This window comes from Pyxicephalus adspersus, chromosome 11 (assembly GCF_032062135.1).
Source record: "Pyxicephalus adspersus chromosome 11, UCB_Pads_2.0, whole genome shotgun sequence".
NCBI classification, from domain to species: Eukaryota; Metazoa; Chordata; class Amphibia; order Anura; family Pyxicephalidae; genus Pyxicephalus; species Pyxicephalus adspersus.
In genome coordinates this window covers 14,769,349-14,913,527 of record NC_092868.1, presented here as the reverse complement: position 1 = coordinate 14,913,527, position 144,179 = coordinate 14,769,349, and the positions used below count along the sequence as shown (strand labels likewise).

The 144,179-nt window shown below is 37.5% G+C and overlaps 4 protein-coding genes across 10 annotated transcripts in view; all 4 read right to left on the bottom strand.

Annotated features, from left to right (window-relative positions):
- Positions 1 to 15,998, bottom strand: part of KCNA7 (potassium voltage-gated channel subfamily A member 7) — a 34,797-nt gene extending 18,799 nt beyond the window's left edge. Inside the window, exon 1 of the mRNA XM_072426495.1 lies at positions 14,669 to 15,998. Within this exon, the coding sequence (XP_072282596.1) occupies positions 14,669 to 15,256 (588 nt within the window). The 5' untranslated portion in view covers positions 15,257 to 15,998. The remainder of the gene's footprint in view (positions 1 to 14,668) is intronic.
- A 10,873-nt stretch (positions 15,999 to 26,871) lies between these two features.
- On the bottom strand, positions 26,872 to 31,357 carry LOC140340567 (lysoplasmalogenase TMEM86A-like). Its single transcript, XM_072425853.1, has 3 exons — positions 30,554 to 31,357; positions 28,095 to 28,353; positions 26,872 to 27,694 (listed from the first exon to the last, which is right to left on the bottom strand). Exons 1-3 carry the CDS (start codon positions 30,602 to 30,604, stop codon positions 27,267 to 27,269), a joined length of 738 nt encoding a protein of 245 aa, XP_072281954.1. The 5' UTR covers positions 30,605 to 31,357; the 3' UTR covers positions 26,872 to 27,266.
- A 16,059-nt stretch (positions 31,358 to 47,416) lies between these two features.
- PPP6R1 (protein phosphatase 6 regulatory subunit 1) lies at positions 47,417 to 93,403 on the bottom strand. 4 transcript variants are annotated; one of them, XM_072426648.1, is made up of 26 exons: positions 93,157 to 93,402; positions 78,566 to 78,602; positions 73,409 to 73,641; positions 72,418 to 72,604; positions 71,635 to 71,772; positions 69,259 to 69,324; positions 68,157 to 68,269; positions 67,489 to 67,602; positions 65,733 to 65,898; positions 65,297 to 65,449; positions 64,475 to 64,609; positions 63,700 to 63,764; positions 63,442 to 63,557; positions 62,689 to 62,774; positions 61,119 to 61,208; positions 60,945 to 61,042; positions 59,487 to 59,510; positions 58,734 to 58,791; positions 57,447 to 57,592; positions 56,625 to 56,743; positions 55,426 to 55,585; positions 54,770 to 54,867; positions 54,347 to 54,545; positions 52,294 to 52,416; positions 48,636 to 48,734; positions 47,417 to 48,253 (listed from the first exon to the last, which is right to left on the bottom strand). In XM_072426648.1, the coding sequence occupies exons 3-26, from the start codon at positions 73,633 to 73,635 to the stop codon at positions 48,250 to 48,252; spliced, it is 2,784 nt and encodes a 927-aa protein (XP_072282749.1). In that variant the 5' UTR covers positions 73,636 to 73,641; positions 78,566 to 78,602; positions 93,157 to 93,402; the 3' UTR covers positions 47,417 to 48,249. The 4 variants fall into 4 exon arrangements, with proteins under 4 accessions (XP_072282749.1, XP_072282748.1, XP_072282751.1 ...); XM_072426647.1 differs by lacking the exon at positions 78,566 to 78,602; XM_072426650.1 differs by lacking the exons at positions 48,636 to 48,734; positions 78,566 to 78,602 and having other exon boundaries at positions 93,157 to 93,403.
- A 3,108-nt stretch (positions 93,404 to 96,511) lies between these two features.
- HSPBP1 (HSPA (Hsp70) binding protein 1) lies at positions 96,512 to 121,462 on the bottom strand. 4 transcript variants are annotated; one of them, XM_072425436.1, is made up of 9 exons: positions 121,317 to 121,462; positions 120,216 to 120,358; positions 118,489 to 118,626; positions 106,544 to 106,727; positions 105,020 to 105,244; positions 103,976 to 104,131; positions 103,139 to 103,235; positions 101,977 to 102,088; positions 96,512 to 96,818 (listed from the first exon to the last, which is right to left on the bottom strand). In XM_072425436.1, the coding sequence occupies exons 3-9, from the start codon at positions 118,612 to 118,614 to the stop codon at positions 96,741 to 96,743; spliced, it is 978 nt and encodes a 325-aa protein (XP_072281537.1). In that variant the 5' UTR covers positions 118,615 to 118,626; positions 120,216 to 120,358; positions 121,317 to 121,462; the 3' UTR covers positions 96,512 to 96,740. The 4 variants fall into 4 exon arrangements, with proteins under 4 accessions (XP_072281537.1, XP_072281536.1, XP_072281535.1 ...); XM_072425435.1 differs by having other exon boundaries at positions 120,228 to 120,358; XM_072425434.1 differs by lacking the exon at positions 120,216 to 120,358.
- Between the last annotated feature and the right edge of the window lie 22,717 nt (positions 121,463 to 144,179).

The following is a 144,179-nucleotide window of genomic DNA, read 5'->3' as shown; positions in this document are numbered from 1 at the left end:
TACCCTAAAACAAATTTAAACAGCGAAGGAGAATGGAAATTTTATTTGCAACTAAAAAAGTTACTAAACAAGCTGATCAAGTGGGAATAATTACTCAGTATTCGGAACAACATAATATATTGAGAAATTTCTGTGGCAAATTCTGGCCAATCCTCACCTCAAACCCAACTCTTAAAAAATATATCTTTACACATCTGCAAATAACTATTACAAAGTTGCCTTCGTTGAAGGATGAATTAGCAAATAGTCACTACAAAACCAAAAAAGATAGAAAAACTTTAGAGGAAGAAGGAGGTACTTCTCCCTGTGGATCATGTGGACAATGTCCTTGGATTCACAGAAAAGATGATAGGATAAAGATACCAATGGAATTGAATCCTAACTTCAGACGAATAGTGAATTGTAGAACGAAAGGTATAATTTATCTTGCATTCTGTAGCTGTGGCCGTTTTTATGTGGGGAAGATGAAAAGGGAATTTAAAAAAAGAATCTATGAGCATATATATGCCATTAGAAATAGAAAGATTATTACCCCACTGAGGCTCCCCATGGGAACGTGCCATAGCTTTAATACTGATGAATTAGGATTCTTGGCTCTAGAACAGGTACCGGAGGACCCCAGAGGAGGAAATTGGGATCAATGTATCCTACAGAAGGAGACAAAATGGACTGAATGCAACACATTTTCCAGGACTTAATGTCCTAAGTTTCCAACCCTTCCTCTAGGCCTAATGAGTTTTGGGGTTTTAGTTTTTTTTTTTTCCAGTGAAAAAACAATCTATAAAGCTAATAATGATAAGAGTACGTTAAAATATGCAATCATGAGATGTATATAAACATTGATGTACGTCCAAACGTGAATATATGTAACTTGTAAATGTTACCCGCTGTTTTAACCTTGTTTTTTTGTAAACCTACTGTAAGGTACTTACCCCGCCGACGATCCTGTGTTGTTCTCACCTGGGGCGACCCCAGGGATCGCAGGCAATGTGAGGGAAGCCGCTGCAGCAGTCAGGGCAGCCGGGGCAAGCGCCGCTCCACTCACAGCGTGCTTCCCCTCCCCTGGCAGAGGAAACTACTGTTGGGCCGAACCGCATCCCCAGCATCCCTGCAGACGTGCACAGTACTACGCGCGCCCTCAGCACTCCTGTGGGTGTGCGCAGTACAGCACAGCCAAGGGATCCTTCTGTAAGAGGCGGCAACGCTACTATGCCCGCCTCTTTTACTCCCTGGGGGCGAGGCAGCCGACTGCCTTGCCACAGGGTGGGGCATGTATTGTTTGAATTCCCTGCGGCCAATCTGGGATTAATTATTCAGCATGTTCGTCTTATCCCTTGGCGCCCGGTTGCACATTGTGATTGGGCACTCTGCCCATTTAATGAGACTCATCAGCACCCTTGCCCATTTTGCCTCTGTGTTACAGTGTGCTTTGGTGCATTCTTATATCGGTTTACCGTGTTAACCTCTGTTGTCTTCCCTCGTGTCTTTTTATCGGCTCGGACTTGTTACCAACAGCGACCCTGTCCAATTACTGACTTTGCATGAACTCTGCCTGCCCTGACTTTGGATTGTCCCTGACTACGTCTCCTGCCTCATCCTTCTGTACCTCCCTTTATCGGACTGACCTTTTGTGTTTGACCTCGGCCTGTACCTGGATTATGCAATAAAGCTACTTGAAAGGATTCCTGGAATCGATTGTGATTTGTGTGCCCAGACGCATTACACCTACAACACCAAAGGTCTGTTTATGAAGCATTGAATCTGACATTTAAAGAAACAAACACTTTCAATATCAGTAATTGATTCTCCACTAGGGAAAGTTTTTGCAATTGTCAGATTCAGCACTTTATAAATAGACCCCTAGAAGGATTCTCTTTTTTCTTTCATGTGCATTGCAGCCGTCTGACAGCTGGGCCGCGCCAGCTTGGAGACCAGCAATGGTCCACGGCTCTGTCCAGTGCACCAGCACCAGCCAGAGCCATGGACCATGTTCCCCGTAGGGAAAGCAGGCTCTCGATGGGAGAGTGACATGGGAGAATGACATCACTCTGGGGGCAGTTTCTTCCCATTTGAGTTTGGGGACCACTGACCTAAACAAACTGGTTTAACATGGCATAAGCCTATTCACAGTACACACGTCACAGTCCTTGTACCCACAAAACACTCCTTTAGTATAGTACTACAAGTAAGAGTTTCACTGACACTCATAAATATATGGGGTCATCTTTAAAAAATAATACAGAATACTGACAGAGAGCTCTGTCTCAACAGAACACTGTCAGAGTGTATCTATAAGAAAGACCTAAAAATAGTTGGAAACTATGTAGCGACCAGCAATTGTTAAGGCAGTCAGGTGTATGTTATATATAGCAGTATGGGATATACAACACAATGCAGTGGTCAGCAGTATCGGCCCGATTTATTAAAGCTCTCTATTACTGGAGAAGATAGACTACAATGCATGAACCTGGGTGTTCCAGCAAAACTTGAAAACATGTTTTTTAAACGTATTTACTATTAGTTGACAAATATAAAAGTTCTGGACCAGATCCATTCCAGGTTTGCTGTAACACCCAGGTTCTCAGCTTTCTACATTCTCCAGTCTTTCCTGATTTTATTCATGCCCTATGTGTCATAGTACCTCTTATATAGCTAGATGTTGGAAGAAAGTAACTGGCCAGCTTTAGTGGGAAAGAAAACTGTCTCAATGGGGGAAAAAAGGGGTGCAATGATAGGGGTGCATTGGTGGAGATGGGGGTGGTATTGCTTGTTACTGGAGGAAATTGGTGTCAGTAGGGAACATTGGTGTTGTGTGGGGGGCACTGGAATTATTGAGGGACATTGGTGTAATTGGTGTTATGCAAGAAATAATGGTGTTGAGTAGATTCCCCACTTGCCCAAACTGTGATTTCTGGAAACTACCAGATCTATAGTGTTTATGTTGGGCAACAAATAACTCCACCCAACAGAGCTACAAAGGGGCTAAATTTGGGTGCTAGTTCCAAAACTGTTTTATTTGTATTTGTTGCATTCTGATTAGAATGTTTCAATTTAGCAGTTAGAGTGTGCATAAAAATCTTTTAGGAGACCTTTGGATTGCTATGTCTGTAATGCTTTACTGTTGCACCTGACCAAGTTGTGTTTTTGTGACACTCACTCCAGATCTATGTTGCTTATGTGGGACAGGTGATCAATTTTCTCCACAAAGCAACACACTACCCAAAGCCAGGTGCTGGAATGAACATTCCAACACCCATCAGGACATAGCTCTGATCCATGCACATGAGATTGTGTTGAAAATCCAGGAGAGTTCCACAAAATATGGAACTGTTGGGAAGAATGCGTTAAAGCTACTTTATGTAAAAACTTTTTTTTTTTTTAAATGCAACACCTTTTTAAAAAAAAGTGCAGCACCTCCCCTTTGGAGCCCAGAGCCTTCCAGGATACTTGTCACACCACCCCGGAGGTTCATTGCTGCTCCTTCTGCACAGAAGGAGACATTTCTTGATTATTATCGGCAATATTTTTCCCCATCTACTTCACCTGATTCTGTGCCTGTGCAGTGCAAGATTGAGTGGTGTACAAAGAAAAAAACAGGAGGAAGGGTGAAGAAGATGGCAGCACCCGGCAAAGAGAGATACCCAATTGAAATAACCTCACAATAGATCAATGGATCTGCGGGATTAAAGGTAAGTGTGAACTTTTGATTTTGACTTTAGTTCTGCTTTAAACAGGTGGCCATTTATTAAAATAAAGCAGCATGTTCCAGTAAAGTGGGTGATATATTTGTACCTGGAGTACTAAATGATAAAAATCAGTGTATCTAATTATTCAAGGTTGCACATAGCGATATGGAATATAATTTTGTGTTTTAATTTAGCTTGATTCTGTTTTATTTATCACACATTGATATTATGTGTGCTGTTAGTTTTATTTTTTTGTATTTTAAATATGGACATATTTAAGGTTTTTATGTACACTAAATCATTACATAGTAGTGCCGTGTTACTATAGAAATTACAGATGCACTTTTAAACACAAAATAAAATTATCAAAGATTTATTATGTGTGTATGTGTGCTGTGCTCTAGTGTGTTGAAAAAAAAGGAAGTTAATCATTTGTTGGATTTCCATCTGATTTACATTCATATTAGATTCAACAAATCCTTTTGAAAAGGGGGCTTAGAAGTTTAGCTTTAAAAAACAAAACACTACAGGAGAAATGTTTTTTATAATTCTATTTAACTGTTATTTACTTTTATAGGTTCCTGAGATGTACAAAAAGAGGTATCATGATGCTACAACCAACCCTGGCAACTTCCACTACATACATACTACATACATGACAAGAGATATGCTGGTCCTATGTAAATAGCTGTACAGGAGTCCTGATTTCTCTCAAAACCAAAAAAAAGTGTTAAGAAAAAAAAAAGAATGGTATATTTTTTCTAGGACACAACTATGTTTTGAAAGTTTTTATTTTTTTACATAGATATGTTATCGGGTTTATTTTGATGCTAATCTACTCTTGCTTGGTAAAAAATGTGTTTTCAAAATTTTACATATAGCAAACTTTTTACTTAAACTCCCCATTGATCCTGATTTTTCCCTCAACGCATTTTTGGTGATAATTATATGTTCAGGGGCACTTTTTTAATGGGTGTTCTCTCCCCCCCAATGTTTTCTCAACAATTTTGGTGACAATACTATAATATTTTGTTCTGCGGCTTTGCAAGAAACTGAACTTTGAACCTTTCATCAAAAAGGATGTTGGAATTAGTACACAAATTTCTGCAATTTAGGTAAAAATACTTTTGCACTGAATCCTTGCAACACAATTTATATTATTTATCTAATGCACCAAAATTTTATTCTGCATTAGCTATAACAAGTTATTACTTGTACTTTGAGTGTAAAACTTCATGGATGACTAAAGTCTGAAAATTATTGTTGCTATATTATTCACTGCTATGAAATTATATGAAATATCCCTACTTTTAGATCTCAACAAAACTACTATGCTATTATTCAGACTTGAAAACAATATCATGAGAGGAGGAGCTGAAAACTTTACCACTGAATAAATCTTTCAATGACCAGACAGTTTTCGTACAAATGAATTCCGTCTATTACTAGTGAAATCCTTCAGGGCTGGAACAGGCCCCATATCTTCTGTAGCCCAATTTCAGATCCTATGTACTCTTATGAGGTATCTCATTTAGCCTTAAGAGCCAACCTGAGAGCTGTGTGAAATGTGATCAGCGCTCAAATTAGATTTTGTGTTGCACCAGGCCTCAAGTATAAACACAGAACTTTGTAACTCTGCACCGGCGTAGGGCTATTCAACCACGCCAGATCAATGGAAGGTCATTTCAGATATGCACACAAAAGGTGAGGAAAACAATATGAAAACATCATTACATGTTGCCATCTGAATCCTAATTGCTTTGGATATTTGTACTATGACCCAGAAACAGTCACTGGGAACAGTTCTTGGTATTTTGTTAATAAGACTTTGGCTTCATTGATTGCAGAAAAGACCTCAGTTATGTTCTAAGCAGTCTTGGCTTACAACACTATTGGATAGTCTTCTATAAAAAGATTGCAGATACTTTACAAATTGTACCTATGCCCACAACTTAGGTGAATTATGCACACATTCTAAATCCAATATTAGACGTGCAAAACCCTCTGGCGTCCAGGAAACCCAGTGTTCTCGGAACATTTAAACCAAAGTCTACTACTGGGCAGTATTTCCCTTATCATTCAGGAAAAATGAATTACCTATGGCCTGCAGAGAGGTGTTTTCTAAAGCTACGTACACACTTCCAATTATTATCGTTGGAAAACGAACGATCCTGCACGATATCTACGAACGATTGTATAGCACCGATCCTGCACATAGAGATATTGACACGATCGTTCGTAGATATTGTACACACAATAGATACGATCGTTTGAGCAATAGAGGAACTATGTGCACGACAGGAAAGTGAACGAACGTTCGTTCATTACGCATGCTTAGACCATGGACGATCAACGAACGATCGTACACACGAACGATGTTCAACGATCGTCGTCCAATCCGATCCGCCGGTCCGGTCGTTCGTTTCCAACGACTTTCCTCGTTCGTCGGCGTCGTTGGTTACTTTTTTTACGAACGATTTTTGCCCAATCGATCGTTCGTCGTTCGTTTTGAACGATAAAAGCTGGAAGTGTGTACGCACCTTTAGAAAGGGACTTTGCACAGAATAACTGACAAGAGGCTGCAGTCCTGCCTAAAAGTGCTCCAGAGGTAAATGATAGCATTTGTACTTTTGCATAGTATCAGTGATTCCTTGATGGTATTGGCAGTTCAAAAAAATGGGCCTGATTTAATAAAGCTCTCAAAGGCTAGAGAGGATACAATTTCATTAATAAAGCTGAGTGATCCAGCAAACCTGGAATGGATTTCTTAAAAGTTATTTGCTAACAAATTTTGTTGAATCCTGGACTGGATCCATTCCAGGTTTTTTGCTTTTAAGTTTGATCTGGAGGGTGAATCCTGGTAGAATACTGAATAAATGGGGACTTAACTAAGGCAGACCCATAAAGCAGTATTAAGGAATTTACCATTATTTTTACAGTAAAAGATTATTGTAAATGTATAGTCACAAATACCTTTCACAAGAAACCTTTTTTTGGTAACGAGACTTAGTAGTCAGATCTCAAGTATTATTCAATACTGCCGACATCCCAGTAAGACAAAGACATATAGCCAACTACATAGTTGGGACTTTTAAGGCAGTTCACATACACTATGGGTATGTTTTAAAATGACAATTTTTATTGTACTACCAAATAGAAAACACATATCTAAGGAAACATATATGAAAAAAGGTCCAGATTCACATCACCTACAATAATATGGTAGGTGTGTATCTTAGACCCAAAGTCAAAACATTTTCAACAAGACAAAGGTTCAGACTTATGATATTGTTACAGATCTTTTGACAATCCAACGTGTATGCGAAACGCATCAGATTGTCAAAAGATCTTTAACAATATCATGTCTGAACCTTTGTCTTGTTGCAAATGTTTTAACTTTGGGTCTATGATACACACCTACCATTTATACCACCTACCTTTTTTATACATGTTTACTTAGACATGTGTTTTATATTTGGTAGTACAATAAAAATTGTTGTTTTAAACCCTACATATAGTGTATGTGAACTGCTTTAAAAGTCTGCTATGTAGTTGATTATATGTCTTTTTTACAAGAAACACTTGTGAGGACACACATGTAAAAGAATGACAAGAATGCTTTATTTGATGCAACAGCATGTTCACAAGGCCCCGTGTTTAAAAAACAGAAGAAAATGCAAACCAGCAGGACCCTTGATTTTCAGCTCCCACAGCAGTCTTTAAGGACTTTTTCTAAAATAGAACCTGGCTGGGTTCTTATCCACTATGGAGTGGTCTTAATGTTGCACTTAATCAAGTATAATAAATAAAGCTTCAACAAGTGGCCTTTATATTTAAAAAAATAACTCGGACTGCTAATAAAGCTAAATAAACAGTCAAGTAATGACCTATCATTGGGCCAAAAATATGGGACGCATACAGAATGTAAACTTGCTTATTGTAAAATGAATAATGTAATGTAGCATGCAGAAAAATGCCAAAATAAACCACATTATGAAATGTTCATTTTTACACATCCATACTGCAGGCTAACGATTTTTACAGTTTAAAAATGAATGGGAATTCTGTTCTGCTGGCATACAAGGATTCTTTTCTTCATAAATATTCTGTACTTGTACTGTGTCCACATTTAATGTTTATTATTTTTAGGAATGTGAAGTACAGTCATGCCTGTTTTTTACACTGATAAATTGCCATAGGAATGCCCCAAAAGACCTTGTTGAAAGGGCTACAGTAAATATATAGAATAACTGCAGAGTGAGGGCTCATTCAGTTTTACTGCATGGTCATGCATTTCATGCAAAATATCATGATCTACAATGTTACTAGTTTATATCTACTAGCACTGCTGAATCTCAGTGCAAATAGAAATGTAGCATTTTTTGGGGGTCGTGTTATACGCCCAGTATTGTACTGTTCCTCCTGCCTGTCAGATCTCGCTATTGTGCGAGAACTGAGAGGCAGATGGAACAGTACAGTACTAGTTCTAATGAATGAATGGGCGCGTTCCTTTAATGAATGGACGTGTTCTAGTGGAGAGCCAATCCAGGCTCTCCACTGGAGAGCCAATCCAGGCTCACGTCCTCCTGTGCAGGCTTGCGTTGCTGCACAGGAGGACTCACGCAAGCTGCACAGGACGCCGGACGTGAAGGAGGACTCGCGGGGACGCCGGACGTGAAGCATACTGCAGGTAAGTGCTGGTACCCGGCGTATAAGACGACCCCCGACTTTGGCACAGATTTTTCGGGGTTAAAAAGTCGTCTTATACGGCGGAAAATACGGTATATATATATATATATATATTTATTTATATATAAGCAGTAATTAGAATTTCGTCTTGTTTCTTTATATATTACACACCAAGGTGAATTTAATCTCTGCATGACTTATTTCATGCATCTGTTAAATGTTTACATCGTAGAATGTTCTCACTATTACCATGTATTGCTTAATGGAATGTTTGGAATGTTTTTCCACGTATTTACTTTATTTGCCCTGATGGTGCTTAACAATTTCTAAAGCGTCCTTCTAACCAAATATAATATATTACATTTTAGAATGCCAAAGACACTACCCTTATGTTACCCTTTTTAAGTAATATTGTAGCCTGAGTGTCTTTCATGTTATGTTCAGGAGCTCAAGAAATATCATTTTTTTAATAGTTTATAGTATTTATTATTAGAAGTGTAGAAGATGTTCAGAAGTATTCATTTTGGGTAAAAAAAAATGTACAGCTGTTGCCTTTCTCCCTTCATCTTTCAATTAAATAAATAGTGGTGTCTGTACATTGCTGCTTTGTTTCTTCTGTTATGGTGACTGAAAATGGTCACTTTCCAATGACTACAAAAGCATATATACACACATTTTTAGTCTTAGCAATGTATGTTCCTACTGTTGGTCAGTAGATCAGATACTGCAACTTATAATCTAAACAGGGATGTCAAACTGTGGCCCGGGGGGTCAAATCTGGCCCCAACATCCTTTTTTTGGCCCCCAAAGGAATCCTAAAAAATAACTGCAGCTGGCCCGCCTCAGAAGACTACAAATAGAGAAAGAGGCATATGATTTTTTCTTAAATAAATTAAAAAAAAATTTATGCCACTTTCTCTATTATAAGCTTGTTCCAGATTGAATGTGAAGCAAAACCTCTTTGTTTCCATATGAAAAGGGTTTATATTTAATGGGAAGGAAAAAATTCCTTAATTATTTTAATACATTTAGAGGTTGGCCCGTTTTTAATTTTAGCCCTCTGTGTATTTGAGTTTGACACCCCTGAACTAAAGCATGGAAACTCACTGTAATGCAGGCTACTTCAAATATGGTGATGCTGTGGTGTGCTCACTGCTTCCTCACAACAGCAAAGTGTTCAGAGGTTGAGATACTACATGCACCATCCCTCCTGTGGTCACCCTTATGGAATGAATGTGAATGGTACTAAAGCTGCATACACACTTCCAATTTTTATCGTTGGAAATGAACGACGAACGAACGACGAACGATCGATTGGGCAAAAATCGTTTGTAAAAAAAGTAACCAACGACGCCGACGAACGAGGATAGTCGTTGGAAATGAAGACCGGACCGGCGGATCAGATTGGACGACGATCGTTGACCATCTATCGTGTGTACGGTCGATCAGTGATCGTCCATGGTCTGAGCATGCGCGGTGAACGAACGTTCGCTCACTTCCTGTGGTGCACGTCACTTCCTGTATCGTTCAAACGATCGCATCTAGTGCTATACGATCGTTCGCAGATATCGTGCAGGATCGTTCGTCGTTCGTTTACCAACGATAATAATTGGAAGTGTGTACGTAGCTTTAGAGCTTCAGTGCTGCCAACTGTCACCTGCTTTGAAATATTAAAACACTGGTTCATTAGGAGTATGGCAGAGTGACTGCCAAGGTACCAACTATCGGGAGGCATCTGGGAACTGCTGTTCCCGCCATCTTTCTGAACAAGTCCTAGGTGTTTACATGTACAGTGCAGATTTAAAATAAATTATGAAATAATATAAAATGTAATAAAATGTTAGTTTATTATTGACAAAAATATGTTTTTTTTTATTTTATTTTTTATAATGAATTAATTTATAATTCAAATAACTACATTTTCCTAATAAAGTTATGACATCATGGCCCTGTTTTATTATCATGATCTCTTGACACAGAAGGGGACTGCACACTTTCTATCAATGCTTTCCAGCTTTCTTTTTGAAATGGCAGGTGGTATATTTTAGCTATAGACCTATAAACCTAATATTCTAATTACCCAAACAAACTAATGCAGGGGGATTTTCCCTCTGGGAAGATATTCCCACTGGCATTTTCTCCCTCTACTCCTGTACTTTAGGAGCAATCACCCAACAGTCATGAAGAAAGGACATTACTGGGACATGACACAGTGCTTTTGTGCCTCTCTTAGTATAGCCCACAGGACAGGACTGCTGTTGTCCTAAAGGATTATGGAGCATGTACCTGATCCCCGGCCTGTACTACAAGTTATTTCTTGAGCACAGTTTCCAAAGTGAATTTACACCTTATTTCTACTTCTTTCACTGCTTATACTCATCTTCCCTTACCTCGTCTGCATCCTCTTTTCCCTACCAAAGCTAAAAGGCCTTGTGTAAGCCTTAAATTGGTTGAAAGTACAAAGTATTTCAGTTTTTCAGCTCCAGCAGGTGAGCAGAGTAGCACAGGAAGGTATAAGTATAAGCAATGAAAAAAAAGATCAAATCCCCTGTTTTTATTAGAGTTTAGACCGCAAAGAAGAGAGGTAAAAAGTAGAGAAGGTAAAACTCATAGCTTTTTATGCTATACAGCGTGAATTGTGAGCTGCTAAATTGTGGGAAAAACTATGACACATGCTCTACAGCAGGGGTCCCCAACCCGAGGTCTGTGGCCCATCCAACAGCTGGATCCCGCTTGGGCTAACCGTGTCCCCTGTAAGTATCGCAGGCTAACCGTGTCCCCTGTAAGTATCGCAGGCTCAGGGCGGTGAATGGATTGTGTCTCTGGAATGGGCGCGTTCTGGCATCATGATGTCACTCGGGGGAAAGTTTTTTCTCCTTTGAGCGACACACGGCTCCCCACGCATGCACGGTCCGGAGTCTGTAAGTTTAGTGATCCGGTCATAAAATGTTGGGGACCACTGCTCTACAGGACAACTCAAATATTTGTTATACTTGATGAGGTGTCGGGACCCTGTCCATTATTTTGCACAGGGTACAGAAAAGTTTAACTACAACCTTGTACTTTTTTGTTTGAAAGACCTATCACTTGAATTGTCACTTCTTCATGCAAACATTCATTATGCTATGTACGATGCTGGATACCCTGTACAGGCTCCAGTTACTGAAGGCTCCCAACTTGTCACAGCTTCACCTTAGCCAGCATTTCTTTTTTTGACACTGAAGTTGAAGAGATAATCCACAAATCTGAAACCCTTCACATTCTGGTAAGTCAATGCTAATGGTATAAAGTATAAACACATTGAAACTAGTTTATTGATTTATTTATTTTTGATAAAATTAAATCTCTTCTTTCAACAATAACTCATGCATTTCTGTAAATTTGCATTGTAAATAGATATAAAGAATGATTTCTTATTTTTCTGTTTCTTTCTGTCTTGGGAGAAAAAAAGTGCAAATCCTCTATGGCTTTCTATAATGTTCATTTGGTTTTATGCTACACCTGCTGGTGTCTCCATAGCAATACATAATATCCAAACTCCAAGATGGCTGCACATGAACCAGTCTGTCATTCTCCACGTGTTTGCACTGGAAAAGGGGTGAGACCTTGACTAATAAATTGTAATTGTAGTAACAAACAACCAAAATCATTGCCAATCTAATATATGAAAATATTGACTAGGCATTATCCTCTAAAATATAAATGTCACTAAATGATATTACTTGTTGTATAATGTGTTTCTTGGAGAATAACCAAATACTTTACTTACCATAAATGCTGGTTTAGAACGGACCAGCCTGGCTCTTCCCTAGCTGTCATAGCAAACATCCATCACCTCCATTTTCTTTAGCCCACCTAGTGCTCCCATGGTTTATAAGGGTATATAACTAGTTTTTGTGGATATTGCTTATAAACTAAGGGGTCTACTCTACCTATGTAGTAGTGAATCTGACATTCACTGAGTATTAGCTGGTGAAGAATCTTCCAGGTCAGTGTGTTTCAATAAAAACTGATTCTCCACCAGAGAGTGGTTCCATGAATGTCAGATTCACTGCTTTATAAATAGACCCCTTAGAGTCTAAGTATGGCAACGATAAAACTCCTTGCTGCTGCTGAGTTAGAATCCTTGTTTTGTTTCATCTTTGGTTGCTATGGGCAATGATTTAATTTTTTTAGATTAAAAATTAAAACATATTTTTTAAAACTCTGTAGCTCCTTGATCTATACAGCACTATTGTTTTTGTATTGTCCTAAACTGTTATTCTACCGGTATATGAGTATCTAATACTGTATCAGAATACTTTGTAAATATACAGAAAGATGGAGTCTAATGTGTGCATCTAACAGTATTGTTGACACAATACTGTTACTGTTAAGGGGAACACATAATATGTAATTTACAGAAACTAACTTAATAGCTGCTTGAGTTGTGGAGTAAAGTGCACAATCTATATATTCTTTTGCATGTTACATCTGATATGTCCAAAACAGATAAGCACTCCCATATTGATAGATTTCAAAATAATTCCATAATGAGACATAACTAGACAGCAGTCTACACACATTATTTTGAACAGAATGATGTGTGGACCTAAACAGGGCTTTATCACATGTATTAGCTTCCAAACACGTCATTCTGTTTAAAAGCATATGTTTACGCTTCTGTGTAGTGCTTTTATTAATATTATAGACCAAACAGACTGGGTTTTGTTAATATTTGAGTTTTTTGGACCTGCCAGTCCTATATACATTGATGCATTCTGTAAACCTGCATCTCCTCCTGTTAGAAATCCAAACATGAACCAAAAAGTGAGTTTTGGGTCAAAACAGAAATGTTTGACCGAAAATTTTCCAGTAAAGATGTAGCAAAAAGACTTTTTGAAAGAGCTTTTGATTGGTTTAAATAGTTTACCAGGCTAGTAAATGAAATATAGATTTGTTGCTGCAAAGTTTATTAGGAAATATCGCTATGAATATTGGTTCGGCAATAAAAGCTATGATTTTAAACTCGTGCTGCAGATGTTAGGCATCTATGAACTAAATGTGCTGCTACCCAAAGACTTTAAACAAAGTCCTTGCATAATTTTGTGATGAATTACATAAACGTAAACACAAATTGTAGCTCTGGCATGTTTCAGAAGCTCTGGGTAAAGAGAAGAACTTATAATTAAAAAAAAAGGTCCAAAATTAGGAACTACAGTAAAAATGAATCTACTTATTAAGGACAGTCAGTTCAGAATTTAAGGATGGAACAAGGGGGATTGAAATGTACCTTGGTATAAGGTCTGCTTATGTGCTGTCACCTGCACCCCACAAATAAATTCGGCTAAGTAAATAAGGAAGAATTTGCATTTTCATGCAAGGTCTGCTTTAGGGGGTAAAAGTAACTAAACAGTAATCACAAAATATTAAAATAAGGACAACATACCGTCCTAAAATTGAATATATACAGTATACACATCATCACTGTCCTTCCTACATAGCTCAAAAGAAAATGAGGATTCCTTGCGTTTCAAAGAGATAGGCTGCCCTTTCTTTACAGATTAGTGAATCTCTGACCTAGAACATGTAGACAGCATAAAGTTTCAAAGTCTTCAGACTTTGCTGGTCACATGCTTGTTCCAGGCCAATAACAATCAAAAACATGCTAAGTTTGGAATGAAAGCTCTGAAGCATACCTCTTAAAAGCCAAGTCTACAATGACAGCTCCCATATTTCTGCCTTTAGGGTTCACATTTACAATTTGTGAGTAGAGACAGGTAAATCATACTTCTATGTCTCAGTTGTCAACCTTGAATTCTGAATTGTTGTAAATAAAAAATGTCCATCTATAGTTATTATAGTAAAGCCAACATTGTCTTGTCAAAATTAAATACATTATTATATTGCCAATTTCCTATACACTCAAAATGTAGGTGGTTTCTTCCTTTAAAGATTTCTAATACTTTTACATCCCAGTGATCAATTGTACATTGAGAATGATGGTTCATAGCACAGACTTATCCTAATATGTATCATTAATCCAACCTGCATCACACAGTTTTTCACTTTTTAGTGAAAACTATGAAAAAAATAGGATTAGTAAATAATATACACATAAAAGAATCCCTGTTTTATCATAGAAGCAGAGTCACGTCCCAAAAAGAGCAATACAAAATACATTTTTGAACAAGAGAGTTCCAAAGGGGGACTTTTAAGGGCTAAATCAATATTTTTAAAATCAATAATTGTATTATAACCAAACAAAAAAAAACAATGAATTTAGTGGTAGAGAAACAAAACATAATACTTACTGGTAAAGACAGATCCCTTTCATCCCGGAATTCAGGTAGTGTTTCCAAGCAAAAAATGACTATGGAGATGAGGATGACCATAACAGAGATAATGGCAATAATTCGAGCTGCAGATGAACTGTCTGGGTGTTCAAACAGGAGCCAAACTTGCTTCATGAATTCACATTCCGGAAGAAGTCTTACCTCTTCTTTGGGAAAGCCCTCATCTTCCCTAAATTTACTGATCACTTCGTCTCCAAGCTGGTAAAACATGAGCTCCTCCATAAAGACATCTAGGGGTACATTTGCAGGTCGACGCAATCGACCTCCTGACTGGTAAAAATAAAGTATTGAGTCAAAACAAGGGCGATTCCGGTCAAAGAAGTATTCATTCCTTAAGGGATCAAAGAATCGCATTCTTCGCCTTGGGTCTCCCAACAGGGTATCAGGAAACCGACTCAGTGTCCTTATCTGGGTCTCAAACCTCAATCCCGAAACATTAATCACAACCCGCTCACAGCAGTCTTTTTGGCGACAGAGCTCATACTTCTTTTCCTCATGGACCATCATGAGGTTGGAGCTCCCAATTACTTCCTCCCCGTGCTCCATGACTGAGATCAAACAACAGTCCTCAGAATAGTCTCAAACACAACAATATATCCATAGCCCCCTAAGTCCTGGCTTTCTACAGTCTTCTTCCGTCAGAGTTTTCACATTCTTTTGTGCAGAATTACTTTTTTCCCTTTTCTTCAAATGGCGGTGACTGAAAAATTTCCCTCTCCTTAGCAACGAAGAATTAGTTTACATGTTTGATTGACCTTGTCTTAAAGTTTATCTTTCCAACTTTATAAAGTTTTCTTATGAAGTTCCAGTGGAGATTTCTTTTTGCAATGAGCTTACACACCAGCCTTCTCTCCCAAGTCTTTTCTCTGTTTTGTGATTCTGCCTACCCTGCTTAAGGGATTAACGTTATGTCACATTCTCTCTCTTTCTCTCTCTATGTCTGTATACTTCTTTCCAGACCTTCATACTAATAGCAGCACTTCAATCTGTGCTGTAAACACACTCGCTGAGCTCAAGGTATCGAGTTCTCTCAACTGGATAAGCTAACAGTTCCATGCAAAATAAAAATACACATCTGAGACTCCTCCTTTCCAACTCCCCTTCCCTGCTAATGTCCAGGAACCCACTGAAGGCTGTAGGTCAGGCCGGCCCCGAAAAGCATCACTGTGCAGCCACTAAAAATAATATCTTGCTAGTTAGTCTGCTTACAGCAGACTAGTTATTAGACATCAAATGCTTTTAGTAATCCCATGCTGCCAATATATTTTAAAATTATTTCCAGGGACATGTCTCTGGTGAAGTAATAAACCGAACATATTATCTAGGAAGGTCATAGTGCAATACAAACCCTCTATATGCAGTATTTGTGCATCTGTGATCAAGAGTACCTGAAGTTAAAACTTTTTTGGATAAAGTGGGGAGGGGTGAGAACCTCATGATTTTAAGTCTTAATATAAAGATTCGCTATGTTTGTCCTGAACATAAAGAGAGTGGTGTGTGTTGTTAGCAAAAAAGAAGAGTAAATCTTTTATTTTTTTTTTACCTTGGGACATGTTTCCTCTGACTTCTTGTCATGACAGGAAGTGAGGGGAAATCTCAACAATTGAACAGACAGAAAAAACTAAATCTGACAAATGTATTACCCATTCCATACTAAAAAAAGGTTTTTCTTTGGGTACTTTATTAGGCTCAGTTAACTAAACTTACTAAAAAAAAATTCAAAAAATGTAAAGCAAGAATACAAGGATGTACAGCAAATTGATATTTAGTCCCTGGTATATGCCAAGTAGTTTTACCACCTTATGGTTTTTAGTGTTTCTCTAGGCTTGGCTTTCTGGGTCTCTGCACCCGATGCAGCTATGGAGGCCTGCTCTTTTCAGAAGCTTACTATAACACAATGTGCTACTTAAACAACAACTGTGCCTAATTTTCTTTCTGTAAACCAGCCTTTCTCAAACTTTCTAACATGTGGGAAGCCTTGAAATAACTTCAGGGAACTCTTACTATAGTTACTATAATCACAGCTCTCAATCTATTAGCATGGTAGTCAATAGAAAGAATGTTTCAATACATTGTTGTAATACATCGTTGATCAATGGGAAGAATGCAACCTATACAGACAGCCAAACATAATATTGATGTCATTTGAATTGACCTGAGAGGCACAAATTGCTTATCCCTACCAACCTTTGCTGGAACCACAAAACTCTGATTGAAACACTACAGTAAAATGAAATAAGAATGTTGATTTCAACACCCAGTAGTGCCTTTTGTACATTACATATATCCTCCAATTTGTAAAGCAGGTCAGATACACCTATACATTTTACCACATATCAATGCATATCAACATAGGTAAGTCATTGTTTAAATGCTAGTTTATATCTGTGCAATGTTCACATTCATTGACCATTTGCATTGATTAGTAAATGTCTTTTATAGGGCCTATTAGTGACAATGGCACTGATGTAATCACAATATTATTGCCAGTAAATGCTTATAAAACATGTGAATCCAGCATAAAACCTGGGATGTTCTGATATTAAAACACTGACTCCATCTCAGAAGAAATTAAAAATGACCACAGGACACATATTGGTTAATGCCCACATCAGCTATATTGGGAAAATAAGGCTCAAACCTCAGAATGTACAAATTTTTGGAGCTTGTTTCTTTATTGCTTGCCTGTAATTTAAAGAATCTTACTAGCAAAATCATTTGCAGAACTGTAGGATAAAAGGATACAGGGAGATCTTGAGGGGTGTAAGCACACTTTTTGTAGTTCTATAAAGTTTAATTAATTTAAAATTTCCTTTGTGTGGTAATAATTTAAATGAAAAGAAGCTTTGCATATCAAGCAGGCTGCATGCTGTCTCCAACAGTTCATTTGGGATATGTTTTTATTAACAAAGTCAACAAACTTTACTTGTGAGCAAAGTTAACACTTCTGATCTGCATGTATGTTTCAGATCAGTAACCACAATGTGCTAAAGATACTACATCAGCATGACAGCCAGGAAACTAACCTTTTCCAATGGAGATGGTAATATGGCAGCAGACATATTTCTTCAGTACAGGTTGGAAGCTTTTTTCCGAAACTGAAAAGATATTCCTAAAATATAAAATTTACCATTTAGAGTAATTAAACAATTGTGAAAATCGTGGCCAATTTTAAAGTAAAAGAGTTTGATAAGTACCTTGGGTTAAAAATATTCAGAAACTTCACAAGTAAAAAAAGTTTGGAAATGATTGATCTAAATGTTATCATTTATGTTGCAACTTCCTGGGTTAAAAAGCTACTGATTCTATTCTGAAATACTAACAGCAGATGAATATTGAACTACTGAAAAATTGCATAAGCATAACTAACAAATACTAATGGGCAAAAATTTTGACACGGCGGTCTAGCATTGATAACCTGCAATAAAATGCAGTTATTGGCAAGATCCCAAGTAGGAAACTTTGAGTAGATTTAAAAAATGTTAAACAGTAAGACCTAAGAGTACCAAATAAAATGAAAAAAAAATACTACCTACATTTTAATGGATTAGTAATTACACACAACATAATATTGTTATAACAAAGCATTGAAATATAATATTTTTATTACAAAAATATATCCATATGAAAAAATATTATAGGGTAAACCTGTCACAAACAAGAATAATAAGTGTATCAGAAAAAATCATTAATAGATTTATAGAAACAAAAAATTTTAACTTTAAAAATCTAAACTTTTTATGTAAAAGCTGATCTTAGCACCACCCCTCATATCTAATAAGCCTTATATTGGTCTTTATTGTAGTCTCACAAACTAATAAAGAAGTTCAGTAACTTGGATAAGGCAAGGCCAAGCTTGACCCGCAAATGAAACGGTTTTATTTCCATAAATATAATTTACACTTGTCTTGTTCCACAATATGTCTCATTTATCCAGCACATTGTATATCAAGTAGTAGTTAGTTGCATTTCAATGTACTTGTTCCATCTTCCTAAAAAGATGTTTCCAAACTGGGGTATTTCCCCGCACTGGTAGAACTAATAAGGCAGTTTGGAAAGTTGTGAAATGTCCTCCATATTACAGGAACAAGTCCAGATGAATGCCACTAACTACTACTTCATGTTTCAAAACTAATTTTCATAGATGGTAACTCCCTCCTATGCTTTTTTTCTATCATATCCTCAATTTAAATTGCTCAGGTTTCTTAGCAGTAAATGTTCCTAATTAATTTAGTAGAGTACAGTACAATACAGTAAATAATGAACACAGCACTGTACACTACAAGGATATCAGAGGATGCAGTGTCTGGATGCTTTCCTATAGGTCATAGACATCTAAAGAGACCTTTAGAAAGTCAATCCACCCACATCTAATGTTTCAGTTTAGCCATAACTCGGGCTGGTGAGTTAATCACTTAATGACTTCTTAAGTCTTCATATCAACCTTTCATCATTGTTACAGGTTCCATCAGAGAACACTCCCCAAGCATAATTAGAGTCCTGCCACTATGTGTTTAATTTGAAGGGTGGCATATCTGAAGGGTGATATGGTCAGAGACAAATGCCCTGTGATCAAGGGGTGAGGTGGCCAGGGAAGGATGCTCTGTGTTGGGATTAAGATGTTCTGCACTGGGATGGTGGAGTAGATGGGAGGGAATATGATGTGATTGGGAAGGAGGGAAAAGGGGTGTTCAAGCATAAATGCCATGCACGGGCTAGTTTCTATGTTACATAGCTCTTGGGGCTTTCAGAGGATCCCTCCACCATTCTATATTAATCTAGAGTGTAGTGATCACAAGTATGTCATATACATCTCAGGAGTACATAATTCAAAAAGTGCAGAGCTCAATTGTGTGTAATGCACAGAGCACAGGGTTTTGGGATGCCTATCACCCAGAGCTCAAGAATAAATAATGTACACGCAGGATTCAAAGATAAATAATATACATAGTACAGGTGTCAGGGGAAATTCTTATGCATTCCACACTGGACGTTTGTGGGCAGCATGATTTTGAGTGTTAAAGAGAATACTTCTTGTTGCATTTTAAATTTTTACAGCTTGTATACACTTTAAATCTGGGGATATCAAGGTGTGATTCATCAAGAGGAGAGGAAAGCTTTAAAACACACTATGTGGCATTGAACAAAATTTTATATGTGGAGGTTAAAAAGTTTAAAAGCTTGTAAATCAAGTTCACTATTATAAAATTTGGAAAACACAATTCACCCACAAAGTGGGTGACATGCCCCAATGAGTATTCAATCATAACAGAGTGGTATTTCTTTATTGGATGTCATAATAAAACAGCAAATATTCTAAATATCTGTACTCGAAACATAATAGTAGAAAGTGTTACAAAGTGCTTACAAATAAAGATTTATGAGTTATTTATCTTTTCGATTTATTTTGGGAATCCACATTTTGCCAGAATTGTAAATAGAAAAGAGTTTCAGGTACAAGGTCTCCTTTCAATGTCTGAGAATGATACGACTGCCATTATTAGCATCCCACTTGGTGAAGCCGGCATGTCTGATGGTGCATAAAATTAGATGAAAATGACATGATTATGATGCACTGATTGCCAGAGTTTACAAGTGTTGCAAGTAGGCTAAGCACAGAATTAGTGGACCAAAGTGGCATGTTCTAAAATATGATGCGTAACATTCTGATACACAGCTTTTCCTTCTAAGGGCACGGCATAGAAAACAAATATTCCAGTTATACATAGACACTGTTGAGTTGATTTGCCTTGTTCCTTACAACACCAATTACTGCAGTTGATATAGTTTATTCGGACTTTGCTAAAGCATTTGACACAATACCCCACAGACGGTTAATAGGAAGTTAGGGTTTATATGTTTAGAAAATTAAATCTGTAAATGGATAGAACTGGCTTAAAGACCGCATGCAGAGAGTTGTAATTAATGATTCATACTCTGAATGGTCTAAGGTTATTAGTGGTGTACCCCAGGGTTCAGTGTTGGGACGTTTACTGTTTAACATCTTTATAAACGATATAGAGTTTGGGATTAAAAGTACCGTTTTCTGTGTTTGCAGATGACACTAAACTATGTAATAGAATTATGTCCATACAGGATGTCTATAATCTACAAGACCTGGATGTACTGTTTGATTGGGCAGCCAAGTGGCAAATGACATTTAATATACATAAATGTAAAGTTAAGCACTTGGGGGCTAACATGCATGCTTCATACTGTCTAGGGGGAAAACATTTGGGGGAGCCAGAAATGGAAAAGGATCTGGGGATTCTGGTAGATCATAGACTTAACAACAGCATGCAATGCCAAGCTGCAATATCTAAAGCTAGCAAAGTACTTTCTTGTATTATTGGAGGAATAGACTGCAGAGATGGAGACATAATCCTGCCCCTGTACAAAGCATTGGTCAGACCACATCTGGAATATGCAGTCCAGTTTTGGGCTCCAGTTCACAAAAAGGACATTGTTTAATTGGAGAGAGTGCAGAGAAGGGCAACTAAACTAATAAAAGGAATGGAGGAGCTCAGCTATGAGGAGAGATTAGCTGAACTGAATCTATTCTCCCTTGAGAAGAGACGTTTAAGGGGGGATATGATCACTCTGTATAAATATATAAATGGTCCATATAGGGAACTCTCTTCCCCATTATTCACTTTGAGATCATTACAAAGAACAAGAGGGCAGTCTTTGCTTCTGGAGCAAAACAGCTTTAAACTGAGGATAAGGAAGGGATTCTTCACTGTAAGGTCTGTGAAAATGTGGAATCGGCTCCCTCAGGAAGTAGTTTCAGGAACTACTATAGATTGCTTTAAGAAAAAGCTGGATGATTTCCTAGCAGCACAGAATATAACTTGGTATTAAAATTTTAAAGTAATAACAACTGAGAGTATTGATCCAGGGAGCATCTGATTGCCTCATGGGATCAGGAAGGAATTCTTTTCCCTGTTGGAGCAAATTGAACCAGGGTTTATAAGGGTTTTTTTGACTTTCTCTGGATCAGCTACCTCTGTAGGGTTTTATCTGGAATATGTTTATTTACCTTGAGGTTGAACTTGATGGACATGTCTTTGGTCAACCTATGTTACTACAAATTCTGCTTCGCTTTAGCTTCATACTGCCCCCCACAATAACTTCAGCTGTAGTGTCCCCTGCAGAAACTTTATCATATGTCCCCACTGTCCTCCAATCTAGACAACTGTTTGTCTCTCACAGGAGTATTATGTTGCTTAAAATTTTGGCCTGCAATGGCACATAGCTGGTCATCATTTCTGGCATGCATTATAACCTACAACTTCCTCCCACTGTGGTATCCTATTGGTTGCTGGTTGGCTCCCCTACAAGGCTCCAGGATGTTGTAATTATGCTGCAGCACTGGCAAATGTAAACTCTATTAGGATTTTAAATCCTGTCAATTGTAATAAATCTGAACTGTAGGGTTTTCTAAAGTCTTCCATAGTTGTACAGTGTTCTATTCCGTACCAAAATCTCTTACTGTTTCCACTGCACATTGGAAGCTGAGCAAGTCACATAGAGCTTGCTCATTGCCTCAGTAAAAGGCATCAGACATCATCTAGCCCCTTCTCCTTAGCCCTGGCCCACCCTTTTTTTTATTTCAGTTCAGTTTTTTTCTTTTTTTCAGAAAGCTATGTACAACACTCTGTCAGTCCCTCCTACCTGCCTGTGTTACATAAAAATCACACTTAGAAGCACAGGACCATGTCCAATCCTTGATCCTGGCTCTGGTCTATATAGAGGGCCTGGGCCCACCTACCTCTCATGATTGATGAAGGACCCTATGTGCACAGGGGCTTGTTTGCCATTGTGACCATTCCAGTCCCTGGTTCCTACCTACCTAAAGCTCCATCCATTTTGCCCACACCTATGTCGACCCCTTCAGAACTTAGATCAACTACCCTCTACACCTATCTCTTAAACCTCTTCAAACTTCAGATAAGCCCCTCTTTCCTCCTTCATGTTTTCTCAAAACCTCCTTTTCCTCCCAGATCTTTGCATTGAGTGTCAAGGAGCACAATGAGGCAGTCGTTCATAGACTGCTAATCTGCCATGGAAGGTACCACATGACCAGATATAGGATGTGGGGATAGACGTCCTCACTTTCCTGTAATGGGGTCATGATGGTCTGAGATTAGAGATCTGCGATGCAAGAAAATAAAGAAGTACTGCAGAAACTAAATACTAAAAACAGGAGAAAATGATAAAATAATAGCACAAACCCAAAATATATATTTTACTTTTAAAAAAAGTGGCAATGAAGAAAGGATAAAAAGTCTATATATATAAAATCGGATGTATGTATATATGTATGTATGTATGTATGTTCACCCATCACTTTTCAGACATTTCAATCATACATATGACTGAGACTCATGTGAGTGCACCAGTCATCTTTGTACAGCGCTGTGCTATATGGCAGAGCTATATTTTGTATGTATGTATGTGTGTATGTAATCACAAGGAAATGAATGGAGACATTTTAACCAAACTTGCTATGTTCCACCATCACTCGGAAACGCATAGAGACATTTCAACCAAACTTGCTAGACATATGACTCAGACTCACGTGAGTTCACCGCTGATCTTTGTACAGCACTGTGGTATATGTCAGAGGTATATTTGCATGTATATATGTATGTGTGTATGTATTGCTCAGTGACAGTGTGCCTTTTGCTTACATACTTTTTTTTGGACTCTTTTACATATTTTTGGCCTGTAATAATGTCTTCGAGAAAACATAGGGCAATACGACAGGAATAGAAGACTTGCCACGCTGCTCAAGAGAGCTACTACATCTAGAGCTTCAGAGACAGTACAACAGCGTGAGACCTGGCTACAAGATAACAGAGATAGAGCTACTACATCTAGAGCTTCAGAGACAGTACAACAGCGTGAGACCCGGCTACAGGATAACAGAGATAGAGCTACTACATCTAGAGCTTCAGAGACAGTACAACAGCGTGAGACCCGGCTACAGGATAACAGAGATAGAGCTACTACATCTAGAGCTTCAGAGACAGTACAACAGCGTGAGACCCGACATCAAGAAATGAGAGAACGATCTACTACATCTAGATCTTCAGAGACAGTACAACGGTGTGAGACCTGAGTACACAAAATCAGAGAAAGAACCATATGATCACGGACTGCACAACGTTTTAGCTTAGCATTGGAAGGATTCTACTATGATCCACATAAAGACTGCTCGAGGCATGGGAGTGCTACTATCGGAAAAATGGAAATGGTTTGTAGTTACTGTCAAGCCAAGAAGTTTAAACTTGAGTCTCCCGGTATTTGCCGCAAAAAAGGTAAAGTCAAACTCTGCTACCTGGAAACACCACCACAAGAACTTTGGAATTACAAATCACCAAATACCTCAGAGTATTTGCTAAAATACCTTAATACCATCAGAAAATACAACTCATGTTTCCAAATGACATCATTCAGCGCCACATCAGTTGTTCAACAGCTCGGATTTCCATCCACATTCAGGGTGCAAGGGCAAATTTACCATAAAGCGGGATTGTTACTTCCGCTGCCAGATCAACCACCAAAACTATATTTTATTGAAAACAAACTAATAGAAACTGACCAGAGGTGCACCTACATCTGAGGAACAAAATTTCAGATTGTCTTAAAGTTACAAAGGATGTTTCATGAGCACAATATTCTTAATAAAACATTTAAAACAGCATTGGAACATATGCCATTAATTTAGGTTAATTTAATTGAATTGTCTTTTAATTTAATTGTATATTGTACTTGCATTTTTAAAACATGCAAAAAAAACATTTTTTATTTAACACTATAGGTTTATCTGATTCCTTTTCCCGTATATTATAAGATTGCAATAAATAAATACCCGGATAATCAGCTAGTATATATATATATATATATATATATATATATATATATATATATATATACATATGTGCATGAAAAAATATAATATAATATGCTGTATATAGAAGTGAAATACTGGCAGTTGGTGCCCTCTAGTGCTTGAAATTAGAATTATTAATAACAATTACAGAAAAAGACTGTTTTGTCCAGTCCAGGGTCATTTACAATTAGATCCCACTCTAAACAACTCTAAATAAAAGCCTCCAAGGTGACATCTAGCCCTATATTTTATCAAAAGGCTTAAAGGTTAGAGGGTATTTATAGGTTTATAACTTTTTTCTTATACTGTTTCCTTTTTCTGGCCACTATCATCACTGATCATCTGTGGCTTTTTGCAAGAGTATTATGGAGTAAGGGGGAACAGGGATGGTGAGAGGCGTTAGAATACTTTTCAGTTCAGAAAACATGGGAGGTGATTTAAAATACTGCATAGTATATAAAATGGGGAGTGTAGACATTAGTAATTCTACATAAAAAGCAGACAGCACACTATCTTCAGTAGTGCATAATAGCAATAATTATTGTCCCACTTACATTTCTGACTTGGTAAAAAAATACTCCTACTGCCGCTCTCCCTGCTCCTCCAATGACCTACTAATGACTTCCTCACTCATAACCTCATCGCACGCACGGATACAAGACTTTTCTAGAGCTGCCCCAACTCTCTGGAATGGTCTTCCTCATCCTATTTGGCTTGCTCCTACTTTCTGCTCATTTAAAAGAGCGCTCAAAACCCATTTTTTCAAACTTGCCTACCCATCTTCTAAACATTTTTTATATTCATATTATCTACTAGAACACCTGTTCGGACATATTTCTGTAAGTTACAGGTCTACAATTTAAAAAAAAAATTCATGAAAAACAGTGGATCACTTTTGGTACAGAAATCTAGACCTCAGTGTAACGCTTAGGTGGTTAATGTAGTGTAGGGGATAAAACAATTTGTGTGTTTAATGAATAAAAGAACAAAAACAACAAATTTCTTCCTACCAAAGAATTATGGAAATCCATGAGAATACTGAGAATCAATATAATATCCAATAATGGTGTAGATTGCTTTTATTAAAAATAAGTACAAATAAAACTGAAACAACTCCAAAAAAAATCAAACTCATGCTGGGAAAGCAGTGAATTTTTCCTTCACAGTGACCTTTTCATTTGATGGAATTTGGCATCATATAGTTAGGTCCTGGGTATATGATTAGATTCCTGAGCATCCTGCACCTGAGATTTGACATTTACGGTATAGATTTTAGAAACCAGTTTGAACCTTTTTTACATCTAACAGTCCATCTAAACTGGTGAATGGACCTGGATTTAGAACATTGAGCATTGATATATGCACAGAAAATTTGTATTTGGCACTGATTGAAGTTTGTGATATACATTGCAATATTGGGACATTTGTCATTATTTTTAATAATTTTTCATAGTGTTGCTTGTATCAATGTTAGAAATTATCCCAGAAGTATGCTGTTTTTGTAGCACAGGATCACATATCATTTTATATTATATGTAAGAATGATAAGAACAGTGAGACATGACCTGAGAGACACTGACAAAAATCTCAGAAATGTGCACAAGTGTGCATGGACCACTTGAATGTGAATGTGATAATTCCAGAAAAACAAGCAAAAAGACTGGGGAGAACAGGGTGAGGAAAAAGCAAAAGGAAAATATAAAAGCAGGGGAAGAACAAGAAGTTATATAGTCAATGGTAAAGGAGAAAGAGGGGAGGGAATAATTGATGTTGGGGGTCACAATTACTACAACAAAATTTACAAAGAGAAAACCAAGATAGTCAAGAGCGATGGAGTGAGTATAGTATCCAGGGGTTCCATACCTTCAAAGTTTTGGTGGTTATCAGTAAGACATGCCAGAGTCAGTTTGCTGCCAACAGTATACATTACTGTACTTTGCATTCACAAAGCCTTCTCATCCAGCAACTTCATGTCACAACAGAGCTTTTTTGTTTTGTTTTTAAGGTAAAAATATGGAATTCATGGTTAAAATAGTGCAAGCATATATAAGATTTCCAGCTACTGAGCAGGGATGCAGCTGGACCTGGGAAGCTCTTTGACTTCTGAACTGGATCACTGCATGGCTAACAGGCAAAAGGCTTTCCGCACCTCTTTCTAAGTACAGTATGTCAATAGGCTTTTAAATTTTGCATAGGGACAAGCCAACCAACCTATTTCTTCAGTGTAGTTGTTTCAAAGAAGCCAATGACTGCATTAACGACATTGATAACAAATGCACATTTTATTACCTTCCAATACAGTATCAGATGGACTTGGGTTTTAGACAAAGTAAAAAATCATGTAAAAGGTTATTTTTGCAGTGTTTGTTTGGTATATTTTAGTACATTTTCAAGGGGAGCAAATAAAAAGATAAATATAGATATATATTTAAAAAGGCAATGCCATTTTCAAAGTGCAATAACTCATAGTAACCAGCCATGTTTTCAGCAGACAGAACAATAAAAATGATATCCTACTGATTACCGTGGGTTAATGTATTTCTCACAATTCTCTGTGCCTTATTAGAACACCTAATAGTAAGGTTATCTCCTTCAATAAAACCTTCATGAGGAAAGAAGTTTATTTCAAGTGTTTCTACTAATCCAGGAGTGTTTCTATTATCTGGACTTCCACATAAAATCATCTTGAGGTTGTCCAGTTATTGAAAGGGAGATTAAAAACTGGGCTCCATAGTATGTTGACATGATAATGGCCCTTGCATTGGATAACGGGAAACAGAATTTGTCAACTGCAAGGACACAATCAGAAATCATGAAGGAAATTGAACCCAATGCAGCAGACATATTTGCCCAGGAAAAGCTATGGGATGCCAACTTCAACCTGGACAGAGCCCGCCATGCCATGGTACTGATTAACATTGAGTAGCCGGCCACCATATAAATAAAAGGTCCACTTAAATAAGGGAAGGTCAGAGAGTAAAAGGTGGCACAAAAGAGTGCAAGAATTATAAAGACACGAATGTTTAGAGGATGGAAGCCGAAGGCAATTGTGTACATAATATGTGCCAGTCCAAACATCACCATACCTGAAAAGGAACAAAACATGTTAATCATGTTGGCATTGAAAAATACTTTCAGATATTTACATCTACAATCACATTGCTACCAATAGGAATTATACTAAAATAAAGAATATAGGACATTTAATATAATTGGGATAAATATTTACTGCAGGGTAAAGTATATCTGTCATATATTTGTAATACAAAGCAGTTTATGTAGTTTTATTGCAACTCAAAGAAGACTTCCATAAAAAATACAAACCTCAAATATCTGTACGGAAACAAACTTTTCTTAGTTTGGAATAGTGTATTTTATGTTATCTAGGTTCCCATTTAGGATACAGAAATAGACACAGGCAGAAAAAATGCTTTTCTTGGCATAACTCAGACTATTCTCAGAATGACCATGCTTAGTAGATCTTACCGAGTTGAAAATATTCTGGCCAGACCAGGCAGACATCTCCAGCTGCTGAGAAAGCTAATCCCAATAAGATCTTCTTCGCATAAGAACTGAACTTTCCTGAGCCAATGGAATACACAACAACGAAAAACTTCAGACAGATGATTGGTAGGCACTTAATTACTGCATTGTAGAGGCTTGGCTCTGAGATGGGAATCCACAGCACAAAATAATTGCATACAGTCACTAGGAAGGGAAGAAGTTTTGAAATAGTACTTCTTACCTATTTAGGGAACAAACAAAAAAATTAGCATAAAAATCTTTACATAACCTACATTAGGACAAAATGATAAAGAAATGTTATATATGTATGATTTACCTAATTTGGATGCCATGGGCCGGGTTTAGCTCTCCAAGGCTGGCTACACTTTCTTCAGTGAAGCTCGGTGATCCAGCAAAGCTGTAATAGATCTGGTCCAGGGATTGAAAACATTTGCTAAAAAATTGCAAATGGCTTAAGAAATCAATTACGGGTTTGCTGGTTCACCCAGCTTCACTGATGAGTGTATCTTCTCCAGCCTTTTATATCAGCCATTGTTTCATATCCAAATCCCCTTTTCCCTTTTTCTTCCTCGGTTGTCCCTCATTTTGGGTGGATATATACATCTCTATAAAAATGTAATATTTATGTGTTTTTTTGCGCTAAAGCTTTCAGCATCATTCCATTTCTTATTTTAAGAAGCAAATTTAATAATATTATCTAAAAAGGCACTGCACTTTTTTAAATAAAAAAAAATTGGGGTCTCTATTTGACTTCTATGAAAACATTTGTGTTTTGTATGGGGAACTATCTTAGAGATGGAGATGACTTCATGGTTTTACTATGGAGCCCTATCACACATGACTATTTTTGACCAGAAGCTGTAGACAAATATTTACATATTCCTAACAAACAGTAAAATGGGTTTTAAATAGGCCGTCACTGACCTTTGTAGCTGCAAGCATAATAGGGGAATTCAAGTTTCAGCCAAAAATCTATTTTTTCAGTACAATTGGCTGCATGCATAATTATATAAAGTTTCATTGCAATTTCAACTGAAATATTGGTATGTTTTAAGAGAAAATAGGTTACAAATAAACAAAAAAATATATTCTGTAATTTGTTACAAATATGAATATGTCACAGACTAGAACTGTATATATGTTTTTTTGTATATATGTACATAAAGTGTGCTTTTTAAAGAAAATGGTCATATACCCTTAAAATTCTGTTGCACTGCATTGGCAGTGTATTTATAAATAACAGCCTGCCTTAATGCAACGTGGACATTAGGGTCCTGGGGCCTTAATGCTTGTGGAATTACCTTCAAGACCAGGATGGGTATGTTTTACCTTGCTCTGATTTGAAAACATAGGGCTGCAAATCACATAAGGTTTATAGAGTTTTCGGTGTTCCAGTAATGTTTTATATTTGTCATTACTTGGGTGACTTTATTTATTAAAAATTTGGATACCTATAGTAGCGAAACTCAAATCTTGACCTTAATATCTAGATGTTACACTGCCATATGTGGGACCTATTAATCTACTGTATATCATTACACTCTGAGCCTGATAGCAGAACGCTGGCAGGTCTGGTGGTATGCTGGACATTCTTGTCCTTTTCTATCCTTCTTCATACACAGAGAAGATGTGTGAGGTCAAAAAACATTTCTGCTTTGAAGTTTATACAGTGTGTTATATTTGATACAGTGCATTTTATACTGTGCATTACTATTGATAAGATATTCTGCCTAAAGTGGCTGGTGACTGTACATGTATGGAGACTTTGCCAGATACTGACCATACATTCATGTCACGACCAACATTTTTACATAGGTAATAGAAGTTTACTGGCTATTTAAATATCACAGAACAAACAATATTTTTAGGAAAAGAAAATTCTGCAAACATGTACAAATATATATATAAAATATGTATATGATGAATTTGTAGGTTTTGAGCTATTGCTTTTAAATACAATATAAATTTATACAGTAATATCAATCTCTGCACTGCTTTGTAATGCTTTAGAACTAATAACCCAGCTTAATGTTTAAAAGATGTGTACCTATTTATTACCGATATGTCCTATTATGTCATTTGTGGCTCTTAAATACCACAAAATATTTTATTAAAATTCGGGGCACATTGAATGCTTTGCTGGTGTATTGCTAAACTGCAGAAAAATTAGCAAAAGCTTACTATCAAGAAAAATAAAATAAAAAAATATTTCCTTTTAAGTATAGTGAATACTCCCAAACCTTTTACTGGTATAAAAGTACAAAACAAGCAGTAAACGGATGATTTTCTCAGCCTGTACTTTAGTTTTAACATGGTTATAAATGTGTAGCTACATTTCAAAGACACATCAAGGTGATCCAGTGATTTGTGGGTCACTGTTTAACAGTTTTCATCCCAGCTTTCACCATTTCAAAACTTACATTAGTCAGAGAGCTTTTCTTATATCTTGAGGGTGTCTCTAGGATATCCATGTTTCCTTAATTTTATAAGACAATCACAAAAAAAGCTTGATTGATGTCTCTTCTTCTCTTGGATTGAAGATGAATTAATTCAGTGTGCAATACACATTGTGAGTTTGTTACACTTTAACCTGTAATCTGGTAGCCTGGACTTTTAACTTAGACAAAGTGTATCCTTACTGATAGCGGGGTGTCTATGCATCATTCATCCGGGCAAAGGGCAACAGTAATGAGAAATTCAGTTTGAATGTTGTATGGATTGAATTGCATTATAAATTGGTATAATTGGTATTACTTAATACTTGTATTAGTGACTAAAGAGAAATGCAGGATTTAAGATATATACAAAGTAACCTATATAGATAAAATACTACAGTTAGTGATTTTTTTTGTATTTTATCCTTTTCTATTGTTTTAGTGTATTGATTAGTGTGTTTCTGTTTTTCGAGTTTTACACTGGTTTGTTTGCTTGAGAAAAGTGCAGAGAGACTAATAAAAAGGTTGATTTTTTAATGAACTTTAAGGCTACCTATTGTCCACAGTCTAACACTTACGCTGCGTACACACTGCCAATTTTTGTCGTTGGAAAGGATCTTTCACGATCCTTTCCAACGACAAGGGAGTGCACGATGCATGAACGGTGCTGTACATACAGCACCGTTCATGCTCTATGGAGAGGGGAGGGGGAGAGCGACGGAGCAGCACCCTGCTGCGCGCTCTCCCCTTCACTTTCATTACGATCGGCTGTTGTCCATCGTCCGTGGATCCGGCAGGTCGGTCGTCCGGACGATGGACAACACCGACTGTACACACGGCAGATTTTCGCCCGATAATTGGCCGATGCCGATTATCGGGCGATAAAAATCTGACGTGTGTACGTAGCTTTAGGCTGGGTACACACGTCCAATGGCTGACGCCCGGTAATCGGCTCGGGGACAATATCGGACGAAAATCTGGCGTGTGTACAGCGCCCGTCATCCAACCTTCAAACGACCGTTCTGGCGGATCCACGGACGATGGACGATCCTAATGAAAGGGAAGGGAGAGAGTGCACAGCAGGATGCCGCTCTGTCAATCTCCCCCTCTGCTCTCCATGGAGCAGAATGGTGCTGTATGTACAGAACTCGTTCATGCATTGTGCAGTCCTTAGTCGTTAGAAAGGATCATGAAAGACAATCAAGGATCATCCAACGACAATAATTGCATGTGTATGTAACTTAAGGCCTAAAATTGCTGTTGCAAAACTGGCTCAAGTCTAATATAGTTGAGGGCTGCAGTTGTATTTTACTGTGCAGATATTGGGGTGGTGATGTGTAGTTTTATTTATGCACTACCCACCCCATTGAATTAATACATTTATTTTATAGGAAGACACCTCCTTGTGGCTTTCTATTCTGCATCCGGCAATGTTGTGGCTGCTACGTCAAAGCTTGTCAATGCTCCCCACTGTGTATAATAACAATAGGGCTTGGTGGTTGTATACATAACAGGAAGTGTTACTACTGGCTGATAGCTGTTAGGAGCACGAACACAATTTTACTGATTTTTTTGTTTTTTTGGCTGGGGTACTAATTTAAAACAAACCTGTTTCCATTCAACTGAAACTCTGTAAAAAAAGTTTAAAAAACTAGGCTAAATTTTCTGGTTAGTAGTGAGGGAAACATTCTCATGCTTCTGAAGCAACAAGCATCCACTACTCTGGAAACAGCAGTGACGTAGCTTAATAAACAGCGCAGAGCTTTGCAGTGCTGGGAATCTCGGCCAGGACACTATCTGCATGGAGTTTGCAGATTCTACCTGTGTTTGTGTGGGTTTCCTCTCACATTCCAAAAAACATGCAGTTAGGGTAATTGGCTTCCCCGTAAAGGAGGAAAGCCAATAAACCTAACTGCATGACCTTAGACTGTGTTATTGACTATGGTAGCGACATTATGTTGCTAGCTGCTCACAATCTGACTATGGACTTTGTAAAGTGCTAATATGTCGGCACTATAAAAATACTGGATAGTAATATTAAAGCAACATCAGATAGTGGGGACCTCACCACCTGTAGGACAATTTAGTACTAGGCTTGATCTTTTACAAGGTGCCATTCAGTTTTTACAGCATTGCAATACAGACATTTTAAATTACTATTTGTGTTTTGTTTCCTCTATACATACATGGAAGGGAACACTGAATCCACCTCTGTGTTTCTTCTTTTGCTAGGACAAGAAGAAGCATTGTAAAATATGTATTGTAGGCTTCAGGAACAGTCTGTTTTTCCTCTGTATCTTGTAATACTATCACACAATCATTTTATTGTTTCATTTCAAAGTCCTTTACTGATATCTTGTTCAGTGGCAACAGGTGTGATTAGCAGATATAGACTGTCAGATGTTCACCTAAATTTGTAGAATCGCACTGCTATATGAACTATTTGGACTGCCCATCCTTTCCAAAGGAGAAAGAAACATGGCAGATATGCTGCTGCACATGTTCACTTATTCCTATAGAGTATAATATATTTTCTTAATCAGAGGAATAAAATTAGAAATATTATTAACTTTTATGTTTACTGGGTAAAGTCAAAGCATACATCTTTTAAAAATGGATCTGGCGATGAAGCCTAGTTCTTCTTTATTCAAATACAGATTTGTATATGGAAAAAGGAAGTACACCCTATTCATCAGGGTGGTAATGATTAGACACTCCTTAGACAGCATGCAGATGGAACCAGTCTTTCTGGTGATCTTCAAATGAAGGTTGTGGGTGCCTAGGAGCCCGGCAAAAGATTAAAAAAAACTTTAAAAAACACATTAAAGACAAATAACTTAGAGCTGTTGTAAAATTTGTGCAACCAATAATTTGTCCAAAAATGGCAGACCCACACATTCACCCAAGGAGCTAACGAATGTCAAAGAATCCCCAAAATGTAATTGTGGGATCTGCAGGTAGCTTTCAAAACTGTTGCCAAAGTATATACATCCACAGAAAGAGACCATATAAATGTAACCTACATGGAAGGTGCCAGGCCAAACCTTTGTTATTCTAAAAGAGAAGACTACAGTCTGCTCCTAATCATGTCATTGAAATATTGTGTGGTGATTGGAAGCAATTCATGGAAAGAAAACCAAAAACTTCTTAAACCTGAAAGAATTTTACATAGAGAACTGGTTAAAATGTATGTAATGTAATGCCAATCACTCGTATGCAATGAAAACTGCATGGAGGGAAGGACTTTCCCCTGAAAAAGGTATTACCATCTTCTAAAGCCAATGGTATACATACTTTTCCCACTGTACACCATTGCTTCTATCGATATTTTTCTAAAATAAATGATTAAAACAATAGATTTCCCTTTGTGTTGTACCTGATGTGTTCCCTGTTACTTTGTACTTCGACTTCAGACTGCTCCTAATCTATTCCATGCCTTACACAGTTATTATAATGCAAAAGACTTGCTGTACAGATATAAAAGAATAGTAAGCATGCACAGGAATACAGGTTTAAAGCTTGTCAACAGGGGTGTAACTAAAAAGAGATTGAATTGGGGTTTTCCTGAAATAAAACATAAAGCCAGGGGTTAGGTGTGATGTACAGGGTGAAGGTATCAACATTTTTCTCAGTAAATTTATTTCTAATTTTTAATGGTTCTATTGACTTGACATTTACACCAGATGTCAATAAGAACCCAAGTAATCCACACATACAAATAAATCAAAACAAATACATCTTTAAATTAGGTTATGTGTAATAACGTGGAATGGTACAGGGAATAAGTATTGAACACATGAAGAAAATGAGCTGCAAAGGCATGGAAAGCCAAGAAAGCTGCTTAAGTTTTGTCCTAATTGATGACCTATAAAAAGGTTTCCGTTACCAAGATATCACACAAGAAGCATTTCATGATGGATAAAACCAAAGAGCTTTCTCAAGACATTTGCAACTTTTTTGTTGCAAAACATACTGATTGGTTACAGACATATTTCTAAACTTCTGAATGTTCCAGTGAGCACCATTGGGGCCATAATGTGGAAGTAGAAAGAACATCATTTCACCTTAAACAGGCAACAACCAAATGCTCCTTACAGGATTTCTGACAGAGGAGTGAAGAGAATAATCAGAAGAGTTGTCCAAGAGCCAAGGGTCACTTGTGGAGAGCTTCAGAAAGACCTTGAATTAGCAAGTACAGTTGTTTTAAAGGGAACAATAAGTAATGCACTCGACCAACATAGTCTCTATGCATTCTCACTGCACAAGATTCAATGTTGAAGCTTGTTCAAAGTTTTCTGCACAACACTTGGGCAAGCCAGTTAAATACTGGGAGAATATAGTCTGGTCAGAAGACTGAAATTGAACTCTTTGGATGTCGTTGCACTCACCATGTTTCGAGGAGAATGAAACTGCACATCACCCAAAAACATCATACCAACACTGAAGTTTGGAGGTGGAAACATCATGGTTGAGGCTGTGTTTCAGCATATGGTACTGGCAGACTTCATATAATTGAAGGAAGGATGAATGGTGAACTGTACCAGGACATTCTTGATAAGAATCTGCTGCCATCTACCAGGATGCTGAAGATAAAATGAGGGTGGACATTTCAGTAAGACATTGGTCCCAAACTCACAGCCAAGGAAACTCTCAATTGGTTTCAGGGATAGAAAATAAAGCTGCTGGAATGGTCCGGTTATTCAGCCGACTTGTATCCAATTGAAAATCTATGGAAAGAACTGAAGATCAGAGTTAAAAGAAGAGGCCCCCAGATCCTTCATAATTTGAAGATAACTCATGCTAACACAGCCTATTACCACCCTTCCGAATTTGTGGACTGAACTCCGCACTTTTGGTGAGGTCTTGGGCTATAAGGTAAACTCCTCCAAAATAGAGGCTCTACCTTTACATATACCAGCCTTACAATTTTCGGCACTGCAGGACAAGTAACCTTTTATGTGTCAAGTGCATTCCATTGGTTATTTAGGCACTCGGATTACTGCCACATATAACCAACTGTATTCACGCAACTTTCCTCCACTGATCCAAGAGCTTCATACCTAAATAAATGGAAGGTACATCCATTGTCGCTTTTTGGACAGATAACATTCATGAAAATGATGCTCCTGCCTAAGCTCCTGTATTTGTCCTCCTGTGCGTGTACCTGTCCAGGCCCTAAAAAAATTGCAGGCAGGTTTCCTACATTTTATTTGGGAACATAAATGACATAGACTGTCTAGATCTGTGGTATGCACACCCAGCGAGTATGGAGGACTGGGGGCCCTAGATTTAATTAAGTACTATGTGGCGACCCATCTTCGTTACCTGCCATCATGGACCATGTTAGCCTTGCCTAGTATATGCAGAGAGCTGGAGGAATTTTGGATTGCTCCAATTCTTCCTAATGTGATGTTATGAAGCTCCTCCATGTTACTAGCAGACAGATATCTGCTCTCACCCATGGTGTTCACGAGGAACCTGTGGAAGACATACAAGACTAAATTTGGTCTCTCCTCCCCAGCCTCGGTACTGACATCCACTATCCACACACCCCCTCCCCCCCGAAACCTGACAGCCTCTATAGGGGAATGTGGGAGAGATAAGGGGTTATTTCATTTTAGGAATATCCTACACCCTGTGGAGAATAGACTTCTTTCTTTCTCAGAGCTTCAGGCTAAATTTAAACTCCTCCATACTTTCTTCTTTGCATATCTGCAGATTAGACACTGTATTCTCTCCCTTAATCAGATGCCCAGATTCTCTGAGGTCAATTCTTTTGAAAGTATGTGTGGAGGGTTTTTTGAAAGTATATGCTAAGGGTCTAATTTCCTCCATTTATTGCCTCCTTCACATGTCCACATAGGCGGCCTCTGGCAAATTGCCGTGAATGGGAACCTGGGAAGCTATTCTGGGCTGAACCCAGAAACTGATGAGTGGTCAGAAATCTGGGAAGCGGCACTTTTTGCACAATTATATGCACACTACATCATATGCACACTCTACAAAGAAAATGTATATAAAATCATATTTAGGTGGTATCATACACCGGATGTGCTGCATAGATTGTTCCGAACTGTGAACCCCAGTTGCTGGCGATGCGGGACTCGGACGGGAACTTTGGAACATATTTTTTGGTTCTGTCCCATCATTCAGGGTTACTGGGACTGAGGTAATAAACTACTTAGAAAGGTGACCCAGCAACAGATTTCACTGGATCCACTTAACCATCTCCTGGGATTGCCCTTCATAGGTTTCCCCAAATTCACCTGCAAAGGTATTACTCATATTTTGGTAACAGCTTTCACTTTGGTTTAAATCCACTTTGCTTCCCTCTATGGAGGACCTATATACTCGCATTCAGGATGTCCGTTTAATGGAGTACCTCACTGCTCTTCTCAAAAACAATGTTGATAAATTTGAACAGGTCTTGGAAAGCTGAGATGTTTACTACTCTGTTACAGGTTTAGAAAAGTGGCTTGAATACTTGGGTTTTCTTGGGACACTATGGTGTGTATTATTGCCCCCCCCACCCATTCTCTCTTAAAGTTGCACCCAGTTGATGTTGTTACTTTTTATTTTCTCTTGCTATTTTTATCTTGTGATTATTGCATTTCTTTTTCTTTTTCCAAGTGATACCATATAGGATTGTGTGAATTAATGTACAATTACGAGTTTTTTTTTTTTTACACTCACCGTGTTTCCAAAAGATTTAAACATAGTTTGTGTGGAAGAAAGCACCAAAATAACACCTGCATGTGACTAGTTTCTTCATACAGGTGTCATGAAGCTGTCTTTACCAACAAAGGCCTTTATACTAAATTATTAAATATATTTCAGTTTGCATGTTCATTACATATTCCCTGCACCATTCCATTTTTTTTACACATAACCTAATTTATGGATGTATGTTTTCTTTGTACGTGTGGTTGCTACCATATTGTACTTATATTGTATGTATGTGTGTAAATATATATATATATATATATATATATATATATATATATATATATAACACACATGTGTATGTTTGGGGAAATATATACTGTCTTTATGGGAGCTGGAAGCAATAGTTGTTCTCCTGTCATGAGAACCTTGGTCTATGTGAGCATCTTGATTGACCAACATGGGATGATATAAGTCCCATACATATAACAAACAAATATTTCTATTTATCTGAAACTGTACACCTTTTTTAGCAAAGATTTTATGTGATTTTTAGAAGTGAAATGATTGTTAGTTTAATGTTTGTTATGATATGATTTAAAATAAATGGATATATTTTGAAAATATACTTGTGATGACAATTGTTGTTACTGCAGTTTTCTTTTGTATGTTTATCTGAATTGACCTAATTAAGGGATGTGACAGCTGTTAAGGTAGTTGACAGGTGTTAAGGTAGTAACCAGGAGGAAGACCACATTTTCTATGTCCCATACATGTGAACAGAAAGAGAATGCCGAGATTAACACTGAGCTGCACACGCAGACAGGAAAAGAAAATGTTGAACAGATTAAAAATCACTTGTATACTTAATTGATATTTAGGTAGAATGTCAACTGAAAAATGATAAGACAAAGCAGGGTTTGTTTTTTTGAGTGGTTAACCATTGTGTTGAAATTTAAACCACTTTTGTTTTGTTATGATTATGTTTTCATTACTAAATATAAAGGTACAATCAATATTTATCAATTGCTGAGTATACAGATGGCACAAATAATATTTTTAGCTTATGTTAGAGGATCAGCATTACTGCAAAGAAACGTTCAATAGTAGATCAGAAATTGCAGCCCACCACTGCTCTTAGCCTCCAATGTTCCTAAAATTAATTCCATTGCTCTGCAGGCAGCATGCTTGATGCTTTAGATACTAAATTTCAAGCCCAACCTGACAAACCGTTCTCAATAATGTGGCAGAAATGTTGTAGCCATAGCTATCCAGCAGTAAATGTGCAGACAGCATACACATAATACCTACATGTATATTGTGTGTATTGTGATTGTAATACAAATCTCCTTCCATTGTCAATGTGACTACCACCCCTAACCAGTCAGAACATCTCCAGCAAACATCCACCTTGACTGCAGCTGTTGAAAAAGAAGCAGGAGAGCAGAATTATATGAAGTGATTTTGAAATTAAAGCGGACTTTGCATCAGAATGTAATGTCTGCTTCTATTTTAGACCCTCATCCTTAATGTAAGGAAACATTATTACCTGCAGAATTAATATTCACAAATATATTAGAAAAAAAAAACATCTTCTTAGGAAATTTGGGGTTTTTATATTTCCAAGAAGTTGACCTCACCTGGGCACTAAAAATGCAAAAATGTTGGGGTGTAAGGTAAGTCTTTATCATTTCCAAACAGGCAATTCTGCTTTTTGATTAGGCCTGTCAGAGGGTTAGGTTAAGCAGGTCACAGGAATAAGGCATCGCCTGGTGATGTGCCAAATGGAATTTCTGATGTTCCCTCTGGGTTGTGGCCACTGAGAGTTGTTTCATTGTATATTCTGTTTACAGATGGAAATGCTCTCTTACTAAAACCAGCTGGACATCTAAATTATGCAACAGTGATTGTGTGGACTTTCCCCCACCTTCCTACTGTGGCTACTACAATGGTTCGGACCATCTTCTCTCTTCTTCCCTTCCAGAATACGATCTTCATCCATCTTTATTGGCATGAACAGCTCAGCAAATTTTGATAGCTATGCAGTGATCAGGCAGGTTTCTTGCAGAATGGACATGGTCTATCCCTTCCTGCAACCAACACCAGCCTGATTTCCAATTTTTCAAGGTAGGACTTCTGTTCTACTTTAACCCAAAGAAAGTTTGTTAGTTTGTTCCACCTGAAAGAAAAGCCCCAATGGATAATCAAAGTGGAGTGGACTCATTTGCCTAGCCTGTGATTACATATTGTGTATCTATGGGAGGAAGAGGAGGGAGGGAAAGCCAGGCTTTTAAAGGGCAACCAGAGATAAATTTAAAAACACAAAATTTTATTGTTCCAACAACATAATTTAAAAGATTAAGAGTTGTGTCTGTATAAATGAATCCTAGGCTAACATATAACCACTAGTTTCGCAAAAAAATAGCAATATCGTTTAGTATATTATACCGTATTAGTATATATTATCGTTTCTCGTATGGAGTATTTTAGTTGTGGAATGTGGGTGAGCTGCAGGCAGCCGTCCAAAGCCCCTTTTGGACAGCTGCCTGCAGCTCACCCACATACCACAACTAAAATACTCCATACGAGAAGACAACACTTTATCTTCCCCTGCTGAATCACTGTCATTTATTTCTACCAAGACAGACAGATGTCATAACAATTGTGCATATGAAGGTCCTGGAATAAACATTTCAAGCTTCTATCACACCGTTCACTCCACTGGGACATCTGGAAACACCAGCAGTACGTCCAAATTGATATCGGTCTCCCTATCAAATCACTTACAAGTAGCAATTCGGTATCATAAGGCTCTTAATGCGGTAAAAAACCCCAGCAATAATAAGTTTCCCCTTACCCCTAAGGAAGCCCGGTACGGGTGAAACGCGTCCGGTGGGACACCTTACCGCCATCACTAACCTAGTATGATTCTAAACGATATTGCTATATTTTTTGCGAAACTAGTGGTTATATGTTAGCCTAGGATTCATTTAAAGAGACACAACTCTTAATCTTTAAATTTTGATGTTAGAAGAATAAAATGTGTTTTTTAACTCTGGTTGCCCTTCAAAAGCCTGGCTTTCCCGTTATCCCAACGAAAAGCATACTATTGCAGTTTTTTAGTTAAAAAATGTGGTGGGTGCATTAGTCTTTGCATTTTAGGCTAAAATACATAAAGCATAAAATACTACATCATTATTGTGTTAACTTTATATTCCATCACTCCACCATGTAATGGAGATCAACAGGGATGAACATGTTAGAAGTCTAGTCTGAGTGACTCCCATGACTGATCCCCACAGACAGTAAAGATTAAACTGTAAACCTGAAGGGACCAGAAGTGTGCCATATTACCATCTAAACACTGTAGTCTGCAATAGATTACATTTCTGTTTTTGGGTGTAGACTTTATTATTCCTTAAGATAAAATGTCAGTCACCACTAGCTGACAGACCTATGGATTTGCATTTTTAGAGGGGACAGTAAAGCAAATCTTGGAATTTGTATTGAATGTGGAGTTATGAAAAAAAGAAAGTACACCTGCTTTAATGCCACAAGACTTGATTTTTTTGCAATTGCTCTCGAGTATTGCACGGTCTGACATTGGAGTGTCTTAGGTGAAAATTCGATGTGTACAGCAGATCTGCAATGCCGTTTATTAAATCCACCACAAATGAATGACTATTCAGGAATGAGTGATGCGCATTTTTTAAAGAGCACAGCATGGTTCCGCTCGCTCATCCTTCCTCCACCATTGAACAAAGAGGCACTGTGTATACAGAATAATTCATTCATCTGTCACATAAAACAGGAAAGATTACTTCCAGTGAAAATCATGTGACATCTGTACGAGACATAACGTCATTGCTGATGTCTTTCCTCCTTGGCATTGTGTTAACACACAACTAAATGCTCCTGACCAGCAAACTGCCAAAACTTTTTGTTTTTATAGAGATGGTCACAACCGCTGATGATCAAATAATTACGTACATTTGATTAGCAGCACCTTGCTGCTACTTATACTCTTAATTCCTGGGGAAAGCGAGTACTTATTTTTTACATACTGCTTCTGCGTTTTATCTTTGTTAAATAATGGGAAGATGTATTATGTAATGAATTTCTTTTTGCCTAATTTTAGAACCTGCTAAAGGACCATGAATATGTCTCAATATGTAAAATAGTGGAAGTGAAGTGCGTAAGGACTATTTCATGACTGCAGATGATGTGTACACATACAAGGAGTTTGAAACACATTGACAGTTTACATCAAGCTGATTTTTTATAATGCTTTTTAAAGAACATTGATAGGATTATACATTTTCTGCAACTTTCAGTAACACAAACACAATGAACATAAATACACGGTTAGCAAGTGTATGTATAATTTATTTTTTTCTTTCCAGCAAAGGGGAAAAAAAATAAAGGACACATATTTAAAATATTTTCAAAGTTGCAAAAGAAATATATAAATTATTTGTATATATTTGATTTTTTTTACATTTTGTTTTTCATTAAAAAAAAAAAATGAACATTACCATTTTGCTGCTAAGTGGCATGAAGACTTCACAGAAATGCCAAAGGATGGCAATGGTTTCCATGTTAGTTACAGATTGCAGCTAAAAATTATTTTTCCTCTGGTACCATTACTATGTTCTTTATGAACAAACAGGTAATCCGCATGAACTGACCTTTACAAGGACAGCAAAAGGCACATTGAAATTAAACATTTGATTGTTCATTTTCTTAAACAATACAATAAGTGCTGCCTAAACAATAGCAGATATTATTAAAGTGAACCTGCCATTGTACAGAAGACGTAATGCTGTATAAGGGGAGTGAAGGGTGTAGACTGTGCCAATTACATTCTCAATGATGAAAAGTTTAGTGTACTCTGGAAGTGTGACACATAAAGGAACAACTTTATCTGAATATTTCCTTAAGTTTTTCATGCCCTGAGCTGTTAGTATCAGTACTACTACTGTTCTGCAGGGCAAAATATTCTTATGTATTACCAACCATACAATGCCATCCTAAGCACGTGTGGTAGTGCCTAATTTTTATATTGCATGTTTCCAACCTAGAATATTCGTCATATGCATTTTATTCTGCTTATGAGGTAGAAGGACAAAAAAAAGTTCCTACTACATCCACAAAACTGATCACAGCTCTGTGAAGGTTTACACCCCAACATAGCACCATATTCACTGAATTGCACCAAGTATCACAGTATTTGGGAAAAGTGAAGAAATAAAAAAGGGTTCCTATTAGGAAATTAGGTAAAATAAAACCGCTTCAATCCGAGGGTTCACAACCAACATACACTAAATCACTAACAGGGAGAAAAAATGGCACAACAAACTTCCTGCTCACTTCCTTTGTACCAGCTTACTAGCTACTAAAATGAGAGGTACACTTTAAGTTGGTTTTGTCCGTTCATGTTGATTGCTCACAGATATTTCTACAGCACACGGCAAAAGGATGAACTGCTTTACAAATGTAAAAGCATAACCGACACTCAAATTGTATACAATTGCATACAATTCTTGTATGGGTTTAACAAAGCATATCATTCATGAAACCCTAATAGCAGGAATGTTAGGATATGTTATGCCTTTTATTTGTGAAAATGGGTTCAAAGAGATGAAAATGGGAAATAGAAAATAAATTGTAATTATTGTAATTATTTATAATATAGTTGAGTGATAAATACAATAAAGAAAACATAAGAAAAAGATATTTGTGATCTTACAGTCACAGTGGTCCTCAGTGGTATATTATAGCTTATACTGTAAAGGTTTCTGTACAAAATGGCAACATGCAAAGTACTAAAATCATTCTATTACTGTCAGGGGTGAAATGTAACTGCAAGATCATGTCCTAGTTTTAGCTAGAAATGCGACTTTGGACCTGATGGGCTCAGTGATAGAAGGAAATTATGGATCTGCTACTAAACTATTCCCAAGTCTGCAGGCTTTTCAAAATCACAAACCTTTAACACAGAGCTAAATAAAATATTTGAGAACTGGAAGGGTTCAGAATATCATGGATGTCGGGACCCAGGAGGATTCAGAGGACTATGCAGGGCAAACATTCCACTTAACAGTGTTGGGATGCACTGCAAGAAATGGATGTGGTTTACATTTGTCCCATAGAGTCTGGGAGCAATGCACTATTGCTGGATAACTGTTGGGATCACCTTTTACTCCTTTATGGCTTTTTCAAAGATTTTTTTGTTGCTTTCAGAACGGGAGTCCAGGTTACAGACTCAAACAGTGTTACAGTTTCAGTGTTGAAGCCAGGATTTTATTTAAAAGGGGTAAGAAGGAATTGTAGACAGGTGGCAGCCTCTGTATTGTGATCCAACTCTTCAGTAACCACCCAAAAACATGTGGGTGGTTACTGAAAAGTGCCGGGTGGTGCACCCAGCTAAAAGGGGCTGGGGAGAACACTGCAGTTTTAACATGGACACTTGGCTGTATAATATTAAAGACCACCTCAGCTTATTACCTCACAGTTAAGCAGAAATTAGATCCAGACAGCACGGCTGGTAAGGAAGACCAACATTAAAGAGAGGCAATTCTTTTTTTGAAAACCAATAGCAGTATCACCCTGAACCAACTTCTTCAGATTTCAGCATAATGGCTTTCAGTGAAGGGCTTTAAAGCCACACAGCCCTCCTGTACACATTACCAAAAGTCTTCCATGTATGACTAAAATACTTAATTCCTTCCTGGTACTGGGGGTATATGCTCTTATGTCTGTCTCTCTTTGTAATGCATCTTGACACCTAAAGAAAACAATTCTAACAGTACCTGAGCAGATTACTAGAAGGTAGACTCAGCTCCTCATTTTACAGGCCAAAAGTGTAGAAAACAGCCTACAGTTTTGTGTGGTTCAGTATTTGTTGTTTATAAAAAGTTTCAACCAATGCACTTTATTTGTGTAAACTATGTCACTATTGCCATATTTGGGGGTTATATTATAGGGCATTTTATTTGTGTAGGAAAAAAAAAGAAAAACTTGTGATTATCTTTGGTTAATCATTCCTTGTTTATGCTCTCTAGGTTGTATGCCAGTGTAATACACATTGGGCCAGATTTTTTGAAGCCCAAGATTGGAAAAGATAGACTATCATGAGGAAAACATAGTAATCCAGCAATCCTAGAATGGATCTAGTGGAGGATTGTAAACATTTGCCAACTATCAGCAAATGTTTTTTTTTTTGTTTTGTTTTTTTTTGTTTTTTTTTAAATGAAATCCATTCCAGGTTTGCTGGATCACTAAACGCCAACACATAATATTCTACCTTTTCCAGTCTTTATTAAAGATTTCAATGTGTTTTCATTGTTTTTTTTTTTATTTTATTTTAACATTTACCATTCCTAATGGTTTCTGCCTGATTAAGCTCGTTATAACTCCAGGGACTGTTGCTTCTGAAACACTGAAGTGTAGCAGAACATAGATGTTGAAGGGTAGTGACTAAAAACACACAGCGAAAAATAGGGGAAAAAAATGCTGTAAAATGAAAATAACCCAATTTAAAAAAAAAGTCTTATAGGGCAACCTTATTCTATCCACCTCCTGTAGGTTGAGGTTAACCCATTACTTTGTCCAGTAAGAGCTTAATAGCCTTCCCACTATAAGCGGACTTGGGTTACCATACCTCTTTTGTTGCCATGTTAACCTGATAGGGTTAACACTGAGCTTGCACCAGGCATAGGAACTTGATAGCAGCTGGGAAGTCAAATCCAAGCAAGCATTGGATGCTAACATAGGAGGGTGGGCAGTCATAGGACTTCATACCCAAAATACAAAAAATATTTCAGAGACACAGACAGGAGACTGCAGGTTTGTATCAAATACGGTGATTGCTTCTTGGAGGGTAGGAGTAGCTTAAACTAGCTCTGAAAAGTTGAACTTGAAAGGGCAAAATATTAGGTTTACTTGTAGCAAAAACTAATGTATGTAATCATCTGACAACGGAATATCTTAGTTATTGCATTTTACTTTTTTCACTACAGATGTGTTGAGGTATGACTTCAACAAAAACAGGTCACTAGCATTCCAAAGCTTTATAAATCCCGATGACTTAAGAGTACACCTGCCGCTAAAAATGCCTGTACATTATGTAAAAACAACACATTTTCATAGGCAAATAATTTACAATTGACTTGGCCCATCCATATGAACATAATGCCTGGCCAATAAGGCAACCCATCATAGTGGTAGGGCAGTAACGTTCCTGGGCAGAAAACCATGAAGGGTTGTCATGGAACTTGGTGGTGCAATCTCCAGAGTGCTACACTAATTGCAATTGCTCATGTTTTTCGTTTACAAAAGTGACAATGAGAGCTTTAAAAGTCCATCCCTTGGCAGATAATAACTTTTTTCAACTATAAAGCACTTTTCTTTTTTATCTCCAGTCAGTAGTTCAGGATTCTCACTGGTGCCGTTTCAGCATGCAGGGGACTGCCAATCCATTGATGCAGATGTGCCCCGGCAGTTCCCTCACACTGACATCACTGTGGCAGGCTCCTCTTCAGGATGCCAACAATTGACAGTCATTACAAAGTGTCTAGGTCATGTACACAGTGATGTGTGCACCCAAACAGGAACCCCCCTCCTCCAGTAAACAGGAGGGAGGTCTTGGGACTGGAGCATCAAGTGACCATTGCTTTAGGTAAGTAAAAGGGGCATTTTGATTTTTTTGTAATGCCGGGAATCAGAAGAGGCTGAGGGTGTGTGAGGTAGAGAGAGCCCAGAGATCAACTTTGATAAAATCTTTGAAATGAAGTGAAAATTATTTCTACTACAAGTAGCCTATTTACAATAACTGCTGAAAATATTTACCATATGTGGGATTGAAAACAAAATTAAAAATATAAATTTTCTTGATGAATGTAATAGGCTACACACAGCTGACTTCCTGTTCGGTTATCTCCAGTAATACCAGGTTGATTTCAGCAGGAGAGTAGACAGCCAACCAAGTTTCTTTTTATATTGCAAAGTGTAGAAGAATTTACATTCTGCTTTTTTTTTTCTCCCTCCCCTATTCTCTCCCTGCCCAAGTGACAACTGCAATAAATTATAGTGTTGTTCCACTAACACTGGCTGTTTTAAATGACAATTTACTTTTTGATCTAATTGTCCTTTAGTTAATCCCTTCAACCTTACAGCAAAGCTTTTTTTTTTCCTTTTTTTTTTTTTTTTTTTTTTTTTAAGCCTTTCTTGTCACAGACTCATTTTTTCCTTATGTACACGTTACATTTATGGACTCCAGAGTACGGCTTACCTATAAGAAATGAATGGGACTGTGGCATATTGAACACTAAATTAAGGGATGTGTGCTCTGCTGTGCCACACAACAAGGACACTTAATTCAGAAGGTATTTGTCCTGGAGCACTGCATTCTGGAGGGAGCGGAAATTTATTAAAAGGTCAATTGTGCCGAAAAGTACCAACGACACTTTAAGAATCATCAGTCTTCCTGAACAAGAATATTTCAACAACTTTCAAACTCTCAAATCAGCTCAGAGGTACTTCTGCCCCTCATAGGAGTCACAAAATGACTAACTATAATATGGACTGACTTCCAAGCCTCGGGGAATGGTACCATTGTTTCCATAAGTACTCATCTATTAATACTTTATGGTGGAAATTTTACAGCTGGACTACACTTTGAATTTTTTAGTAAAGAACTGGGTTTAAGTTGACTAAACATTTTTACAATGTATTGCCTGCTTTATTATTAAAAGCTAAAATGTTCTTTTTTTCTGCAGACACTACTAAAAGGAATTATCTTTTTGAATCACACCCACCCAAGAGGTTAAACAAGAATGTATTCTTCCTACTTGTTTTAACTATTCATTTTATATTATGGATAATGAAACTAAAATATTTTGATGCATCTAAACAAAAAACAGCTTAAGTCACCAGCATCTACTATAAGCAATAGTAACCATTTTAAATGGACTGACTCTTCACATCTAAACAGTCACTTAGAGAAAGATTCTGTAAGAAAATATTACATTTACCCTGTATTAACACCAGTTATTCATGCATTAATGTATAGAAAACACTGTGAAGCAGAGAATATCTGCCCAGCAGTCACTTGCAATGTAGTAACAGAGCTAATGATATGGAGATCTTTCAGGTTTATGAAGCACAATATACACATAGTCTGGGTAATGTTATATTTTATACATTTTAATGGGTCACATGTTTATGGGATGACAATAAGGCACTGCTAAGGTTACTGAGAATCTAACAGCTTGGGGTTGAAAAGTTTTCATTAGGCTTTTTTGGTAACCACATTACAAAAGCTAACAAAGATCAGAGAATGTGTTGCCTGTGGATAAATTACAAACAGTGCTGACACTGTCAAATGTCAAGTTTACATTTTATCAAAAGGCATTCAATAATATTGCAATATTGCAATATTAGTATTACAACAGGTGGAAATACACAACTGTGCCAGGCAGACAGCAGTTTTGGATGCCTTCTGACCAAACTACTGCAAGGCACACATCTGCATAGAGACCTATATGGATTTTTGGGCTGTTAAAGGATGATACATAAGAATCATTTGGTATTAGGTTCTTGTGCTTAAGCCATGTTACATTCCGGCCATCTGAATGTGTAAAATAAAATTCATAATTTAAGTATCATTTGTTTTTAGTTTACTCATCTACTGCTGATATATATCATCAGTGGGAAAATATATATGTACTTATGTGTGTATGTATATATCTATATCTACACATACATACACACATTATATGACAGCCATACATTCCTGTGGCAACAAAAAGGGGGTCAAAAGTTGTCATTTGTCTCTTGCTCTTACAATTCATAATGCTCTAGCACATAAGTGATGGAGTATTCCTGTACTATCCCACTCTTCCATAGTAAAAAGGTAAAGACTTGGTCTTGACCGGTTTTCTATCTGTATGAAGACTCGAAGCAGATCTTTGGATATGCAGTCATCTGTTTTTGATGCCAGAGGAAGAATACAAAGTTTATCTGGAATAGAAAATAAAATGATATAATTCTATTAAAAAGTAGTGTAAAACTTGTAACACTCAAATTTTGTTTCGTAAATTCATCATAACATGTAATTTTAGGCAAACGTCTACTTTTTTTAATATTTTAGACAAAATACTGTATAGAAAAATATACAAACTACTTTTGGCTCAGGAGAAGTGGACGGGTTCCAGGAAACGCGTCAAGGATACAGTATTGAAATATTTGTACTCAATGAGTGTTGTAATGTATTTTAATGCTTTTATAATTTTGTAAATTTTAAGAAATCAGTTTCAGATTTATTAGACAACAGTCATTTGTATGGCACATTTGAAAACTGGTATATAAGGCCAACAGGGGCCCAGTGATGAAAACAACCTACTTATTAATTTCTGGAGGAGGACAATCTGTGGGTCGTCTTTCTGAGAGAGTAGGCTGCTGGACCTTATTCTGTTCACTACTGTGCAAAGAGCTGGATTCTCTAAAATTAAAAACATTACTTTATATTAGGTATGAAAGACAAATTATGTTAGACATATAGCTAATGGTGATCTTACAAGGCTTTGTTTTCTGGAGAAAATGCTGTATTTTAGGAAGCCTGGTTAAGAAGATGGAACCCCAACACATCTACCCAACAATGAAAATAGTTCACCAATGTATTTCTCCAGCAGCAAATATAAGATCAAACATTCACTACTGCCTCTTTCCTTCTTACTACTGTACAGTCATTTGATAAGGCAGGGGTTACTAAACTCTTTTTTTTCACAAGCTCTACTATGGGGAATTTAAAACAATTACCCTAAAAGTACCCAAAGTGCAAACGCAGTGTAAACCAGCCTTTGTCTCCCTTTTTACAATGTTGGAACTCTTGAAATACCCTTCATGTCTTTGGGGAACCCCATCTATAACTTCTATGTCCACAGCTCACAGTACATTGATGTGGTGGTCAGTGGAAAGAATGTTATCCTACAGAAAGCCAAATAGATCATTTATGTCACTTAAGACACAAACTTTTCATTGCTTAAGGAACCCTGCTGTGCACTGCACACACTAAACTAACAGAGAAGATTTTATTGACTCTCTAGACTAAAATGTTTTAAGGATTTTACCAAAACTCCCTACTGAGAGAGCAGGAGAGAAAAGGTCTCTAAAGTCCCGTACGGATATCTGATGACATCAGAGGAATGATGCTGGAAATTGTCTTTTGTGATTGTTTCCAGTGACAGATACACATGAGGTGCCCTGCTGTGCTCTTCTGTATAGGCATATGGGGGGCACAATAGGGTTTGTTCCCGATTGGTGGCTATGGCGTGGTTGGTTGATGAATTTCGAGGGACCACTGCACACCTCAAATCATATCACTAGAGACAAACATGACCATTTGTTTCAGGATACCATTACATGACATGTTTGTAGCCTAAGGAAATCATATACTTTTAAAAACTATTGTTGCACACTGGACACTTGGTAGGTGACTGGTCTGAGTGGGACTGGGAAGAAAGCATAATTAGGACACCAGCTGCCTGATCACATGAACAAAGCATCCTACCTTAAATAAATGCTATCACCTTGCCCATCTCAGGAAAATTTTTGTCCCACTCCTCTCTGCAGATCCTCTCCAAGTCAGTAAGGTTTCGAGGCTGATGTTTGGCAACTCGAACCTTCAGCTCCCTCCACAGATTTTCTATGGGATTAAGGCCTGGAGAATGGCCAGGCCACTTCAGGACCTTCATGTGCTTCTTCTTGAGCCACTCCTTTGTTGCCTTGGCCGTGTGTTATGGGTCATTGTCATGCTAGAATACCCATCCATGACCCATTTTCAATGCCCTGCCTGAGGGAAGGAGGTGCTCACCCAAGATTTAACAGTACATGGTCCCTTCAATGCGGAGAAGGTGTCCTGTCCCCAGAAAATCACTACCAAAGCGTAATGTGTCCACCTCCATGTTTAACGCTGGGGATGGTGTTCCTGGGGTCATAGGCAGCATTTCTCCTCCTCCTCTTGGTGACTATGGTCCCAGCTGCCCTGAGATCATTGACAAGTTCCCCAGTATAGGTTTGGGCTGCTTCGTCACCGTTCTCATGATCGTTGCAACTCTATGAGGGGAGATCTTGCATGGAGCCCCAGACCGAGGGAGATTGACAGTTATTTTGTGTTTCTTCCATTTGCAAATTATCACGCCAACTGTTGTCACCTTCTCAATAAGCTGGTTGGCGATAGTCTTTTGGCCCAGTCCAGCCTTTTGTAGGTCTACAATCTTGTCCCCGACATGCTTAGACAGCTCTTTGGTCTTGGCAATGGTGGCTAGTTTGGAATCTGATTGATTGCTTCTGTGGACAGGTGTTTTTTATACAGGTACTGTAACAAGCTTGGATTAGGAGCACTCCCTTACAGAGGGTGCGCCTAATCTCAGCTTTTTACCTGCATACAGAGAAGACACCAGGGAGCCTGAAATCTTGCTGGTTGATAGGGGATCAAATACTTATATTACGCATTACAATGCACATCCAACTCTAACTTTTGAGCACTGGGTTTTTGAGGGTTCTTCTGTTGTTGTTCTGTCTCCCACAACTACAATAAACCTACCATTACAAATATAGATTGGTCATTTCTTTGTCAGAGGGCAAACATACAAAATCAGCAAGGGATCAAATACTTCTTTCCCTCACTGTATATACAATGTCAAAGACCCCTCTACATTTTGTGTCAGCGAATGAGGTCACCTTCAACCCACACTCTTTGTGAACAAGACATGGACATGGCCAGAGGCAGACAGTAAAAATGGAGGACTAGTGAGAAATTGGTAGGAAAGCACAATGAGATAAATTATCTTTGAGAAACTGGAAAGGGCAAACTGAAAACATAAAAGGGAATTAGTGTTGAAGCAGACTTCTACTGTGGAGTAGCAGTTAACTGATAGATCTGCTAGACCAAAACCTAAAAAGTAAGAAACAAAGCTTGGGAGCTAACCTGAATCCAGAACAACAAATCCTACAAAACAGGGACAGGGGCTAAAACCAAGTTGGCATGCTCATCCCCTACAGGTACTGTCAAGAACCTTGAAAACAAGGGGCAACATTTCGAGATCCCACAGTCACAGGGAGTGGGCAGGACAGGGACTCTTAACACAATTTATTTATAGAAAGGGAAAAAACACATTTACAGTTAAATAGGTTAACACCATATAAACCATGTAAGACAGACATGCTCCAGGGCAAGCATGTCTGCCTAAACAGTAGTGAAGAAAATGCTGGACTGGGAAACCCTTCTGACTTCCAAAGTCTATAAATTTGACCAACAAGGAACAAGTAAAAGCTCCATCAGAAAAAGGCAAAGAACTGTATGGAGGACAAAGAGGAAAAATAACCAGACAGGACACTAAGTTTAGGGGACCAGATCCAGGCTTTCATTAAATGCAGATTGCAACAAGAAAGACACGAAAGCAAAATAGGAAGAATAACATAGGTACCATCCTTTATGACTTCGATTTGAAATGAAGGATCCTGGAGTAGAGAACAGGGTCAGACATACCATCTGCTGGATGTAACTCCGACCAGGATCTAGTCCAGTGTTTGGACCGTAGGGTCCAGGGAGCCCAGGGTCCGGGCTAACATTAAACAGGACAATAATCCCATCTACAAGTGAACAGAAGTATTCCGGAATAGAGAACCAGACCTTGAGGGCAATGCACCAGGGAACCAGAAGGCCCTACTATTAAAGATGATTTTGGGATGGCCTACAGTTTGTTTGTTTACAGCGTCTTTTGCAATGTACTTTGCACACCACGTAGTAATTCAAATTGGTATTTGTTTAGGCTGCCATACAGAAGCCTTTATATGTCTAAAATTTAGGTATTTTCAGCTAGGTATTTTCTAGCTTTTGTTGTGTTTTTTAATACATTTAGGTTTTTAGCTCCTTCCTGTAGTAGACAGGGTTTATAGGTTTCTAAAAAAAAACCCTACAATGCAGAATGTTGATGATTTTGGCGATACGTCATTGGTGATACATGATTTGGTGATACGCAAATTACTGAATTTCTTACCGACTTTCTGGATGTTTTTCGTTACAGTTTTTTTCTAAAGTGTCATTTTCTAATTTCACACCCTGCTGCTTAGATTCTTCTAAATGATCCATATTCGAGGTAGATGGGGCAGTTTCTTCCACCCTATGTGACATGAAAACAAATAGTAACCAGGTTAGAGAATAGTCTTCCTGAAGCACCTGCACAGTAAATTTTGAACAGATAAAAAAAATACCAGAGTATCTCATAAACCAGATAAATTCCTACCAGAAAGGAAACAAAGGGTAAGGTGGTAAACAACGTTTTCCCATTATCCAATATAACGGTAGCCAGCAATATAATTTAAAGGTATAAAACGACTTCCTGTGTTCCTCAGGTAAAAAAAAAGAAAACATTTTTTCAATTAATTTAAGAAAAAGGTGAAAGGCAGATAAACCTTAGGAACAATGAGACAAAAAAAGTGTTGGAAAGCCAACTGGTTAGCAAAAAAGCAGACAGTCTGGCATGCCACTTGATGTATAATCAACAATTTGGTTTCTCTTTTTCATAACATGGGACCCTGGGTTTTAATGTTTCAATCGACCCTGACCCTACCTGGACAATGTGTAGTTTTACTTTTATCTTTTCCTGGTTTAACCTTTTTCTCTTTTCCACCCATTTGCTCCTTTGTTTCACCTTCTTCCTTCTCCCTGATCCTTCATCTAGTGTCCGGGGGTCTTTCTTGCAATATTGTGCTTTCCACATATCTGCCATTTTAGAACTTTTCCACAACAGTATGTACAGTTTTATAGTCGTGTTACTTTACTCTTGCATTATTACACTTAAAGCTTTGTAAAAGATGTTTGACTGCCATTTAAGATGGGATTGAATTCCCTTTATTACTTGTCAAAATTCAATAAACATATTGAAATGTAAAAATTAGGCAGAATGGTAAGGAATCATAGTAGGGAGTGTACAAAGAAAAGCTACTTAGGTAAGCAGCTAGTTAAGGTTTATCATATACTGTGAACGGATGGCAGGGCTGAGAACCATTTTATGTGGTGTGCCAGCCATTCACAGAAAATTTTCATATATAGGCTCTACGTTTATGTGCTGAACATTCACAGATAATGTCAGAAGAATTCTCATTAAATAAGAAGTTTAAAACCATTTAGTTTTGTAGATAAATCGAGAGTTAGCCACTACAGGTTTGGTGGCTTGCTTACTACTAACACCATATAAGCACTGCTTATCAAACCAATAGGAATAATATATCAGCCATGTTTATGCCATACAGGTAATTGCACTGTTTTTAATAAGATGGCCAACACAAAGATTTACACTAGAATGAACTGTAGTAAAGCAAAGGGCATGTGAAAATAGTAATTGTAAAAAAAAGTCATATTAAATGCTACATAAAAGTCTACAAGGAGACAATATTTTCTTTTATAGTATTTTTTTTAAACCCTTCCTTTTGCCTTCTGAATTTTAATGTTCCCAGGACAGGGCATGGATATAGTCTGCAAATAAATATCCTCCTGCAGAGAACCACTAGATGGCAACCTGCATGGCACATGGCACTCAATTCCTGTGGACATTTAGAGCTGTTTACCCACTGATCGGGAATCAGACTAGTCCCAAAATGTGTAATTACCATGAAAGATGAGGTGATCACATAGACTGGAGACTTTAGTGACACAGTTACCTTTATGCTTACAGGAACATCTGCAATGGCATGTATCTAAAACTGTAATTGTCAGTTACAATAACAAAATGTGTAGAAATAAAATATATTCGTATCTGTGCTCAACCCAAAAAATTTTTTAAGCAAAGTGGGAGGAGATTGTACGTGGGTGGCAGTCCCTGTATTGTGGCCCAACTCATCAGTAACCAACCGAATACAGCCGGGTGGTTACTGAAAAGTGCCAGGTGATGTGCCTGGCTAAAAGGGGCCTGGGGAGAACACTGCATAAAAAAAACAAATATGAGAATAAGGGAATTTGGTCTCAGATTTTTGCATAATTGCCAGCCCAACATAGCAAGGTTTTTTTTAAATCTTTGGCAGGAAAGACGTAACCAAAATACATAACTATACCTGTCACTATCTCGCAACGCAGTTTCATCCCCTGTTAAATGTTCATCTGCTTCTCCATTCAGAGTTATCCTGCTTGTTGTTTCTTCACTAGAATCAGGACTGGAATATGCCGCTAATGTACCCGTTTCTGCAGAGGAACACTGAGGGGTGTCTTTACTTTTCTGAACATTATCCAGGGAAACTGAGGTTTCTATGGTTTCTAGAAAGAAAAAATTTACATGTTCAAAAAAAAAAAAATTAAATACAATGTAAACAGTTTAGGTAAAAAAAAAAAAAAAAAAAAGTTTGGTGGTGAAACCAAATAGCTCAATATATCTGTATACATAATGAAGATTCAACATTTTAAATTAGTATTTGAGGGGAAAAAAACAAACACACTGAACTTGTGAATAACAACATCACATAAGACAAATAAAAACATACCTTCTTTAACAGAATTGTTAACATCACCGTCACTATTTACTTCCTGAGTTGAATTTTGTGATTCCACAAGCACATCCTCCCTGTCTGCTGCTTGTGAACTGTAGGGAAAAAGAAACAACAAAAATTAGGCTTGCGGAAATGCTTATGGTTTTACAATGTGTTGCTTCTTTTTCCTTCTCCTAAAGCTTAGAGACTTCATAAATATCAATCCTTCTACAAAACATGTTATTCCACAACTGTGCTGGCAATAGAGTTACATGTATCACATTAACAGCAGAACCAGTACAGAGGTAGCAACTACAGAATAATAAATTAGCATAGGTGTAGTAAATGATCTGGTGCATTATACAATTACTACAGGATATTACGTTTTCTGTTTATAGAAGGCATTTTAAGACCTATGCACTTTCCGGCAATGTTGTTCCATTTATGCAATTTATAGTATCATAAGTGAATGGTAGTGAAGGTAGACTCTGGATGTGTCATAGTTCATATAGCGCTAAAGGCTTACTGTCGTCATAGTTTTAAGAGAGGGTGCTGCATTTGGTCTTAAAAATTCTGTGCTCACTAACAACTAAACAACTGTAAAAACAGTACATACTCATGAACATAACATACTCATGAACATACTACAAAACATGTATAAAAATGCTCACCTCATCTGTTTACCAAGATCTGTAAAGTCTGCCCAGCTGCCTTCACAGTTATTAGTCACAGTTCCATCCCATACAGATGACCCTGTATCTGCAGAAGTCACTGGGGGGTATGATGAGGCATCTGTGGCTGTAGAATCAAATGTAGCCGTCCAGATCGGCCCTGCAGTGTAAGAAATTAGGAATAAATGTTTGAATTAAATGTGTCAATCAGCCTATTACAAAACAAAAAGAGCATTCCTAAATCCAGTTCAGCACCAACAGATGTATTTATCTTATAAAAAAAAAATAGAATTGTCTGAAAGAGGAATCGAAGAGGATATTAGGCAGGGTCATTGTTTGTATCTGACTGACATATGTAACCCTATTTAAAGTAGAACTACATTTAAAAATGCTTATTCAGGGAGATCATTGTTGCAAAAAGGTTTTAAACTGCACCTAGATTCAGATTTTCTAGACTAACACTGGAAAATGATTTTAAGCTTGTCCAAAAAGATTTTTTTTAAAATTCAGCGATTTCTTCCTGAATCATGAACAAATTAGTAAAAAAAATGAGACGGTGGTTTAAAGCAGCGGATACCAACCACTCTGGGGGGACAGTAGCGCAGAGCTGTGGACACAACTTTTGTTGCTTCCACAGCCCTGCTCACTGTTTGACCTGGAATTTAGCAAGCAGGTCTGAGCCTGCAATGGGAGAGTGGACGGGTTCTAGCATCATAACGTCACTCTAAGGGAAGTTTGCTCCCCTTTGAGTGACACATGGCTCCCGATACATGCAGGGTCCGAGTTTGGTAAATTTAGGGGTCTGTGAAGTCGGAAAGGTTGGCGACCACTGGTGTAAAGGAACCAAGTATTTAAGTCCCCCTCGACCCAAGGGTGGAATTACACATAAACTTGTCTATTCCTAATGCTATGTTAAACCTGCCATTATTCAACTGATAAATGTCAAAGACTTGCTGGTCCTTGGCTGTTCTGGAATCTGACAGATGAACAATAAGGGAGCAGGGCTTAACAGAAATGGGATGCACCTTAATATGAATTAGGAGAAAAGTCAAGGCCCTTGTACAGCTTGAACAAAAGATTAAAGGGACCCCACAGACACACTACAGCTATTGAGTACTACAATTTGCCTGTAATTTCAGCACTGATAATATCATTGGCAGTTTTTAAATGAGGTTAGGTGATCTTTAAATAACAGGTACCTTCAGATGTTTCTGGCACGGACTCAGCATTGGGAGGATTAGTACCATCACCACCACCAGAATCTTCTTCCTCTTCATCAGAGTCCCTACTATCTTCACTATCTGTGCTACCACAGCTCCTAAACAAATGAAAAAAAAATGTTTATAATTTGCTAGGAGATTGTAAATGCTATATATAAAATTGGTTTGTTAATAGGAAGAATTCTCAGTTTGGCTTCAAAATGTTTTCACTAGAACAATAAATATATCTTTTCACAATGCAAACCATATAAAATATTACTAACAAATAAATGTATATAGTGCTGACATATGACGCAGCGCTTTAAAAAGTCCATATTTATGTCACTAGCTGTCCCCCAAAGGGGCTCACAATCTAATGTCCCTACCATAGCCATATGTCTTTTAATACAGTCTAAAGTCATTTTCCTGGGGGGAAAAGCCCATTAATCTAACTGCACACTTTGTTTTTTTGTGGAATGTGGGAGGAAACTGAAGTACCCGGCGGAAACCACACAAACACGCAGAAAAAAAAGAAAACTGCATGCAGAGAGCGCCCTGGCAGAGATTCGAACCTGGGACCTAGCACTGCAAAGGTCAGAGTTCTAAACTATGAAAATAAGGTGTCCACTGTGTTCACATAAAGATGTAAAAAATACCTATGGGACTAAGGAGAGCATACTAAGAGCCTGAGCATTCTAAGAGTCGGAGATGAGATGTTGTAGTGTTATTTTTGTTAGGGGTCAAGTAGCTTTGCTGTACCCTAGAAGGATAAACATATGGAGGGTCACATGACTGTTGCTCAAACATTTTTAGAAAGCTCACCTTGTGCCGGTACTCTGCATGGTGCCTGAGGAGAACCGAATTTCTTTCTCTTGCCAAATATCCTCTCCATCTGAACCGTCGTCGTCATCATCATCAAACTGTTGAATGCGCTCTTTATAGCAGATCTCAAAAAGATTGGAATTAGGCTGTAGAAGATAAAATAACTGTTAACAAAAGTGGGGCTTCTAGTAAATTACAAATTCTCTTTTCTGCAATGTTACTCACTAAATATCTTAAAGAAAGCAGATAATCTCTTAAAAGTAAAACTATTTTGCTCCTAATTTTCTTAACTATACATTAGTATTCTTTGAAAGTAACACTAATAACATAACATCTGTTATTTAAAAACATATATAATATAATATATATAATTATATATGCACATAAAAAAACAAGTTTCAAAAAGATAAGAATGAATAGTGTCTAGTGGAAGACAGAGTGCAAAATTGTGTATGAGAATACATTTTTGTGATATTTTTACTGATAAAAATGGAAACAAATTCTCTTGAATAATTTAGTTGGGACATTTTTAGTTCTAAAATTGCAAAAGCTTATTTTATGTACTTACAAAAAAATCGATCAAACCAATAATTATAATATAAAATTAATAAGGGGTATGTTGCCCCTTGGCTATGCCCCTACACCTGTTTAGGAGTTCAGTTGTAGCAAGCAACAAAAAGAAAAAAAAAAATCAGAGGGTGAAATATCCTTTCCACAATTATTTGCTTTAGTCATGGCATCAGGCAAAAAAGAAGAAGCACACAAAGGAGAAGGGGTTAACTTCAGTAAATATCATAGAAATTTTTTTTTTGCATGAGGATAAACAAAACTGCCTAAAACTGGTTACGATAACTGCTTTTGTGAACAAATTCTTTATTCAGGTTTATTTAGACTGGTGATGAAGTTGCAGTTTGCATACAACTTCCTCACAGCAGTAAACATTTAGTATTTACCTGAGGCAACCAAGGAAGGATGGAGGGAAAGATAGAGAGTGGTTCAGAACCGCTCTCTGACGTATACCCCAATAAATATTATTAATAAAAAATTATGTTAATTTGTATCAGATCGCCACGGTTTTAAACACATGGAAAATTGATAAAACTGGGGATGTTCAAAATCAAGTTGAATTCAGTATCCAGTTGGAAGAATTATTTTAAAATTACAACTAAAAAACAGGGATCTTTATACGTTTCTGAAGAATCCAATTGCTTGTATAGTTAATTAGTCCCGGGATTGGGAACAGAAATTTACAACCATCAAATTAAGAACAATAACAAAATTACTTACACTCTCCTCATCTGCATTCAGGGAAAAATTGATGTTCACTGTTTTGTCAAACGGAGCACTAGGGAGAAAGAAAAATATGCCATTACACAGTTATCTTTGAAAGTAATTTTTTCCTATTAGCCACAAAACAGAAAAAAAAACCTAGAATGCAGCCCAGAAAAAAAAGAATTTGTGATTAACTTGCTGTTTCTAATTTCATACATTTGCTCATCTAGACTTTCCAAGCAAATGTAAAAATGTTTTGGTTAACAGTGTTTAGCCACAGCCATCATGCAAAAAAAAAAAAAAAAAAAAATTGTGATTTTTGTTACTTTCACCAATGGTTCAGCACTTCCAACAACAACAAAATGGCAGCGAGATGATGAACAGTACTGTAATGATGATGTACACATGCTCAGCGTTTCAGAAAACTACAGTATAGGTGCATCTTTTAAACCTTAGGCACAGGTTTTGGAAAATTACTTTAAAATGACTACAATACACAGCCACACATGCCACATGCACATAAATGTTGTTGGAAGTCTAATAAAGACCTACATGTATAAATGTATTAGGTACAATGGTAAAGTGATGAAAGTGAAATGAGGAAGAAAGCCAAAAAACAAACAAAAAAAAAATATAACAGTGCTGAAGTGACTATTTGCACAGTAAAAAAAAATGACATATATCCTTATAAAATATTTAGGATTTAATACAAATAGGCCATATGGTGCAGAAAAAGTACTGTTTCATGCCCTACCCACTTTGTTTTACCTCTTCAGTTGTCGAAACTGAGCACTGCAAGTCAGAGAAAGAGAGAGAAATAGCAGGCATATCAAACGGAGGTGGAAGCATAAAGCTGACAAGAAGGGAAATGAAAAATCAAAAACAAAATCTACTGGCAAAAAGGAAGTGCACTGTTAGTGAAAAAGTGTGCATTTGTGCATTCTGTTCAGATTATCAACAAGGCAATATTAAAAAAAAAAGATTGTCTTTTACATGGCATAAAAATATTTGTACAAAATCATTTTACTTAGAATCCTTTATGTGTACAACAAGGAAAACTTTACATCCTACCCACCACAAAAAAATAAAATGTGTTTGCAATTACACACAAAAGGCTCAGTCCACAAAGACGGAAAAAAAGATTTGATTGCAGCCCAATGAGTGACAGAATATTTAACCTCCTAGTTATACTCTTGCCTACAGGAAGCAACTACTACCATGCTTTGATTTGTGTTGTAAAGCAGTACCAAAAGTATGATCATACAGCAGAAAAAAAGCTCTTTTTATATGAAATTCCTGGCCTGTATAGGGCTCTCAAGGATAAGAGTTGGAAAGTCCTATGCAAGAGGATTCCTAACACCTGAAGACAACCCTATCCAATTTGTTGTTGGACCAGAGGTTTAGCTAACTGTCTGCATGTAGGGAAAATGTCTGCATGTAGGGAACTACCCTCTTGGTTCCAGGCACTGCTGGTTAAGAAGATCTACCTGTCAATTTTCTAAGCGTGGAATGTGTCCACCGTAATGCAGGGACCCTGAGAAATTTAGTTTTGCATCTATTGTTGGTTGTTTGTGTTTCACATGATTACATATGAATGACCTTCCCATTAGACTAGATGAGAGGAAATGGCTGTAATGAATTGTACAAGAATGTTTGGTCCATGAAATAGATAATGTGTCCATTTGGTGGTAGAAAGTGAGAAGAGCTGCTGTTAGGAAAGTATTTTTTTCTTCCTAAAGTGAACCATGAAAAACAGACACGCTTTTTTGCCAGCCCCTCGCCTCAAACATTTCTGGGGAAAAAAAGAAAATTTACCTTCCTCAGCCCCAGTTTTAGAAATATGCAACAAGTTAGTACAGAGCATAGTAGTTTTTTTTTTTCCAAATTAAAGGCAGCAGGGAACTGGCACAGAATGTCTGCTTGTATGCACTGCAATGGGTTGGAATGCTTTAAAAAGTCTAACACCTCAATCTTGTGTTGGTTCTGATGGGAGAAATGCTGCCTAACACACACAGCAGGTGTAAATAAGACATTACTCCAAAAGCTTCAGCTGTTATTCTAATAGTTAGAAATTGCCAGTAAATACAAAAGGAGGGGGTGTAATCAGTGGGAAGGGCAGTACACCTGTGTATTTTGGAGAAAACATGGCATGTTTAATTTTCAACAATGGTAAAACAACAAAAATGTGATCAGCAAGTCTGCAATAAAGTTCTAAGAAACACTAACTTGACACTTTCTTCTTGCTCTCCAAACTCCTCATCATTGAAACCAAAATGATCAATGAAAGCTGATGTCATCTGCTGCATCTGGTAGTCCACAAATGCCTGGAGAAAACATACCACAATGATTAGCACAGTATTAGACAATACAGATATCTCTCTCTATATCTATTTTTTTTACCTGCTGCAGTACAGTCTCTTGAGGAAAGGCAAACTCTTTAAGGTCACCATCTTCATCATCACTGGAAGAGTGCATATTTCTTGTGTTTACCTGTGGAATATACACAAAAGTCAATAAAGAACACAAATAGACATCAAAAGATTTTAAACTTTTAGACACAATGATCTGTGTTTTGGAAAAGTACAGTACATGTGATATCTTGTATGTGGTTTTATTTGTTAAACAGGTAAAAAGATTGGTAAGGATATGTTTATTTTGGATGATAAAGAGATTTTTTTTCAATCTTTGTTTTATAAAGTAGATTTTGAGGCTCCAAGTGGACCCAAGTAGAAGCACGTTATGTCTGGAAAATACAAGGTCTTAAATGGAAAGCTCCCAACTAGAGGTCACTTAATCCAAAATGATGATAACCATGGGTCATAATGTGTTTTATTTATTTCTACAAATTGCCGGATAGGAAAGGCGTGACAGTAGAAACAGGTAAGGAGGACTTTCAGCACGGTGGAGTGAAAAACATTGGACAAATATCTACCACAATAGTGGACTCCTTGGTAATGAGACCTTCTTTTGGATCCACAACCACTGTTTAGTAAATTTTTAACCAAACTGAAACAAATCCAGTCAACAATAGTGTGTGCATGAGTGACTGTCAAAAAAGGTGGACCCAATGGTAGGATTTGAGACATGTCTGGGGCTTTAAAAGACCTGAGACCGGAAACCATAAGTGGTACCTCCAATTTCACAGCTGTCCACAATGCATCAGTAACAGCAAAAATGAACTCTAGTAACTCTGAATTAAAAGCAGAAGACTGGAACTCCTTAAACATCTTGCCAGGTAAAGAGGAGAGACTCAGAGTCAGGAACCTCTAAAGCCCAACAGCAGATCAGAAACAGTAGTGAGGGAAGGTACAAAGGTGTACAGAAACTCCTATAGTCAGTCACTTGGCTCAACTTGTCATTAAATCTTTAAGGAGCCTCTGTAAAACTAAATAAGTTCTCTAGGAAGGACCCTAATAATACAGGGTAGCAGTTCAGATTGGACATTGCAAGTAAACAGTCCTAGAACCATTGTATGAATGCGAGCTGGGGGTCCCTGTTGCAGTGGGGCTGTTCCAAGTGTTGTCTTTGTACTGTAGCAATAAAGGATTTATGTATTGAAAAGACACTGAAAATTGGTAGAAAGGATTTATGTAGTAAAAAGATACTGAAACCCGGTAGAAAAAAAAACAGGTTGAATTTCTGGAGGCGACCAAGTGACTGAAATTAGGTAGCAGAAATGAACCATGAAAAAAAACAAAGTTCCATGGGGATCCTACAAGAAGACTTCCTTTATCTGCTTGGGACTCCAGTGGATAGATTAACTTAACAGTTAACGTAACAAGTTCCACTATGTGCAGCCAGTGCAATATCAGCCGAGGGCTTAGCAGAAAAACCACACCGGAGAAATTCCATACATGAAAACATCTGAAGGCTAATTATCGAGCAGCATGTAAAATAATATATCATGTTTAGACCAATAATAAAAAGCATTTAATTTTTTTTTGGTCTCAATCATAAAAAACACACTCACAAGGTCAACTGTGTTCTTCTTGTTGGTCTCAGAGAGAGATCCTGAAACAAAATGTTCCCATTGCTCCTGCTGTTCTTCGGAGAGCTCTGTGAATATAAAGGATTGTGTACAGTTATACTAAGGGGAAAAAAGTGAGGGCAAGAGGTAGCCCCCTCCACATGACAGAGTTTAATGAAATATGCACTGCAGTCATAAATCTCAATATTTACTATGATAAACACATTCATCTATTCTCACAGTACTGTGTTGATATCTCTGAACCAACTCACTCTGTACAATATGAAAAAGTCTATCTATCTAAAACTGATATTCAAACATATTTCAGCTTTGGATAGAATGTTTTATTGTGTAAACCTACAGTATATTAGATTATTTTCTTCTGCTGTGTCTGCAGGTGTGAATACCTGTCCCACGGTGTCCTCCTGACCACCACACTAATAATACTGTGAACACAGAAATTAAATGAAGGGGGTCCCTGAAGACCTCAGTCAGCCCATGGGTTCCCCCATGTTCAAAAGTTGCTTTAAAATCTCAAAGACAGAAAGAAGTTAATATACACCAAAAGTGAAATGGGTCAATGCAAAGCACGTTTTAAACAATACAAAACTACTACATTTCCCACTCTGTAATACATCTTGTTAACTAAATATTAGCATGAAAGGCTGACATGAATGACACAATAGGACAACATTTGCAGAATTATCTACAGCTTCGGATTCATCCTAAAATGTATTCAAAAATTGCTTGGCTCACCTTTAATCAGCTGCCCAATAAGTGATGAATTGGGTCCTTTTTCTGAGCTGTGCACCAATGAGTTTGCTATCTTGGTGAGATGGCCCATAAAGCCTTTCCTCCTTCCACCTTCTGACCTAAAACATTAAAAAGATTAAGGCCTTAAAGTGAACTTTGCATAAAATTATGTATATTTATTATATAATATCAATATCGGCATGCACACAGAAAATTAAACAGTTTTTAGTTGTTTTTTTCCCATAAGTGGTAAAAACTTACTGTTCTTTGTCATTATCTTCCCATGCTGAAAGTATCCTCTGTACAAGCTGACATTTCTGCAAAAGCTGTTATTAAAGAAAAAGTATATACATAAAGATTCTTGCAAATAAACTAGTTTTATTAAAAAGTGTCTATTGTGTTTAATATGTCATAACTACAAAATATGCCTTTACATACACTAAGTTTTATATACACTCAAACCTTGCACACAAAACACTACAACAACCACAGGTATCTTTTCTGAAGTACGCTTTTAATCATCAGAGGATGTTGGGTTCAGGGTTCCATGGGCTAGATAGCTTTAAAGAGATGGCTGTGGCCTGGTAATTCAAGAAAAATGCTGACACTTTATCATTACTTTACCAGATTTTTAGTTTGGTATCTTTAAGGGACAACCACCCACACAAAACAGACAAACCCTTTGTTCTTTTTTTAATCTTGGAGAAAGGTTTTTCTCTCCCCTTTTTTACTACTGCTGGGTTGTTAAGAGACTTCCCCATCTTTAATTGTGTTCACTGGAATTTAAAATATCCAACAGTGGCATAGACAACAAAAATTCCCTAACAGTAATATGTATGAAAGCTCTCCCATGTAAGTAAACAAATGTCACGTGGCAAACTAACAGTATTCTGTGAAATGACTAAACAGGATGTCCTCTTTTTAGCAAATATCCGAGTTTCTTATCAAAAATGTCTTTAATATAAAACACACACCAAGATCAATTTAAATTTTCAGACTCTACAATACAAAAAAACATTTAAATAAACATTCTTACATATTTAACCAGTTCGTTCTCTTGGATATCATTTTCGTTGGTTTCTTGAATAGGGATTGAATTTAGAACCGTTGTGATGCAGACCTCAATTTGCGAGTGCAAAAAGTTATTGTACATGTACTTGAAATACAGATTCTGAAAAATGAATATACAAAGTGTTAAATAGACTTGGAAAAAAAAACAAACGATGAACATGATATTTACTAAATCTATAGCTTATATTCTGTACTTGATGTAAAAGACAAATACAAATGTTGTATTTTAAATAATGTGGTTATCTTGAAAAGAAAAAAAACACATTTAAAACACAAAAAAACACTAGTAATGGGGGTTGGTGGTTGTGTTTATGACATCTCAGTGTTCCTCAATGTTTCTTTTCAATCCAGAAATTGTACTCTTTAATAGCATTCTACTGCACTGTTTACCTGTGATTAATGCAGATTCTACTTCCTGTGCATGAGCAATAGAATTGTTTAATTTTAGTGCCACCCACAGTGGCTGCTTTTTTAGTATGAGGACACAATTTCTTTCATTCTCAGGAAACTGATAAGTCTGCCAACCCCTTAGAGGTCACCACTGTGCCTTTCTCCCAAAACCTATTTTCAACATTTTGAAATCATACCACCAATCTTCCTTAATACACCCCCCGCCCCTACACACACACACACACACACACACACAAATAAATCCCCACTATCACACCACTGCAACCGACCTCCATCTTCCTGAACTCAACTGGTTAATCTGTGAATAAAAGTGTCTTCTTACAATGCAATCACATAAGTAAAATTAAAAAATATATTTCTTGAAAGTCATACTTACCAGCATGATGTTGATTGAGTCAAGTCTTATGAGTTCCTGGTTTAAAGCCCTGTTGTTCGCATTTATTGTGCTAGCAAGCAATTTTACTACATGGAGACGAGTATTCCCTAATGGTGGATCAAGTACACCCCAAGTTGTAAGTAAACTTTGTTTCTATAAAACAGAAATTAAAAAAAATATATATATAAATGAGAGGTTTACAATTATATTTTGTGGATGTGGTTTTTGAAAAAAAAAAACATGACCAAAATAGTTTTCTATGCCATTTTATAAAATCTATAGTGCTCACAAAAGGATCAATTTCCTGATGCAAACTTATCCATATTTGTAATTTGATCTCAAGCAATTTACAACCCTACACTAAACACTTCCTAGTTTTACAAATACAAAGGGTCTTAAAATAGGTAAATGTCAAAGTTAAAGCATGAAGGTGTACCTTAGGTGGGTCAGTAAGAAGTTGATGGAACTCCGGTAAACGCTGTTTGATAGCTAAAAGAGTGCCTAAACTAGCCTGAGTATTCGAAGATCCATCTAATCCTGATGCATCCATCTCAAGACCTTCCAGAGTGCAGTAAAAGGCAGTTAATCCACCCAGTTCAGCTCTGCAAAAAATCAAAAAGGGTTTCAGTTTTAATGCCAAACTCCATGCAGATATAAAATTATATAAGAACAAATGAATAGATTTTTCTAATGCAACTGCCGCCATCTTTCTCTGTCTTTTTTCTTCTGGCTATATCTTGGGATCTTGCATCTGATATAGAACCAGATTTATTCATTGCTTTGACTGATGAGCCCAACTGTATACATTTGAAGTAAATTAACAATTGTGGGAACATCAAACAAAAGAGCCATGGAATAAAAGTTACATTTATAGACAACTGTGTGTAAATTCTGTTTAATACGTGTATGCATGATCATGGTATTCATCATTGGTTTTGTCATGGAAATGTTAACATAATCATGAAAAAGTGAATGTTTGCCAAAAAACACTAAAAAACTTTAAGGAAAATTCTAAGGTGAATATATTTATTACCAAATTGTATACTCATTTTAAAAAAGTTCCTTTTTAGAGATCTAAAGGAATGGATTATTTAAATTTTATTGTGCTCAAATGGAAGACAGTGACTTTGGTGATGCACTCAATGCCATTTACAATGAATTACAGTGTACTTGTTATTCATGTGAATGAAACCCAACACAGCACCACCTTGTGGACAAATAGAGATTGACGCTCGCTATTAAACCAATGTAATTATAAATTCTCCCACATCTCCTTAATACTTCTCTGGAGTACATTCACTCATAACATGCAGATACCGCAAGTACTTTTGTTGAACAAATCAAATCAATATGAAAATTGTTTATAGAAATACTCTGATTTTGTTGCACAATATTAAAAAAAAAAAAAAAAAAGTAAAAAGTCAAATTTTCTCATCAGAATAAAATGTTTCAATACATTTCCTTTCATTTTTATGTAAATCTATACATTAGTAGTTTTTTCTACTCTTTTATATTTGTCATTTTCTTCTGAAACATGAATAAAAAAGAGATATAGAAGGCTACTAGAGAAAAGAGGTAAACATAGATTTAGGTACTATGTCTGTGTGAACAAAGTCATGTAAACAAAAGGGAAAAACTGTAAATGATAAAAAAATCTTTTGCATATATTATACTCGAGTATTTTGCAACAGTTTCAGATACTTGAGAAATGCTTTAACAGGAGGAGCTTAGAGGTATTTTATAAATCTCCTGCATGCTGAATTTCGCATATTTGCATTTCAGGAATATGTGATAATCAAATCTTCCTGAAATTACATGGTGGTATGTTTACTGTGCATAGGGCACATAGGAGCCATACATTCTTAATGACACCCCAAGGAAACTTTGTTGCACTTTTTTGCATTGCAGCTGTGGTGCACTCCTGAAAATAGTGTCCAATTTTTAGACTGCTGTAAATAATGAATAGTATTGTACAGCATGTAAGCATGCACTACAGCATAGCGTGTGAATGGGCCCTACATGCTCTTTACAAATATACCCAAAAATTTGTTTGAGGTATAGTTAACCCCTTATATGTTCTGGTATTCCATTCTTTCTTTGTTTTTTTTCCTTATAGCCTTTTGACATAGCTGTTTAGGCTGTGTAGGCTTGGCATAAACAATGATGTGAACAAATCCACATATGGTACCTACCTAGGTCTACGTGGCTCCAATAATGTCAGAAGCACTTGGATGGCATTTACAATCACAGACTCATTATGCTCGCCATCAAACATGTTGCTAAGGAGCTGCTCAATAGATTCTTGCCTGAAAAAAAAAAACAAATTGAGCTTAGCAATATTTAAGTACAAAATCATCACACATTCCTGACAGAAATTAAAAATTTTCAAGGTGATCCCAAAAAAACGCACTAATAATCTTCAAACAGGTACTACTGGGAAAAACTACACATCTAACATTGTTAAATGATTTACACAAACAAAATTGAAAAGCACACAATAGTTGAACATTACTTCTGGGTGTTTTCCTAAACTTTCCATCATGTTTCTTACTGCAACAAGATTTTCTCCAAGATTTGTGAATTGCACATCTTTATCTGATTCTTAATAGGTTAGTTTTTCATCAAGCTCAGCCTTTCAGTGGCCTTTTAATGTAATGTGTCAGAAGCTTTGTACACACAGGACAAGGACAGCCATCATCTTCTAAAAACAGCTTGAGAGGTACAAACAAAAGGCAAATGTCTTTGTAAGGGAACCTCAGCAATAGGATTTGTTCAGAAGTGTTCTGGAGTTCACATACATTTTAACTAATATCGTGAAGTGTGACCATGTTTGATTTACAACAGAAAATCCATGTCTTACTTCTCTAGAGTAGCCAACAACTGGTCTGGCTCAGGACTATCTTGAATCTGGATCATCTGTTCGCGGCTCAGACGAATGATATCACACAGTGACTGAGAAGCGTTGGAATGTTGCTAAAACACAAAAAAAGAAACATAGTAATGTTTTAAAACGTAAGTTTACAACTAAATCCTGCTGTATACATTTCCAGTACGTTTTTGCCAAAAAACCTTAAAGCAAAATGTGTTTGTTTATATATATATATATATATATATAAACATATAGAACACAACCAACCATCTTTGCGGTGGATTCAGTGTACGCCCAGGGTGAAGCACCCAGCACCTTTTTAGTAACCACCAAAACACAGACAGCTAGTTACTGAAAGTTGAGTAGCATTACAGGGGCCACCACCTGCCAATACAGCTTCTTCCCACTCAGCTTAAAAAAAAAAAAAAAATTCTGGGAAAAACACTGATATAGAACAAGAAATCTAAAAGAAAAAAGAAGAGGAAAAGTTTACTGTGGGTAAAAAAATCCTGTCCTTTTCTCAGCAATTATTGTGCAAAGTCTATTATTGGGACATCCAATATTTAAATATTGGGACAGGCAATGACAAATCCCCAAAAGCACAACAAAGAAAACGGGGTCTGCTTGCAGAACAAAGAGCCACCAAAAAGCATCCTATACACAAGGCAGGCATCAGACAAGGCATAAATGTCCACCTGATAGAACTTATAGAAAACTTGTGTATGGCAGACCAGGAGATAAGCTTAGAAATTGGGAAAACTGTTGCCTGATGCCAAAAAAGCCCAAATTGTCAACAGTACTAGCAATGCCAGCCCTAACAGGCAAAGCTGGGAAACCCGATTCCCTTGCGAGAATTTTTCAGGAAGATTTTCACACAATGGCCTGCTCACTGATTAAAATAAAAAAGTGAATAATTCAATCCTGTAACCATATCCTGACTGGGTTGTTAACTATGTACAAACAATAAAACACACTGCACCCGTCACATTAGTGTAGGAAGTAGCATATCAGACCCTAACATCACCCATCATAAGAATATCTAAGATCAAAACATGCACTGACCAGATCAAGGAAGATTAATATAAATTCTTACATTATCATCTTTTGAAGGATGGATCATTTCAATTAGTCTTTGAACAATTTTTTCTTCATTAAGCCACTGTATAAAAAAAAAAAAAAAAAAAAAAAAAAAAAAAAAATGAATATGACAGACCTTAAGAAAAATGTTATCTCCAATAGTATGGTCAACAAACCTTAACAATCAACTTCTGAAAATAACAATAATTATAATTAAAGTTCAATGCTGCCCAGTTGTAAATGGGAGAAGCCAGTTCTCAGGGAGTTGATTTACCTCTCTCTCAGTTTTCATCTTAAAACTACAAAACATATTTCCTATGCAAAGCAAGAGGGATTCTGTATTTAGAAAACGACCACCAGGAAGGGCCTACACCATCTCTTGCAATTTCAATCCAAAAAAGGCACAATATTGTCAGCCAACAATAGGAAATAAAGGGGTCCGGTGTACTTCTGACTAGCCAATGTTTTTTTCTGCAATGTGTGGACTTGTGGAAAGTGTGTATGTTTGAAGAGATGTACATGATATTTTTTATTTTACTTTTTAATTTTAATTTATAATGGACTAGTACTTTTTGTAAAAATAAAAACAGTAGGTGCACCTTTATAAATCCAACAATATACTTATCACTAATGTATGCTACACAAATTCACAACTTAATAAAATAGTTATGAACTGGTGACATAACAGAAACCTTCTCCTCAGAGCAGTAAAGCTCTTGTGCTAAATATAACTTGAAAAATTATGTATGGCTTCTCAACTGTGCTCCTTCATATTTGCATTATCACATAGGAATAATCTTTACTCTATCCACGTTTAAAGCAGACTAATGTTTCCTGTACTGCAATTAGCCTAACATTTTCATCAGTATTTGCAAAAAAACTTTTTTGTTAGACAGTTCTGATTTTACACAATTCATAGTATATCCTTGTCAGTCCCATCACACATTAAATCAGGGTGTCACTATTCAATCCGTACAACTATATCATACTATTTTTTGTTGTTGTATTTTACTGTAATATACAGCATTTTTTAATGTTTCAGTGTTTCACAGAAAAGACCTTCTGGAGGAAAATTCATTATCCAGAGGGCAGATGTGCTTCTCTACTGGGAAATAGCAGGATAAAAGCATGTTTGGAGAGTTAGTTGATTTCAACAGCTTGAATCTTGCATTTTTGTAAATACATTTTCTACTGGGATGATAATTCTGTTACATGACTTTTATAATTATGGCTAATGCCACATTTTAACAGTCACATTTTATTTCTAGTCTGAATTTTTATGATACAGAAAAAACAGACTAAAGAAAATATCCAGCAGATAAAAGGCTAATGTTGCCTAAATTTTTGCATGCACACACTTTCTAGAAATTACGTAAGTTCTAGGGTTAGTGCAGAAACATACATAGCTCACTATTTTCTCTAATGTATGCTTACTTTATAATAATTGAATCAAAAAATGCATTTGTTGTATATTAAAAAAATAATCCACTGCAGTGCAAATAGGGTGAACTGTAAGGGTTAAATGCTTACTCATGTCTAGTGCAGAGTAAATTGTACTTTTCTTACTTGATTCATTGCTCCACTTCTGCGTGACAAGTCACCGCAGCCCCTTCTATAGGTCACTATGGAACATGACAGCAGGAATCAATGACATTCCCTACAATGCAGAGTCGGTAGCTCTGCATTGTAAATGGGAGAAGCCAAGTGGCTGCTCACAGTCCATAGAAGTGGAAGAGGAGTAAACTGTCTGCCAGGGAAACAAAGAATAAAGCAAGTCCTATTTTACATCCACATACACAAATTAGCCTTTAACTCATGCAGTGCAGGGATAGCCCCAGTGCAAGGAAGTTATTTGCTACATAATCACGCTTAGCCGTTGTAGTGCTGACTGAAGACAACACTAATCTTTAAAATAAATGATAGCTAGAAAAACTTTAAGGTGTCTAGAAGTCTGACAACGTAAGAGCAACATGTTCCACCATTCTGCCCCGTGTCTTCATGTCTAACTCCAACTAAAGTATTCCCTTAAACAAAGATGACAGAAAACATAAGGATACCAGAAATACAAGCTTTAAAAAGGGAATGAGGTGTACAGGTCTAACCACTAGATACTCAAAAGTTTTTGCACTTTTTTGCCCATCCTTTGCTCCATTTTTGCTTTGAATTACTTAAAACTGATTGCTATGCCTTCAAATTTTGTTTGCACCTGCACTTTTTAAGAAAGGCTGACATAACCAAAAAAAAAAAAAAAAAATAATATTTTTAGTTTATTTAGATACAGCTAACCACACAGCAATCAAGACTCACAAAAATTAATAAAAGATGTTGCCAAAAAAAAAAGGAATAGAAAAACAGTGACATGAAATAAATTGTCCTTTTTAAATCTACTTACGTTGAATACATCCTGCCTCAGCTGAGGTTGTTCGACACAAGTTAAGAGCCGCAATAGCAGGTCCATAATTGCTGATGTGCCGATATGGCAAAGCAATAGGTTTACAAAGTCCTCTCTTTTTCGTAGAAAGGCAACAATCTGTAAAACAAGGCAATAGATTATAAAAAATAAAGCGAGAAAGAAAAAAAAAATTAACAGTGCAAGGTAATCAGTTTCTGAAGATTAAGGAGGACAATTGTTAGCTTTGCTGAGTAAAGGCCCGATGAAAGGAAATTATGTCATCAGAATCTGTTTTTACTTAAAACTAACTTTAAGCCTTTATCCTGCACCTATAAAAGATGGAAAAATCTCTACATTTAATACAATTTAATAGTACAATTATACAAATGCCGTTTTGTGGAGTACAATTCCTAGAAATCCTACTCACTAAAGTTTAGGTGTGATTTCCATCTGGTGCATCTTACAAAGGTGAATAGTGCTGCATAAAATGATGTGTAAACTTGTTACGTATCATGCACATAACTTCAACATCTCAGTCTCAGATTTATCATCACAGTTTAAAAGCATTCACTGAAAATACATAAATATGCAGATACTACACCAAGTGAAAAACACAGAAAAACAAGGGTAGGAGTGGAAATGGCCCCTTTTGGGGGAAAAAAAGGAAAGAAAAACATCTTACTTTGCCTAGCAGTAAAATATTGGCTTTGGATCAGAAACTAAACTAACTTATTCAATAAACTTTCCAGTGCCTAGCTTGAGGGTTAGCAGAAAAAAAATTACCTGCTCTGTCTTGCGATTAATAAGTATTCCCATAACTTTGCTAAAAAAGCTGGCTAGCAAAGGATTCAGTTCTGTTTCATTCTGCAGAAAGCCATACAATTGCTTCAGTAAAGACTCTTCTTCTCCTAACGCATCATTAATTTGTGATACATCGGCTGTCAGGATCTCACATGACACACTGGCATACCTAAGATAAGGAGAGAAAAAGAAATGCACATTAAAAATAATTTGGTTTAAAGCATAAACAGCCATAGTAACACCACACTTTGTGATTGACATTTTGATAATGAAGGGCCAAAAAATTGCTAAATGTTGGCTAAATATTTGTGAATCATTAGAGGAAACATAAATGTCAACAATTTTACACAGTAATATGAACTGAATGACTTCAAATTAGGATTTGCCCTTGGGCTAGATGCTCCCTCTTTATCTGTCTACTTTATTAATCTGAAAAGTCTTCGTACACATTTTAGAAGAAGATATGAAGAATGGGATAACTATCAATTATGTTCTTTCTGACTGTTAGTTAATTTACCTACCTTCCACTCATATCATTAGTTACTAGTACAGATATATAGGTAATCGGAAATTTATTGACGAAATGAGGCACATGGAATCTGTTACCCCTTCATGTAAGAATGCGCAAAAAACATTACTGGGAAAAGTGATCATGTCATTTGCAATAATACTTTAAATATATATGAAATGCATGATCACCAAGCACAAATTAGACTGTTTAATACTCCTAAAAAAAAAAAAGGGTTAATGCTAATCCCAGAGGTTATCTATTCTTTACTAACATTTTTTTTTTATAAGGCGAATACCAACTCTTGATGTCAAAATAAAAGCATTATTAATATATTTCCAATAGTATGACTACTGTAATCCACTCCTATTGTGTGACCATTTTAAAGTTTCAAGGAAAGACTTTGAAGCCCTTTATAATTTTCAAGGTAAAGGTGATGCCTTTTAAAGCATTATTAAATCATACTTATATCGCAGTTTTTCGTCCATGTCACTGGATGGCTCCTGTGTGATGCAAGTGACCAGCTCTTCCATGTGTTGAGGCTGGACAAGGAACTGAATAAGCTTGCGATTACCAACTTTACACTCCTGCAGGATGTCCTCTTCATCAAGTAGTTCAAATAGGGTAACATTTTCCCTTTCGAGAAGGGTGTCCACATGTGAACTTGTATGCAAATCAAACTTCCAAAACATGTCTCACTGCAAAGAAAGAATACATCGAAATTAGAAAGGTACACAGCTAGACTATTGTAGCACATTGTTCGTATTTTAATACAAAGCTACCTAGAAACATGAAACATCTATACAAGGTGTATGCTTTTATATGCTAGCATTCTATTGTATTTTACCATGCTCATACTCAGGAATAGATTTCAAACAGTCAACAAAAATAAGTTTTACTGTTATATAAAAATTAGGATGGGAGAATTCACATTAAATGTACACTTGCTCATATCTACTTAAAAGAATATTTGCCAATCTCTTGATAAGTTTTAAGTACATTTCCACAATTCAATATGAACAGAGCAATTAAACTAGAGACTTGAACAAATCATTATGTAAAACTTTTTAAATACACCTGTAGATGAAATCCAAAATTACAGCTCAAGATATGTAAAATGTATGCAATGTGAAAAAGGAATCTCTGTATAATTTTTTTTTTGCAGTAATCGCATATTCCATATTCCCTGACTACACCAATGCTGCAAGATTAGGGGTAAGGAACATATAGAGAAGGACTTACATAGTAGGTTAGGTTGAAAAAGACAGAAGTCCATCATGTTCAACCACTAGGGAAAAAAACATCCCAGATATAAAACCCTGTAAGACATAGTTGGTCCAGAGGCAAAAAAAACCCTGGTACAATTTGCTTCAACAGGGGAAAACAATTCCTTCCTAATTCCATAAGGCCATCAGATGTTCCCTGGATCAACAGTCTGTTATCTTTACTTTAAAGCCTTAATACCCAGTTATATTCTAAGCTTCTAGAAAATCATCCAGCTTTCTCTTAAAGCAATCTATAGTAGTTGTTGAAACTACTTCCTGAGGGAGTCTATTCCACATTTTCACAGACCTTACAGTGAAGAATCCCTTCATTATCCAGAGCTTAAACTTCTTTTCCTCCAGACGAAAAGAGTGCCCTCTTGTTCTTTGTAATGATCTCAAAATGAATAATTGGGAAGAGAGTTCTCTATATGGACCATTTATATATTTATACAGGATGATCATATCCCCCCTTAAATGTCTCTTCTCAAGGGAGATGAGATTCAGTTCAGCTAATCTCTCCTCATAGCTGAGCTCCTCCATTCTTTTTATTATTTATTTCATTAATAAATAAAAAATATTAATTTATGAAGTTTTAGTGAACTGGTACGCCTTTGTACAGGGGCAGGATTAAATCTCCATCTCTGCAGTCTATTCCTCATTTAATACAAGAAAGTACTTTAATAGTTTTATATATTGCAGCTTGGCATTGCATGCTGGTATTAAGTCCATGATCTACCAGAACCCCCAGTTCTTTTTACATTTCTGACTCCCCCAAATGTATTCTCCCTAGACAGTATGAAGCATGCATGTTGTTACCTCCCAAGTGCATAATTTTACATTTATCTATAATAAATGTCATTTGCATCTTGGCTGCCCAATCAACCAATCCAGGTCTGCTTGAAGATTATGGACATCCTATCCTGTATGGACTTAATTCCATTACATAGTTTGGTTTCATCTGCAAATACAGAAATGGTACTTTTAATCCCAAACTCTATATCATTTTTGAAGACGTTAAACAGTAAAGGTCCCAACACTGAACCATGGGGTACACCACTAATAACCTTAGGCCACTCAGAGTATGAATCATTAATTACTCTCTGGATGCGATCTTTAAGCCACATTGGCCTTACGCAAATCCATCAGTACCATGCAAGTGACTAAAGAGTCTCTACAAATTAGAAATAATGGCTTTAAAATAACTGAGCTCGGCTCTTTGAGGGCATGTAGATATAATCCATCAGGTCCTGGTGCTTTGTCAACCTTAATTTTTCCCAGCTGTTTCTCTATCATATCACTTCTGAGCCATTGTGACGCATTTAAGGCAGTGACATTGCTATTATGAATTTGGACTTGAGCTCTGCCATTTTCCTTTGTGTACACAGAGCTAAAAAGTGTTTAGTAAATCTGCCTTGTCTTTATCCCGTTACCAACCCAGCGACATCCTTTAGGGGCCTACATGCTCAGATCTGAACTTTTTGCTGTGAATATATTTGAAAAATGTTTTGGGGTTTGCCTTACTTTGCTTTGCAATCTGTATTTCGTTTTGAAGTTTTCCACATTTTATCTCCTTTTTATATCTTTTGTTTTATTCTTTATAGGTTTCAAATGATGAATGTGATCCTTAATTTTTATATTTTTGGAATGTCCTTTTTTTGTTCATAATGGCTTTAACATCAGCTGTAAGTCACATAGGTTTTAATTTTAGCCTCTTAAACGTTTTACCCATTAAAATACATTTTCAGTATGCTTTTGTAGAACAGACTTGAAACATTCACATTTCTGTTCTGTGTTCTTTGAGGACAATATTGTCCCCCAGTCCAAGTCACAGAGAGCCGCTCTTAATAATAGAAAACTCTCCTAAAATTAAATGTTTTTATCTTTCCTGTTTTTGATTCCTGTTTACAGCTTACATTAAACTAAATCATATTATGGTCACTGCAACCAGATTCTCTTTTATATGCACATTTGTTATAAGCTCTGCATTGTTAGAAAGAACTAGGTCCAGCAGAGTATAATTTCTAGTTGGGGCTTCTATAAACTGTACCATAACATTATCTTGTATTAAATTCACAAATTTCCTGCCTTTTGCTGTTCCTGTAGTGCCAATACTCCAGTCAATGTCAGGGTAGTTGAAATCTCCCATGATTAAAACACTTCCACTTTTTGCTGCTTTTTCGATCTGTGCTAGTAGTTGATTTTCTATTTCTTCCTTAGCACTGGGGGGCTTATAGCAGACTCCAATATTTATTTGTGTGTTATTCAACTCCACCCATATTGCCTCAACCTCATCGCTTGTTCCATCCGCAATTTCTTCTTTCACATTCACTTTTAGATCACTTCTCACATACAGACACCACCACCCTTTCGTTTGACTCTGTCCTTACAAAAAAGAGAGTATACCCAGGAATATTCACAGCCCAGTCATGCGAAGAAAAAAGTCATACGTCTTCTCATTTATTAAGGCTTCCAACTCCCCTATCTTGTTTGCTAGACTTCTAGCATTGGTGAACAGGCTCTTTAAACCATTGCTGCTTTTACCATCATTGCTTGCCAAATAATTTTTGTGAATTGTGCTTTTCTAGGGTGCTGAATGTAAAATCCTTAACACCAAATCATGCCTATAGACATAAATAATCATGATTTTATCACGGATTAATGGGCCACGTCTGACTTATGCTGGCCAATCTAATTTTTATTTCTATTAGATGTACAAATATAATTACTTTTCATAAGTGAATTCTACTAAGCACCATCAGGATCTAAATGGACCACATAATAATAAAGTAAATGCAAAAAGCAGACACACATTTTATCACAAAAACAAACCTATACCTCTAAGGAAATAAGTTAACATAAAAAGAAGTTGTGGTGGCCAAGACCTGTTCTGAGTAAAAGTAACTCATACGTACAACAGTATTGCTTCCCCTGTCTCCAAATTAGAGCAGTTTGTTCAAAAAACACACATTAACCACTTCCAGGCCAGAAGATGGTGCTGGAGTACAGGAATGATGTGTAATAACCTCTAGTCTTCTTAAAAGCTGTGATAATTGAAAAATACTTATTTGCCACCCCCCAGTGGCTTTTTTAACTTATCTTCCATCATCCAATAATAATGTAGCTTTAAAATTTTAATACATTACCCATAAAGCCCCTTGAAAGCACATAAGTATTTTTCAATTATCACAGGAAGACTAGAGGTATTACACATCATTCCTGTACTGCAGCTTCATCTTCTGCTCTTCTACAACACTTTTCAAAAAAAGGGACTAGTTTGCTGACCTGCACAGGTGGAATCACGCAACCAGCACAGATTTACCATTTATAATACCCCTTCATCATGTTGGTTAGATAGAAAAAACAGTTACAAAACGTGTGGGTCTAAAAGCCTCAATAGATCCCCTGATGAAGCAGAATTAGGCAAAACGCATCGGGTAAGACTCGTTATATGATCCCGGTGACTAACACAAGTTTGTAACTAAACAAAATCCCTTTTCTTTTGGCTATGAGCATCGTTTAGGATGATGGAAATGATGGGTTTTCCTTTATTGGTAATTTTTGTGTACTGCTTATGATATAATTATATGACTAAATTATTTAGGTAACTGTTTTATATCTTCACCACATGTTTGTGCAAACAAAAAGCCTCCTTCCTCTATCTCTACCCTTTTTTTTTTTATTTCAATTTACAGTCCAAATACACGGACGTATGAGGCTTGGCACTTAACCAGGTTCACCTGGGACAACCCTTGATACAATTTATCTCCCGGACCTGGTGTATCGCGCTTTCTGTTCCTAAAGCATAATATTACAAAATATTTAAAAGCCATGTCTAAATAAATAAATAAAAATATTCGTATATACAATCTAATAAAACTTTTGCTTTTAGGTATAACAGTATAGGCTTATATAAAAGAGCCTAATGTAATGTAAGCATTTGGAATCTAAAATGCATTTTAATATTATTTCAATATACCTTTGTACTAGGCTCGTTTAACACCCTTTATATATCATTAAAAACAATAAACCAAAAAAAGAGGGACTTCTCAGAGGCATTATAAGACACGACGTTTACAATCTAAAAATCTCATAGACACTTATTTACATAGATCTATAAATTTTACATGTCTTATTATAAAATTAGTCAGTGGATAAATCTCAATATTTGTTCAACGTATTTAGTGGACAACACTGTCGTAGGGGCATTAGATTGTGAGCTTCTTTGAGGGACAGCTAGTGACATGACTATGGACTTTGTAGAGTGCTGCGTAATAAGATGGAGCTGTTCAATTACAACCATTATTAAACAATATAAATACCATAATCAATTCAATATATTAGAAAAAATTACACTTACAACAATATTCACAGATTCCTCATATGAATTCAGTCCTCTAAAAAAAAAAATAGCATTGGAAATTTACAAAAGATGGCAGGAAGGTTGGTAAGCAGGTAAAAGGAACATTATCCCTTTTAATTTATCAAGAATGTTCTTACAGCCTATAATTTAAATTGCATCAATTTAGGAGTTCTGTACATCTCCAGTTGGGATTCCCAACCATACCAGCCTTAAACAAATATCCCTTAATACTACAATATATAGATACCTAAACACTCTATTAGCTACAAATTGCTCCATTCAGTAACCAAAGACTAATGCATTGAACATCACAACATGCAAATCTATCCAAAAATATCCAACATGTAATTTTGCTGATAATTCATATGATGAAATTATGTGAATCTATGATCACCAGTACTAAAGGTACTTTTTTATACATTTATCCAATTACGTTTATGATGTTATGAGGTAAAAAAAAATATCCGTGAATTGTTAAATTGATTGCAAATTCCAAATTAGGCATGTTTTTCCTAGTAAGAGAAGAAGGGTTTTATTATTACTGCTCAGTAATGAGAAATCATATCAATGGGATCAAAGAGCATTTCATATCTATTGGTGCTACTGTCCCTTCTGCAATCTATCCCAAAAGCTCGCCCTCTAAAGTTGGGCAAGGAAAGGAAATAAAAGAGGGTCATCAAACAGAGCTCTCCCTAGTGGCTCTAATAAAAATCTCAACACAATAGGCTTCTAAAAATATGACATTTTAATTTATTACCATGTACTACATGTTTGGCAAGTTCTCCATATTGCCGAAGGCTTACACTGTTAGCTGCACTTTTTGTTTATAAGAATGGGTTTGTACCATAGTTTAGTTTCCCAAACATCTTGTAGGGCTTATGTCTTGTTTAAAAAAAAAAAATGAAACTACATGTTTATAGCCAACAACATAATTTTATTTCTACATTACTGTTGGGTTTAACATTTGAAAGCAAGTTTTTAGGAGCCTATAAACACATCTGCCCCTTTTGGTGCAGAGATATGACCAACTATATTTTTCTGACAACACAGGGGTATTTCAAACATATCCTTTATTGCTGGGGCATTTTCATAGAACACTCAAAAAGCCAACTTATCCCTAAGGTACCAAGAGTTACCTAGCTGTACCTTAAAAAAAAAACTCTTTGAAGTTTAAAGAGAAGACGTGGAACTGAAGTGTCAAGTGGCTGTAGATGTAATTTAATTTGAATCCCTAGCCTTACCACAAAATATATGGCTGTTGCCCATCACTTCCGGTTCTAACAAAGTAAGGGGAAAAAATGCCAACATAAACCCAGCAAGGATCCAACATTTACCTCTGCTCTATATAAAGCATATTAAAACTTAATGATGAAGTTCATCGGGCAGCTTTATATAAACTGCTGTGTAGCAAACCAAACTATGCAACATAAGCTTCTATATTCATATTAGCAATCATGTGCTTCAACTTTTTAAAAAAGAAAATGCCAAGGTATGAATAGAGACATTTTAGGAGTAGCAATGCTGGTGAAGTATCTACAATAATGGTATAAACCATGTCAAAGTATATATATAATGTTTTATAAAAAAAAAATTTTTAAACTTTATTATTAAATGTATTAAACTTTAGACATATTTTGGTTAATTATGCTAAGAATAATAGCCTACAATCTAAAATAAATTTCCATGCAAAAAAATTATTATTTTTTTTTTTTTCCTTTTTGCATGGGAGTAAGGAAAGAATTAGAACACCCGGCGTTCGTGTACGCGTCCCTCGGCCATTCGTGATGATGTCAGTGCATATGTCCATCGACGGGGGTCGTAGCGGGAAATTCAAATACTTTGTATTGGATTCAACACAAAGTCCTGTATCCAATCCAATACAAAATAATACAAAATATATTTATGTGGTTTTGTCTATAGGTATGTGATGTTGGACGTTTAAAATTTACCATACTAGGGAGGTGTTTTAGAAAAATATATTACTATACAGTATACATAATTATTGCATTTTCAGTATTTTTATTTATTTATTCTTGTTTAAGCTGATTTTTGTGTTTTTTACGTAATTTTATTAATAAAGTTAATTTTTTTTTACATGATTGTGTGTTTCAAACTTTTTTATATTCAGGATTTCTACTAGACCCTTCTTCGGACATATTTCTGTAAGTTACAGGTCTACAATTTAAAAAAAAAAAAATTCATGAAAAACAGTGTACCGCTTTTGGTACAGAAATCCAGACATCAGTGAAACACCCAGGTGGTTAAATAGCAACCCCATGAACCAATACACTTACCATTATTTACAAACATGTAGCCAATCAAAGCTATTCTCAGCTAACCCCTTGCAGGATTGGGTCTACACATTGTCAAGTTGATAGCAGTTGACGCTGGTTCATTCAGTTGAGGTTGTCCCCAATTGATGGTCATTGTCACCACTGGGGGCCAGACAGGGGGTCTCGCTTTTTGCCAAAAGAAAAGAGGTTTCTCTCCCTTTCTTCTCCGGTAAACCAGATTTTAGAGGATTTAAAATGGGAGGGAAAAAACGTATTCGGTGCCACTATCCCCAATTCAAGAAGGACCCAAGCCTATTGAATGGTTTAGTTTAAAAAAAAGGGGGTGGGCTTTTTTCCAAAAAAAAAAAAAAAAAAAAGCAAAACTACATTGTTTACAATGACACACGTCAAAGAAGGTACCTTTTATTTATTTGTGATTATTTAATGGTAGTTTAGTTTCTTTTCAATTTGGTTTGCAAATAGGTTAAAACATTAATGTATTACTGTAGGACTTGAAACAGTTAAACAATATTATTGAAAGCGGACCTACTGAATTGCCTCCGGAATCGTAATCAGTTTCTAGTGACACTGATTTTTGGGGGACAAATTTCCTACAAGCAAAAAAAAATAAAAGATAAAAACATAAGTGGGATCATTCTGGTGTACTACATGTGTATGTACATTTTCATCACAGAATGGGAGAGGGAGCTAGATGTGAAATGTATTGGGAGAGTAGCCTTTGGCAAGTTATAAAACTCCCTTATATTAATTCAACTGTGTATATTTATGTGCACACCTTGTTTAGCCTAACACATGAACATGGTAAGAGAAAAACAGAAGATTAGTATAATGCTGTCAAAAGGGATGGGTTTTTTACCCAGGCTAGGCTTGTCACTGTACAGCTCAGGTTTCACCACACACTATTTACAATTAGCTGCATATCAATACAATAATCATAACAAAGCTCACTTTCCATTGACTTACTTCGCTGAGTCACTGCTAAAAGATAACAAAATGTGAAAACCACTCCCCATTTAATTGCAGAGTATAGTTATGTAATCCTTCTAGTCTTATAAAATCAGGTTACTTAGGCCTTCGCCATTACAAACTTTGTATAGAGTTGAGAAGGGTATAGTGGTTTGTGATTCACACTTGCTTTGTGTCTTTACAAGGAGAAAATACAGGAGGGTGAGAGGGACTGGAAGTAAAATTAGCAAATACATTACACGGGTTCTCACATTTTTATAGAAAATATGTTCTTGATGCTCCCATTATTCCCATATGTTCTTGCTGCTCTCATTATTATTTACTATTGGGACAAAGTAATAGAAATAAAAACCAGAGAGGGCTTCTTACCTACACTACCTAAAACAAATCTTTTCACTGGTGTTTGGATTTAAACTTACCACAGATACAATATAAGATATACCATATTCTCTACATGCACCTATAATTGTAGCGCAAATGCTTACCATCCATGCTGGCGAGGTGCCTACTAAAGTTATTTACGTCGACCAAATATTTTTGTCACAGATGCACTACCATTTTATCTCCTAAATGCTACTACACATCCCAATCTTTTTGGACTGGGGATACATTAGGGGACTAAAAGAAAATCTGTCATTTGCACAACACCATCACATAGGGGTTTATTTATAAAGCAGTGAATCTGACATCAGCTGAAACATTATTTGGCGGAGAATCTTCTATGTTTAAATGGGAAAAATTGATTCTCCGCCAGGTCACGGCTTTATAAAGACATCATATAGTCTCTGAAAATGAGTAAATAAAATAAATGTAAAATCTAAAGACACTCAATATGAATGTTAGAACATAAATGACAAATAAAGCATGCCTAAACATTTCCTTGGGCATGGCTGTGATAGATGAATAACCAAATAACCAAAACAGCCAAAAATAAAATAAAAAAAAAAAACACTGCTTCAAAACCATTACTATTTCTCATTAAAGTATAAAAAACAGTATATTTCTGCAACATTTACACATATTCCTCCACGTTTAATCCCTACAACTACAAAACAAAAATTAATTATCATTATGGTGGTAAAGCATTGTCCTCCATAGCCATTTTTTTTTGCCAAATTATTTAACATTCCCATTCAAGGGATGTAGCAGAGTAATTCACAAGGAAAGCTGGATTTTTGACAAGATCAACAGGCTTTTTTTTTTAATAAACTTTTTACTTATTAAACAGATGTGACAAACTTGAGCCGGTGGCAGGTCACTGGAATGCGGCCAAACTATATTCCTCCAAGAATAGGCTTGTAAACAGAAAATACTGCAGGTAATTTTTTGTAGCATGATAAGAATGGGGAATACAACAGAACAATTGGGCAATGTAAGATTACCCTGGGGAACAAATTTGAACAATTTTTTGATGACTTCAATTTTTAAGGTTATTTACACTAATAGGTAATCTGATTCTGAAAGTGCAGTTTGTTTTCTTCACATCAGCTTTTTATGATTACTGTAGTGTGGATTTGTATAGGCTATTCATTTACATGCAGGACAGTGTGGTCAGGTTTTGCACTTCTCTATGTAGTGAATAATCCAAATTTATTTTTCTACTAACACACGTATTTCCTCTCTTTCAGATCATGTCTGGCTCTGCTGTTTCTCGTCTTAAGTGCCTAAACAACCTTGATTCATTTTGTTGTATCTGTGGCAGTTTCATCTTTCCCAGTCAAAGGGCGAACATCAGCACATTTGTAGAACAAGCCTATTCGGCAAATTTCAATATTAAACTTGGTGATCTGGATCAGTCTTGGGCCCCTCATAAGGTGTGCAAACAGTGTGTTAAGGGTTTACGCATGTGGACAAAGGGTACACGTGATAAGATCCCGTTTGGTATACCTATGGTTTGGCGAGAGCCAGGAGATCATTTCAGTGAGGGTTACTTTCCAATAGTGAAAACTTAAGGATATAACAAGAAAAATAAATGTAATATAGAGTATCCTAGTCTAACATCGGCTATAAGCCCAGTGGCTCATTCAGATGAAATCCCAGTGCCGGTTTTTGTTAACACTACCCTCTCTTGAAGAACATGAATATGGTGATAAACTGGGTCACAACAATGATGAAGAGTTTGAAATTGCAGAGGACTCTGTTGGTAAGGGATTTGATCAGGATGAGTTGAGCGATTTGGCACTATCGAAGAAGGCTGCAGAACTCCTAGCATCAACACTGCGTAAGAAAAACTTACTTGAAAAAGGAACGAAGGTATCTACTTTAGAACCAGAGAAAGTGCATTTCTGTAGTGCTTTAGAACTGACAGTGGCTTTGTGTATTGCCATAACATATCTGGTTTAATGAAGGAATTGAAAATTCCAATCTATAACTCAACTGAATGCCGACTATTCATCTATAGCTCAAAGTGGAGCTTAAAGACTTTTCTAGAGCTGCTCCAACTCTCTGGAATGGTCTTCCTCGTCCTATTCGGCTTGCTCCTACTTTCTGCTCATTTAAAAGAGCACTCAAAACCCATTGAGTTGTTGCAATATCACCAACACAATTGGGTCATGTGTGTTGACCTTAAAATATTATGCTTCCTTCTTTGTCAACAACGCGGATACACCAAGTATCCCTGTTATCTGTGCATGTGGGACAGCAGAGCTCGTGGGAGGCATTGGGTGGAAAGGAATTGGCCTCCAAGATCTGCCCTAAAACCAGGTGATCTAAACATTCTACATGAGCCACTTGTTGATAGAAAGAATATTATATTCTCTGCACATGAAACTGGGCCTGATGAAGCAGTTCGTTAAAGCTTTGCCAACTGAAGGAGACTGTTACAAGTACCTCATTTTGCTATATCCTAGCCTGGCAATGGAAAAAATAAAGGCTGGTGTGTTTGACAATCCACAGATTCAGCAGCTCATCAAAGATGAACATTTCATCAGGACAATGTCAGGAGTCGAAAAGAATCATTGATTATCATTCAAAGCCATTGCAAGGACTTTCTTGGAAACACACAAGCAAATAATTACACAGAAGTTGTCCAGAAGCTCATGGAGAGCTATAAAAATGCTTGGTTGCAATATATCACCATCAAGGTGCATTTTCTGCATAGCCATCTTTCTAACTTCCCTAAAAACCTTGGCGCAGTCAGTGATGAGCAAGGTGAACAATTCCACCAAGTTTTGAAGGTCATGGAAGGACGGTATCAGGATAGATGGGATGTACATATGATGGCTGACTATTGTTGGAGCATCCAGCCGGGTTGTCCTAACACTGAACACTCCAGGAAAAGCTCTAAGCATTACCTTTTACCTTAACTGCTTACCTGAATAATACTCAAATGTTTTACAATAAAAAAAATGTCAGAGTAACAATAAATCCTTTGTATGAACAAAAGAAATATAAATAAACAGTACATTAAAGTTATTATTTCATTTTTTTTTCATTTTATGTAAAATTTGTATGTTTTTTGACAAAAATGAAGGGTACCCTGTATCGTAAAAACTTGATGCGATAGCAAAAAAATTAGGGTCATTTCTGGATTTACCACACAAAAATTTGTGTAAGATCTAACTCAACAAAAAATGCGTTCCCCAGTGTTATCAGAGGAATACATTTTTTGCTCAGTGGTCTTTTCTGAAACTACTGTGAGTCAAAATACCCAACTGACAAACAAAACCGCAATGCATCATCCTAAACAAGAAACAAAAGTGTGCTGGGAAAACAAAACATATTTTACAATAAAGATATTAAAAAAAGCCTTTGTTTAGGCTAGAAAACTACATGGGCAATAAGACATTGGGAGAGGAGTAATTATATATTTTGCAAGTAACTGCTTTTATGAGCCCATTTACACCATTAATATTACGTGTATACCATAGTCATATGTCATTAACAGTCTAAGAGCAGTTTTGAGAGGAAGCCAATTAACTTACCTGCATGTTTTTGTAATATGAGAGGAAACAAACATGGGGAGAGCATACAAACTCGTTGCAGATAGTGTCCTGGCCCAGATTGAAACCTGGGACCTAATGCTACAAAAGCCAGTGCGCTAGCCACTAAGCCAACCTTGCTGCTACAACACAACATGACATGCATGGCCAACTGCACCAATACAGATGAATGTACTTTCTCTGGCAGGAAATTGCACTGTAAATTGTGTTGAAGCATTGCAAAACACAACCATGGGCCAAGTACACTAGAGTGTCATGGAGAATATTGCCACTTCATCACACAAATACATGAATAAATGTTATCTCAAGAGAACACTGTGAAAGGGTTACACTACACTGTTTTTTTTTTAAATAACTTTTGAGACTGTCCATACACACTGTTAAATTGCAAAGCAGGTTACATTCATCAGGACATTGCAGTAACATTTGTTATGGCACCCAAATATACTAAAGGCATGATCTGATCTGCTTCTAAAAACCATGGCAGGTAACGGCTTCTGAAAGCCAACTCTGCACAGCTAGGTGTCCAGGATCATTTTCAGGCTTGTGTTTGCAAACGTCTGCACAGACATTTATTGGCATTTGTTCTGGCTTTTGAAAGGCCTGAAAATACTGTTTTTTTAATTCAGCTAGCAATTCCTTCAGCAAAATCCTGAACAAGCTTTTATGAGCAGTTGAATGCAAGTCTATAGTGGTGTTTGGATGGCAAAACAAACTTAGAAGCTAGAGCTTCTGAACAACCACTTGCATATGTGTAAAGCCTGCAAACATGTGCACAAAAAACAGATCCACTGGTTTTTATTATACTATTTAAGCATTTGCAGGTTGTAAAAACATTCACAAATGCCTTTACACAAAGCAATTAGATTTTTTTTTTAACATTTAAAACTTTACTAAAACTTTGTTGTGTGAGGTTCTCTGACTGGTTATACACAGAATATTTTGAAAGACCTTTAAAATTGACTTTCTGTTATATTACGCTACAACTAATATGCAGCCAGCTCCATGAAAGCCAATTACATTAATTTGTAGTCTTCGATGAGGAAACGGTGTAAATCCTTTAAATCAACTCTACTAATGAGAAAGGACCAAAGTCAGTTGTGTTTAATCCAGCCCAGCAAACAACTCAAACACAGTTATATCAGGAAGTGTAAGCAAACGGAAAAAAACTCCAGGGTAACAAATGTTTTGTTGTAACTGACAAGAAGAAATCATTTGTAAACAGGGAGGGGGGTTTAAAATACCTGTCACCTGGAAACTGCACTTCTGAACACTGTACTAAACCATATTAGCTAACGCTTGTGAAGTTGTATAGTCCATCCAGTTGTCACAGGTTCCCAAATACTACATTGTTGTTACATTCACTAGCTTTACACAGAGATGCAAATAAGTAAATTGAAAAAAATTATAACTGTGCCCACATATGTGATTTACCTAAACAAATGCTAACTTAATTAGGAACATCATCAATAGTTGTAATAATGGACAACTGCACACCAATGATTCCATGTTTAAACGATAAACAGTGAAAACGATAAGCAGCAGATTAGCAGCTTCAAAGAGTAAACCAGCCTTGTAACCACCTATTAAGCATCCAGGTCTTTCTGTGCTAAAACAACCATCTGATCTCAATATAATGCATAGCGTATGGCTAGCTAAACTTATTAGCATCCACAACCAACTGAGGGATTAGAGAGCTCCTTCAATTTCAGCATGGGGACCCCCTCCCCTCCCCTCCCCCCCCCCCCCCCCCCCCAAATGTTTATCTGTTCAAATACACTGAAACCACTTTGCATACATACATTTTCACGACTGTAAATTAAATTACTCAAAGCAAGGAAAACACTATTGGAATATGCAGCATATAAAGTGGTCATATAACCATTTAAAGACTTTGGGTATATGCCTTAAAACTTCAGCCTAGTACCATGGGGGTATGCCTATGTCCTGTTTTTCTACCGGTTCCCATCTGCCACTGCAAGAAATACTGGCCGCTGTAAATATTGGTAGATACGCTGCCAAATTCAACCAACCCACCCAAATCGATTTTCCACACAGTTATCACTAGACAAGAAATCTGAAACAATGATGCGTACATGGTCTGTCAATTATTTGTGGGGTGAAGAAAGGCTGAATACATGAAAGAGTGGAGCCCCTGAATAGATTTTCCCCAATGTCAATACACATGACTTTTTTACCTGGGAAAGAAACACACCTACACATTCGATCAGGGACTTAAACTTCAATATGTTTGACTGTATGAAATACATATAAATAACAGAATATCTGATTTTTTTTGCCCCATAACCTGACTGTAAAAATCCCTTGCAAAATTCACCTGGGCCCAGAACCTCCAGGTGCACACAAGCAATAAGCTGGACATGTTCTACAGTACATGTGCGGAGTGGGCGCCATATTAGATATTTCTAATATTGGCCTTTTTCTTTGCTTTCGTATGCATGAACATAGCTCTTGTTCATTCTAATATTTTCCTGATCCTTTACAATGCACATGCGTGGAGACTTTGGTACTACAAATATACAGTATTTTTTAAAGCGACCACATGGTGAGAAAATTTAAATTGCTGGATTATCATTTCTAGTAAAACCTGTTTTTTTGAGTTTTCAAAAGGGTATCGCCACCAATCCTACCCTCTCAGCCTATAGTACTAATGGGAAAAAACACACAAGGTAGTAGCTATGCCCGGGTTCCATTGGACCCCACATGGAAAGGCAGCCCTGAGGCGAATATCGGACATAAATCATCTGACGTGTACTTAGCCTAATCTTTACACCTCTGATGTCTCTCCAGCAGTGGGGGCAAATTATTCAAGAAAAGTTCCTGATCTGCTGCTCTCCCCTGGGTAAAGCTTCCAAGTTTTATGCTGCGGTCTTATCTGGCAAAAAAAGTAAAAATGTTGGTCCACACACAGTGTACAGCTACTGTTGTTCTTCCAGCTTACAGTCAATATCCCTCATCTCATCATATCCCTAGGACACCAGTATTAGAGTACTAGAGTCATGTCTCTGACCTCATTCTCCATTTAGCCATACAAAAATCACAAGGCTACAGGCAGCGGTTTGTGAATGCTGAGAGAAAGGAAGAGAAGAAATACTACACCGGTGTATCCAAGGGATGTGAAGCAGAGTCCAAGGTACAGCAGGAGCCATACTTTACGGCTGGTTCAATATTTTACTTTCCCACTTTCCTTTGAAGAAAAGGTAAAAACCCCTTTAGCAACCTTATTCTAGTGAAACAGTTAAGCTTTGAGCCTTCTAGCCTGTTAATAGGTTTGTGGGCTGTGTACAAGTGTCGACTGAAATTACTGGAGTGCAAGCCACAAATGCACAGACTGCATTGGTCAGATTTTTAAGAATACACTGGAAGTATATAGCTATCTGCAAGATCCAAGTTTAGGAATCTTACACCTGCCTTTTCTTGATTCCTAGAGGTTAGCATTGAACAGCAAAAAAGGCAACTATGTGTTGTTATGGAGGGCTAGGCAACTTTTCTTCTTTAACATTTCTTCACAAGCAAACAGTAATATTAAATTATCTAATAGCACTTGTAAAGCCAACTGCTACATTTTTCAATCATTCTAATCTATTACATTAAGGCTAATTTGTTTACAAAACCTCACAACAAGAGGAAACAAAAGCTAAGTATTGTTAAATTTCATGAATAGAAACATGCATACCACCAACCATAGCAATTTTTTTTTTTTTTTTTTTGGGGGGGGGGGGGAGGGGGAATTAAAAATAATGTGTTTTTTTCCCATTAACAGCAAAGAGGCAGTAATACTTGTTGCACATGGTAACTAGGGAAAGTGATGGATTTCAAACCTTGACTGTAATAACATATACAACTGTAGGTCAAATGAATGTCACGAAGTAAAAGAAATGAGATGTTACCCTTTTTACAAAGCCTTTACAAAGGTGGGATCAAAATCAGTATTGTTGACAGAAGTAAACCAATGCTTTTTGCTATTACCAAAATGTAGTAATTGAGACGCTTACATATCTATAAAATAAGACACACAAGGCAACTGAGCCAGTAATCATCCATGAACATGTGCTAAAGAAATTGACCACAGTTATTGATAAATGCATTATCTTATTGTATTGGACTCAGCTGCTTGTAGAAGATTGTCATACAGAAGATGTAACCATAGGAAAAAAAACACAAGAAGCAATGCCTAAAGACCTGTAAAACAGACTTCTATTGTGTGTAAATTCAGTAAATATTTTGAGAAAGTTATACAAAAAAAAAACCAGCAGCAAACATTCCAATGAATGCAAAAAATGCATGATTTTATAAAAGCTATACCATGCCCATCATGATTTGTTGTATGAAGGGTGAAGTTCAATTCAACCAACCTCCGTACAGTGGGTCACATTGGACTGGGGAAGGTGGCAAAAAGGTCACGTACACTTTGCTTGAATCTTTTAAAATGAACTTTCCCAGATATATTCAAACACAATGAAGACTAGTCATGATATTTTTATTGCAAAGTAACCAGGGTATGTACAACAGACAAGTAGGTATTATTTGCCAATGAAAAGAAAATATAAATGAAGGACAAGGGGTTATATATCAGTATTATTAATTATTATTTTATTATTATTTTTTATTGGTTTAGGATATGGTTCTTTTTAGGATGAGTAGTTAAGCCAAGGAATGTTTTTCAAAAAAAAGCTGTATTAGAAAATATATTTATTTAGGCAAACACCAGAAGGGGTAGGGTATTAAAGTCTTATCACAAATCAGAAAAAGTTGCATAGAAGTTTTGCATTTTTCTAGACCAGCCTTTTGTGGAACCCTAACATTCCTCAAAAGTTTGCTATAAGTATGTTAAGCAATGAGCAATTTCTAAGTGTTTTTAGCGATCTAAATGGAGAGCCATTTTCTCACTGACCACCAATGTAAGGACCATTCTTTCCAATCACCATCAAGAGGCATTTTTTGCCAATTACCACCAATATTAGTAGCATTCTTTCTTTGAACCACCAAAGAAGTAGGGCCCTTTTCCAAATTATCAGCAATGTAAAAGTGTGTCTCCACTGACCATTTATGTTAAGCAAGAAATTCACTAAATAGAAAAAAATCATTTTTTGTGCAGCTAACAGCCAGTCGTCCACCTGCCTGCTGGTTCTTAAGGAACACATATTTGCACATTTGACCATGAGCGGTGCTGAACTGCTTACTACTGCTCCCATTCATTCTCCATGGGCTGGCACAGGTGAGAGGTCACATATTGCACCCCTCCTGAAGCAGTTTAGGGGTGTGCGAAAGTGGTACCCAAACTTCCTCACCAGTCGGCACCAGCCTTAATACAGTAGTTATGACAACAGTTCTCTAGAACAGTGGTCGCCAACCTTTTCGGAACCACGGAAAAGTTCTTCACGTGAAGACATACCCATATCTCCCAACTACAAGCAAATGTTTTCTTAAGTCAAGGAAGGTACTGGAAAATATGCACAAAGCTAAGCATATCGTCATTGGTTGGTAAGTTACCCAAACTGCTTTCTAATCATACAAGTGGGCTGTAGTTGGAGGTTTTCACTTCTATCAATAATGCCAGAATTTCTGAAACTACCTTTGAGATTTTGCAAAATAATGAAAATTCAAATATAGAAATGACTGAAGAAATACATTTTAAAGGCTTCCATTGCATTCTGAAAGGATAAATTGTCTGGCTAAATTTTTCATAAATTGTCTGGCTAAGATTTCATTTCACCCTACTCTGCCTAACAACCCTCACACACTGGGTTTACCCCGGCCATTTCAGCCACAAGCACCACCTGACCTATTCTGCAACTATCTGACTCTCAGCAGCTATCACCGGGCAGCCATTCATTCAGCCAGACCAATGAGGAGTAATAGCCAGATTGCAGCAAGAAGGACACATGGTGCCAGTAAAAGAACATTCCTGGCTGGGTCCATTCTGTATGGCTGCTACTTGTTGGAAATTTTGTAATGAAGATTTTGCAAAATGAAGTAAGTGAGAAGGATTTAGGCTGTAAATTTTATTTTTTCAATTATTTTGGCATAATTGAAAGTGTAGTGATTAGAGATGTCTAAGTGTTAAGGTTCTATTTGGAGCAGAGTGACAGGAGGGGGGGGGGGGGGTCTGTCTCTAGCTCCTTTAATACTTCCTAAATAAAATGCTGGAAGTAAACACTAAAGTTCTTCTTCCCTGCTGAGTTTTAAGTCAGCAGCTCAAAGTAACAATGTAACACAAAGGCTGTACACAGAAACTATTATTTACAATAAAATATTTTTACAAAGAAGCTTGGTTTACATGTAAACCTACCAGGAAGTGATGTTTTTTCTCACAAGGTGACAACACTACATTAGGCCATTTTATTGCAGTAGAAAAAGTTGGCAACGCATTGGAGGTTCAACCAGCAAAAACTAGCAGACAGCCTGAGGATTTCACTCCATCCCTGACCAAACATTTATCAAATGCCTGGGAAAGGTAGACTATCACGGGAGAACGTGGGAAACTAGAATAGATCTAGTCCAGGACTGAAAACATTTGCCAATAGTAAATTATTTTAAGAAATGCATTTCAGGTTTGCTGGATCACCCAGGTTCAGTATCTTTTCTAGTCTTGGAGAACTTTGGATTCTCTTTTGGACAGGCCCCTCTCCTCCCCCAGTACTGTATCTGTCATTTGCAACCCCTATTTATTGTACAGCACTGCTGAATATGTTAGTGGTACATGAAGTTTATTGTTAATAATAATAAAATTGCATCCAGCCAATCACTTCTGTTGACCGAAGCCCTGGGGAGGGCGACCGGGGCAGCGTCACACAATCTCGGATTTGAACCTGTGGTTTCAGCACACGCACGACCCCAAAACGTGCAAAGCTGCTGAAATAAACTCAACACACAGAAAAGGCTTGTCAAAAAGTGAGATAAAACCACAAAGTCGGCTTTCACACTCCTCTCAGGTTTCAGGTTCTTTCAGGAACTTTATACCTTTACTTTTGCTATATTTGTAACTTCTGGTTTTAACCTTTTGCTGTTTTAATTTAATAAAGCAGTAAAAAAATACAAAGTCATGGAGTACCTAGGAGCTGCCTGTAAGATGTTCACGTTTGTATGTGAGCAGTGGATTTGCATTAATCTTCCAAACTCCTCCATACAATGTAATAGACCGGAGCAATGTGGAAGACCTGAGCCTGGGTTACTTGCATTGGGTCGCCTAGCAGAACCAGAGACTAAGCTCGAAGCCCAGAAGTGACCCGGCCGGTGGGCGGTACCGAGCTGCACTCTGGGTAACGTGTTGCTAGGTGAAGCGCTCCCGGCACTGCAAGGGTTAATAGCTCCGTCCAACTTCTCTGAGGTGCGCGGCGTGTGACAGGCCCGTGTGGGTACTTACCGTGCTAATAGGGGGTCACGGAGCTTGTAATACAGCAGCTGCGCCGGCGGCCTCCGGTCCCTGCAGAGGGGAGGTGAGAGGGACTGTTGGAGCGTACCGTCCTGGCTTATCGCAGCTGTCACACAGGGGGAAGCAGCAATCTTTGGAAGGACGGCAACAGCGGAAAGAGCTGACTCTTCCGCTTCCGCTCAGAAGCAGAGGGGGGTTCCGGTGCACACGGCCTCGACCGACCTGCGGGAGGCGCTCTGCTCGTGCCGAGGAGTGGGCGTGGCACAGGAGTTAGGAGCGCCTTGAAACTTTTGGGCGGAGAGGTCTGCGTGAGTGGGCGGGGTAACATTTGCCTGCCACGCGCTTTGGACCTATCACCACGCAGCTAGAGTTGTAGAAAAGACAGGAAAGTGATATAAGGAGGTGGGACTCACCTGGACATACAGTGCTCAGTGCAGAGTCTGGAGGATTGCACCTGCAGATGGGAAAGTGAAAGTATTAATAAACATTGCCTTGTGACATTATGCCATGATGACCAGCACTTCCTAAAATGGGGAAGAAGGCATGGGGCCAAACTTATGTTGTATCTGTACTGGAAATATGGTGAGGGGTCGTGATGGCTGCAATGATGTCCAGCCCCAAAGTCGGATATGTTAGGTGGGGTTGGATTTCTTCCTACATCTAGTCTGAGCTATGGGGCAGAACTGTTGAAAAAAGTCATAAAATTCGCTCTTCTGTTACATTATTACATTCCAGGGTGTGAAAAAACTTGTTATAAATTGCCCCCTGGCAGGTGATGTGGGATTACCTGAGGTGTGGACTGACACCTGGCGTTCACCAGAGCACCCAACGGAGGGGTGATGGGTCAGCACCCCTACTGACCACTGGACTACTATGCTGTAAGGATGTCATCAGTTCACCCCTAGCTCTCTCTTCAAGGAGAAAGTAGGATTATATAGGGCCTGATTTAATAAAGCTCTCCAAGGCTGGTGAAAATACACTTTCATCAGTGAAGCTGGGTGATCCAGCAAACTGGGAATGGATATGGTCCAGGATTAAAAACATTTGCTAGCAAATAGCATATAACTTTGTAAAATCCAATCCAGGTTTGCTGAATCACCCAGCTTCACTGCTGAGCAGACACCAGGCAGACTGGGATTTCTGCTAACAGGCTGGGGTCAGGGCTGGTGGAAAATTAAAGCAAAGTCGAAGACGACAGGTGGCAGATAGCAGAAGTCAGAGACAGAATGAACGCTGGGCAGAATGGCAAATAAACACTTTGAGGATCCAGCAATATCTGCCAGAACCAAGGGAATCTTAAATAGCCCTTGCAATTGCAAATGTTTTGCGCATGTGCACCGTCTTGCATGGGCCTGTCATCTATATGCATGCAACAGTACTCTGACACACTACTGGACTGCAGATCATGCATCTAAAATGCTCATAGTCTAGGATTCCTCTTACTCAGAAGAAACCTTAGGTGAGGGCCAGCAAATCCTCTCCATTAGACATCCAGTCCCCCAAAACCTGGTTTTCCTGAAAATATGAGAGTTCTTTTTGCTGCTCATCCCTTCAAAAACTTATTTTTTTTTGTGTTCACATTGCATTTTTTTGGATTAAAATAAATACATTATATTTTATGACAATATGGCATTGTTCAAGGAATTAGGTGCATGTGCCCTGAAGGTCTCTAGGTTTTAGCTTGGGTTTGATTTTGACATCAATTTGAGATACTTGTAAGCTTTTAAAAAGATCATTGATAGGTAAAGTGGACTTTCTTCTTGGCCTCATTTAAGCTGCTTTTAGCAATTTTTTATAAACCTGAATGGGGAGAGATTTATTTTTTCTCCCCCCTCCCCAATTTACATCTGTGCAGTGCGAGATCGGGTGATGTGGACCCCGCCTGGCACTTTCACTTCCCCCTGATAAAGTTGGATTACAGGACAGGAGGACCCAAACAAGGACTGTGCCAGAGGAATTGGGGGTTCTGTGGAAGTAAAGGCGAGTATAATTTTTTTTCTGGTTTAGTTACAATTTAACCTAGCACAAACTTGTACTGCAGTGTTGTGCCATGAATTTTGACTTAAAACCCAATACATTACACGTGCATTCTGACACACAAACACACATAAATGATCTGTATGTTCCATTTAAGCCTGTTGGCTTCCCCTAGAACGAGGATATTACTGTGGCCTTTCATAAATATCTACAAATAAATGTGCATATATTAAAATTATTAAACAGGATTTATATAGCGCCAACGTATTATGTAGCGCTGTACATAACAAATAGGAGATTGCAAATGACAGACAGACAGTCACACAGGAACCTGCCTCAAAGAGCTTAAAATCTAGGAGGTGAGGGAAGTAGCACACAATTGTACGTATATTCCTATTGCTGTACTATTTAATCTTATACTTTATTGTCCCTCTCTATTTAACATTTTATTACACAAAAGTTCCTAAACTGACTTATTTGGAATGTATTTTTATGAAGGTCCTCCATAAAAAGGTAGAGGGTTATTAGAAATACATTTAAAAAACACACTGTTGAACACATGGGGCATGATTTATTAAAGCTCTCCAAAGCAGGAGAGGATACACTTTTATCAGTAAAGCTGGGTGATCCAGCAAATCTGGAATTATTTTCTTAAACGTAATTTGCTATTTAGCCTCCCCGGTGGTATAAATAATAGGTATTTTTAAATGTCAATGAGGTACATTTAAAAATACCTATTTTAAATTTCCTGCCTAGTTCTTCCCCCCAGCCGCATGCTCCCACCCCCCAGCCGCACGCTTGCACGTCCCATGCCTGCCCGGCGGCCATGCCTCCTCTTGCCATGGCCGCCCGGCATCTCACTGGTATATGTGTCCCTGGCGTGTGAACGTTGGGGGCGCGAGGCCAGGGGACGCATATACCAGTGATGCCGGGCAGCCATGGCCAGGGGAGGCAGATACTGGGCATTGCAGGATTTTTTAAATACTGGACCAGATTTATTCCATGTTTGCTGGATCACCAAGGTTCACTTCTAAAAGTGTATCCTCTCCAGCCTTGGAGAGCTTTATTAAAGAAGGCCAATGGTTCTAACTCAGACATCCTTTATTCAGGTATCACTGGCAGTAGCTGAAACCATTACAACAGGGAAGGTTTTACCTTTTTGTGTTTTTAAAGAATAGATAGAGCAGTTGTATAGCAATCAATTATCTTTTTATCAAACCGAGACTGCAAAGGAACTGCAAACCTAGGTCAGGAGAACACCACATCTCAATTCTATAACATTCCTTTGATGCTCATTGTTATACTAGCTAAAGTGCAGAAATCTGAACAAGAAAGGAAGTAAGCAATCAAGTAAAATAAAAAACTACAATTCTTTTTTAAAATGTGTATTTTTATTTCAAGATACACAAGACATTTTTGTAGAAATACAGATTAAATAGGTCTGTCCCGTTTATTTTCCTTTATATTCCTAGACTTTTCTTTTGAAACAAAGATTGCATATGTCTGAGGAGAGCCACAACAACAGTCCATAAAATAATATTTTCCTCATCATCTTGCCCCATCATGAGGCAATATTTGTAAACACAATTGTAATGTGATCATCGGTCCATCCCACTGTCATCAGGAACATCCTGGAAGCAGATCTTCAAAAGACGCTCACAATACTCCAATTCTTCCTAAAGCAGGGGAAAAAAAATTTAAAACAACAACCATATTTTTTAGTTTAAGAGTATCTTTAACCACATTGTTTAGATTGCTTATGCTATCCAACTGTTGCTGAATATAGAAACTAAAATCCCACTTTTACCATGGGCACAGGTGGTTATTGCAGAAGGTGACAGGCCATGTCCCTCCTGAAATTACTTTTCTTACCTGCCTAGGTGCTGCCCAGCTGTCAAATTTTACAGAGCTGTAATTGTACAGAGATGTTCAGCTCAGCATTATTTGCCAGGTGTACTGGGAATGAATGAACTCCCATGCGTCTGCTTTGGAATTACATCATGCCAACACGGCCAATCAAGATGGCCAAGGATAGTCTTTAGGAAGATGGCAGGGTACTACCATGGAAAAGGTGACGTGAGTAATCACGAGTTTACTTCCACTTTATCTCTAAACATAAAGCTGGCTTCTGGCTAATAAATGTAGGGGCAATTTACAAAAAAGGAGATATTGCCTACCATTTAACTCTAGAAAAAAGCAAACTTTTATTATATCAAACAAACTACATCAATACAATGTGTCTATTAGTGTCCATGAGGGTACCCCAGCTGATAAAAGGACTATGACTTGTTCTCCCAGACTTTCAATTGGGGTCTTCCATCTTCCATCACTTCTCAACTACCATCTCTTTTTCTAATACAAGCTTACCATGGTAAAGCTTCAAACAAACCTCAGATGATTGTCCCTGAAACAAAAGTTCCTGCTCCTCTCAGGCAAAAGCCCGACATGTGTACAACGGTCTCCTGATGTTGTTCTTCAACTGTTTAGAATAGATCACTTTGCATTTCTATGGAAGAGAGCACAGTGGGGTGCCACTCGCTCATCCTTCCCCCTTCATACAGCAGAACAGCACTCGTTCATTCTTCTGTCATTGGATACAATACCAAAAGATCATTTCCAGGGACATTTATCTAACGTCCCTATTATTATTATTATTATTAAACAGGATTTATATAGCGCCAACATATTACGCAGCGCTGTACATTAAATAGAGATTGCAAATGACAGACTAATACAGACAGTGATACAGGAGGAGAGAACCCTGCCCTGAAGAGCTTACAATCTAGTAGGTGGGGGAATTTCACACACAATTGGATGGGAGATATGTAGTGGTGGGAAGTAGTGGTAGTTTCTATGGGGCTAAGGGTAAGTACACACGCTAGATTTTTGTAATTGATTTCACAATCGTTTCCAACGACGTAACTGAAAGATAACTGAAACAGTGCTGTACATACAGTGCCAAACTGTTCTATGGTGAGGGGAGAGGAGAGAACGAGCAAGCCACACCCAGCTCTGCCATCTTCCCTTCACTTCCATTGTGGTTGTTCATCTTCTGTCATTCATGGATCAGTTCTGGGGTCAGACGGCCTCTGTACACACGCCAGTTTCTCATCCAAGAAAAGCCCTGCCGATCGTATCGGCAATCATCTCATGTGTGTACATAGCCTTCACATTGCCTAAAACAGATATGTTATGTGGGCTACTTTTGTTTCTCTAGGATAAGGATACAGCCAGTGATGTTTGCTTAGTGCAAGGTGAGGCATGCATGGTCCAAAAAAGTATACATATTTACACATAGAACAAAATAATGTCTGTACTCTCGGCCATCATCTGATGACAGCTTCCCTCAACACTTTTATGTCCACTACATAATTTATATGGATGGAGTTACAATTTTGAAATGTAAAAAAAATCAAAAAGTACAGAATTGCATTTCAATAACCTGCTTCTATAAAAGGAAATTGGGGGTAATGACAAATGATTTAGGTAAGAGAAAGAAACTAGTAGTTTTCACGTTAGGCTGCTAATTACAAGTCTGGATAAAATTGCAGTGCATAAAAAACATTTAGCTAGGTTTATGCAAATAACCAGTCTTAAAGAAAAAAACAAAACAAAGTGTAACAAGTAAATGAGCAGTTGCTAAAAAGGAACCATGAAAGGATATAATTTAGCAGTTCTAAATTACCCATACAATGAGGATGTCCTCACACTAGAAAGTGTTATTCAAGATATGAGGAAGACAAAAAACCCTGTAATAACTTTTTACTTAGGACTTCAATTATCATATTAAATTATACAGTTTCAACTTCATCTACTAAAAGAAAATATATTACGAAAAAACCTCCCAAAAGACACAATGACCCTGATTTTTTAAAGCCTTCTGGAGACTGGAGAAGATAGACTATTACACTGCATCACAAAAAAATAAATATTGTCTGCTACTTAGTTAAAATCCATGTGTCCTATAATAAATCAAGTGCACTGAATCCATTTGAAATCATATTTCTGCCTAGGATGTCAGGATCTTAAGGTAATTACACGTATAGACGCGATTAGCTACATTCTCTCGTTCTGCAACTAACTTTTGCCTCATAGTTCCATGACATTACAAAAACGTACTTTTATGTTGCAACAACATATACAATTACACATATTTCACCTGAGTACTTGTTTAACACATGTACACTTCAGAAGTGTTTCAGGCACTTGCTTTTGATTTGTGGCTCTCCACTGTCTCCTGTTGCAGAAACCAGTAGTAGTCGCCCATCATGTTGCAGTTGCACTGTTCTTGATATCTTGTTTCCAGAACAAAAATGTCCTGGTGGAACCTCTCCCCCTTGTTCATCACTCTCCCCTTGTTCATCACTCACATCACCCAAATTTTGTGGGAAGAAGTCCAGATGGGAATGTAAGAAATTAATTCTAAGTGACATTCGGCAGCCAAGTTGGTATGCTGTTAATATGTTGTTCACAAGTTCAGCATGGTTTTCAGCTCGCTGGTTGCCCGGAAAGTTTTGTGCAACTAGCACAAATGTATCCCAAGCAGCAAGTTGAGTTTGTCTCCGAATGTGGCATCACACATGAAATTGCAGATTTGGGGACCAACAAAAATGCCTGCTTTCAGTTTAGCATCTGTTATACCTTTTCCAAACTTGTCCTTCAGATATTCAAAACCCATACCATCACGATCCATTGCAACAACAAAGTTTTTCATTAATTTAAGTTTAATATGAAGTGGCGGAAGGTAAACTTTGGATCAATGGGTGATTTTTGCTTCACGTTGTACTGGCCAACAGTGTGTTCAGGTCTGGGTGGCCATTCTTTCACTTTGTAATGGTTGCTGTCATCACGACTGTTCCACAGGCACAGAAAGCACATACTGTATACTTTGTATATCCCAATTGCAGGCCAAGAAGGAGAGCCACCACCTTCAGGTCATCACAAACCTTCCACTTGTGTTCTGAAGTTAATCAATTTCAAAATGAACTCCATGGATTTGTATATTTCTTTCGTTCCCTCTGCATGAGCAAGAGGAACAGAAGGCTTTTCGTTACCTTAATGCAGCAATACAGCTTTCAAACTTACTTGGCTCAAATCTATGAGCAATTTCCACTGCCCTGGTATGTATTCGCAACCTAACTCCATCATCAGACCACTCAGTAGAGAAGCAAACGTCATTTTCCAGCTTATAATAACCTGCAAACTTTGTGTGACGATCACAAAAGTGTGAAGTTGTCTTTAATCTGGAGGCTAACAGTTCAGACTTCTCTTTTGACAAAGACAGGTCCCTTACTGGATCATCTAAATTCTGATTGGCTTATAAAATGTGGCTTACCCTCTTCAAATTGGGGTTCGTAACATTCATTAACATCGACATCATACTCCTGTTCTTCATCCAATATGTCACTGTCAGTAACAACAGATGTAGGAGGGACTGGCACTGGATTCTCTGCATTATGTGGCACTGGCATCTAAGCAGATGCATAATCAGGATAGAAGATTTTTGACTTAGTCTTCTTTGAAAACCCAGCAATTTTATTCATACAGAAGTAGCAGTCCGAGTGATAGTCTTTTGGCTCACGCCAAATCATAGGCACAGCAAAAGGCAATTTATTCCTTTTCCTATTCAACCACTGTGTTAGGCCAGCGTAACACACCTGACAGCAGATATGAGGTGCCCAGTCTTTATCCCGATCTCCAATTTCACATCCAAAGTAATACTTGTAAGCAACTCTCACATTCTTTGTTAGGATCTTGCGTTGATCATACGGGGTAAAAATTATCCGGTTTATTAAGACAGATGCACCTACTCATCTTTAGCTCAAAACAGACTCACTATGGCCTAGCTGTACTATCCAATAAGATTAATAATTAATAAGTTTTCGCACTAGAGACATTAGCTCACTGACTTGCCCAGCCACTGCTGGAACATGCATGCCACCAGAGGATGCTATTCAGCGGTAGTAGGCATTGTGGTAGCTGCAACTGTTATAATGTTCCCATGTAAAAATGCATTACCCAATTACCAATTATTTGAAAAGCCATACCGCGCCTACACCTTAAAATCTGTACGTGATAGGGAAATTCTGAGTTTAGATTTGGAATCAGCATACTCGATATCATGTAAATCACATGTGTTATTCCCAGTAGCAAAATCGTTGTTGTGCAGTGTTATGTATGGGAGAACCTGGGCGATCCAACAAACCTAGAATGGATTTCTTAAAAATCATATGCTATTAGTTGGCAAATGTTTTTCATCATGGACCAGATCCATTTCAGGATTGCTGGATCACCCAGGTTCTCACATGATAGTCTATGTTTTCAAGTCTTAGAGAGCTTTAATAAATCAGGCCTAATAAACCTGAGAACTTGGTTGGATTTGAACTGACACAACCTTTTCTAAAGAACAATGGCTGGCTCTGTAAAATTGTGAGATCACATCTTTATTTCCTTAACTCCTTGGTTTACACAGAAAACTAACCAAGCAAATGTATATGCAATTTGAAAAGACTTCCTGGACATCCATCTATAAAAATGCTGCATGACAAAAAGCAGCAGCTCTGACCACAAATGGCCTAGAAAACGACCAACACCTAATAATATTTTTTTCTCTTCCCTTGTTCTTTGGGATCTGCCTTTTATAGTAACTCTTTTAGACTATTTTTTAAAGAATGATAATCACTATACTTAGAAATGAAACTGTATTTAATTAGAGTCACAATAAAATAACTTATTTCCTGACAAATACTAACTAAGAGAAAGGTGAAAGAAGAAGCGCTAAAATAAAGGCTGTTCCAAATAAAAAGCTATAGTATATGAATAAAATCTTTTTACCTGAAATTCCTCCTGCTCCTTTATTAGTTGACATCGCTCTTTGAGCAGCTCTTCAAAACCCAATTCAGGAGCTCGACATTCAGCTACACCCAATGGAAAATCAGACACCATGCTAAAACAAATTTAATGGGTACATGTATTTATTAGCCAACAATGTATGTTACCTTACATATTATCGACTTTATTCTACTGTAACTGACTCAAAATAAGCATTGGAATATATGGTCTGTAGTAACAGTCATGTACACATGTAGAATTATCGTCGTTGGAAATGATCTTTTATGATCGTTTCCAATGACAGATGAAGGAATGATTGCTGTACACAAAGGCAGCCCTCGTGTTCTTTGTGCCCCTAATGAATTGTGGTTGTTTCCAATCGTTGTTCATTGATCTGCCATGATCTGTCGGGCAACCACTCTACTCAGATTCTTGCCGAAGACTAGCACAACTGTTTATCTTAGGTGACAATTATTGGACGTGTGTACACAACCAACCAGTGTTCCTTCAAGCATGTTGTCGATGTTGAAGATGGGTAGGTTACTGCACTTATACTGTCAAATAATCAAGTGATTATACTTATTCATATATAGTTATAAATAACTGAACTACTATCTACTATGTACCCATTTGTTATTACATAATGTCACATATTCTTACTCATATTACCAATACAAATTTGGCTAAATCTTTGGTTTAGACAGCCTTTGTTTTCAACCCTTTATGATGACATATATCAATGTATTATACAATCATGTATAACAGTTCTACTTAAAGCCCTTTACTCTTCTCTTCCTTCATGTTGTGATGATTGCCTCAACTATTTTTGTTTTTAATCCTAATACTAGAACATGAGCTACAGAGGAGCGTTCACCGGAGTACAAGGTGCAAGAGTCACATTAACCAAATGTGAATATGGAAATAATTAACAAGGATAACCTTGAGAGCATTGAAACTTGTAATCACCTGATTAAATGGGAACAGAAAAAAACATAAGCTTTTAAAGAAAAGAAGTTTTAGGTATCTGAAAGCTAAAATGAAGCTGGAAATTTCACAGAAAGAAACTACATGTAAAATCCATCGCTGGGTGAACTATATAGCATGCATAATATTTATAAAAAATACACTTCTATGTCTAATTTTAGACATGAATGATGTTACTTACCTGCACAGGGCAGCCAGGACATGTTCATGGAAAGAGCAATGCTCAGTGCGAAGCAAAGATACCAGTTGCTGAACCATTCCCATTGAACATAGTGTACCTGCAAATCAATCAATTTATCACCATGTTATAATTGAGCAGATACATATGCAATATTGTAGATACGTTTAGAGTTTGCGTACAAAACATAACTATACTCCCTGTTTATGGAAAAAAAAGAGCAAAAGTTGAACTACCATCTATAATACTCTACAAGCCACCAGGCAGCTTCCTTTGTGCACTGGCAATAGAGCCGTAACTGATACACATGAAAGTCTAAAGGATAACTGTACCTACACACAAGTACAGTTATTGATTTTTCCACCAAAACTGCATCAAAAAACTAAATTTGATCTAGGATAACCGAACACAAAATTTGCTACTGTGGACTGGTTCTCTCCCAATCCCCCTTTGGCCAAAAGGAAAAGTAAAGTTTTGGCGGGCAGTACCAGAGGTTCTACTTGTCAAAGAGGGACCTCCAACATTACACTGCTCCATCCCCAGCTATCAGCTATTTTTGTAGGCAAAATGAGACCTCATTGTTTTTTTACCACTACAAGATCATATTGGAGGGGCAATGTTCCACAATATCTAGATATGTGTATCTAGAAACCCTAGTTATGGGGCTGAATTAGGTCTTTTGATACACTAAGTAGGGTTACTCTGCCTACCTGCCACAACTTGATGCTTAACAAACTTAAAAAAGCTAGCATATTTCATATTTTGAAAATAGGTTATATTTTATTTAGAAAACTATACTTGACTGTGACCTATCAATCCCAAAAATGGAATCTGAATTACCTTTATGTTCCGGGTGGCTACACAGAAGATTCTGAAGCAGAAATGCAGATTTTATTTTTAGTTTCTCTACATCATTCTGCATAGCACGCATCAAAACAGAAAACCCATCTTTCTGTACAAATTCAGACAGCCCAGCTTCTTGCTCCCGAACCAGACCTTAAAGGTACAATAAGACAACTTATTAAAGTTATTAGACATTTGCCTGTGACCAATTGCAAAAATTTCTGCAGCTGCCACCTAGCAATTTTCAAGTTTTCAATAATTTTTGACATGGTTTATTATGCAGCAACAATATACTATACTGTTTAAAATAAAACTTGTCCCTTAAACTACTGTCATGTCGTAGTGCCAAGACCTATGAAAAGAATATTGGAAGCATAATGACATTGGTCTGCTGCAAGCACCTGGAAAGCATCTCCTCAGTCCTCCCATACTTAGTAACAGCTCAAAACAACTCTTAATAATATGATAATTTTACAAGAGCTCACAAAGTTAGTGGCCACAACAGCTTCAACTTCAGAAGCAGAATCCTGAAAGATTTTTTTTTTTTTTTTGGCATATTAGTTCAGAATGTGGATGCTGATTCTGAATGACACCTGAATCAAGATGTCTCCAATTTAAGGAATAAAAAAAAGTCAGCAAATGTTTGTAGTGTTGAACACAGAAATCAATCACATCACTCTCTATGTTTAAGATATAAAAGCACACTTTGCAAAATGATTTGAAGTGTAATTCAGGGGGCTAGTTTGTACAAAGAATGCTTAAAATGATAAAAACGTAGCCTATTGGATGAACTTTTGGATTTAATTACCAACAAGCCTCTCAAGACTGCTTTGTAATATGACAGGTGTTTTACTTTTGGTGCCATGTTATTGTGCACAATTCAGTGGGGTGGGAAACTTTACTTAGGCTTTTAGTTGGTATATTACAAAGATTACCTGAACACTTCTTCATGAGAGTCCTCGAAACATAAGAAGAACAGTTTTGGGTTCATTTGTTTTTAAATCAAATATATAGAAAAGGTAATGACAAAAAAACACTTACAAGAAATTGCAAAAAGGGCTTTTATCCTGACTTGTTCACTGGTATCAAGATCAAGCAATTGCAGCAATTTGTTCATAGCACCAAGACATAGAGCACGCTCCTGAACAAATGGTACATTCTGACTACAGATGCCAACCAGGTCAGCAGCTCTCCAGCGAAGCTCAGCTTCAGGGCAGTTCAAGTAGCGATTTAACAGCAGTTCCATCCCACCAAGCTTGCAGAAATCTGTCAGAATAGGAAAGAAAATCTAAAACTAAAATATATTATTCACAAATGTTTTTTTTTAAAAAAAAATCAAACAACCTTTAAATATATTACAGAGTACTAAATAAACTTTCTTCTGTCTCCACTTCATGTGTCCATCATCTAGTAAAATCCCAGATCAATATTTGGCATTATCACATCCCAGATTTTGGCTTCTATCATGCCTGTACCCGACATCTCTCATCATCCATGGTTCTAGGGTGGTCCAGGCAGTGTCAGCACTCCAAAGAGTTTTATGCCATGGTCTCACTTCGTTGGGGTGACCCAGAAAAACAGAGAGCAGTCCGCAAAGGCAATGGTGAGAGTGAAACTGCTTTTGCAGTATAGACTAAATTAGATTGTTAGACATTTAATTGTTGTGCTCTGACTAATGGTTAGACATCCTGGTTTCTGTGTTCACTAAAGTTGATAGATTGTTGTTCTCTTTGTGAATTGATGGTGTTATTCACAGAGACTTGTCTAACATATTCCAAGAACAGCAAGGGTCTTTTAAATGGTATTGATCCCCATGAAACTTAAAAGCTTGGATGTCTGATATTTGGTAGTCAGGTTAATATGAAATTTTCTAACAGGCAATACTGTAGATGGTCCGGACAGTATATAGCTCATTACAACATTGTCATTGTTATGGTGAAGGGAACAAAGAATGTTATTTTGACATTTTGTAAATTACAATAAAATATATTTTTTTTTGAGAAACCACTGTCTGCCATATTCACCAGTTTGTGGTTCTCCACATTGTTAGAAAATAGTTGGTGTGCATTTTGAAGTTGCTGGCAGCTGTGAATACTTTGGCAATTTTGCAAGTTTGTGATGGAGTGTATAATTAAATGAAGCTTCCCTGAATCTCTTTTTAACCTTCATTGTTAACCACGTCTTACATTCTGCTGCTTCCTATACATACATTGTAATGCGGTCTGATTATCACAACATATTAAAGCTAACGATACAGACAAATATATTTTTTGAGGCTTTTGATCATTCTTCCTATCCAGACTGAGCCAACAAGAATGAAATAGCTGTGTACAGTTTAGAAATAATGTCTATAAAATATTAGTCAATATTAACATCTGGTCTAACTTTTCACCAGTTGGATTTCCACCAATTTTCACCAGACACAGCTGTTATATAGCTAAAAGCAGTGACTATATCAGAACATATCTAAGGTTGGTTATCCAATAAGACCTTTAAAATTTGTCAGGAATTCTAACCATTCATTCAGAAGCAATAACTAAGCCAATATTCAAAAAATGTATTTACCAGAAGCATTATCAAGGTTTTCACACAGGTCTGCAAGTAATTCCAATGCCTGTTCCTTCTGATCATCCCCATCTTCATAATTTGTATCGGTGTTCAGTTGCTGTAGACACGCTTTTATTTGTTGCACTTCATCAACCTGGCCTGCAAAGGCACTGCTCATGGCCTGCTGGAGCCACTGCCTCCTCTACAAGATGAGGGAGGTATGTTTTAGAAACAACAGAAATATCATATAAGTACATTGCACTATAAATCACCTTTTCATATAGTAAGCAGGTTTATATTGTGCATCAGTGATTTGAACATATCAACTTCTGTGTAAATCTGAAGACTGGGATAAAGTAAACTATGCAAAAAAACTGTGTTGTCCAAATAAACACAGCTGAAACCTGCCCAAAAGCTATAGATGAGTTCCCATGGATGCAGTACAAGTTTTGTTCATTCGCACTTTAGTCTTTTTTTTGGCGAATATAATGTCTTTTAGCTTTTTAGGTTAGATAGAGATGGAATTTGGTAGAAGATTTAGTTATTTTTTTTCCAAGTTTAAATTAAAATACAATCTTCTGAATAAAATGATATCAGATTAGTGCAATTTTTTGCAACATATTGAAATGGTAAAGTTCAAAGTCACATTTTGCATTTAAAAAAAGAAAAAGCAACGATTTTTGACAAATAATGCTACCACAAAACAAACACAGAGGTGGGGTGGGGGGGTGTGTTTGCATAAATTGTTTGAGCGACTTTAAAGCATCATTAAGATTAAAAAATCCAAGCAGGCAAGTTCTTTATTAAGGGCCAGCCATCACCTTCCCATCTTCTGGGTTCAATATCTTTGGCCATATGATAGACCAGGTGGGAATCACACAATTCCTGCACACACGTCTGGGAATTCAGCCATGCTTTGGCCGACAGCTAAGCCGGGATGGTGCGCTGGGCATGTTTATCTCAATATACATTAAAGAAAATACCGAAATATTGCAAAGGGGTTGAGAGGTTTGTTTTATTGCAGAGACATCACCTACACCTGCAATAATAAATCTGCCAGATCACATTTTTATACTCTTTAAAATAAAACAGGTCAGGTTTGTTTGGACACAAAGTAATGGGGCAGGAACATTTCCCCAGGTTTGTGATCACTAAAATTTTAAATTTTATTGTGCTTGCCTACATAGGCATTTGGCATTATACCAAATGTCATTCAGAGAATCAGACATTGAGAATGGACCCCTAGAACAATCCTGTTTCAGATTTACTTTAGTGACGGTGAATCAGAATTTAGATTAGTTAATTCCTCTCCTGCAGACATGACCAAGGCTATTTTTTATATGACTAACAATAGATGGGGGCTGCAGCTCCATATTCTTTTGAAAGAAAACCCATGTCGCCTTTCTGTTCTGTTTTACCTCTTGCGCAATTTGTTAATAAAACTTTATATTAAAGAGAAAAATAAGGCAAACTGGTAGTGCTGGTAGTTTAGGCAATACAACAAGCCTGCAATTGAATAGGTAAAGCGTACCTAAACTCAACATTTTTACAGTGTAGTAAACCTTTCTATATAAAGTAACAATGTTGTTTTTTTCTTTTAATGCAAAACCCTTTGTTTGTTTTCAGCACCGGCACTTTAAGTCTTAATGGCAGCGCAGAGCCTCCAGGGATACCTACGTCATAAATCCCAGGAGGCTCTGGCTGCTCGTTTTGCACATGCCCTATTCTCGGGCATGCACAGAAGGGGCATCTTTTCCTCTAATGAAAACGACCTTTCCCATGCGCAGTAAGATCACCTCTATTTTTTCCTTTCTCATTCACAGCGACTACGTCACCCAATCTCGCACCTGCGCAGCGCGAGATCAGATGACTGAGCAAGAAGACCAAAAGAGAAGGCAGAAGATGGCGGTGCCCAGCAAGGACCGTGGCGCACTGGGACGAAGAAGAATCCCAGGTCGAAGCCAGACCAGATTGCAAGAAGGACCCAGTGCCATCAAGGATCTAAGGGATTAAGGGATTAAAGGTAAATTTCATTTTTTTGTTTTTAGTTTATTTCTGCTTTAAGGAGCAGGCACACTTGTGCAATGAAGACTCAGGCCTTACATTGGTGCCCTTTTATTTCTCAGTCCAAATCCTGCTGTACACTGCAGCTACATGAAGCTCATATAAAGACACACTGTGTACTATTTTATATCTACCTACACTTCTGCTTTATTGTATGGTTCTTCTCTCTTCGTTTAACTTGAATGTGCACAATACTTAAAAACAACACACAATAACATGTATGTACATGTCTATGTTGTTGGGTTGGGTTTTTCACACAATGCCTCCTATACACTAAAAAAATCTTTTTACCCTGCAGCGAACAGATAAAACTGCTGCAGTGAGAGATACAAATTATTGTTCATGAGATTTATGTTACACAACACTAGCCTAATCTGTGCATGGTCCAGCAAAAATACAGCACGGAGAGCTGGAAGATAGACTATTAAGGTATTTGAACAGGCCCTTACGGCAGCAGTTCTCTTCCAGACCTGGAAACATTATTCACAGAAGGAACATGGTGCTAATCCCTGTGAAAACTGCAATGAAAAAAATGTCTGAGCTTTCAGGGCTGTAAACACAAATGTACTCTGGTTTTTATCACTACCATCTGAAGCCAGAAAATTGAAATTCTTCTGCAGGGCAAACACTTTCCTGGTCTCCATCTGTTCAAGATCAATGGGAGCAGCAAGTAAATGTCAAACTCAGAAGTAAGGGCACTTATCTGTGCTCTTGGTAACATAGTTTAATATGACATAATGCTACAAAAATAGAGAAAGGAAACGTGCAGCGACCAGTTTGGTGGCGAGAACCGTTATAACATTTTACAAAATGTCACCTGGATACAGCACGCCAGCTGTACATTTGTACTATGCGTAAAACATATTACTGAAATGGAGAAAAAATAAAAGATATTCTAAACCCTCATGGCAGAAATACAGGAGGGTCTGCATCTTTCTAGATTTTGGAGTTGTTACAGCAAATTTTACCTATGTTAGGACTACTGGTTAAAAAATGGCCTTGTTTACCTCTCATGGGCCCAGTGGGGGTAACATTCAATAACCATGGGGCATTTGCGAATGCAGCAATTTATCTGTGTTTCCAGTGGTGCCAGTACACAATGGAAATCACCAGCAATCCCAGACTGTAAAGCCCTGGGCCAGCCCCCGATGCATCTACAAAAGATTTAATGTGTTCGCGTGTGGTTGATATCCACTTATTTGAGTGCTGTTAACATCAATGAATAATAGTGTCAAGGGTGAATGTGAGATATACCCTTGCTATAATATAACAGGAAAGATTTGTAAATATAAAGAGTAGGAGTATTTAAAACTTTGAAGATTTCTTTTGTCTCAGGGGCTATCCTTTATTAATTTGATCCCTGTGCTATTCCCAGAAAACCTCTGTACAGTAAAGATTTTACCCTGGCTGGCTATGAGGGATTTCTATTAAATGTAACTATAAATATAAACTTGTATCAGGAATAATTTGCAGTCCAATATTGCTAAGCTCCCTATCTTAAAAATGATAGCCAAGATAATATACTGAACCAATGACTTCAGAACATTGTGAGTCACTGACGTCAAAGTACGCAGCAGGGAACCTACTTCAAGTGGTTGCTTGTGAGTTTCAGGCCAGTTACTTAAAGTATTAAAATGAAACCCAAACCAACACATTTTTATTGTCCTAAAAAGTAGAGGGTTAGAACTTCTTCCTGACATAGTAAATATATGTCTCCAGGAAGGGAAGAAAGGAGAAATCTTTACAAACAAAAGGAAAACACTTTTTAGTTGTAACAGAACTTGGACCCCCTCATAAGCTTTTTTATTGCTGTCCATGTCCCTACTAGAAACTAACAATTATTACATTTCTGTCCATCTGACAACGGTGTCATTTAAAATTAATTCAGGGTGAATAGACAAATATCCACAAGAAAAAAAACGTGCAGTAGTTCTTTCCTCTGTAATAATAACATTTGACGTAGATATCGGGCAATGATGAATGTTTTCCACTAAGTGTTTCCCCCCTGCCACTAGGGAACATTCTACATTGTCCCATCTGGGCACAATTGTTCTCCCTCCCCACCATTGGGCACCATATTTCCCCTCTCCCAACCTTTACACGTTTTTATGGATTCCCCTGCATTCTATACTGGGCATTATTGCTCCCCTTGCCCATTTTAGGTTAATTTAGTAGTAAAATAATTTGTAATTCAGATTGTTTTTCATTTATAGGCCACTAAACCCAATACCTGTAGTAGATCACAAGGATCAATTTACATTGATCATAATATCAATCAAATTAATACAGAGAGAAGAACAAATAGTGTATACCCAGCATTAGATTTATAAAAGTGAGACTTTCATTAATAGCACAGTAATTATGAAGTATTCTGTGGGCAAAAAGACTGTGAAAATGAATATATTGGGCTTGATTTATTAAAACTCTCCAAGACTGGAGAAGATGGACTATCATGGAAGATCCTTGGTGATCCAGCAAACCTGGAAAAGTTTTCTTAAAAATGAGTTGCTATTATCACATGTTTTAAATTCTGGGCCTAGACCTAGCTTCAATAAATTGAACTCAATATGTAGTTGAAAACTATGAGCCTGATTTATTAAAGCTCTCCAAGGCTGGAGAAGATTCACTTTCATCAGTAAAGCTGACTGATCCAGCAAACCTGGAATGGATTTCTGCTAAGTCATTTTCTCTTTGTTAGCAAATGTTTTCAATCCTAAACTTGATCTATTTCAGAGTTGCTGGATCACCCTGCTTCACTGATGAAAGTGTATCTTCTCCAGCCTTGGACAGCTTTAATACATCAGGCACTATCTCTCAATATTCAGCACAATTTATACAGTGCCATTTCTAAAAGCTGCATGTGTTCAATGTTCCAAGGTTTTACAGATCTGAAGTTGGGAGGCAAGACTTACCACAACACTTCTATCAATACAATACAGGGACTTGAGTATTTAACAAATAAGCAAAGGGTATGTGTAACATCACAATGACAGGGCATGCCATAATGTAGGTGTTAGCTAACATCTAATTGCATTAAGTACAATCCAATATCCATACCCTGAAAAATGTCCCCATATATTACATAAAAATACCTTGTAATTCATAAACTGTAACCTAGCCTTACCACTAATATATACAAAGTTATATATATGTTTAACAGTATATTCATATTGAAGTGTTAGTTTCTTAATTCTTTTTATTATCTATAAACAATAAGGAACACTGGTATATGACATGTAATGAGTGGGATTGTGTGAGGCTGCTACAGTGTCGAGGCAGACATGGAATCCAGAAGAGGGAGGATTAAATCTTCTGAACAGCCTGCAGCTCTGCACTGCCAAAGAGGAGTTAAAAAAAAGGCAAATGGGATGTAGCACATGGATAAAGACCCAAAGCCATTGTAAACATAATTCCAGTTTAAATTCCAAATGGAGGGTGGCCAAAAAGGAGTATTAACATAATACCCATTTTGGCTGAAGTCCTGAACTGACTACCTAATGCGGACATGATTAATATTTAGAAAGTGCAGGACTTAACCTTGGAACAAAGTTCTTATGCTAGAATTTATAAGTTCCACCCTTCTTAAATACACATAGGATGAAGGAAATAATCTCAAGATTATTTCGCATGATTTCACTGACCCACAACCACGCATTTTGTAGATCATTTTATACACATATAGCAGAACATCCCATGCTACAACCTATTGATGGACAGCACCTACCCATGATGTCTGGTCAGCTATACAAATGAGTAAGAATTACACAAGGTGGAGAGTGTATGACAAACCAGAGGAAAGGGCATAGAGCCATAGCCAAGGATTCATTAATATTCTTTATTAAAGAACTAAAAAGTGTACAAAGAGCAACACTCGTGGATTGCAGTGCAACTCCTAACTTTAAAATTGGCCCTTCCTTTAAGGATATCTAAACCTAAAAACGCAATGTTTTATATGGCAAGCCATTATTCCATTGATAGTTACATAGTAGGTTAGGTTGAAAAAAAGACAGAAGTCCATCAAGTTCAACCACTAGGGAAATAAACATATCGCAGATATAAAACCCTATAAGACATAGTTGGTCCAGAGGAAGGCAAAAAAACCCGTTACAATTCGCTTCAAGGGGGAAAAAAAACCTTCCTAAAAATCTACCGTTACCGCCGGGGGGGGGGAGGCGGTACAGGTGACCAAAATAGAGGTGCAAGTGGGGGACACTTATGGCTAACACCACCTACAATTGAATCGCTAAGGCATCGTCAGAAAATAAAGAACTCTGCCTATCAAAATAATCTACCCTGTTACACATTGCTGGAGGCTTCTAGCACCTGAACCCCAATTACTCAAGATTGGGGGGTACAGGTGAACAAAATTAAAGCTGCAAATGAGGGACACTTGTGGCTAACACCCCTTAAAATTTCATCGCTAAGGCATCATCAGAACATAAAGAACATTGCCCATCAAAAAAATCTACCCTGTTACGTTAGAAGCCTCCAGCTTCTAATGTACCAGGATGATACGTTAGAAGCTGGAGGCTTCTAGGGGCAAAGTTCAGTTTTTAATTTATTTCAAAGTAGGCCTACACATGCACACTTGTTGTAACAGGTAAAATTTAAAAAATATTAAAACTTTTAAAAGTTTATAAACTGTGTTATGTTTTGCGGCTCCAGACTATTTTTCTTTAGTGGAAGAGGAGGCAAAATGGCTCTTTTGATAGTAAAGGTTGCTGACCCCTGCCCTAGACAGTATGAAGCATGCATGTTGGTAGCCCCCAAGTGCATAACTTTACATTGATCAATATTAAATGTCATTTGCCACTTGGCCGCCCAATCAAACAGTACATCCAGGTCTGCTTGTAGAATTTAGACATCCTGTATGGACCTAATTCTATCTGCAAACACTGAGATTGTACTTTTATTCCCAAACTCCAAATCATTTATAAAGATGTTAAACAGTGTAAGTCCCAACACTGAACCCTGGGGTACACCACTAATAACCTTAGACCATTCAGAGTATGAATCATTAATTACAACTCCCTGGATGCCGTCTTAAGCCAGACCTTTATCCATTTACAGATTGACTTTTCTAAACCTACTGACCCTAACTTACCTGTCTGTGCGGAATGCTTTAGTAAAGTCCAAGTACACTTTATCAACTGCTACTCCACTGTCTACTTGTTTACTTACTTCCTCATAAAAAAAAGAAAGTAAATCTGTTTGACAACTTCTGTCTTTCTTGAAGCCATGCTGACTATCACTTAAAATATTATTTTCCAGCAGAAACTCCTCTATGTGGTCCTTTATCAAACTCTCCAGGACTTTTCCAACTATGGACGTTAAACTAACGGGTCTGTAGTTACCTGGTAATGACTTTGCTCCCTTTTTGAAAGGAACCACATTGGCCTTACGCCAATCTATCGGTACCATGCCAGTGACTAAAGAGTCTCTAAAAATTAGAAATAATGGCTTTGAAATAACCGAGCTCAGCTCTTTGAGGACACGTGGATGTAATTCATCAGGTCCTGGTGCATTGTCAACCTTAATTTTTCTCAGCTGTTTCTCAATCATATCAATTCTTAGCCATTGTGACTCATTTAAGGCAGCGACATTGCTCCTATGAATTTGGACTTGAGCTCTGCCATCTTCCTTTGTGTACACAGAGCTAAAAAAAAAAATGTTTAGTAAATCTGCCTTTTTCTATATCTCGTTACCAACCCAGCGACATCCTTTAAGGGGCCTACATGCTCAGATCTGATCTTTTTGCTATTTATATATTAAATATATTTTTAAAAAAATTGGGGGGTTTGCCTTACTTTCCTTTGCAATGTCTTTCATTTTGAAGTTCTTTATAGTTTTCAAACGATGAAGGTGATCCTTAATTTTTATATTTTTGGAATGCCCTTTTCTTGTTCCTTATGACTTTTTTTAACATCAGCTGTGAGCCACATAGGCTTTAATTTTAGCCTACTAAACGTATTATCCATTGAAATATATTTTTCAGTATGCTTTTGTAGAACAGACTTGAAAGATTCCCATTTCTCTTCTGTGTTCTTTGAGGACAATATTTTCTCCCAGTCCAAGTCACAGACAGCCGCCCTTAATAATGGAAAATTTACTCTCTTAAAAAAACATGTTTTTATCGTTCCTAATTTTGCTCCCTATTTACAGCTTACATTAAATGAAATCATATTATGGTCACTGCAACCAGATTCTCTTTCATATGCACATTTGTTATAAGCTCTGCATTGTTAGAAAGAACTAGGTCCAGCGGAGTATAAATTCTAGTTGGGGCTTCTCTAAACTGTACCATAACATTATCTTGTAATAAATTCACAAATTTCCTCCCTTTGCTGTTCCTGTAGTGCCATTACTCCAGTCAATGTCAGGGTAGTTGAAATCTCCCATGATTAAAACACTTCCACTTTTTGCAGATTTTTCTGTCTGTGCTAGTAGTTGATTTTCTATTTCTTCCTTGTAACTGGGGGCCTATAGCAGACTCCAATAATTACTTATGTGTTATTCAACCCCACATTCAACTCCACCCATAATGCCTCAACCTCATCGCTTGTTCCATCTGCAATTTCTTCTTTCACATTCACTTTTTGACCACTTCTCACATACAGACACCACCAACCTTTCGTTTGACTCTGTTTTTATGAATAGGAGTATACCCAGGAATATTGACAGCCCAGTCATGCAAAGAACAAAGCCAGGATTCAGCAATGCCAACTAAGTCATAATCCTCCTCTCTCATTAATGCTTCCAACTTCCCTATTTTGTTTCCTAGTCTTCTAGCATTGGTGTACAGGCTCTTTAAACCATTGCTGCATTTACCAGAATTGTTTTTCAGCACTAATAGTACTGCACAATCCAATGTTTGTTCGTATCATGGGAAGCTCCATACATTTATCCATGACCCCCGACTAACCTTTCTGCCACCCTATTTAACTGTTCCACCCCCTATGTCCTAGTTTAAATATCCCTCTACCATTCCTCTAAATCTTTCTCCTAGCAGAGCAGACCCCCATTCATTTAGGTGCAAACCATCTCTGGCATATAGGTTGTACCCCAAAAAAAAGTCAGCCCAATGTCTGTGGCTGATTTTTTTTTAATTGTTAATTCTGCATATAGCACACTTCCTTTACTAGAATGACAAGGCTCACCCCACTTTATATCTTGAGAGATCCATAGTCATTGCTCTTGTTGGACTTGAAACATGTAACCTCTCTTAATTTCCATTGGAAAGAGGTGGGAGGATTAGTTGAGCAATGTGTATGCTAAATTCAGTAACATAGCAGCACTTCACGTCAGTACAGAGGCTCAGGCAGGGCTGCTGAAGTTCTACCCAGCCTTTCCCTGCAGCAGTAGAACATTGCTATAGTGATCTAAGGCTGACTGACAGCAGAAATAATTTGCTTTTACTCTACAACACAAATAAATGAAATGGTATTTTGAATCTTTAGCAACTGCAAACACCTGAAATGTTTGCAAAGTCCTGCTAATCCATTCCCCAGTCAATCCAACTTAACCTTATCTTATTGTTAAACTTTAAAAGTTTACATTTTTTACATGGGGGTTATTTTTGGAGGGATCATTAAATGAGAACAGTAAGACAGTGTAATGCAGAGCTCATTATCTTAAAGGAAGAATAAACATCATAAAATGATTTACTGTAACATTGGAACATTTAAAGGGCTGCACTGGCCAAAAAATCTTGAAGGTAAAGGTACTACCATGTTTCCCCGAAAATAAGACACTGTCTTATATTTTTTTGGGCTTCCAAAAACACACTAGGTCTTATATACTTTTTTTAATGAAAAAAAACACTTACCGCATGTAATATCACTCCGCCTGTGACAGGAGCCGGAACTACAAGGCAAGCATCGGCTTGTGCGGCTCCGGAGTGTGTACGCCCGCTGTCTCCCGCTGTCTTTGGGGGAAAAGTGCTAGGTCTTATTTTCGGGGTAGGTCTTATTTTCGGGGAAACACGGTATATAAACCGCTTAGGATATGGTTCACTATTAACTTTTCATGAGGAAGATTACCAATGTTAGGACAAATATACAGGTATCATAATTAACCGCAAGTATTGAATATTAACAGATATTTATTAAATATAGCAACTCCATGATCATGTAATAATTACAATGGTAATATTTCCTCAGATTATAATTTACCCTAGGGTTTAGTCTACACAGACTGTTTCCCCAGCATTTAATCTGAGGCTTTAAAAGCCCATGTTTCAAATTCCAATGAACTCCAATAAACTAATCTACACCAGGGCATTTCCTTGAGGCATGTTTTTGAGCGTTATAGATAATGTTCCTTGCAACGTTATGTAAACTTGATTTCAATGGGGGCATTTTCCAGGATTTATAAATGCTTTAAAACATAATCGCGGTTAAAATGTGGTTAAACCCAGCATGCAAGTTTTGCAGAGGTTTAAAGGCAAGCTTTAAACTGCCTGAAATTTCAAACATGGGCTTTTAAAGCCTCAAGTTAAACGTTGGGGAAACAGACTGTGCAGACCCAGCCTAAACTAGCATTCTGAAGCTTTACACAACCTATCAAGTAAATAACCCATACAGGTGCAGGGTTCAGACAATGATGTATGATGTATGATGTTATAGGGTGGTAGAGGCTCAAATAATTGGCTTCTTCAAGAGATAACAATCCTACAGAGATATATATTGCTATTTGTTAGCAAATGTTTTCAATCGTGCACCAGATCCATACCAGGTTTTTTGGATCACCCAACTTCACTGATGAAAGTGTATCCTCTCCAGCCTTGGAGAGCTTTAATAAATCAGGCCCAAGGCATCACAGTGCTGAGAGGAACAGTTCAGTTTGTGGAGGAGTCTCAACCCAAACCTAAAACCTCATAATACCCCATCTTGTGGGCACTTTATCTTAGTGCAGCCTGTTTCTACACTATGCTGTTCTGGTGTCATCTGCTGGAGATCCTGCACACTGCGTGCAAATAGACTGGACACAACAGAGGTCCGCGGCCCTGGCTGGTGCACCCACCAGGCGGGTCAGAAGAAGGACCTCACTTGGGGGGGCTCACCATCCAGAGCAGTGGACCACGTCTCCCGGAGACATGGCAGGCTCAGGTAGGTGGGTTGTGTTCAGACCTGCAATGGGAGAGTGGGCAGGGAGAGTGGGATCGTGACATCACTCTTAGGGGAAGTTTCTTCCCCTTTGAGTGACATACAGCTCCCCACGCATGTGCAGTCCGGAGTCCCTGCATTTAGTGGTGCACGACCACTTGGGGACCACTGGCATACAATAAGCTGCGTGAAGTGTGTCTTGTACAACTGCTACTTAATCAGTCCCTTCCCGTCCATTTACTAACATAGGACCTGTTACCATTAGCACATTGCGATGATATACTCATGTACACATTCAAAAGAATAGGCTGCCGCAATGCACATCAACACAAGCGGCGTTTCTTTTTGTATCTGATTAATTGCCTACTCACCCCAGAATGTCTTTGGAATTGCTACTTGTTGTCCTCTGACCTCTGGTTTACCTGACCACACATACGGATTCTCATTGTGTGCCTCATTCTGATGTTACCTACTGTAATTACTCCATGTCCTTTATCTCTGCAGTGGACGGCTTAGGCTTCTCTAGACATTTGGCTCTTTCACAAGTCTGCCCAATATCAGAAGTCATTAAAGGAGATGCTAGCTGGGAATTGTGCTGGTGTCATTGTGATTCTGCATCGCCAGATAAATCTAAACCCTCTCCCTAATTGTAAAGAGAGACCCCTTACTCTATGAAATTAGAAGAGGGAAGGGAATGTGTGTATGTGCAACTGGAGAGGGCAACAGTTAGGGAACTGATTTCATTGTATTTACTCCATTTTAAATTCGTCCCAAGCCCTGAAATAAAATGTATACCTCTTCAGACATCTGTTCTGCTTGGCCTGGTGTGGCCGATTCTGTACCAGCCTCAATGGCCATATGCAGCAATCCCTGGAGATTGTGTGGATGCGGTCTGTTTCCTTCATGTCCTCCATCTGCCATTGTAACTTCCCTCTGTGGACAGCAAACAAAAAAGATATAGCTTATTTTACACAGATATATTTTAGGGATTCAGGATAACAATACTTATTTTAACAATTAAATTTGCTTTGTAGTCCTATGACTGGCTCCTGACAATATGTCAACTTTTCCTGTTTTCAATTCTCAAGTGATTTATATAAAACCAAGTTATTCCCTACAAGTCCCAACTCTCTCACATTGCAGTGTTCTCCCCAGCCCCTTTTAGCTGGGTCCCAGCAGTTTTCAGTAACCACCTGGCTGTTTTTGGGTGATTACTGAAGAGTTGGGTCATATTACAGGGGCTGCCACCCACCTACAATTTTTTCCCACCCAGCTTAAAATAATTCTGGAGAGAATACTGGAATAGCGTATTCCCTACAAGTCTCTGTGGTTCCTCCTGTCATCTATGTGCCCTGCAACGATGCAGCAGCTGGAAGAAGAAGCCACAAACTCTAGCAGGGGACATGATCTCAAGACACACCTTGAAGTATCCAATAAAGAAGTTTATGATTAACATTTGCAATGATTTAAAATAACCAATGCCTAAAAAAATAATAGCCACCCAGTTAGGGTGTAGATTTACTGTGTTTAGCCTTGCACCCATGCCAGATTTTTGTAACGGGAGATGATTACTTTTAACCATTGGCAGAAAATATTGTTTTAGTAATCTGACCCTCCCACAACGACTGGCCAATATATATTGCTTTTGTTTCTGATTTTTAAGTATTTTGTTCTATGGAGAGGATAAGCAGGGGGACTTGCTGTGTCTGTACAGAACTTGTGATCACTACCTACAACTGTGTATGTGTACAGAGCATTCGTATAACATTTTCCATAGCTTCAGATACTGGGATAAAGAAGGAAAACACTTATCATGCTATTTTTACATTCTGAGTTCCCACTATGGAGATTCACCCTTTCTATTTCAGTGTTCAATGCAGAGTTTTTTTATAAGCCGGGTAGCAAGAAATTGCAAGTGGGTGACAGCCCCTGTATTGTGACCCAACTTTTCAGTAACCAACCAAAAACAGCCAGGTGGTGTGCCCAGCTAAAAAGTGGCTGGAGAGAACACTGCAATTTATTCTGGTGATCACAGTCACCAAGACAAAATGTGATGAGAGATCTATACATAAATATCTGGGAAAAATACAAAAGCATAACATTATTTCTGCTATTTTCTAATGTCAAGAAGCAGAACATTTTTAAAGCGTACCTAAACTCAGAATTTTTATTGTACAAGGGTAGACAACTCTTATTCAAAGTAAAAATTTTGTATGTGTTTTTTTTTTTTTTTTGCAACACTTTTTTTTTTTTTTTTTTTAAAAAGGGTTCAGCACTACCCCCTTGATTCTCGATCACCTAGGCAATCAAGAATGAATAGGAGCGTGAAGCCTATGCCCGAGATGTTCAGGCGTGCGCAGAAGGAGCAGCCAAGAGCTGTGTGATGTAGGTATGTGTCACGTAGGTATCCCGGGAGGCTCCTTCTGCACACGCCTAAGCATCTCGGGCATGGGCAGAAGGAGCCCTTTCATCAATAGAATAAGAATGAGCTGAGCTGGCATGAGATCAGCAAGTTTTTCTACAATTTACGTCACCCGATTCTGCGCCCGTGCAGTGCGTGATTGGGTGATGCAGGAGGATGAACCCGGGAGAAGAGAGAAGATGAAGCGCCTGGCGCTTCCTCTGCGGGACCTGATGGAAGAAATCTCCTGGCGGACAGGCTGATCTGCAGGATTAAAGGTAAATGTGATTTTATTGTTTTTTCCACTTTACTTTTACAGTTTACTTCCACTTTAAAGCGTACCTAAACTCAGAATTTTCACTTTACATAAAAGTGTAGACAACCATTTTATGTAAGGTAAAAATTTTTATTTTTTTTTTATTTTTATGTGCAACACCCAAGTACCGCTCCCCAATTCGAATAAATGGGAAGGCAAAGCCTCACGGGATATGTACGTCAGGCATCGTGGAAGGCTCTTGGCCGCTCCTTCTGAGCACGCCTGACCATCTCGGTCATGGACAGAAGAAGCCTTTTCCTGGGTGATGTAAAATCGGCGCAGTGAGATGGGCAAATTATTTTTCTATCCTACGTCACCGGATCTCGCCCCTGTTTAGGGTGACGTAGAATGCAGAACCCGGAAGAAGAGACACAGATGGCGGCGCCCGGAACGCAAGACACCCCCGGATGGATCGGACTGCAGGATTGAAGGTAAGTGTATTTTTTTTCTTTGGCAGTTTTTAGTTTAGTTCATTTTTAAACCCCTGCAAGGTTGGGTATAAACAGAACAGTATAGAAAGTTTTCACACACAGAAAACTACATTACCCAGCAGGCTTTGCGGCAGAACGCCATTTCCGGGTGCAGACCACGTGGACCCAGCCTAGCTGGGCGCCGTTTGAGGGCTAAATTGCCACAAAATGTGTCCTATGTACCTGTGAAAGCAGCATGACAAATACAGAACCCCACCGACATACAACTCAGTCCATGCTGAGGCTTGTAGTTTCACCACCTCCTCCTCCACATTCCCTGAGTATGCTGTGGTTGTAGTTATTACAACTCTATGGAAACGTCCATAGCACCCCGTTATGTTCTATAATTCGCTTTAATCCCCCTGAGGTGAGTTTGTCAGACACACGAATACACCGCTGACTATTGTAATGGGATAATATTATGGGCCCTCCATACCTGTCACTGCTCGGGGCCAATCTTCTGAGAGGTCTCACACCGGCTCTGCTAGGTCCAGGCAGCGAATCAGTGACAGCCGCCTATGTATTGTATATATATGAGTGCAGATCCTCTCCAGCCTCTTCCAGAAGCTTCTTCCGCCCGACTCATAGCGCCACCTGCTGCACAAACCTTGTACTGACACCCTCACAGCTCAGCCTTATTACCAAAGATAGCTTACAGATACTTTATTTAAAAAAAAAAGAATGAAAGAGAAAAGTTATTATTAATATTAATAATAATTACCAGGATTTATATAGCGCCAACATATTACACAGTGCTGTACATAAGGGTTGCAAATGACAGTGACTCCCTGCCCGAGAAGCATACAATCTATGTTTACCATGGCCATTGCGGTGCAGTTATTGCTTACTCATGCTAGGGAATGGCGGTTTCATGTAGCGCCTCCTGGTGGCAGACAGAGAATGAATAGGGGCAGTAGTGAGTGGTGTCAGTACTAGGGATGAGTACTAGGGACAAAAATTTCCTCAAACTTCCAATGGTTCCGCAAAATTTCGGCAAACGGATTTCCGAAACCATCGGAAGAGGAAATTAAAACAGGAGGATTCCCAGAGCTGCATTCAGCCCTGGGAATCCCCCTGTTTGCGTTCCCCAGGACACTAGAGATTAATTAACCTCCAGTGCCCGGGGATCGCAGAGAATTTCCAGGGCTGCATGATACATGATGGAAATCCTCCTGTTCAGCGAGAGCTCGACCTCTCGGCAAATCAGAAGGCCGATCTCGCTTTTGTTTTCAGGAAGCTAGAAAGGCCCGATTCGCCACAAGATCGAAGTTAAAATTCTCGCTCATCCCTAATCAGTACCCCTGTACTGCTAACTGCCGCCAACTGACAAATATGCAGAAGATGGTTCTATAAGAACCAGCGCTGCAGTGCGAGTGACGAGGGGCTGGGAAGGTGCCAGGGGCCACACAGGATAGCTCAATCCTAAAGCAGGTCTGAGCCGGGCCAAAAGGGTTTTTTACATGATAACCGATGCCATCAATATTAAACTGATAACTGGCGTGTATGGTTGCTGTTTGCAGAAGTCCTACTTTTCTCTGATCTTCACCGCAACATATCAATTTTACTTACTGTCACGTACCACGTTTGTCATAGCTGAAACAAACAATATAAAGAAGAGGGACTTTCAAAGCAACAATTTATCATATATATATATATATATATATATATATATATATAGCCTCATAGAAAACAATTTCTGTTTAAAAAAACAACATGAAAGTTTTTTATTGAACATATATACAACCATTAAAAACAATTCAAAGAGCTTCAAGAAATCAATCCCAATTGTACAATGCGTTTTATAGACCTAAGTCCACTTTATCAGGAATCAATAGAGATTTACAATTGCACGTTAAAATTATAACAATTACAAACCAATTTTTTTTAAATCTTTTCATTCCACTGTTTTCATCAAACAACATTTCACATAAAAAATCAATAATGAACAAGAAAAGGTTGTAAACTCCGGTGTAAAGTGTCACATATCTAGTATAACATAACAAACATTAAAAAAAAAAACACACTAGAAAAAAACAAGAAGAAAAAAAAGGGGGCAGATAGAGAGTAAGGGAGGGCAGAAGAATACCATTGTGCATTAAGTCCACATTATTTGGTGTTATTAAATAATCTCCACTTTTCTTCTAGTACAAAGGTAAGGATACACTGAGAATATACCATGTAGAGCAGGGGTTTCAAACTCAAATACACAGAAGGCCAAAAGTAAAAACTTAAGACAGTCACGGACCAACCTTGAAATTTATTGAAAAAATTGAGGAAGTTTTTCCTTCACATTAAATATAAAACCTTTTCGTATAGAAACAAAGATTTTGCTTCACGTTCAATCTGGAACAAGCTTATAATAGAGAGAAAGGCATAAGATTTTTTTTAAATTTTATTTAAGAAAAAATCTTATGCCTCTTTCTCTATTTGTAGCTTTCTGAGTTAAATTTCAATAGTAAATACCCTACTAGGGTATTTTAGGTTTGACCTGCAGATTACACATGGTGAATTACCCTACTAGGGTATTTTAAGTTTGACCTGCAGACCTTACACATGGTGAGTTACCCTACTAGGGTATTTTAGGTTTGATAGCTGGTCCTTTGGAGTGTTGATAAGCAAAATCCCACTCACCAAGTTTCTATTTTATAGTACCCAAGATAGCAGTTTATCTTGAAGATCATGATGTAACTAAGAGGTTGAACAAAACATTAATACACAGTAGAATGTTATCATGCAATGCCATACAATACAATGTTATGGATTGGCCCTCTGTTAAAACCATAATTTGTATTCATTCCCTGTTAAACCATGGTTTATAATCCTGTGCTTTGACTTCAAATCCCTTCACAATTCTTGTCCCACCTACCTGGTAGAAAAATTACTCTCTTGGCCCATCTCTTTGCTTCTCCAATGACCTACCAATGATTTCCTCACTCATAACCTCTTCTTACGCACGACCAAGACTATTCTAGAGCTGCCCCGACTCTCTGGAATGGTCTTCCTCATCCAGTTTGGCTTCACCTTTCCGCTCATTTAAAAGAGCCCTCAAAACCCATCTTTTTAAACTTGTCTACCCATCTTCTTCTGTCTCCTAAACCCTCAACACTTACCCAACAATCCATATCCCCCCTATATTGTGTGATACTTCCCCCACCTCCTAGATTGTAAACTCTTTGGGGCAGAATCCTATCCTCCTCCTGTGTCACGGTCTTTATCTGTGTCATTTGCAACCCCTATTTAATGTAGAGCGCTGCGTAATATGTTGGCAATGTAAATCCTGTTTAATAAATATATTAAGAAGAAGACAACTTTTTTTTGTCTTCACTAGATTAGAGTAGTCAAAACAATGAAAATGGTTACTGATTGGCTGCTGTCACTTACTTTAAATTTTCTTCTATATTATTTTTGTTTTTGTCATTTAGGGGTTAAGACTACAGAAAAAGGAACAGGGTTAAAATGAAATTAAAATAATGATGTAGCACAAGCCTCAAGCAGTTTGATTTCTGTGACCTAGATGTATTTGGTCTTATATGTGTGACCAGAATTCTCAGGCATTGATAAGATATGTCTCCTTTTATTCAGCAGAAAAGTGTTGGTGACAGCATTTTTTACCTTTCAGTAAGAAATACAAAATTGAGTGAAAAGGAATATGAACGAACATCTGCTTTTGCTGAGTAGTTTTTACAGAGATGTACACAGAAAAATAGGTGAAAGTAATAATCAAGCCACGCAGTTCAGGTTCAAAATGAATCCCAATAGCTATTTGTATATTGTGTAACAGTGCCAATGTTGTGAACATAAAAGATGAAACAAAAGGGTGTAGTTTTGTATAGTTAATCTGGTACAGAGCTCTATGATAATACATTATTCAGTTTTGGATAGAGTGGTGGTGTAAGACTTTACCAGCGTTTCATAACCAGGGCTACTTAAGATATTGCTAGGGGTTCCCTGAGCAATTTGTGCCTCAGGTCAGTGTAACTGATACCAATGATCTTTTGGCAATCTGTAAGGGTGACTTTGTTCCTGTGTAATTGTGTGTAATTATAGCAGGGGTTCCTTGTAGCCCTGAAAGTTATTTCAAGGTTTCCCCCATAGTAAAAAGGTCAAGAAATGTTGCTTTATACAGTAAATCTAATATACACTTTATTTTATTTCTTTAATTACAGTTTTATTATATCCATTTTGCCTATGCCTAATATTCATAAAATGTTTTTTCATTATTTTCCATTATTATAATATTAAATTAAATTTATAATATTACATATTAATGCAAGTTAAATAATTTGTAGATCGATACAAGCAAGAGAAGCAACAACAGAGGCAATGCAAATACAGATCCCCAGAATGAATGAAGCAGAAAAAACCTAACACTGCAGGTCTTCAGGCACAGCTCAGGAGGAGTAAAAAAAACCCCATAGTATCTTTACAAACAGATAAAATGTACTGTAAACTAGAGCTGACAAAGTCAATGCAGACCCCTAAAAAAAATTGTTTTTCCCACCACCCCTAGGTCCTTTCATGCTGATGTATATGCAGTAATGCACACCTAAAAAATGTTTTTTTTTGTGTTAATGTATGCTTTACTGTGTTTTATGCATGCATTTTATGTTAATGTATTATGTAAAATGAAAAAAAAAATATCAAAAGAAGCAATAATGGATATTTATAGGTATTTAATGTTCAATGTAAAGGGGTTGCATGACACATGTACACAGCATATATTATATATTATGAAAAACAGTTATATCTGCAGAGCATAGGTAGAAATGAATGGTATTTATATCTGACATGTATTTAGTGAAACTTGCATTTTATTGCATGAAACCAGACAAGTTTGAACAGGCAGTGTGTATACTCTGTTCCTCCTACCAATACCACTTAGCACTTTCCCAGCCTATTCTAGACTTTCTGGACCCAGTGTTTAGCTTTTATGAAAATGTAAAGAGTACTTTAGGTATACAATATTAAAAGCTCTGTTCAGTATAAAAAATATTGGACATATTTTAAATTTGCATGATAAATCTATCGTGTTTCAGAGACCGGAGAACTCTAAGGCATTTTGAAAAGAGTAGTGTCCGTACATTAGCCAGGTATTCCACCTACGCTTCTTCCTCCTCGCTGAATCATTTGCTCTGTGTGTACCACTTCTGTGAGCAAAAGAGAATCCTCAGTCTTTCATTATTCTGGTTTTCTTGCAGCCTATTTGAGCAACAGAGAACTCTCAGTATTCCATCCTTCCTAGTTCCAATTTAGCCTTTTTATGTGTTTGTGAGAATCATAGAGGAAAGCTGCATGTTTGGCTGGCCTTCTGCTGTCTACATTAGTACATAAGGTGAAAGAACAAGAGGAAGAGCCATGGCGTACAACAGTACTGAGCTGAGCAGCTGTGGTAGCGATGGTAATGGTAAAACTAACAGAGTGATTACGCTGCTGCAGATACCCTGCTCGGGTTAGTTCTGGGAGGCAACATTGCATTGCAGAAAGAGGTTTGGAGGATTTGAAAAGGTTGGTATTCCTAAAGTGAGACAATGCAGAGAACCATTTAACTTCACAAGTATCACCTCAGAGGCCCATGCACAGCCATGGCACTGGCTTTGAATGTCTCTCAATTATTATATGAAGCTATAAGGGCTAAAGGAGCATGGCCACCTCGGCAATTTTACCTCCCAGAAAATACATTTTAAATTTTAAATGAAAAAGTAAGATTTGTTAGGGTACTGCTTACCAACCATGAACCTTTCAAATATTCCCTTTCCCTAAAAGACAGCATGTAAGGTCCTGGTCAGCACCAGCACTCACCAGACACCAGTCCCCCAGTCTAACGCCGCAGTCTTTACCTTTAGCATCCCCTACTCAGCCTGGTTGCCCCCAGGACTTAATGCGCAAAGGATGGCGTCTGGGGAAGGGCTGGAAGCAGACCAGGGGCCCACAGGATAAGCAGTACAAGAACTACAAGGCAAATGTAGAGTACAAAGTACAAAGCTGAAGTCATTTAGAGGTGATAAGTCCACTAAGGTACAGAGGAAGTAGAAGAGTCGGGGTCACAAGCAGAGGTCAGTCCAGGCTGCAAATAATCGATGGGTCAGGGACAGGTCATGGTCAGGGTCAGGGACAGTAACTACCACAAGAAACACTTTTACACAGATTAGCCCAGCTAAACGCTACAACAGGCACTAGAATCTGAGAGCAGTGATGCTATAGGGACCAGCAGCCAATGGCAGCATGGGATTGTTCAGGAACCATTCTGCTAATCAGTTGCCGCACAGCTCCAAACCCCCCTCAGCTGTGCATTCTCAGTGCCGGGGATGCTGAGAGAGAAAACACAGCTAAAGGGCAACAAGGATGCTGCAAGCCACAGAACACTAATTCCTATAATACCTCTGCTGCTGAAAGCGCTGCCGCCAGAGGGAATAGGCCGGAAATCACTGTAAAAATTTGAATGTGTCTTTACTACTTTGAAGCTCCTGGTTAACAAGTGGTGGCAATTAGAACCAAAATTGGTTATTGGGACAATGACAGTTTTAGAGCCAAAGCAAAGGTCTCGTTCATCATAACCTTACAATAGCCCTAGTGTTACGTATGTAACATCTACCTATACTTTATGTAGGTTATCATATATAGTATGTGTTCATTTAACACAGAAAGCCTTTTGCTTTGTCTTTTGTGAAATACATTATTCAGTTTTTTTCCATTCTGCCAGCTGATTATGACATCAATGCTGTTACTACAAGACTATCATTTCAGCATCTGCTGCAGTCTCGCTAATGATCAGTCTTTTTCCCATCAGTATACAGCAGAATAATCACACTTCATTCTAATTATTGACAACAACCCAAAGTCATCTCATTGTGACATAGCGTGAAAGAATGTTCTATTTCAGAGATTAGATTTGGTATTTTCAGAAGAAATAATTTGCACGTCTTGTAAAGCATGCAGAACCTTTAATGACCCATGGAAGAGCTCTTTGTATGGATTCAAACGATTCTCTTCCACATAATGTTTTCTTTTCACTAGTGCCTGATTGTGTTTTGTTATAAATGACAGACATGCTAAATGATAGTATTTAGCTGCATGATTCACAGCATGGTAGAAAACAGCTGAAATAGTGGACTCCATGATCATGGATCTATATGCAAAGGCCGTATTTACTATAGGTAGGGATGCAGTTTTGAGCATTTACGTTCAATACAGATCTCACATTTTTGCAACTTGAAAGAAATACTGGTAATGTCTGTGTAAGTTCCTGATCCATCATCAGTGCTTACAAGATGTTCATCCCCCAATTATACTTAAGGCTATTCACCTATAGCAAGCCCCCACTTAGTCTCTGGTGGCTAATTGCACTTTTCCAGCACTAAGTGCCCTCAGACCTTCTGTGCGCAAAGCATGGTATCTGGAAACAAGAATTGAAGAAGGAAAGAGATACAACATGAGATCAGACAGCTATGGCTCAGCAAGCAGGAGATCCAAAAAATTTTAACAGTTCAGGAGTGTACTGCAGAGAATAGTTCAGGAAATAGAGCTAGTGGTCCTGCAAAAGGTAGTCAGAAAGCCAAGCAAGGTATGCGAGAGGTTACGACAAAGCAGAGTCAGTATCACAGGCAAATGTTTGTCCAGGCAGCAATCACCAGGTCAGAAAACAGGTTACTAGTGGATAAGGCAAGCTTAGAACTACAATGAAGACCTAGTGACTGGGACCTGGGAAGCTTTATAGGACTAGGAGTCATTGGCAGGACAGGATCATGGCCAGGAAAGGATCTGCTCATTGCCTGCAGCATATTACTCTCTAATACCCACCAGCTGCATTGCCCAATGTGAGTGCCAGTGACACTGAAATCTCAGTTTGAATGTACACATCTAAAATTAAACTAGGGATGCTACTATGCTGCTGTGCAGAGGACAGACAGCTAATTACTTGTGAATGCGCACTCCTGCAGCAATGTCGGAAGGAATACACAGGGCAAGCCAGATCATACAGCCGCATAGCACTTCATGATAAGTGTTTGTAAAAAAGTGGTGTGCCAACTTTAAGTGTGGATATTCTGAGAGTTTCAGTTTATAATTCATGAGCAATTGTGTATGAAAATATTGTTAGCCAAGTGAGTACCTTAATATTTGAATGCTAATGCGAATTATATTGAGTAAATAACTTTGTAATAAGTTTTTTACATCATTTTGAACAATCTAGGATTTAAAGGATCTGTGTACCATCAATGAAGCCCTCAGAAAATCCTTTTCTTCTGCTGTACATTTTTGTTCAATTATTTTATTTTCCAAAGAAAGCAAAAATACAAACTTTTTAAAAAACATATATTTAGATACAAAGGCCCTGTAACAAATGCTACATATACAATGTAGTTTCATCAAATGCGGATACAATATGTTTCAAACCTAGGACCTAGCGCTGCAATCGTCAGAGTGCTAACCTCTGAGCCACTGTGCTGACCCATGACTCCTTTTCAATGAAGTGTCTATCCAGTCCATCTGGAATACAAACTATACCTTTTCCCAACCAGACCCAAGGTGGGGGGTTCTGAACTTATATATTTATAAAGTATAGAATTGTTGCCACAAGGATACAATGGAAACAAGCTTGCTTTAGCTGTTAGCGATTCATATCCTGTGTAGTGTCAAGGTCCCAAAGAGAGCTTAGGCTGGAATCAATGTTCTATGTTCAAGTGGTGTAAGGTTTATGATATGACCAGTTTCCAAAAATTGTTGATGTGATTTTGGGGCAGCTCTAGAACATGTGATGTAAATGTGCTATCTCTGTCCCACACTTAAGACAGTGTGAGGTGGAGCTGAGCCCCATTTGATAAGAACAATGTGGGGTGCTATAGGCCCCATGGTAACGTTTACATGTTATCTCCCTATACATTGATGAGGAGAATGGTTTCCAGGCTCTGCGAAGTCCAGCAGAGTATTAGTTGGGGTTCATTTAGAAAAATAATCACTCCAGTTTCTTAAGCCTGTTTGTCATGTCTCTTAAACAATATTGATCTTATATCTGAGGTAGATGTCTGATATTTCCCTTCTGACAGGATTCAGAGCTGACAACAGCTTATCCAGTGGATTGCCCAATCTATATCAGAAATGTTCCTAATAATGACAGATACATAGGATCTGGTTTGCAGATAGGCAAAGGGTGCAGCCCTCAAAAATGGGTATAAGATGGATGCCGCTTCATAGGTTATAAGCTTTTTAAATAGACAATTAACAGAAAATTTTAATCTCAGAAAACAGAACCCAGGATATTCTGTCTCCGAAGGCATACACCAAAACCCAGAGAAAATCAAAGTTCCCCAAAAGTGGGAGAAAAAAAAAGGAATGACTATTAAGCTGGAATCTCCCTCTGATCGTATGCCACACATACCAACAAAAGTACAAGAGGGGTTTGGAGAACCTCACGAGGCAGTAGTTCTTTGTGGATATGCAGTAAGTAACTAAGGCTTATTTCGGGGATCCTTTGTTGGTCTAGAACTGTGATTGTCACGGCTCCACAGGCTCCATATAATTCATGAGGATAATTCATGCATATGTGGTTTGCATCTTTTGTTGTGGTATCGTTTGTCTTTAGTTTTTATATTAAATAATTGTCAATGTTACTGGTATTCTTGAATTTTACAACTGTTAGTTACTCGGCAACATACTAGTGTGTATGTATATATATATATATATATATATATATATATATATATATATTTAAAGTCCCTCACCTTTTCTTCTTCTATTATTTGTTAATTTCGGCATGTGGCACGTGTAATTTTGTTGAATTAAATGTGGGAGGTTTGTTTCTTTAAAGCCCTGTGTTACACTTATGCACAGCTAGTGGAGTGATTCGTCTAATAACACATAAAACTATTTGAGCCAGGAGTTTGCACATGTTCATTTGTTTTTAATATTTAAAGTGAACTTTAAAACTTTAATCTGCAAAAGGATCATTTTAAAGCAGAACTAAAGTAAAAAAAATAAAATAAAGAATTTTATTGTGCCATACATGTTCATGCTGTTTTGTAAGGTAAAAAAATAAATAATTTAAATATAAAGTATACTCTGTATGTATATAAATAAATATGTGTTTAGCATTTTTATTGTTGGTAGATCATTTCAAAAGTAGCTTGCAAGCCAAAAAGTGTGGGCACACCTGAGTATAAATAAATTGAGAAACTATATTGTCAATATATATACTGTATTAAGCTACAGACTGTCATTTTGTAACATATTTGGTTTGTGGAGTGCCGCAGGATTTTTTCAATGTAAAAAGTGTGCCGTGGCTCAAAAAAGATTGGAAAACACTGATATAGAGCAGAGTCAGTAGAGCTAACTGTCCTATGTATCTAATCCATCAGGTATACCTTACATCTGGAAAGTTTAAGCCCCTGTTTCTTACTGCTTGTTGCAGAATAAACATATCTATTTGACCCCTTTTACCCACACAAATAAAGGTTCTAAAAGTTTTGTAACGTTTGTTAATTTAACATTAGTACCAGTCCCACAAGGCAATGCCCAACTTGCTATAACTTTCTTGACAATTGTTTGTTTACTCAAAGGGAACAAACTGAAGAAAAATATTTTCTCCCTTAGACTTTAATGTGTTTTGAGGAAAAATTTGGATTTGGATGAAAAAACACATGCAGTGCATTGGGTGTATTGGTAAGGGCATTCTTCTGAGGGTACAGACAGGGCACATTTAACAACAATACAGACAGGCCCAATAAGCTTATCTAATTCTCACAGAACTTAAAATCTGCTGCAAGAACATTTACATTTTCCTAGGAGCAGCTGGAATGCTTTAAACATACCTTTTAAAGCATTTTTTATTATGCAAAAATACCTGTTGATTATTCCATAAATGTAGTGAGCTTATATCATCCTGTCTTCTCTGCCTGAGCTGCACTCTAATTAGGTTGCACTGTTCATATCTCATTTTGTGGACTACAAAACATTTCTTCCAATGTAATGTAAAATAGCAGATGTGGAGAGGTTTTGCAGCCCTAACACACCTCCTATCCTAGGATGACAAACTGCTCCTCCCTAGATACAATACAGTGAGCAAGGCTCTGGCAAAATCATAAATGGAGGATTTAGGAAATTGTTTATAGGTGACACTATTAAAACCTTTATAGCCCATAAGTTTAGTGATATCCCCTGTCTCTCAATAATTGTTCCTTTCATTTCAGCATATATGGCAATAACTAACTTTCCTGATTGTCATCCTAGCTGTGTGTACATGGAGGGGTGGGGGTCCCTTTGGGCTCGTATTAGCCAAATGCTCCCTTAAAACTGAATCTTTCATTTTTACTTTACAAATCCACAATTGTAAAAAAGGACATATGAAATCTTTTTGTCACAGGGAAAAAAAAGATCATCTTATAATAATTTTTTTAATTAAACCATAGCTATGAAAATAATAAAAAAAATAGATGAAATGAAAAAAATGCTCTATTCTTATGAAGGTAAAAAAAAACATTGCAGTGTCTGATAAAAAGTCTAACTCATTGTAGAAAGTATGTGCATTGGAGAAAGAAAATCATTATTCTTTTAAGATACAGGAAACCATAATGCACACATGAACAAAATAATAAAACATAAAAATAGGAAATTATAGGGTAGACATAAAAAGCTCCTAGATTTGGGTCTGAAGCTGAAAAATGACGTACATTACACAATCTTGTCTGAAAAGTATAAAGATTTATTATATTTCTCTATTAATTTTTCTTCCGTCTATGTGATTTTTGCCCATTTCTTTTAAAACACTTTGTATTTCTGACAGACGTATTCGTTCTTCACAGTCTTTCATCTTGTGGCCCTTGCTATATCTCTCATCATACTCCAGAATAGGTCTCTGTATGGCTGCAGTGTTACTGAACAAATTGGGCAGCAAATCACTAACCAGGTCATAGACAGAATACCCAGGAATTATTAAGAACCCACTCGGAAACCTATTTAGAGGGAGCTACTGCTGGGACAAGACTGATATATATTACACATTTTAGATTACCCTGTAATATACAGTGCGGGAAATGAGTCAGGAAGGTTCAAATACTTTTACCACCTTAGTACTAGGGTCAAATAGCTCTAAGAGATCTTATCTGTGGTATACCCTTATTCCCACTGGCACTCAGTTTGTTGATTTTAGATTCTTGGCACAGACAAGCAGAAAAGTTTAAAAAGAACAACTCTGTTCATGTGCGTGCACTCTGTAAAAATGCTGCATGCCTCTCTATAACTAAACTATAAGACATCTTTACAGACATCACCAACCCTAAACTAACACAATTACATAAAATGGCTCTTACATAGTTACATAGTAAGTCAGGTTGAAAAAAGACCAAAGTCCATCAAGTTCAACCACTATAGAAATAAACAAATCCCAGATATAAAACCGTTTAAGACATAGTTGATGGTACTGATTGGTGCAACAGGAGAAAAAATTCCTTCCTGATTCCAAAAGCCAATCGAATGTTCCTTGGATCCACAGTTACTGTTATATTTACTTTAAAGCTTTAATACTCAGTTATATTCTGTGCTTCTAGAAATACATCCAGCTTTCTCTTAAAGCAATCTATGATAGTTGTTGAAACTACTTCCTGAGGGAGCCAATTCCACATTCTCACAGACCTTACAGAGAAGAATCCCTTCCTTATCCGGAGCTTAAACGTCTTTTCCTCCAGATGCAAAGAGTGCCCTCTTGTCCTTAGTAACAATCATAAATTGAATAGTTGGGAAGTGAGTTCTCTATATGGACCATTTATATATTTATACAGTGTGATCATATCACCCCTTATACGTCTCTTCTCAGGGGAGAAAAGATTTAGTTCAGCTAATCACTCCTCATAGCTGAGCTCCTCCATTCCTTTCATTAGTTTAGTTGCCCTTCTCTGCACTCTCTCCAATTCCACAATGTATTTTTTGTGAACTGCCGCCCAAAACTGGACTGCATATTCCAGATGTGGTCTGACCAATGCTTTGTACAGGGGCAGGATTATGTCTCCATCTCTGCAGTCTATTCCTCTTTTAATACAAGAAAGTACTTTACTAGCTTTAGATATTGCAGCTTGGCATTGCATGCTGTTATTAAGTCTATGATCTACCAGAACCCCCAGATCCTTTTCCATTTCTGACTCCCCCAAATGTATTCTCCCTAGACAGTATGAAGCATGCATGTTTTTTAGCCTCCAAGTGCATAACTTTATTTCTCGATATTAAATGTAATTTGCCACCTGGCTGCCCAATCAAACAGTACATCCAGGTCTGCTTGTAGGTTATAGACATCCTGTATGACTTAATTCCATTACATAGTTTGGTGTCATCTGCAAACACAGAAATGGCACTTTTAATCCCAAACTCTATATCATTTATGAAGACGTTAAACAGTAAAGGTCCCAACACTGAACCCTGGGGTACACCACTAATAACCTTAGACCATTCAGAGTATGAATCATTAATTACAACTCTCTGGATGCGGTCTTTAAGCCAGCTCTATCCATATACAGATTGACTTTTCTAAACCTATTGACCCTAACTTGCATATTAACTGTCTGTGGGGTACAGTGTCAAATGCTTTTGCAAAGTCCAAGTACACTATATTAACTGCTACTCCATTGTCTACATGTTTACTTACTGTCACACTTACCTCTTCCTCACTAAAGCGCAGGCATCCCTCTCCTGCGCATGCTGGCAGTTCTGAAGCTGGGCGTGCCTCTGTTTCCAAGCTTTATCGATTCCGGTTAATCTGCTGGCCAATCAAAAGATAGCCTCTTGATCAGCCCTGGCTATTTAGCTGGTTCACAGACTGCACTTTGTGTTCGTGCAACAAATCTTCACTAGTGGCTCGAGCTCCCTAGTTCTGTGAATAAGTTCCTGTTCACCTGCTGCTTAATCCAGTGTTTCCTGTGTCCAGCTCCTGTGTTAACCCCTCGTTGTCTAGTCTGTTGGTTCACAGCCAACTTCCTTGTGCTGGTCCAGTGTTCCTGTCTGTCTGTGGATATCTCTGCATCACCTGTGCCTCCTGTTGCTTCCAGTGTCTCCAGTGTTCCCTGTGCCTGCAGTGGCCTTTGTGTCACTGAAGTCTGTCTCCTGGATTCCTGGCTGTTGACCCCTGGCATGTGACCTGATCTCTCTTGCTTGCTGCCTGCCTCGATCATGGCTTTCCTTGACTATCCTTCTGCATTGTGATTTGGTACCGTGCTTTGCCCACCTTGTTGTGCCCAAGGAACGCAACCTGGCAGTAACCAGCGGCACAACATCCTCACCATCAGAGGCTCTGGAGAAAACCTGGTTACTGCTTAGACTCTGCGCCTTGGCCCTTCTCAAGGCTCACACCACCTCCGTGCAAGCCATAGCACCCCATAGTGGTCATGTCTCTCTGTGTGTGACACTTACTTCCTCATAAAAAGAGAGTAAATTTGTTTGACAACTTCAGTCTTTTTTGAATCCATGCTGACTATCATTTATTACATTATTTTCTTGATGAAACTCTTTTATGTGGTTCTATCAAACTCTCTAGGACCTTACGAGTCTGTAGTTACCTGGTAATGACTTTGCTCCCTTTTTGAACCACATTGTACTTACGCCATGCCAGCGATTAAAGAGTTTCCCAAAAAATTATGAACAATGGCTCTGAAATAACTGAGCTCAGCTCTTTGAGGACACATGGATGTAATCCATCAGGTTCTGGTGCTTTGTCAACCCTAATTTTGACCCACTGTTTCTTAATCATAGCATTTTTGAGCAATTTTCTGCCATTTTGCTTTGTTCTTAAGACATAACGTCAGTGGAAAACATGATTAGATTCATAAGGATCAAGTGGGCCTATTCTTAGGAGACTACTTTCAGATCAGATCAGGAAGGATATAGACAATCTTTTTCCTATCTTCAAAATGGGATGGGGATGTGCCAAGATAATGTTCATAAGCTACAGGTTCAGTTTGCACAGTAGCATTTTATTAATTATTATTGATGGTCTAGAATGTTGTATGTTGCATTTTTATGTTGTATGATCTATTAAAGTGGAACTAAAGACCTACTTTGAACTTTAGAGATTCAGGCAGGTAATTTTTGCAGAAAAGGATAGAGCAATGTCCCCTGCAATAACACGTCTTACCTGATTGCATCAGAAATATGTGAAAATGCTGAGCTGTGCATGCATCACCTTTGATTGGCAAGGAAACCTTGCATTCCCAGCTTCCCTTGCAATCTACATCACCCAGCACAGCCATTCAAGATGGCCAAAGATCATTGCTGGGCAGAAGAAGAAAGAAAGATGGTGAGGGAGAGTGGATACGTAAGTGCCGCCTGGACTTAAATGGAAACATAGGTGTCCCCATGTCCCTTATGTGGCTAGAACATTGACATTCAAAACTACTTTATGTTATGTTAAATCTTTATTGCAAACAAATGTATTTAAAAAAAGATGGAGTGGTGAGGTGTTGGGTTTTGCAAATCCATTGTTGTGAACCCTTACTTTTCATATCTTGCTAGTCCAGTTTAACTTCCAGATTGTTATTGTGTATCTGTTATGATGTTTATTGTAGGTTTTTTTAAGCAAGTATATTCAATACAAAAAAAAAATACAAATATAATTGAATTGTATTTCATTTTACAAAATAAGTGGATGAAAACAGGACATATACAGATAGGTGATACATGAGACAATTACATCTATTATATGAAAGTTTATTGTGTTTTTATTATTTTTAGTATTGAAATTGCACATTACCTCACAATGAGGGTTCTGTATGCCACACTTCAAGGGTTTACATTACCGAGGGTATTGTGGATATCTCCTTTATGGCTGCATAATAACACTTTCCCTTTTAGGTCAATTTTCATGCACTGTGGATTTGGGGTGAGGGCACCTCACTGAGAAGGTCCCCCTAAGAGTTCTTACTGTGTACATCTCTCCCTTGAGTCATAAGGTATGTTTTTCTGCCCGTTACCCTTCCCTTCCCTTTATTCTGGTCCTCTGTCTGTCTGTTTTTACCAGTGTGTATCTTTTTATTTTTTTTATTCTACTTTTCCATTCCTCTTCCTCCTTTTACCTATTACCATAAATGTACCTTACCCTGGCTACAGTTTAAGGCATAATCACTAGTGAAGTGACTTTCCTAGATCAAACTTTTTTAGCAAGCACACAGCAGTGTCTTTAGGTGGAGATTTGAATTCTACACTTTTAAAGCAGAACAGAAGCTGCACAGCCGACATATTCACATTCTGTGGTAGAGTACCAAGATAAATCTTCTTCCCAGAGAAGATATTGGGCCATCTTGATTGACCATGCTGGGATGACATGACTCCCATGCGCCTGCATTCATCCCGGACACATGCAAGGAAACACAAGATTGCCTGTGCATGCCCAATTCAGCCCTGTTGCCAAAAACATGGTGCAATAAGGCACGTAGGACACAATATTACAGAAGGGATATCCCCTGTTCATTTCTGCAATAATGACCTGCCTGATCAAGCATTTTTAAAAGTGGAACTTTAGCTCCACTTTAAAATGATTACAAAAAAAACTCTGGTGACTAAACCAATCTATGTGCTACATAAAACTTCTTACATCTCAGATCATTTCTGGATTAATCAAGCTGACCTCAATATGGTTGTTACCACTTATATAGCAAATTGGACCTTTTCTGATCACACAACTATCCTCTTTCAAATTACTCTTGGACGGGAGCCTGACCTTGCTCTGGGCAATGCTGGCTTAATGATAATCTTCTCCAGGACTTTTCTCTTTAGTTCAAAAAGAATTAAAAGCTTTTTTCCACATGCCCTTATAAAATTATGAAATTGCTACTCTTGGAGGTTCATTCAGCTGTTTTACTTTTTGGCAAAAAAACAAATTACATATATGACACAAAGCTAATTTATTTGACTTTTGATTTTATTTTATTTTTTAGCTGAACATTCTGGCAATGCAAAAAACTACCTATGAAAAATAAATGACATTTTTTCAATAGTTTCTTTTGTTGTGCATTTTCTAATTCTATGTATTCTACTTTAGGTTTTCTCCACTGATTCTTTAATGTCTTCTTTGGTCTACCTAGGTTTCCCTTTTTCAAATTACCTGGTGATTGCAAAGGAACATTGTTTTTTCCTTAGTAGTGTTTCCCTAATAAATTCAAGCTGCCATAAAAGCAAGAGGAAGAACAGAGAAGTAGGTGGAATTTTTCACTATTGTTTTCTGATTCAATGTGTTTTTCTTTACTAAACAAAACATCTGCCACCAATTATAATATTGTTGTTTAATTTTTTAAGGTATATATATTACAATTCAAGTTGTTACATAAAATATTTTTTTTGTTTGCAGTAAAGTAAAACAGCTAAATATACATACTCAAAGAATAGTGATTCCATCATTTTTGCCACAGGTTGTAAATGTGCGACATCATTTATTTTTTGCGCTGCAGCCATACTACTGCTTCATAAAAAAGCCCAGAAACCTTTCCATACTACCTAACATATAAAAATACATTCATTGTGGTTATGATTCCCTGATTTCCATCACACTTCATATTAAACTAGGGTGGTTTATATGTTAGTTCCATCCCTATGCATATGCTTTAGCTCTGCTGAAAGGCCTTTGTTTTTTAGTCTTATGCTGACTAGTGTGATGCCATTCATAATACAGGAAAGTGCTATGTTATACTTTATTGTAATACATAAAACTTTAGTAAACTTAGTCAACTGACCCTGAAGTGTTGTTGTAAATGTCTGGTTGAATTAGCATTTGATCCAAAAAGTGAATTATGTGCTAGTCATTAAATTAGTTAAATTGGTTCTGCTAGAAATCTAAGGGCTTCATGTTTAATTTTATGGTTGACAAATTGCTGGCTGTAAATTGTATCTCAAGTCATAAAATCCAGAAGTGTTCCTATTCCCAACTCAGCACATCATAGGTTAAAATTAAATATCACTTAAGCTGTAATCATATCATGAAAATGGCAACCAAAGGAATATGTTTGATGATCAAGTACCGTCAGCAAGAGACGATGAGCCAAGGCTTGTTTGAATGGTGTTAGCAAGCCTTTCTGCATCCATGGACAAAGTTATCACCTCTCTTATCATGTCATTATATATGTAATTCTTCAATATCAATCAAGGATTCCAATTCCAATAAATGATTACTAAATGAATAGATGTGGTTTGCCAAGCAATTCCACTGCTCCTGACAAATCTCCTTTCTCATCTATCAAACCTACCACCCTCTCTCTCTCCACCACCTCTTCTACACCGCCCAATTGTGGGAGATAATACTCTAATTCAAGACCTTCTGCCTCTGTTATGAGCCCTAAATAATGTTTAAAGACTCCTTGAAGACCTTCTGTCCCTGTTTTGAGACATTTCTACTCTCTAAGGTACTCTAAGGTTTCTCCTCTGAGGCCTTTGTTATATATTTTTTTGATCTTCCAAGTCTTTCTGCCTTTGCTTAGAGGTGGTCCTTAGCTTTCGTTGGGAAGAACCCTACAAGGCCTTCCTACTGCTGCTTTCAAACTAATTTTTACCATTTTCACAGTGGTAAACCTGACCTGTCAATTAGTTTATTAGCTGCTAGGTAACATCCAGGTGCATACGATTTTGTTTTACCTGTTTGGCTATAGCTAGTACGTTCCAGGCTCATACCAGCCCTGGTGCACTACCAACCTAATCCAATTGTACGCAGAAATTTCATGACACACTGTACTAGTTGCCACTTGATTTTATTTGTTTTGTGTTTGTTATGTTGTTTGAATTGTAGCTTATTGCATATGATATGTATTTCTACTATTTGTAATGTTATTGTTTTTGTATAAAAGTTGAAAACATTTATAAAAATTATTGAAACCAAACTAAGTTTTAATCAAGGTCCACCTCTCTTCTAAAGTCTTTTTTTTTTCATTAGGAAGGACCCTCCTTCTGTTGTATTGGTGCTGCTGTCCAGAATGGTATTGATTGAAAAGGAAAAACATTTACTATATACACAAGGCATTATACTGTAATGGTTATAAGGGAAGCAATGTCAAGCATACAAGGTACCTTTACCTAGTAAACTCAGATAGTTAAAGTTCTAGTTTTTGGATTTAATGACACATACCGTATAAACTCCAATTATGCTTCTAGCATTTCCTTGTTAGCATTCTGATTTCCATCTTACAACAACTAACCCATAAATGACATTTGTAATTTTTTAACACCATAAGCAGGTTTTAGGAAATCTAGAGAGCTGTCTGAACATGAACATGGCCAAACAGCTTTAGAACCAAACAGATACATGTTTGAGCCGCATTATTAACCATACTAGTATGTTCAGTCTCCAAACAGTTTCTAAACATAAGTACATGAGTACACTTGCTATGTGTATGTATATATTTGTCTCAAGCATTTCTACATAGTGGCTTTAAACCTTTTTTCAAAATGTTTAAATCAATAGTAAATGCTAGTAAAAATGTGCCCAGGCATTCAGCAACTTTTCTTGAACAGTATATATTCAGATGCCTCAAAGCCCATATTTGTCAATAATCTTGTTGTTCATTTAAAGACAGAGGTTTATTCCTGGGTCCGTGTCCCGCATTTACTGAGGTAATCTTTCTATATTTTTTATAATTTTTTTTATATATTAGAAAACACATAATCCCTGATTTAGGAACGCTCTGCAAGGCTGGAGAGGATACACTTTCATCAGTGAAGCTGGAGGATCCAGCAAACCTGGAGTGGACCTGGTCTGGGATTAAAAATATTTGTTATCAAATAGCTAATAACTTTTCGGAAATCCATTCCAGGTTTGCTGGATCACCCAGCTTTACAGATGAAAAAGTATCCACTCCAGCCTTGGAAAGCTTTCATAAATCAGGTATTATGTGTTTTCTCATATATAAATAAACATTATATAATATATAGAAAGATTACCTCGATAAATTCAGGACCAGGGCCCATAGGGTCTGATTTATTAAAGCTCTCTACAACTAGAGAAGATAGACCATCATAAGAGAACCTGGGTAATTCAGGAAACCTGGAATGGAATGTGTAAAATCATTTGCTGTTTTTTGACAAATGTTTTCAATCCTGCATGCTCCATTCCAAATTTGTTGGATTACTCAGATTCTAAAATGAAAGTCTAACTTCTCCAGTCTTGGAGAGCTTTAATAAATTAGGTCCATAGTACAACAGCCTGGAGGATGTTAAAATGTAGAGATTTCTGACTTGAGTCGGGTCTGTGGGTCTAACACTCATAATTTGTGCAAAGCTAGTAAGTGAATCTTGTTCTTGCCATTTTTGTTGATTAAGTTTTAGAAATCATGACCTATCCTTTTTCTTCTGCCACATCTAAGTTACGTTTTTCTTCAAGTCTTTTACTCATTACTTTATTCAGATGAATGAACACAGATGTTATTAACTATGCATCAATAATTTATTTTAGATAGTGACTTTTTATATAAAAAACGTCAATTAAATTGCTATTGAGGCCTTTATTATATGACAGTAGAAGCACTTTAGGAAGTAGATTAATAGCAGTTTCACAGCTTCCATAAAAACATGCCTCACATGATGACACTAATTAGAACAAACCCATTTGTGATGTACTAGTCTTCCCACTATATAATGGTCAAGATAACTATTAGGTCATAGAACGCTGCAAAGCTAGAGTAAAAGTGTCAATGCTTTTAAATTTAACACAGACGTATTACAAAAAAATCATGTAAATGTTCATTGAGCTCAAGTGTAAATACAATTTGGAATCATACATAAGAGCTTTGGATTGTGAAATACAAAGAGAGGAGAGAGGAAGAGGAATTGGAGGAAAAACAGAAGTGACAGAAACTTGGCAAAGAGAAAGATATAAGGTGACACAGAAATAATGAAAAAGTATGTTATAATACGCACTGGGAATAAAAGAGAATCACCCCCTTCAAAACATTCACATTTTGTTGCTTTACAGCATGAAATGAAGAAACATATACACACACACACACACACAAAATCCAGCTGTAGCTTTTAGTGGAACTGTTAACATCCAAGTGAAAGAAAAAAAACAGAAATTACTGAAATGCTCACCAATATTTTTGGAAAAATCAATTACAGTTTTGAGTCTCTACCAACGCAGATCTAGACTGTGCAGTATTTTCCCGCTCTTCTTTACCGCTATGTTCAGTTATATTGAGCAGAATATTTTGGTAATTTTACAGATTTTCTATAGAGTGTAATTTAGAGTTGTGACTGGGCCACACATGAACATTCACCTTGTTCTCCTTCAGCCATTGTGTGTTTAATTGTGCTGTGTATGTTGGATCATTGCCATATTGGCAGATGAACCTTCTTCCCATTGACAACTTTCTGGAAGAGGGGCCCCAAGAAATTGACTGTAGCTTTCCCCTATATTTTTTATCCAGACAAGTGCCCTAGCCTATGCTGCAAAGGAACACCCCCACAACAGGATGCTGCCACCTCCATACTTTATTGTAGGTATGATGTTTTATGGTATTGGCTTTCCACCAGATGTTCCCTTTGGTGTTGAGGCCAAATAGGTAATATTGGTCTCAGCTGACCACAACAAATTTCTCCACTGGCCTCAGAATCTTCAAGTTGTGTTTTTCAAAGCCTAGCTAAGACTTAACACGGGGCTCAGGGGTTAGCACTCCGGCCTTTGCAGCGCTAGGTCCCAGGTTCAATCCCCAGCCAGGACATTATCTGCATGGAGTTTGCAGGTTCTCCCCGTGTCTGCGTGGGTTTCCTCCCAAAAACATGCAGTGAGGTTAATTGGCTTCTCCCTAACAATTGACTAACTCCCTTAAGGTGCGTACACACTTCCAATTTTTATCATTCAAAACGAACGACGAACGATCGATTGGGCAAAAATCGTTCATAAAAAAAGTAACCAACGACGCCGACGAACGAGGAAAGTCGTTGGAAACGAACGACCGGACCGGCGGATCGGATTGGACGACGATCGTTGAACATCGTTCGTGTGTACGGTCGTTCGTTGATCGTCCATGATCTGAGCATGCGTAATGAACGAACGTTCGTTCACTTTCCTGTCGTGCACATAGTTCCTCTATCGCTCAAACGATCGTATCTATTGTGTGTACAATATCTACGAACGATCGTGTCGTTATCTCTATGTGCAGGATCGGTGCTATACGATCGTTCGTAGATATCGTGCAGGATCGTTCGTCGTTCGTTTTCCAACGATAATAATTGGAAGTGTGTACGTAGCTTTAGACTTAATGACATATGACTCTGATAGGGACAATAGATTGTGAGCTCCTTTGAGGGACAGTTAGTGACATGACTATGGACTATGTACAGCACTGCATAATATCATGGTGCTATATAAATACTGTGTAATAATAATAGTTCCTGTAACTGCATCAGAGCTCCCCATAGCTTCTAAGTAGCCTCCCTGATCAGTTTCCTTCTCACTCTTTAATCTAATTGGGATGGAGGCAGTACTAGTAGCACCACACACGTTCCACTTCTTAATTACAGACTTCATTGTGCTGACATTTTTCTGTATTCACTTCCTGATGTGTGCCTGTCCACTATTAAATCCTGAGATTGTTTGTCAATGCCTTGACACCCACAGTTGCTTTTTTTTTTTTTTTTTTTTGCTTTTAGCTCTAAAAAAATGCTCTGAAAATGCTGTTTTTTGCCCAACTAATCAAAATTATTACATTTCATTAATACATATCTTGGTGTTCTTGCTTTTTTTTAAGGGGGGGGGGCAGTGATCCTTTATTCATCTTGGTAATTGTGTTATTTTATTTTTTGTCTAAACTGTTGCTAGTATAACTTTTACTTGTTGTAACTTGCATTGCATAAATACAGTTACAGGAAAAATTACTTGTGTGCCATATTTCCTGGCTGCAAAGCAACAAAGTTTGAATATTTTGCAGAGTGTGATTCTTTTTTTTTACTCACTGTAGCTTCTTATATTTTAGAAATCATAATAAAGGAACAAAATGTGTACAGTGTAACTGAACTGTTATTAACTAAACCGAACTATAATGATGTATTGTTTGCATATGTGAGATGGTATTAGCTAGTATTCAGTGGTCCTCAAACTTTTAAATCAAAAGGCCAGTTCACTGTTCACAAGCTTCTGTGGAAGTGGGAGGAATGCTGTCAGTAGGATCGTTGCACACAATCTACACATTGTTCATAATTATATATAATCTCCACATTACACACAAACATGCACACAATGTTTACATTAAACACAATCACTCACAATTTGCAAATTACAAACATACACACAATCTTTAAATTTTGCACAATCTGCATATTAAACACAGGTACACACAGTGCTACGTTACATACA

What these genes read in the sequence shown, in the direction of transcription:
- PPP6R1 (XM_072426648.1), bottom strand. Translation starts at nt 73,635, where the DNA reads ATGTTTTGGAAGTTTGATTTGCATACAAGTTCACATGTGGACACCCTT. An exon ending in TATTGGGCAGCTGATTAAAG is followed by an intron (nt 62,775 to 63,441) that starts GTGAGCCAAGCA and finishes TTATATTCACAG; the next exon opens with AGCTCTCCGAAGAACAGCAG. An exon ending in GATCTTGGTAAACAGATGAG is followed by an intron (nt 54,868 to 55,425) that starts GTGAGCATTTTT and finishes TTTTCCCTACAG; the next exon opens with TTCACAAGCAGCAGACAGGG.
- HSPBP1 (XM_072425436.1), bottom strand. Translation starts at nt 118,614, where the DNA reads ATGGCAGATGGAGGACATGAAGGAAACAGACCGCATCCACACAATCTC. An exon ending in GTCCTGGCTGCCCTGTGCAG is followed by an intron (nt 102,089 to 103,138) that starts GTAAGTAACATC and finishes AATTTGTTTTAG; the next exon opens with CATGGTGTCTGATTTTCCAT. An exon ending in AGGAGCAGGAGGAATTTCAG is followed by an intron (nt 96,819 to 101,976) that starts GTAAAAAGATTT and finishes CCCCTGCTTTAG; the next exon opens with GAAGAATTGGAGTATTGTGA.
- LOC140340567 (XM_072425853.1), bottom strand. Translation starts at nt 30,604, where the DNA reads ATGGATATCCTAGAGACACCCTCAAGATATAAGAAAAGCTCTCTGACT. An exon ending in AGAAAAGCTCTCTGACTAAT is followed by an intron (nt 28,354 to 30,553) that starts GTAAGTTTTGAA and finishes TTCCCTAAATAG; the next exon opens with GTAAGAAGTACTATTTCAAA. An exon ending in GCCAGAATATTTTCAACTCG is followed by an intron (nt 27,695 to 28,094) that starts GTAAGATCTACT and finishes GTTCCTTTTCAG; the next exon opens with GTATGGTGATGTTTGGACTG.